The 144,179-nt window shown below is 37.4% G+C and overlaps 2 protein-coding genes across 3 annotated transcripts; one reads left to right on the plus strand and one right to left on the minus strand.

The window, feature by feature from the left end:
* Positions 1-15,468: 15,468 nt before the first annotated feature.
* Positions 15,469-87,138, plus strand: ING2 (PHD finger protein-like protein). 2 transcript variants are annotated; one of them, XM_089430024.1, is made up of 7 exons: positions 15,473-15,732; positions 15,837-15,908; positions 16,037-16,215; positions 85,433-85,496; positions 85,758-86,011; positions 86,227-86,265; positions 86,357-87,138. In XM_089430024.1, exons 1-7 carry the CDS (start codon positions 15,687-15,689, stop codon positions 86,483-86,485), a joined length of 783 nt encoding a protein of 260 aa, XP_089286150.1. In that variant the 5' UTR covers positions 15,473-15,686; the 3' UTR covers positions 86,486-87,138. The 2 variants fall into 2 exon arrangements, with proteins under 2 accessions (XP_089286153.1, XP_089286150.1); XM_089430027.1 differs by lacking the exon at positions 15,837-15,908 and having other exon boundaries at positions 15,469-15,732.
* On the minus strand, positions 27,118-50,345 carry LOC149266112 (uncharacterized). Its single transcript, XM_089386471.1, has 5 exons — positions 50,247-50,345; positions 32,009-32,888; positions 31,753-31,894; positions 31,343-31,628; positions 27,118-27,201 (listed from the first exon to the last, which is right to left on the minus strand). The coding sequence occupies exons 1-5, from the start codon at positions 50,343-50,345 to the stop codon at positions 27,118-27,120; spliced, it is 1,491 nt and encodes a 496-aa protein (XP_089242597.1).
* Positions 87,139-144,179: the final 57,041 nt, after the last annotated feature.

A 144,179-nucleotide genomic window follows, 5' to 3' on the forward strand; every position in this document is an offset into this window, starting at 1 on the left:
CCTCATTCAAGCTCCTCTAGAGGCTTGTGTTCTCTTTGAAATCAAAAGGACAAGCGAAGTGGACTTGATAATTTTGGTACAATTTGGATGGGACACGCTATGGAAACACTCCCTTTCTCATAAGAAAACCTAAATAACTCCAAGGCAACCCCAAGCTTCAACTTTTCAAATAGGCTAAATGGGTGGGAGGGTTAATGGTTAGTGCCCTCCTTATAGTGGAGGGAGCTCCATATCATGATTAATGCATTCCATTACCTCATTGTTATTCCTTATCTCTAAGTTACCAATTTTTGTAATGAGCCTTTTACTACATGTGTCCCAATTAGAGAGATGAGGGGCCCTTATACCTTATCTCTAAGTTACCAATTTTTGTAATGAGCCTTTTACTACATGTGTCCCAATTAGAGAGATGAGGGGCCCTTTAAATAGGATGTAAAACACTCTTTTCTCATAATTATATAAAAAGAAAATTGTGCTTGAGCTACAAATTCTTGTAATATGCCTTTTACTATATGTGTCTCGATTAGAAAAATGAGAAGTCCTTTAAATAAAATGCAAAACACTTTCACGAAGCTTGTGATGAAAAAAGATGGTAGTCATTCTTCCTGGCTCAAGGGAAACTTTCGAGCATTGCAGCCATCCACACTGATGAATTTGAGAAACTTGTCTGTCTTCAGCACCTCAGGCATGACAATGCAGTGCACAACGTTTCTTATCAATTGACTGCATGGGGGCTCCTTTTAGCTTGATCGAGAGTATCTGATACATGGCAACAATATCTAGAGGTTGATGGGGCTGTCTGCCATAGGTGCTAATGTTTTATTTGCATTTCAAATGACCTCCAAGTGCGGTAAGTGGCATGTAGTTGTCACATCTCTTCTAAGAGATAAGCTACCATCACCCGAGCTACTTTATTTCCATTCTACATGCAAACAATTCTCAGTGTTTTCTTATTAATGAATTGAAGTTCAATTTTCTCTATAGCTCTGTGTTTCTATTTGAATATGTATTTCATTTTGTTCATGCATAAATCTAGATTAGTGGTATTAGAGCAATATGCTCTTTCTCTATTTTTCTCTGCATGTCCACAACGAGGTCAGGGTATGTTGGGTCCTTCGTTTTTGGGGGAGAAAAATTTGACACATTTTGACCGAGTCTGACTGAACAACAATTGCACAGAAATCCATTGAGGAAAAGAAAATGAATCAACCAAGATTTGTCAGACATTGAAGTTTATAAGAGGAAAGTGTGCAAAAGTGCAAGTGAAGCGGAGTTCACAAAGACTGGTGAAGAAAGAAGGAGTAGTTGAAGTTGAAAGACAAAATCCATCTAAGAGGAAAGACCATGATATCCAAGGGGACAACTAGAAGTTCAGGTGAGTGGGGTAGCAAAAGAAGTCTATAAAAGCTAAGGTAAAAGATACTAGACAAGAGGCAAAGATCCTATGTTGAGATGTTATCGCCGCTTCAAATGATGTCTTGTTTTATTCCTCACTCATCTTTGTCTGAGCTGCATTATGTAGTGTGATTTCTGATTTTGTCGTAAGGGTTGCAGTACCGAAATGTGATGATGCAATATCTATTAATATAATGGGAGTTGTGGCATTCTTCTACATCTTTGAATGTGTTGAATTGTATGGGGCCTTCTAAATTTACTTTTGCATGAATTTGAATGCTCTTTGTCTTTCTAATTGTATCATAAATCCGTACTTTCCACATGTTGCATGTATGCAAATAAGGTTTCCCAGGGTAAATGCAAGTATTGAACTCTCTGTTACGTTCCCTTTATGCATGTTCCTGGACACTTCCCTATCTAAGTCTCGACACACCTAGGGAGAGACACCTTACTTCTTAACAAGTAGGGTGAAAATGTCAACGCTCTGCTAAACTACAACAAATCTTTTTGTTGGCCCCTGAGTTCGAACCCAGGGTCTATACCCATTATGATTTTGAGCCAACAATGCAGGCGGTGTGATGTTCCTTGATCACAGGTGCCTCGCCAAGCCAACAAGTTGGGCCCTTTGTTAAGAATAGAAATAATCATATTTAAAGTAGATAAATTATAGTAAGCAAATCAAGTTAGTTATGAGTGGAAACAAATCATCAATTTGCATATTCTTAGATTTATTATGTGGCTCCCACTAACTTTCTATGACCTTTCTTAGTGCTTGATTCGCTCTTAGTTATCCTTTTGTAACTTTTCATACTGTAAACAACGAAAGCAAAGAATAAAGATCAATTGATGTGCATATTTCAAAATAACTAGTGAGAAGCACAAATGGCAACACATTAAATGTCTATACGTAAAGAAACTTATGAAAAATTCCCTTTTAATAAATAGATCACACTTCAAAGAAACCATTTGCCATGCATCATTTAATTTTTTAAGTGTAAGTGATAAACAACGGAATAAATGCACAAAGGGTTTAGGAGAAACGATATTGATGATTAAATCTTCCATATCTTGTCATACATCACTCACCTCCAAGAAAAAGTTCATTCAAAAAATAGAGTCATGTCATTAGTCACAATGCCAACAAAAACTAAGGTCTAACAATAGATGCTCTATGAATTTATTATTTTCCAGTGGCTCAAAGTAATGAGAAGGGGAATCAACATTTTTTTGTTTCAAATATAGCAAGAATAATATTGATTTGGTGGAATTGGAGATATCAACTATTAACATTGCAAAATTGGGTTGCATTAGGGGTATTAAACCTATTTCTACACTAAAAATAATGATTTCAACAATCCAAAGTTGTAATTTCAGCAAAGATTTTATGTTTGAGTGTGTAGGTTTTCATAGTTAGTCATAACGTTGTTTGAGTTTTTTGGAAACAAATGATGTATGTAATTTTGAAACGTCTAAATTTTATACACTATTTATCTCTATAAAGCTCAAGCAACAAAGGTTTGATGGCTATATTGTGGTGATGGCAAAGTGCAAAAGGTCAAAATAGTATACCATTTAGCCTTCTTCAAGACTCAAGGACGACACTGAATTAATGAGGTCATATTCAAGCTAGGAGTAATTGTGTGATGTCCTAATTGATGAAATACAATTGACACTAAATCTCATTAAATCGACCTCACGAGTGCAAAATTGAAAAAAGAGCTTATAGAATAAAAAAATCTTGCAAACATTAGATCACTTAAGCAAATGCAAGAAATGCAGATTGTCTAGTAAGTAGGAATACAAGTGCACCACCATTGACTAAGGCAGAAAGGATAATACCCACGATCTATGGGAGAACAAAAGAAATCGCATCACCCAAATGGTAGGTCATAAAAAAGAGGGGTGGCCCCTATGCCTTGTGGTCTTAGGTTTGTGGACCCCATTACAAAGTTTGCCTAAGAATATTATAAAAACAAGATCATCCTTGGGCATACAATCACACAAAAGATAATGTAACTCGTGAAGATCATAATTCTCCATAAAGTCCAATGTTTTGACACAGGCAATACTAAGCACAAACATTAATAATCGCAACTATAGTCATCGTTAGGATGAGTCCCACATCATAGGGATGCATTTTATTATCCTTAGATGTGGTCCCCCATTAACTAGAATTATATATGGCATCACGAGGGCCCCAACATTCATTCCCTCATTCAAGCTCCTCTAGAGGCTTGTGTTCTCTTTGAAATAAAAAGGACAAGTGAAGTGGACTTGATAATTTTGATACAATTTGGATGGGACACGCTATGGAAACACTCCCTTTCTCATAAGAAAACCTAACTAACTCCAAGGCAACCCCAAGCTTCAACTTTTCAAATAGGCTAAATGGGTGGGAGGGTTAATGGTTAGTGCCCTTCTTATAGTGGAGGGAGCTCCATATCATGATTAATGCATTCCATTACCTCATTGTCATTCCTTATCTCTAAGTTACCAATTTTTGTAATGAGCCTTTTACTACATGTGTCCCAATTAGAAAGATGAGGGGCCCTTTAAATAGGATGTAAAACACTCTTTTCTCATAATTATATAAAAAGAAAATTGTGCTTGAGCTACAAATTCTTGTAATATGCCTTTTACTATATGTGTCTCGATTAGAAAAATGAGAAGTCCTTTAAATAAAATGCAAAACACTTTCGCGAAGCTTGTGACCAAAAAAGATGGCAGCCATTCTTCCTGGCTCAAGGGAAACTTTCGAGCATTGCAGCCGTCCACATTGATGAATTTGAGAAACTTGTCTATCTTTAGCACCTCAGGCATGACAATGCAGTGCACAACGTTTCTTATCAATTGACTGCATGGGGGCTCCTTTTAGCTTGATCGAGAGTATCTGATACATGGCAACAATATCTAGAGGCTGATGGGGCTGTCTGCCATAGGTGCTAATGTTTTGTTTGCATTTCAAATGACCTCCAAGTGCGGTAAGTGGCATGTAGCTGTCACATCTCTTCTCAAAGATAAGCTACCATCACCCGAGCTACTTTATTTCCATTCTACATGCAAACAATTCTCAGTGTTTTCTTATTAATGAATTGAAGTTCAATTTTCTCTATAGCTCTGTGTTTCTATTTGAATATGTATTTCATTTTGTTCATGCATAAATCTAGATTAGTGGTATTAGAGCAATATGCTCTTTCTCTATTTTTCTATGCATGTCCCCAACGAGGTCAGGGTATGTTGGGTCCTTCGTTTTTGGGGGACAAAAATTTGACACATTTTGACCGAGTCTGACTGAACAACAATTGCACAGAAATCCATTGAGGAAAAGAAAATGAATCAACCAAGATTTGTCAGACACTGAAGTTTATAAGAGGAAAGTGTGCAAAAGTGCAAGCGAAGCGGAGTTCACAAAGACTGGTGAAGAAAGAAGGAGTAGTTGAAGTCGAAAGACAAAATCCATCTAAGAGGAAAGACCATGATATCCAAGGGGACAACTAGAAGTTCAGGTGAGTGGGGTAGTAAAAGAAGTCTATAAAAGCTAAGGTAAAAGATACTAGACAAGAGGCAAAGATCCTATGCTGAGATGTTATCGCCGCTTCAAATGATGTCTTGTTTTATTCCTCCCTCATCTTTGTGTGAGCTGCATTATGTAGTGTGATTTCTGATTTTGCCATAAGGGTTGCAGTACCGAAATGTGATGATGCAATATCTATTAATATAATGGGAGTTGTGGCATTCTTCTACATCTTTGAATGTGTTGAATTGTATGGGGCCTTCTAAATTTACTTTTGCATGAATTTGAATGCTCTTTGTCTTTCTAATTGTATCGTAAATCCGTACTTTCCACATGTTGCATGTATGCGAATAAGGCTTCCCGGGGTAAATGCAAGTATTGAACTCTCTGTTACGTTCCCTTTATGCCTGTTCCTGGACACTTCCCTATCTAAGTCTCGAAATGCCTAGGGAGAGACACCTTACTTCTTAACAAGTAGGGTGAAAATGTCAACACTCTGCTAAACTACAACAAATCTCTTTGTTGGCCCCTGAGTTCGAACCCAGGGTCTATACCCATTATGATTTTGAGCCAACAATGCAGGCGGTGTGATGTTCCTTGATCACAGGTGCCTCGCCAAGCCAACAAGTTGGGCCCTTTGTTAAGAATAAAAATAATCATATATAAAGTAGATAAATTATAGTAAGCAAATCAAGTTAGCTATGAGTTGAAACAAATCATCAATTTGCATATTCTTAGATTTATTATGTAGCTCGCACTAACTTTCTATGACCTTTCTTAGTGCTTGATTCGCTCTTAGTTATCCTTTTGTAACTTTTCATACTGTAAACAACGAAAGCAAAGAATAAAGATCAATTGATGTGCATATTTCAAAATAACTAGTGAGAAGCACAAATGGCAACACATTAAATGTCTATACGTAAAGAAACTTATGAAAAATTCCCTTTTAATAAATAGATCACACTTCAAAGAAACTATGTGCCATGCATCATTTAATTTTTTAAGTGTAAGTGATAAACAATGGAATAAATGCACAAAGGGTTTAGGATAAACCATAGCGATGATTAAATCTTCCATATCTTATCATACATCACTCACCTCCAAGAAAAAGTTCATTCAAAAAATAGAGTCATGTCATTAGTCACAATGCCACAAAAACTAAGGTCTACCAATAGATGCTCTATGAATTTATTATTTTCCAGTGGCTCAAAATAATGAGAAGGGGAATCAACATTTTTTTTGTTTCAAATATAGCAAGAATAATATTGATTTGATGGAATTGGAGATATCAACTATTAACATTGCAAAATTGGGTTGCATTAGGGGTATTAAACCTATTTCTACACTAAAAATAATGATTTCAACAATCCAAAGTTGTAATTTCAACAAAGATTTTATGTTTGAGTGTGTAGGTTTTCATAGTTAGTCATAACGTTGTTTAAGCTTTTTGGAAACAAATGATGTATGTAATTTTGAAACGTCTAAATTTTATACACTATTTGTCTCTATAAAGCTCAAGCAACAAAGGTTTGATGGCTATATTGTGCTGATGGCAAAGTGCAAAAGGTCAAAATAGTATACCATTTGGCCTTCTTTAAGACTCAAGGACGATACTTAATTAATGAGGTCATATTCAAGCTAGGAGTAATTGTGTGATGTCCTAATTGATGAAATACAATTGACACGAAATCTCATTAAATCGACCTCACGAGTGCAAAATTGGAAAAAAGAGCTTATATAATAGAAAAATCTTACAAACAATAGATCACTTAAGCAAATGATGGAAATGCAGATTGTCTAGTAAGTAGGAATACAAGTGCACCACCATTGACTAAGGCAGAAAGGATAACACCCACGATCTATGGGAGAACAAAAGAAATCACATCACCCAAATGGCAGGTCATAAAAAAGAGGGGTGGTCCCTATGCCTTGTGGTCTTAGGTTTGTGGACCCCATTAGGAAGTTTGCCTAAGAATATTATAAAAACAAGATCATCCTTGGGCATACAATCACACAAAAATTAATGTAACTTGCGAAGATCATAATTCTCCATAAATTCCAATGTTTTGACACAGGCAATACTAAGCACAAACATTAATAATCACAACTCTAGTCATCGTTAGGATGAGTCCCACATCATAGGGATGCATTTTATTATCCTTAGATGTGGTCCCCCATCCGCCATTAACTAGAATTATATATGGCATCACGAGGGCCCCAACATTCATTCCCTCATTCAAGCTCCTCTAGAGGCTTATGCTCTCTTTGAAATCAAAAGGACAAGCGAAGAGAACTTGAAAATTTTGGTACAAGTTGGACGGGACACACTATGGCAACACTCCCTTTCTCATAAAAAAACCTAACTAACTCCAAGGCAACCCCAACCTTCAACTTTTCAAATAGGCTAAATGGGTGGGAGGGTTAATGGTTAGGGCCCCCCTTATAATGGAGGGAGCTCCATATCATGATTAATGCATTCCATTACCTCATTGTTATTCCTTATCTCTAAGTTACCAATTTTTGTAATGAGCCTTTTACTACATGTGTCCCAATTAGAGAGATCAGGGGCCCTTTAAATAGGATGTAAAACACTCTTTTCTCATATTTATATCAAACAAAAAATTCTGCTTGAGCTACAAATTTTTGTAATATGCCTTTTACTAAATGTGTCTCAATTAGAAAAATGAGAAGTCCTTTAAATAAAATGCAAAACACTTTAACGAAGCTTGTGACCAAAAAAGATGGCAGTCATTCTTCCCGGCTCAAGGCAAACTTTCGAGCATTGCAGCCGTCCACATTGATGAATTTGAGAAACTTGTTTGTCTTCGGCACCTCAGGCATGACAATGCAGCGCACAACGTTTCTTATCAATTGACTACATCGGGGCTCCTTATGGCTTGATCGAGAGTATGTGATACATAGCAATGATATCTAGAGGTTGATGGGGTTGTGTGCCACAGTTGCTAATGTTTTGTCTGCATTTCAAATGACCTCCAAGTGTGGTAAGTGGCATGTAGCTGTCACATCTCTTCTCAGACATAAGCTACCATCACCCGAGCTACTTTATTTCCGTTCTACATGCAAACAATTCTCAGTGTTTTCTTATTAATGAATTGAAGTTCAATTTTCTCTATAGCTCTGTGTTTCTATTTGAATATGTATTTCATTTTGTTCCTGCATAAATCTAGATTAGTGGTATTAGAGCAATATGCTCTTTCTTTATTTTTCTATGCATGTCCCCAACGAGGTCGGGGTATGTTGGGTGCTTCGTTTTTGGGGGACAAAATTTTGACACATTTTGATCGAGTATGACTGAACAACAATTGCAGAGAAATCCATTGAGGAAAAGAAAATGAATCAACCAAGATTTGTCAAACACTAAAGTTGATAAGAGGAAAGTGTGCAAAAGTGGAAGCGAAGCGGAGTTCACAGAGATTGGCGAAGAAATAAGGAGTAGTTGAAGTCGAGTTACAAAATCCATCTAAGAGGAAAGACCATGATATCCAAGGGGACGACTAGAAGTTCAGGTGAGCGGGGTAGCAAAATAAGTCTATAAAAGCGAAGGGAAAATATACTAGACAAGAGGTGAAGATCCTATGCTGAGAAGTTATCGCTGCTTCAAATGAAGTCTTGTTTTATTCCTCACTCATATTTGTCTAAGCTGCATTATGTGGTGTGAATTCTTATATTGCCGTAAGGGTTGCAGTACCAGAATGTGATGATGCAATATCTATTAATATAATGGGAGTTGTGGTATTCTTCTACACCTTTGAATGTGTTGAATTGTATGGGGCCTTCTAAATTTACTTTTGCATGAATTTGAATGCTCTTTGTCTTTCTAATTGTATCGTAAATCTGTACTTTCCACATGTTGCATGTATGCGAATAAGACTTCCCGGGGTAAATGCAAGTATTGAACTCTCTGTTACGTTACCCTTTATGCCTGTTCTCGGACACTTCCCTATCTAAGTCTCGACATGCCTAGTGAGAGACACCTTACTTCTTAATGAGCAGGGTGAAAATGTCAACGCCCTGCTAAACTACAACAAATCTTTTTGTTGGCCCCTCAGTTCGAACCCAGGGTCTATACCCATTATGATTTTGAGCCAACAATGCAGTCGGTGTGATGTTTTCTTGATCATAGGTGCCTCGCAAAGCCAACAAGTTGGGCCCTTTGTTAAGAATAGAAATAATCATATGTAAAGTAGATAAATTGTAGTAAGAAAATCAAGTTAGTTATGAGTGGAGACAAATCATCAATTTGCATATTCTTAGATTTATTATGTGGCTCCCACTAGCTTTATATAATCTTTCTTAGTGCTTGATTGGCTCTTAGTTATCCTTTTGTAACTTTTCATACTGTAACCAACAAAAGCAAAGAATTGTTGGGTTGTGTTATATTCTTTCCACGTAGTTAATAGGTGGTTTGAAGGGCACCCGTAACCCCACTTCCCCGGAAAATTTTGGTTTTGGACCATATGTTAGGTTGGGCGGACCCACCTATGGTTTTGTGCATGATTTTCGCACATGTTTTTTGGACGCGATGGTTTTCGGTCCATGGTATTGGATGCTTCGGCATGTATAAATATGTATTGTAACATTGAAAGGAACATAATGAAAAATCAAGCTGGTAGTCCCGGTTTTGGGATCCACGGAAAAATCTCTGTGCATATGTGTTTTATGGGTTATGCTCTCGCATTGTTTATTTTCTTTGTTTAAGAATTCGTATGCAAGTAATTTCTGTACAGGGTTAAAACCTACAAGAATAAAGATCAATTGATGTGCATATTTCAAAATAACTAGTGAGAAGCACAAATGACAACACATTAAATGTCTATATGTAAAGAAACATATGAAAAATTCCCTTTTAATAAATAGCTCACACTTCAAAGAAACCATGTGCCATGCATCATCCAATTTTTTAAGTGTAAGTGATAAACAACGGAATAAATGCACAAAGGGTTTAGGAGAAACCATAGTGATGATTAAATCTTCCATATCTTATCATACATCACTCACCTCCAAGAAAAAGTTCATACAAAAAACAGAGTCATGTCATTAGTCACAATGCCAACAAAAACTAAGGTCTACCAATAGATGCTCTATGAATTTATTATTTTCCAGTGGCTCAAAATAATGAGAAGGGGAATCAACAATTTTTTTGTTTCAAATATAGCAAGAATAATATTGATTTGATGGAATTGGAGATATCAACTATTAACATTGCAAAATTGGGTTGCATTAGGGGTATTAAACCTATTTCTACATTAAAAATAATGATTTCAACAATCCAAAGTTGTAATTTCAACAAAGATTTTATGTTTGAGTGTGTAGGTTTTCATAGTTAGTCATAACGTTGTTTGAGCTTTTTGGAAACAAATGATATATGTAATTTTGAAACGTCTAAATTTGATACACTATTTATCTCTATAAAGCTCAAGTAGCAAAGTTTTGATGGCTAGATTATGGTGATGGTAAAGTGCAAAAGGTCAAAATAGTATACCATTTAGCCTTCTTCATGACTCAAGGACGATACTCAATTAATGAGGTCATATTCAAGCTAGGAGTAATTGTGTGATGTCCTAATTGATGAAATACAATTAACACTAAATCTCATTAAATCGACCTCACGAGTGCAAAATCGAAAAAAAGAGCTTATATAATAAAAAAATCTTGCAAACATTAGATCACTTAAGCAAATGCAAGAAATGTAGATTGTCTAGTAAGCAGGAATACAAGTGCACCACCATTGACTAAGGCAGAAAGGATAACACCCACAATCTATGGGAGAACAAAAGAAATCGCATCACCCAAATGGTAGGTCATAAAAAAGAGGGGTGGTCCCTATGCTTTGTGGTCTTAGGTTTGTGGACCCCATTAGGAAGTTTGCCTAAGAATATTATAAAAACAAGATCATCCTTGGGCATACAATCACACAAAAAATAATGTAACTTGCGAAGATCATGATTCTGCATAAAGTCCAATGTTTTGACACAGGCAATACTAAGCACAAACATTAATAATCACAACTCTAGTCATCGTTAGGATGAGTCCCACATCATAGGGATGCATTTTATTATCCTTAGATGTGGTCCCCCATCCGCAATTAACTAGAATTATATATGGCATCACGAGGGCCCCAACATTCATTCCCTCATTCAAGCTCCTTTAGGGGCTTATGCTCTCTTTGAAATTAAAAGGACAAGCGAAGAGAACTTGATAATTTTGGTACAAGTTGGATGAGACACACTATGGCAACACTCCCTTTCTCATAGAAAAACCTAACTAACTCCAAGGCAACCCCAACCTTCAACTTTTCAAATAGGCTAAATGGGTGGGAGGGTTAATGGTTAGTGCCCTCCTTATAATGGAGGGAGCTCCATATCATGATTAATGCATTCCATTACCTCATTGTTATTCCTCATCTCTAAGTTACCAATTGTTGTAATAAGCCTTTTACTACATGTGTCCCAATTAGAGAGATGAGGGGCCCTTTAAATAGGATGTAAAACACTCTTTTCTCATAATTATATCAAACAAAAAATTGTGCTTGAGCTACAAATTTTTGTAATATGCCTTTTACTATATGTGTCTCAACTAGAAAAATGAAAAGTCCTTTAAATAAAATGCAAAACACTTTCATGAAGCTTGTGACCAAAAAAGTTGGCAGTCATTCTTCCCGACTCAAGGCAAACTTTCGAGAATTGAAACCGTCCACATTGATGAATTTGAGAAACTTGTCTGTCTTCGGCACCTCAGGCATGACAATGTAGTGCACAACGTTTCTTATCAATTGACTGCATGGGGGCTCCTTTTGGCTTGATTGAGAGTATCTGATACATGGCAACGATATCTAGAGGTTGATGGGGCTGTCTGCCACAGGTGCTAACATTTTGTTTGCATTTAAAATGACCTCCAAGTGCGGTAAGTGGCATGTAGCTGTCACATCTCTTCTCAGAGATATGCTACCATCACCTGAGCTACTTTATTTCCATTCTACATGCAAACAATTCTCAGTGTTTTCTTATTAATGAATTGAAGTTCAATTTTCTCTATAGCTCTGTGTTTCTATTTGAATATGTATTTCATTTTGTTCCTGCATAAATCTAGATTAGTGGTATTAGAGCACTATGCTCTTTTTTATTTTTCTATGTATGTCCCCAATGAGGTTGGGGTATGTTGGGTCCTTCGTTTTTGGGGGACAAAATTGACACATTTTGACCGAGTTTGACTGAACAACAAGTGCACAGAAATCCATTAAGGAAAGAAAATGAATCAACCAAGATTTGTCAAACATTGAAGTTGATAAGAGGAAAGTGTGCAAACGTGGAAGCAAAGCAGAGTTCACAGAGATTGGCGAAGAAAGAAGGAGTAGTTGAAGTCGAGTTACAAAATCCATCTAAGAGGAAAGACCATGATATCCAAGGGGACGACTAGAAGTTCAGGTGAGCGGGGTAACAAAAGAAGTCTATAAAAGCTAAGGGAAAAGATACTAGACAAGAGGCGAAGATCCTATGCTGAGATGTTGTCGCTACTTCAAATGAAGTCTTGTTTTATTCCTCACTCATCTTTTTCTGAGCTGCATTATGTGGTGTGAATTATGATTTGCCGTAAGGGTTGCAGTACCGGAATGTGATGATGCATTATCTATTAATATAATGGGAGTTGTGGTATTCTTCTACATCTTTGAATGTGTTGAATTGTATGGGGCCTTCTAAATTTACTTTTGCATAAATTTGAATGCTCTTTGTCTTTCTAATTGTATCGTAAATCCGTACTTTCCACATGTTGCATGTATGCGAATAAGACTTCCCGCGGTAAATGCAGGTATTGAACTCTCTGTTACGTTACCCTTTATGCCTGTTCCTGGACACTTCCCTGTCTAAGTCTCGACACGCCTAGGGAGAGACACCTTACTTCTTAACGATTAGGGTGAAAATGTCAACGCTCTTCTAAACTACAACAAATCTCTTTGTTGGCCCTTGAGTTCGAACCCAGGGTCTATACCCATTATGATTTTGAGCCAACAATGTAGGTGGTGTGATGTTCCTTGATCAAAGGTGCCTCGCCAAGCCAACAAGTTGGGCCCTTTGTTAAGAATAGAAATAATCATATTTAAATTAGATAAATTATAGTAAGCAAATCAAGTTAGTTATGACTGGAAACAAATCATCAATTTGTATATTCTTAGATTTATTATGTGCCTCCCACTAGCTTTCTATGATCTTTCTTAGTGCTTGATTGGCTCTTAGTTATCCTTTTGTAACTTTTCATACTGTAAACAACAAAAGCAAATAATAAAGATCAATTGATGTGCATATTTCAAAATAACTAGTGAGAAGCACAAATGACAACATATTAAATGTCTATACGTAAGGAAACTGATGAAAAATTCCCTTTTAATAAATAGATCACACTTCAAAGAAACCATGTGCCATGCATCATCCAATTTTTTAAGTGTAATTGATAAACAATGGAATAAATGCACAAAGGGTTTAGGAGAAACCATTGTGATGATTAAATCTTCCATATCTTATCATACATCACTCACCTCCAAGAAAAAAGTTCATACAAAAAACAGAGTCATGTCATTAGTCACAATGCCAACAAAAACTAAGGTCTAACAATAGATGCTCTATGAATTTATTATTTTCCAGTCGCTCAAAATAATGAGAAGGGGAATCAACATTTTTTTGTTTCAAATATAGCAAGAATAATATTGATTTGATGGAATTGGAGATATCAACTATTAACATTGCAAAATTGGGTTGCATTAGGGGTATTAAACCTATTTCTACACTAAAAATAATGATTTCAACAATCCAAAGTTGTAATTTCAACAAAGATTTTATGTTTGAGTGTGTAGGTTTTCATAGTTCGTCATAACGTTGTTTGAGCTTTTTGGAAACAAATGATGTATGTAATTTTGAAACGTCTAAATTTGATACACTATTTATCTCTATAAAGCTCAAGCAACAAAGGTTTGATGGCTAGATTGTGGTGATGGCAAAGTGCAAAAGGTCAAAATTGTATACCATTTAGCCTTCTTCAAGACTCAAGGACGATACTTAATTAATGAGGTCATATTCAAGCTAGGAGTAATTGTGTGATGTCCTAATTGATGAAATACAATTGACACTATATCTCGTTAAATCGACTTCACGAGTGCAAAATTGAAAAAAAGAGCTTATATAATAAAAAAATATTGCAAACATTAGATCACTTAAGCAAATGCAAGAAATGTAGATTGTCTAGTAAGCAAGAATACAAGTGCACCACTGTTGACTAAGGCAGAAAGGATAACACCCACGATCTATGGGAGAACAAAAGAAATCGCATCACCCAAATGGCAGGTCATAAAAAAGAGGGGTGGTCCCTATGCCTTGTGGTCTTAGGTTTGTGGACCCCATTAGGAAGTTTGCCTAAGAATATTATAAAAACAAGATCATCCCTGGGCATACAATCACACAAAAAATAATGTAACTTGCGAAGATCATAATTCTCTATAAAGTCCATTGTTTTGACACAGGCAATACTAAGCACAAACATTAATAATCACAACTCTAGTCATCGTTAGGATGAGTCCCACATCACAGGGATGCATTTTATTATCCTTAGATGTGGCCCCCATTTGCCATTAACTAGAATTATATATGGCATCACGAGGGCCCCAACATTCATTCCCTCATTCAAGCTCCTTTAGAGGCTTATGCTCTCTTTGAAATCAAAAGGACAAGCGAAGAGAACTTGATAATTTTGGTACAAGTTGGACGGGACACACTATGGCAACACTCCCTTTCTCATAAAAAAAACCTAACTAACTCCAAGGCAACCCCAACCTTCAACTTTTCAAATAGGCTAAATGGGTGGGAGGGTTAATAGTTAGTGCCCTCCTTATAATGGAGGGAGCTCCATATCATGATTAATGTATTCCATTACCTCATTGTTATTCCCTATCTCTAAGTTACCAATTTTTGTAATAAGCCTTTTACTACATGTGTCCCAATTAGAGAGATCAAGGGCCCTTTAAATAGGATGTAAAACACTCTTTTCTCATAATTATATCAAAAAAAAAATTGTGCTTGAGCTACAAATTTTTGTAATATGCCTTTTACTATATGTGTCTCAATTAGAAAAATGAGAAGTCCTTTAAATAAAATGCAAAACATTTTTTTTTTCTTCTATTTGGTTTATAAGCCCCAGAGATCGACAACTGTTACTTCTACGAAATATTTGTACTAGGCAGATCCACCCCATGGGACTGCTTCCCACCAACTGAACCACAAACCCTGACCCCAAGATTATCAAGAGAATTGAACCCATAACCTTTCAATAACAAAGACGCTCTAAAAACAAAAAATAGACCATTTAAACTAATTCTCAATATTTTTTCCTTTAAAACAAAAAAGTTATTATCCCAATTATTTCAATGAATTTTATAAACTTATCTTTTAAAAATTCCCCAAATCTCGTTGCTTCACGGTGAAACTATAAGCAACACCATAATATAAATGGAATCATAAACAAAACTATGAATACCATTCACTAGCCCCTAAATCCTTGTTTACGGCTATATTAAACGCTTTAGAACTGCGACATTTTGTCCGTTTCCAGAATTTTATTCACCTGTGCTTATCTCTCTTTTATCCGTTTACATTGCATTCAAGTTGTCTCCGCTCGAGACGATCTCGAGTTCAAAACCCGGCGAGTCGCGCGCGAAACCAACCAACGAGAAAAAAACGACGAGAGGGTTTGATTGCATGCGGATTAATTTAACATGGCGATCGCAAGGACTGGAGTGTACGTCGATGATTATCTCGACTGTAAGGATCAATTCTGTCTCGCAATTTTCCAAATCTGTTTGCGAAACAACTGTTATTTTCCTCCCTTTGTTTTGATGAATTTCTTTATTCCCCAATGAATGAAGATATGAGTACATTCCCGGCAGAGCTTCAGAGGTTTCTGACAACAATGAGGGAACTCGACGACCGATCTCAAAGTAATAAAATTTTCGTTCACAATTATAAGAATTCGTTTCTATGGATTCATACTAGGGTTTCGAGTATAAATTTATTTCACAAGGATATAGTTGATGTGATACGTTGTGCGGGAAATGTGATATATCAGTGATGCTGAAGGAAACGAGAGAACAAACAAAGTGTCTTCTGTCTCAGAGCTCAAAGAAAGCTACGCCGGAACAGGAAGAAATGATTGAGAAGCTGAGGAAGGAATTAGAGACTAACCAGGAGACCACGTTGAGCCTCTGCACCGAGAAAGTCTTGCTCGCACAACAAGCATACGATCTGGTAATTTACTTTCTTCCACTGACATTTATGCCAATATTTTCTTTCAGGTTTTTGTTATTCAATTATTGTGATATTTGTAAAGTTTTAGGAGTTCAATTATATTAATGACAACAAATTACCTAAAATAAATAGAGAACAAAAATGCCCTTAGCAATAAAATTAGGTCATGATTTTGCTGGGGAGCTTAAGCATCCCTTAGAAAGGAACAACAAGAATCTGGACTAGTAAAAGCACAAACAATAAAATAATAAACATACCTAAAACCAAATAGGTAAACCCTAGACAATGAAATAGAGACCAATATTGCCAAAGAAGAGAGAATTGTTGTTTCCTCTTTCTAGTGGATTTGTAATGCACTGGCAACCAAAAGAATAACAAATGAACTGAATGCAAAAATTCATCAATTATATTATTTTTTTTCTTGTAACATCCTTTGTGACTTACCTGGTCCGTAGGACCTCTCTCTTAATCAACAATTGAAATTAAATAGAAATTGTTAGGACTGTAGCTAGAAAAAGTTAGAACTGGTTTTCTTCAAACCTGAGTCTGATTATCACATAGTTATATTAGTAATATCTCATTTAATGCACTCATGGCATTCATTCTGCTTGTCTGAAAAACACATCTTAGCCTTTTAAATTTTAATTAAGGAGCTTTGACCAGTTTTTCCCCAAAAAATAGCTCCTAAAACAACACACTTCTTTGTGAGTGGAAGTCGCCTCTACCTTGACGTAGATGCCATGATTGGGGATATCTATTATCTACCCTGCCAAATACATCTAGGACTTGCACCTGGCCTTGTTCATTAAGATATGCTGCATCTATGGCTGTCAAGGTCACCGTGATGTTCACCTGGTCTTGGATGTGACAGGTAACTCTGTTGGCTGCATTAGTGTGGCAACATTTCTTCGGGAATTTGACTCCGGGTCTAAGCAGTGAAAGTGCTTTAATTCAATCACTTGATAACAATATGTAATTGTTTAAAATCATCCATTAATTAAAAATTACTATTCTTCTTTTATGATCTGCTTGTGAACTCCATGTTTTTCTTAATGTACTTAAATACTTTCATCATCCCTTCTACGAATTATTTGTGATCAGTAGAAATGTGGGTTGCATAGGTCCTATTTTTTCATTGGTATCAGATAGTGTTCATATACCATCTGGAAAGATAAATGACTCGTTCTACAATTGGAAAAGTGTTAAAAGCAAGCTCAGCGTGAGGCTGCATCAAGTTCCATTGTCTTGGTTGGTGACTCGGCTCCATACTAGACAATGTAATAAATTCCCATTGTTCGTTCGTTTGTTTGTGGATAATGCGTAGATGTGAATTGAAGTTATGTCCCCAATGTCTTTCATAATGTTCGTAAAAAACGGTTTAATATATTGTTGTCCTTGTTAGAGGTGATAGAGAGAAGCAATCCATTTAATTGAACTTCCTCTTTGAAGAAAGAATTGCAATATGGATTACATCTCCATTTTTATCACAAGCTTGAAAACACGCAATCTTAGAAAAGTTATCAACAAAAACAAATCTAGTATTACTGCCACTTCGTGTTTATGGAAATCCATGCTAATGTGTTGACATGGTTCTTTTGCCTTTCCCTAGGGATTTGTCAATACTTTGTTGTTTACTCTTGTCAACTTCGCAAATTTGACACTTGTCCACCTGCTTAGCCACTTCTTTAGCCATATTTGATTAATGATAATACACTTCCAACCATTTGAGAGTTTTATCTTTCCCAAAATGTCCACCAAAAGCTACAACATGTGCTGTATTCATTGGGTTTTCCCTAATCACATCTTTATATTTGCATGTTTGCTTGCTATGAAATTTAAATCCATCTTGCAACATATAGTCTAAATGGGTACTTTGGTCCCCCATAGTTGGTTGTTTGCAAGACTCAAGCTCCTCCAAAGTATGCCTCATCCAAGTTAGAAACATTATGGTTCTCATATGTCACCACCTCATTGATCATAGTTATCAACAAAGTCCTTTGTTGATGTATTGTGTCCTCTAGCACACTTGCTTTATTTACCCTGTCCTTAATCATAGAAGTGTAACTTTGTAATAATTTAACAATTTGGCATGCTAAGCGTCTAACTATCTTGAGTTTGCAAATATTTCAAAGATTGACGATTGGTGTATAGTACAAGCTCATTATTCAAGGCATTTTGGGAAGGATAAAACTCTCACATGGTTGGAAGAGTAATATCATCGGGTCTCATGGGAGTATATGATCTTTTTGCTTTGCCATCTTTAGGAGATTGAGTTGGAGGAACACTTTATCTTTTGCTGCCCCATCTATTACGAGATTATAGGATGATTTTGCTATCTTTTCATGGAATTTTAGAACTCCCTCCACTTTGTTCCTATGTCTAGACTTGAGGTGCTTAGACTTAGATTGCACTTGCTTTAGTCATCCCCACCCAAATCAGACACGTCCTGGATGATCACCTCTTTCTTTTGGGTGCTCTTTGAATATAGAGGCATCACGAGGTAGGTAGACAATAACATGCAATCAACTGTTAAAGTCGTGAGACCCTGGGAGGCCATCCATGCTCAACTACTGAGACCGTGACAAAAATGTTGCCTTAGACCATGGGACAACTCACACGACACTAGTAGACAAAGGACTTCCTCTAGATCTTGGTAGGGGAGTATATTGTCCAAACAACAAGATGTATTTGAGATCAACTCTTCCAATTTTTCCATCTCTTTTAGGTCCTCTAATGAATCATCTATTAGGAGCTTCTTCTCAATGACCTCAAATTTTAGGAGAGATACTATCGGGGGTGTTGATTAGTGTCTCACTGCCCCTTTAGTGAGATTTACACTATGTTGCATGAGTTTTCGGTATGTGGGTACTTTGGATATGTGGGAACGAGTATCCGATACAAATAGAAGCTTTGCCCAAATTTACAGGAAAAATTAAAAATTAAAAATTAAAATTCAATATAATATAATATATTAAAAATTAAAATTTAATATATATATATATATATATATATATATATATCTAAGTGTAAAGATTAAATGTACATATCAAATTAAATTTTTAAATGATTCATCATTCAAGAGACAACCATAAAAAGTTAAAACCAAAACTAAAAGCCACCTAAAATCATATTGATGTTCATACTAGAAAAAAACTTAAAAAGGCAAAAGCCTAAAGTAGTACATAATTCAAAATGCCCAATAGCCAAAATATAGCAACAAAAATACAAAGCTTATGATCATATAGTACGATCTTCAACATCAAGGAGATCCATATAAGCTTGAGCCTCACTGGGTACTGGATCAACGTCGTCGTCGTCATCATCATCATCATCAGATGCAAAAATGTCATGTAAAGGTATGCCAACCAATCCTGCATTTGGTAAAGGATTGTCATCATCAACATCAATTTGGGTAGCATCTTCAGCGTTCACATCCCATCGTGCAACAGGCCCTTCTAAATATTCAGGTAGCTTCCTTGAACAAAGTCAAAGACTACTATGTATATAAACAAGTTTCTCTGCTCTCTTAGAGGTAAGTCTATTCCTCTTAATAGAGTGTATGAAACTATAAGTGGACCAATTCCTTTCAGCCGCAGAGGAACTAGCAACCTGAGATATCAAGTGTGAAGCAAGATTTTGGAGCTCTAGGACCTGGCCTCCATACATTCTCCACCATCCAAGGGGTTTCTTTTGAGCATAATGCTTGATCTCCCTCTTTGCATCTTGGCTGAATAAAGATGGGCTTAATGTACCAAAATCAATAAATTGCTCCCATATCACACTTGCTTCATCAAAAATATACAACTTAGTTTTTAGCATCAAGAAACCCTTGTTTTACCTCTTCGTCATCAATAAGAAGAATTCTATTTGGTCTTTCCATATACCACTTTGGATTAAGGGCATATGCAACCGTGCAAAGGGAGGTATTGAGTTTAAGCCATCTTTTCGCTATCAACTTGTGGATTTCATGGAAAAACTCCAAAGAAGGGTTTCTTTGGCGAATGATGTGTTTTACCTTGCCCACCATGGTATCAATACATTCATATATTTCTCCAAGAGAAGGAGAATCTTAATCAACATACATGATCAACTCCACAATTGGAGCTGTGAAAGAGACAACATATCTACAATCAGCCCACCAATCCTCATTAAGAAGCATTTCTCTTATCTTCTTCGCTTGAGGTGACTTAGACTCAGTCCATGCATTCCACTCTGAAGAAACAACAATGGCTTGTAAAGATACATAGACTTCAACCATGCGCTCAAGCAAAATAAAATATGTGGCATATCTTGTTTCTGCAGGTTTTAAAAAATGCTTCTTTGAATACATCCTGTAAATTGCCAAGGAAGCATGGTGGTTGCAGATGAACATTTGTGCCTCCCTCGCATCTGAAATGATTTTTGCAATCCACTGTATTTTACCAATGTCTTTTAAGAGATTGTTAAGGGCATGTACATGACAAGGAGTCCAAAAGATACGCCTATATCGACTTTGGATCATCCATCCTGCTACTTTACAAACAGGTGCCTCATCTGTGATGACATGTACCACATTTGAAGGACCAACCTCATCAATTGCATCCTTCAACATTTTAAACATGAAAGTAGCATCCTTAGTTTTACCACTACAATCAATTGCTTTTAAAAAATAAGGCCCTTGGTGATGTGACAATAACATTCCACAAAGGTCTTTGTTGAATATCTGTCCAACATGGTGCAACAATGGCACATGATGCAATACAATTATGGGTACAGTCCTGATTAATGAACCGTGATGAGATGCAACATAGTGATGACGGGTGCAACATGGTGCAGCGCAGTTAGGTGCAACATGATGATGAAATGCAACACAACAATAGGTGAAGGAGTCACCTTGGAGAATCAGTTGAAGCAACATGTCTTCAACTGATCTCATGTATCATCTTCTAGAGATGATCTATGCTCTTATCTAGATAAGTCAAAGTGTTGACTTCTGTTGTAAACGTATTATCTCTCTCTCTCTGCTGAATTATTGAAGAACATATAAGAAGAATTGATCAAGGGTTTCCCCACATTGGGGTTTGTCCCTGGCTAGCGCCACATCTTGTGTCCTCTTGTCTTGGCTTGTCTTCTGCGATTTATGTTTATGTTTTATTTGCAGTTTACTTTAATGCTGATGTGATTGCTAATCTGGAAGAGACATTGAGCTAACTGTGAAAATTGAAATAAATTGCTCTAAGCATAGAACATACCTAAAATTAATACCTTCACTATAAGTTCTGCTCCTAATTGAGGTTTCCAATTGCCCAAGTTGACCTCAATACATGGCACTTATAGACTGTAATAATTCTGTCCACACTAGGACATGATCCCCAACATCAAATCAACCCTAAACACATCATAACATACCTCTGTTTTAGGATTGTTCTTCTGCAATATAAGTATGGTCCTGGTTAGGGTTGAATACACACTGATGCAACTCCTTATTCCACCTTCCAGACTTCCTCCAAGGCTGCGGTCTAGTTGTCCCAAGTTCCTTGTGTTTAGGACTATCTCCTAGGAAGAGTTTAGGCCTCCCAGCCCTCTCCTTTCTGCCCAAAATTACTCCAAACCTTTGCGACACCCTTCAACAGTCTTCAACACACCTTAATAGGCCTTTCGGCCCCCCTATAATGGAACAGTCCCTGCGGCCCTCAAACAAAAGCACCACACAACAATTCCGCACCTCCAAACAACCCTTAAACCCTCTCTTTAATGTGACCTGCCTCTGTAATTTAATTTGAACACGTGGTGAGAGAAAACATGCCCAGAACAACCCTTTTTTCTCCACGTCTTGTCCTCCTTAAGTCTGCGGCCAACTCAGAGATGTTATGATGGTAATTTGATGCCCTTGGATGCTAAAATGACTCACACATGACTCTAATTTATATCCTTTCATGTGGCTCCAACGAATTGATGAAGAGACATGTCTCTTGGACCATGTCTACCTGACTTGACTGCCCATAATTAATTGTCAACTTCAAAAGTTAATATCTTCATTTCTAGAGCTCCGATTTGAGTGATCTTTGGAGCGTTGGAATCAACACACCAAGCTCTATCACCTCAAATTTTCTCATGCTCAAATTCTTCATGGTTTTGGCCCAAATCCCGATGTGTGCAAAACCCATATCTAAGCCCACAAGTGACCCTTGTGGTGCTTTGCCCTCCAAACCATGAACCCTAGGGCTTGGAGTACCTACCAAGCTACACAAATCAACAAAAAGGTGAAGGGGATGAGGAGAACGTTGCTTTTTCAAGCCATGCAAGAAAGGGCAAGAGAGTTTCCAAGATGAACAAAGGGGAGGGAGGATCCTCTCAGGATAGGAAGAAGGACATGAGCAAAGTCAAGTGCTTTGTGTGTCACAAGACATGACATTATGCGAGCCAATGTCCAAACAAAAAGAAAGACAAATACAAAGCATAGGTTGCTACAATAGCTGAGATTACAAATTTTGTAGCAAAGTTTGAAAAGTTCTCATTAGTGGCTGCTTGTCTTTCTGGCACTAGTGTTAGAAGTGTTCAGTTTGTGGACAACGATGCATGGTTCGTAGATAGTGGAGCATCTCCCATATGACGGGAATGAGGGATGTGTTCCTTAGTGTTTCAGGGACAGATTCAAACATGCAGGTAAGGGTTGTTATGAGTACCATGCTTGCAGTGAAAGGGTTGAAACAATGGTATTCCAGTTGGAATCAAGAGGATCTTTGGAGGTGGCAGATGTGTTATATGTCCCAGGGTTGAAGACGAACTTGCTCTAAGTCTTAGCTTTGGAGGATGTAGGGTATGATGTTGAGTTCTAGAAGGGACAAGTATTCATACGTTTAGAGGGAGCTACCTAGGACACAACAGTCAGGCTTGGTGTCAGGAAGGGTAAGTTGTACAACTTGTAGGGCCAACGTGTAAGCAGATCCAAGGGGATCTTGGATCATGGTTTGATGTTAGTGACAAAGATTGAGTAGAAAGCTCTTTGAAGACTGAGTTGATACAAGGGACTCAACGTTCAAATATGGAAGATGGGTAGGAGGCCTCTTCCAGATCTGTCAGGACCTGTTGGTATGAGTTACATTGATGGATGCTCAAGAGCAGGCTCCTACGAGCATCGTTGGGAGAAACAGGTCTTCAAGTCAGATTTTGAAGCATGTAGCAGGGAAGCTTTCCAATTTAGAGGGAGTAGCTACAGTAGCAGATGACGTGGTGGGATTAGAGACAAATCTAGGTGGAGGAGGTTCTTCTAGATGTACCTCCCTTTCTAAGAGGGAGTGTTGATTTTTGTAGCTCGGGCATGGACTTTTGTACATGCGGAAGGTCTTCTAGCCATGTGTCTTGACTAGGACCTTATTTTTCCTCTTTAGGAGCTTGCATGTGACATGCAAGGCATGCATGTGACTTGCATGCGACATGTGGAGTTTGCATGTTGATTGATGCGATGTAGAGTGTGCAATTGAGTTGCATGCATGCAAATTAGTTACATATGACATGCATGAGATATGCCTATAATGCAAGCTAAATTTATAACTCGTACTTGAGTTAAGTAAAGAAAACTAAAGATAAGAAAGTTAAAGTTAAATCTCTTATCTTTTGTGAACTGGGCGAGCTAATTTTGGTCGTCGATCTTAGCTTAGAAAAATTATAATTTAGCCTAAGGGTTGAGGCAAAGAACAACACAAGATTGAGAGTAGTATCTTAGTTAGCGTGTTCTAGGTTCGAGAGAGTGCAAAGGGGTTGGAGATCTAGATCTAGATCTCAGTTGGGTCATTATCACAAGATGGGAGCCCAAGTAAGTTCTGATTTTTATCAATGATGAACTCATTTATTGGGTAGAAATCTGTGTCTCGTTGTGATTTGGATCGTGTGATTTTGCTTTTGCTTAATATTTTTGTTAGGAACTTATTTGTGATTTGTTCAGTAATTTATTGCTTGGAATTAAATATCGGATGCTAGGTTGCTGTAAAATATAACAACATCTCCATCACTATCCATATCATTCATCTGTTGGCAAGGGTCTCGCCTTGGGATTTTACATTAGGAAGGCCCAAATGCCCTTGAGCTTAAGGTAGGGTACACTTCTACCAAGCCACTAAAGGGAGCCCCTTCATCCCCACGTGTTTCCACCAAAAAAAGATTTGGAGCACACAAGGAATTAATACAAATGTCCTATTGATAGAATTTTGTCCACAACTGTAATTTTCCCACCAAATGCCATGTTGAGAATGGACCAAGCAAGAAGCTTCTTTTCAAATTTGCTAATGATCCACCTCCTTTGATGTGCAAGAGAAACCTGTACACCAAAGGGGATGCTTACATACCATCTGATCACCTCAGATGTGATTCACTTCCATTTCTGAGTTAACTAAATCTTGGTTTGTGTTTTGTTTCACAACACTCGCATCATTAGTGAAGCTCTAGAAATTGGGAAGCATCCCAATAATTTTAATAAAGAAGATGGTTTTAAATTGAGCCAATCCTAGAAGCCTGTTATCCATCACATGTCTCAATAAATTTTATTCATCCCTTGCCCCTTGGCCCCCCTTCTCTTTTCATCTCCTTTCTTTTTCTTTCATTTCCTTATTTGTTATCCCTTTCTTTCGATCTTATGCTAATTCTTCTTCTCCTTCCTTTTTATCTAATTTATTTTGATCTTTTTTCTCTTCTAATTTAATCATGTCTTCCCCCTTTTACCATTTGTTTCATTCTCCTTATTTAATTTTCATACTTCTCTGCTTTTTGATTGTTTGGTTTCTTATCTTAATGTTGAAGAATGTAACTAGTGTCGGTCTTCATAATTGTACTTGAGTCATGATGTAATATATTTGTCAATTTTACTATTATTATTTTTTTTCTGTATAAAGACTATTCTGTTAAGATTAAAAAGAAAAATATTTACAAAGAGGTTTGAGCCTCTGAGGGGGCTGTAGCCTGCCCTCTGTCAGAAAAACTATTGCGATTAGCACATTGCCTTCTGTTTACAAAGATGAAAATCATAGACCCAAGACTAAATAGAGCCAGATAGGATCGACGCTTTAGTATGAGCCGCCCTATTACAAAATGCTGTTCTTTGCCACTATTACAAAAAAACTGGAAAGCCAAAATCATATCCTGGAGGATGAGAAAAACCATACTGATGATATCAGAAGCCATACCCACTGAGAATTACGCCCAAAAACCAGAAATCCTGAGATGACTTGCTGAGGCAGAAGTAGTTATGCCTGAGGTGGCGAGTCTGTGTCGTCTTCATTTGCCTTGTTGGGAGAGCTTACCCAATGAACCATCACATTATCTTCAACTTCCGTCATGTTGCAGTCTGGAGGAGTCACAAGGTGCAGAACGCTGCCAGAGAATTGCGCTGGCGCACAAGCTATGATATTCTCTTGAGAAGAGTCTTGCTGATGGCGAGAATCTTCTTGTTGGCCTTCTTCCTGCAACGCAGCGGGATTATTGAGGACATCACCAGCCAAGCTGCCCTGAGAGTCACTGGAATTTTGAGAAAGAGACTGTTCCTTGGAGGTTTCAACTGAGCCTGTGAGCTCATCTTCTTCCTCCGAGAAGATGACAGTTATAATAGCTGAGATAATCGGTTTGTTAAGCCTGCTTTTGAATTTGAACCGGGATGAGTGAAAAGAGCTGTTTAGGGAGGGTCCAGAGTGGTCTGATGGCGGTGAGGACGGCGAGGCAGAGGCTAACGGGGTAATACGTCGAGGTCCTGAGCCACCACGACCCCGAAACCCTCCACGGGATCCTGAGTTACTACCCCGCCTGGGAATACCACGACGCCGGGCCATTGCAGAATGGATTAACAAATTGAAAGTGCTGAAGGACTGAGGGAGAAAGAGAAGCGACTCGCCACAAACTAAAAGAAACCGGAGTGAACAGACCTCCGATCTGAAGACCCCAAAGCAGAGCACACAGAGTGTATAAACGACCACGAGAAATAACCCAGCACCGACTGAATGAACCCAATACCCGACCCAGACACCTTCAGCAAAGACCGAAACGAAACCCCTTACAGAGATGGGCAAGAAGACTGACTTAATACACCCGACGCATATAGAGAAGACTGACTGACTATACCAGACACCTTCGAAAAGAAACAAAACCAAATACCTGAAGCTGGCTAGATGTGAGCGATTATGAAGCCATGGTGGCTTCCAAATGCTCTGTGCTGCGCCAAAGTTCTGAGGACATAACCACCAGAGAGTATCACTACCTGAATAAACCGGAGCGACTCTGTCACTGTCTGAAGAGACCAGAACAAATGAACCGTGAATTGTGCGCGCCATCCTGAAATCCTTTCCCTGCGTGCCTTGAACCCGAAGCTTCATAAATGCTAATTAATATCCTGCCACGAACCGCCAAACCTACTCAAGGTATTGCCAGATGCCGGCGCTGCGTGCTCGAGCTTTAACATCTCATTAAGGCACCCGCATCCGGGTGTCAATTTTACTATTATTATTATTATTAAATTAACTTATTAAAGCATGGGTTTCATGCTTGGGTCAATAGTCAATAGGTCAAAGCATCCATTGAGTGCTCTAGGATTTCTATTGAGTCAATGTTAAATTAATTATGTAAGAAACATCAAATTAATTATGTAAGAAACCCTTCTTGGGTTCATGGTGTCAAAGATAAAAATCTATTTTGTCATGTCAAAACTTCCTCCATCAAGTCACCTTGCAAGTCGGCCTCCAGACTAATCCTCTACAAGTCGGCTTCCACAAATTACTCATGTCGGCTCATTTACAGTCAGAAACAACTATAAATACCCATGTGAACTCGACTCAACTGTGACATGATGAATTAAGATCGGATAGATAATAAAGACAACGAAGAAGGATGATTCAGATCATTTACAAGGTCAAAGTATTGGGTGATTGCAGGGCCAAGGTACTAAGCTATTACAAGATCGAAGCATGACACTATTACAGGGTCGAAGCAGGAGATAACTACAGGACCGAAGCATAGCACTGAAGCCTGTCAAAGACTACAAGAACAAAGCTCGCTATGATCACATGATTGAATTGAGGTATCACAATATTGAAGGACCAAAGTGTTACAAGACTGAGGTATTACATGTTTGCAAGAACGAAGTGTTGAGTATAGGAACAAAACGTCGAATTGAGGACTCAAAATAGAAGCGCGATGCAAGGTTGACTTGATGGATAGGAGGAGTCTTTGGTCTAGGTAATAGGGGCCTTGGTCATCTCAACTTATTTTGAATCTACTGAAGTAAGAGTTCTTGACTGGGTTTTCCCCTACCTAGGGTTTTGCCCTGGCTGTGTGCCTACATCTTGTGTCCTCTTTTGTTTATTGATTGGCATTAGTCTTGATGATTAGAACAAGATAATTTGGAAGAAGAACTAATATTTAAATGTCACAAGATAATGTCATAATAAGAGAAATCAATGAAAGTAAAACCCTAAGTTGTTGCCCCAATGGATTTCTCAACACTTAATCCTTGAGCCCCTATATTTATATTTATACTTTTGTCCTTTGTTCCTCCTCCCCCTTTCCCTCTTAATATTTTATTCCTTTCTTAATTTGGTTATTATTATAATATCTAAATCAAAACTTTTAGTTATTTGTTTAATTCCACATTTTATTCTAATTTTGAACCCCTCCTTTTTGACTTGACCTTTAATGGCTTATTTGATTTAATTATTGTTACTTTTACCCCCCTTTGACTTTTACTTTAACGGATACATTTATTTATTATTATTTTTACCCCTAACTGCCAATTAATTTTATGTTATTTAAGGCTAAGTTGCACGAAACGGGGAAACGGAAACGAGTTTCCGAAACGGGAAGCGATACAAAACGCGACCTCCCCAAATTTTGGAAACAGGGAAACGCGAATATATATATATATATATATATATATATATATATATATATATATATTAAAAATATTTAAAAATTATATATATATATATATATATATATATATATATATATATATATATATATATATATAGATATGTGCAATCATAAAGCATTAATGATACATTTACATTATATGATTATAATTTATTACATTTAAACATTAAGATTAAATTTACATCACATTTACTCATGAGTCATGAATGATCACATAATGAAAATAAAAATATAGGAAAATCCAAAATCAGCCTTTATTTATATTAGTATATGACGCTGCAAGTAGAATAAAGAATATAAGGCTGCAAGAACTATAGAGACAAGTCACAAAAGACTAATCCTCATCATAACAATCCTCATCAAAAATAGAAGCAGCATAATGCTCAACAGTGGATGGTGGTGCTGAAGAAGATGATGCACCAATTCCACTTCCAGATTCGGCCTCAATATTTAGGGCAGCAAGAGAGAGATCCAAATCAGGATTTTCTGCATCCACATCCCATTCTTTAGAAGGACCACTGTTGTATTCTGGACCCCTACGAGATGCAAGGCGAAGGTTGGAGTGCACATAAACAAGATCCTCTGCTTTCTGTGAGCCCAACCTATTGCGCTTCACAGAATGAATAAAACCATAAGTGCTCCAATTCCTTTCTGCTGATGAAGAGCTTGCCACTTGTGAAAGAATACGAATGGCAAGGTTTTGCAAATGTACACCATTTGCTCCATGACAAATCCACCACCTAACTGGATTCATGGTGCTTCTCTCCTCCAAAGCTGATATATCTGCATAATCATCTATTCCTGTAGCAAAACTGGCAAATTCCTCCTTTACCTCCCTATGTAGATGAGAAGGAAACATTCTCATAAGTGCTTTTTTCACCCCAGTAGCCACCTCTCTATCCTTATGGGGTGCCTTCCTCTTCCCATTGCTTTTAGCAATAAGCTCCTCATCATAAAATTTGGGGTTCAAAGCATGTGCTAAAGTGTGCAATGGTGTATTGAAATTGTTCCACCTGTCAACAATGATTTTCTTGATCAAACCAGCAAAATGATCATCAACAAACAAAAGTTGTGGAGACTCCTGCGAAATGATTTCCATAGTTTTTTCAACCATGGAATCCATGCCATCATATACCTCTCCCAAGAAAGGTTGGTCAGTGTCAGCACTCCGGAGAAGCTCAAATGCAGGGGTTGTGAGCAAGAAATCTACCTTGCTCCACCAATCCTCATCAAGGCACAATCTACCCACCATCGATCCCCGCTATGAATCTGCTTGTCTCCACTCAATCCAAAGTTGACTCACCACCATAGAAACTAATGCATGCTTAACCTCAACAAGGCGGCGCAACATCACGAAGTTTGAGGCATATCTTGTCTCAGCAACTTTTAACAACTCCAATTTGGAGTACTCTCGAAATATGGCCTGAGACTGGTGTAGTTGGTGATGAATTTGATAATCTCCCTTGCTTCCCCTGTGAGTTCCTTTATCCAGGAAACTTTGTTGTCGATCTCCTCTAAGATCAGATTCAGATTATGGACAATGCATGGTGTCCAAAAGATGTGGTCATACCTCCCCTCAATAATTAAACCTGCAGCTTTGCAAACCGGTGCATTATCCGTGATAACTTGCACCACCTTGTTAGGCCCTATTTGTTCAATAGCTTTTATAATAACATCAGCAATGTACTGTGCATCTTTCACCTCTCCTGAGCAGTCTTCTGCCTTGATAAACATTGCTCCTTTGGGGGAAGTGGCAATGATATTTATCAATGGTCTGCGCCTCATATCTGTCCAACCATCTGAGACTATGGTAACCCAGAGCTACTCCAGGAAGAACGAATTGGAGCTAAAATATCCTCCACAAGGTCCTTCTCATTTTTGAGAAGCTGGGTTCTGACTTTCTCATAGTTGGGCCCCTTGTACTCTTGAGGAGCTTTGTTAACTGCCCTTATCATATCTTGCCAGTAAGGAGAGCGAACAACATTGAATGGGATACCACATGCATAAATGCACCTAGCCACTCTGGAATCAGTTTCTTCTCTTGCTTGCACATTCACCAATCTAGCAATTCTGCTATCCTGAACTGAAGGGGATGCCCCTGGGCCTCTGGTATTTTTGGGTGCTGGTTGTTCATGTTGTTGAGTGTGACTAGCTCTCCTCTTTCTTGCTTCAGCTACAATCCTTGGCTCAATGTTAGATGGAGCTTGAGTAAGCTCATCATGCCTTCTCTTAGTACCATCCGCCTCATCTTGCTCTCTTTGATATGCCCTCCTTGCCAGCGGATCTGATGTTTTTGTGCAACCTGAAATCCCCTGTCCTCCTCCATGCAATAGATGCGCCTTCACTCTTGGGTAGGAGCCCTTGTACGTATTATTGCAAAGATTGCATCGCCATTCCCATGAGCCACCACCTCCACATCTTTGAAGCTTCGTCACATGCCTCCAAAGAGGATAATATTCAGCCCTTGGGTTGGCCCTAGGGCTTGCACTTGCAGCTGCACTTTGGCTGGAAGCCATTGCTGCAAAAATAAATTAAAAAAACAAATCTGTAAATAATAAAATTTAAAAACGTTTTTCATATTTTTGGCTGTATAAGCCCTAGAAAAATTGAAGAAATAGCAATGTTGCACACATCGCGATCGGGATTTAATCGGCGCCGGGAAAAAATCGGAAAAATCGTTAAAATCGGGAAAAAATCGGGAAAAAATCGGGAAAAAATCGGAAAAAATCGTTTGGCACAAAAATATTCATTTTTTTTCATTTTTTTTCAATTTTTTTAATATCTAAACCATCTACAACATAAAATAAATACATTGACACATAAATATGATAAAAAAACTAATATATAAGATGTTCAATATCATTTCTAGCGCTAAAATCACACATAACATTGAATCATGTCCTGAATAGTAAGTCCTGAGTCCCAAGTCCAACTCAGCCTCAAAATATCAACAAAAAATATGATAATGTATCTCATCATGTCATAATGTCATATACAATAAAATGAAAGTCTAATCCTATTGATTTCCTCTGCCCCTCTTGCGAGAATATGGCACAGCTTTCTCTTTCCCTCTAGATGTAGAAGCTGGTGCCTGTGGTGGTGGAAATGGCAGTGGAGTCTGACGTGCTCTAGAAGCTGAAGAACTAGTAGTAGCAGCTACAAGAGGCTGAGGTGGACGGAGACCACGTCCTCTACTGGTGGTAGTGGTAGCCCGGGTAGCCCGGGTAGGCGGTGTCACCTCCTCCTCCTGCTCCTCCAACTCCTCCTCCTCCTGCTCCTGCTCCTGCTCCTGCTCCTCCTCCTCCTCCTCCTCCTCCTCCCCCTCCTCCTCCCCCTCATCCTGCACTAACCAATCCTCAGTGGGATCCATGAGAGGCCTCTCGGTCTCAACCCTCCATTCAGCAGTGGTGTCAATCCCATCCAATGAGATGGCTTCCGTATCAGGTGTCTTCTCTAGTTGTTTCACCCACAATCGAAGATTGTAGTAGACATAGACCATGTCATTAAGTCTATGGGACTCCAACCTGTACAAAGTTCATGAAATAATAAATTAATAATTAATATTATAAAAAAAATATTGTTTAAAACTTTAATGAATTCAAAAATTTATTTGGAAATTTGCAATATTTTAAATGTTTAAGTGTTAACCTATTGCGCTTCTTGTTGTGTATTTTTTCAAATACACTCCAATTGCGCTCACATCCCGAGGAGCTGCATGTTTGGCTGAGGATGCGCACGGCAAGATTTTGCAAAAGGGGTACTCTGCCACCATACATCTTCCACCATGCGTCTACAACAAAATTACAAAGAAAATTTTAAATAAACATAAGAAAAAAATGGAATTTGAAGAAACAATGAAATTTGAAACAAAGTTACAAAGTACATACTACAAACTAAAAAATACCTGGGATTTTAACCGTCCTATCATTGATAGCCATCTCAAAGCCAAATGTGCCACCTGACAACTTATATTGCTCAATTTGTCTAGAGACCTCCATACGTTCTTCTGGAGTTTTCACCATCTTCTGGACACAGGTTAATAATCCTTCCACGACCTCAACATCAAAATTAAACCCACATGCATAAGAAAATGCAGGGTTCAGGAAAAGGCCAGCAGCATGAATGGGACGATGGAGTGTGTTGTTCCATCGCTCATCAATGACCTTCCATAGAAGGAGTTGTCTCTGGAACCCATCATCTCCCTTGTCATCATAGTAGGACCGAATGGCTTCTTTGGCCCTATCCATGGCTTCATACAAATAGCCCATTGCGGGCTTCTCACCATCTACCAACCGAAGAACCTTTACCAAAGGTTCTGTGACAGCGCACACCTCCTGCACTCCCGCCCAGAAGTCTTCTTGGTATGAAACAAGTCTGCAGACGGCCTCTCCTTCTGGTTTGCGGCTCATTGGCGAAGAACGCCACTCCTCTGAAACAAACATTCTCTTCAAATCCCACATAGAATTCAAGAGGGATTGAAGAGATATGAAACTCGTCGCAAACCGTGTAATGGCGGGGCGCACCAACTCTTTGTTGTTGGTGCATTTTCTCATCAAGCTAAGCACAGATGTGTGATTGTAAATAAATTTTGTGATGGTTTTTGATGAGTCAACAGCCTCTTTGACAAAGGGAATTTTCCCTATGTCCTCTAACATCAAATCAATACAATGGGCAGCACAAGGTGTCCAAAATAAAGTAGGATGCCTGTCCATAAGCAATCTACCAGCAGCAACATAATTTGCAGCGTTGTCCGTTATGACTTGGACAACATTTTCTGCACCCACCTCCAAAATAAACACATCCAGCAAATCACATAAATTTTTTGCATCTTTGATTTGATGAGTTGCATCAACAGATTTGATAAACATAGTCCCCAAGGGACAACTAACCAAGAAGTTTATAAGGGTTCTCCCCTTTTGGTCAGTCCAACCATCTGACATAACAGTGCATCCTGTTTGTGCCCATGATGCCCTAAAATCCTCCAATCTTTGGGTGCAGTCACGCTTTTCATCTTGAAGAAGCCGGCCTCTGAAATCATGAAGAGAAGGGAGTTTGTACCCCGGGCCAACACTGGCAACAGCATCAAGAGTAGGTTGGAAAAATGGATTATTCCTTATAATGCTGAAAGGAATATCACTCCAGAGGAGAAATTTTGTCATCAACTTGTCAGCTTTTTCTTTTTCAGTTCTTTTCATCATTGAACCGATAGTTGGTTGTGAACCAGGTGTGGTTCGAGGAACAAAATATGATGATGCAGCAAACGGATTGACTGACGCTGCAGTAGAACCTGTGCCACTTGGCCCACTTCCTTCAACTGACCTTCTTAGTTGCCTTTTGAGTTCTTCTTTGGCGTCTCTAGTGTGCTCTAATTCTCCCAATGCTCTCATGGCTTTTTGGATAATTTCAGCATTTGTCTTTAGACAGGGCCCCACATCACGTCCAGGGATTTGTGCAAGGTGGAACTTCAACCTGTACACCCCCCCGAATATTTCCTTTCCACACAACTTGCAAATCAAGTTTTGTCTATCATTCGGAGTTTTAGGGTCACCATATTCCCAGAAAGGATCCAATTTCCTTGGCATGTTTGTTTTTGAATTTTGAATTTGCAAACCTATGGAAAAATAAGGATTAGGAAATAGGAATTTAGGATTACATAAATGATAATAGTAAATAGTAAATACAAATTACAATTTAGCATTTGCAAAATTACAAGCTAATTATTTCCAAAATCCCAATTTGAATTTCTAAACCCAAAAAACAATGAAAAATCAAAAAAAATAAACAATGTTTAAAGAAAATGAGAAAATAAAAATCAAAAATTGGTTCTCATAGTCATAACAAATAACCCATCCCAAATCAATGAAAAATTTCTAAAAATTCTTTAAAAACAATGAAAAACAAAGTTTTTAGAGAACCAAAACAAAAAAAAATTAATCTACATACCTGGTTTATGGACAAATTCGCGATCTTGGCTTGGATTCCTCCTAAAATCGGCTCCCACAAGCGACGGCAACCCTCTCCCTCCCTTCTTCTCCTTCTCCTCCTTCTCCTCCGCGGCGGACTGCTGAATGAATAAACAAAAAATCGATTTTACATATAAAACCCCCGCTGCCCGCGCCTCCCGCGATTTTTTCGAAAAAATCGCGATTTTTTAAAAAATCGCGATTTTTTCGATAAAAATCGTTAAAAAAAATTTCCGCCGATTTTTTGGATAAAAATCGCGATTTGAATCGGCATTTTGAAAAAATCGCGATTTTCCGATTTTATCGCGATTAAATCACGATGTGTGCAACACTGAGAAATAGTAAGAAAAAAACTAAGAAATGAATGTGGCTTACCCAAATTAATTTTTTGTGGCTGAAACTACCCTAAAATGCCAGAAAAGAGGAGAAATATGGCTGTAGCTGAGCCAAATCTGCTGCAAAAATAAATTTAAAAAACAAATCTATAAATAAAAAACGTTTTTCATATTTTTGGCTGCCTAAACCCTAGAAAAATTGAAGAAATAGTAAGAAAAAACTAAAAAAATGAATGTGGCTTACCCAAATTAATTTTCTGTGGCTAAGACTACCTTGAAATGCCAGAAAAGAGAAGAGAAATATGGCTGTAGCTGAGCCAAATCTGTTGCTACTGAAATCTCCTGTTGAAATCTCTTTCTCTTGCTGCTGAAATCTCTTTCTCCTGCTGCTGAAATCTACTTTGCTCACTGCTCAAAACACCCTAGCTGAAACAACTGCCAGTCTCCAAGAGAAACGACGTGCTGAATAGTGTGATGAGAGAATGAGACAAACTGCTCTTTTATAACTTTAGAATAGGTTTCTAGAATTTTCCGGAAACCTAAAAAAAAATTTAAAAACCAATTAAAAAAAAAAATTTAAAAAACAACACATTAAATTAGGGAAACGTGGTTCGTACGGCCTGGAAACGCGTTTCCGGCCGTATTGCCACGTTTCCCGAAACGGAAACGTGGCAATACGGCCGGAAACGCGTTTCCAGGCCGTACGGTACGCGTTTCCTGGTTTCGTTTCCGTTGCAGGGGGGAAACGACCCCTACCCCCACGTTTCCTGCAACTTAGATTTAAGGTCATCAACACTCGCTTGTCATCAGTCTTCGTTGTCTGGTTACTGATGATGGGTGAAGTGTCCATCCGAAACGTTGGACAGGATATAAATCCTATACACAGTTCCATTCAGAAATTTTCTTCGAATCTAATTTAGGAATCTAAACTAGCACATGATTTTATATCAATCTGGTGTTCGTAAACTTTGAAGCACGCAACATTATGTAATATGAGTTAAGTTGGATGGATTGTCACTTCTAAGTCAAAATTAGCAACTAAAGTCAGGAAACATGAAACAAAACTCTTAACCTATTCACACAAGCTTGAAACGAAATCACTCTTGCTTGACTTAAGGATACTTCAGATGTGGCATATATAGGAATTTCTTACACAAATCCAAGCTCTCTATCCAATCATATCCAAAATGCCAAGTGTTCACTGAAATGTTGGGAAGACAATCAAAGGTTTTTTTCAATAATGAAGGTTGACTAATACACTAGGGCCTTCCTTACCTGTGGAGGCAAGTGGACACTTCAGTAGTCTTTTACTCAACTTAGTCAATCTAGACCCAATACTAGTTACAGAGATGAGAATGCACTACAACCTTCCCCATCTATGAGAGTGAAGATGAGCAGTCACTCATAGTCTTCTACTCATCTCTTTAACTAGCATGTACTTGAATCATCATTCTATTCTAGGAAAACAGTAAATGAAAGCAGGGAACTATGATGTTTGAAAGTTCAAGACAAAAAGACAGTCCTCAAGAGGTTGGGGCCTTCTTGTCCTAGCAAATTGAGGAATGGCACTCTCAGTGCCTTGGTTACTCTGACCACTTAAGTTGATTTTCAAACAACAACCAACCTATGATAATCAACAATAAAAAATAACATTGAGATCTAGGGCTATGAACAAAATTACAAATTCAATGATGGAATGGAATTGTCATTTAGCTATTTCAATGCAATTATGATATCTATGATATTCAAGCCAAAGTGGATCAAGCCAATAAATTCAAAATATATTTAAGCTAACAAAACCTTTCTTATATCAAAATATGTTAAACAAATCTAAGAATGCTTAATCAATAGATAATCTTATAACTAATTGTTGAATGGTGTTGTCATTGGTGCGAACATCAATCTTTGAATGCTCTTAATATTTGCCTATGGATTGCATTGATTGGAAGCTCCTCTGCTAAAGAAGCCCTAAAAGGATGAGGAGCTCCTGTAGTGTGGTCATGATACCTCGCTTTTGATGAAGAGTTTGGATGAGAAGATCAATGAAATTGCAAGCGGGACCACCATCAATTGCTAGAGCTCGTCATGCCGAGTCTAATGGTAGGTGGCACGTCACATAACTCCTCATTGTTGAGGAGACATCTCTTATCAAAGTTGGAGCCCCATTATGTGGTCAAGGTGCCCCAAAAAGGAATGTTAAAAGGTAGCTTGATGTTTCCTTAAATGTTGACAGTTATATTCAAGGAAATTTTTGTGGGTCTTGGGTTGACAAATTAACCGTTCGAATGATGAATTTTCTTGTCCAAAATTGGCTGCCAAAGGGTTCAAGTCAACTCTCTAAAATAAATTTTATTTGTGGAAACTATCTCTCCTTGGAGTTCAGGTCGTCTTATTAGAAAATTTAAATTTATCTTTTCAAAGTTCAATATTGTTCAGGTCGACTCCATGGATTGTTGGGCTAGTTGGCCCCTCTTTTTAAGCCCTCTGGATAGTATAAATAAGGGAGGCCCATTCCATTCATTGGTATCAAAAGTCATCTTGCTAATCTGAAATATATTTGTTGACTTCTGAGGCCTGGCCAGAACATGGAGATCAGAAGGAGGCCGAGTCTGAGGTTACTTTTGGGCATAAATTTTTACCCTTCTCTTGTTGGCTATTTGTTGGAATGTAGCAGGGATTTTCGTTGGTTTTTTCTGAGGCTTAGTCAAGGCTGACCTCGCACTAATATTGAAGCTTAATTTGACTTTCTTAAGGGCTTGCTCTGAGGCCCGAATCAACCATTTCTTGAGGTCCTTCTCAGCCTTCCAGAGGCCCCTATCTGAGGCCTCTTTGCACTAGTTTTCAGGGTTATCTTAAGGCTTGTTTTGAGGCCTATTCGGCCCCCTTTCTTGGCAGACCTCTGTTGTATTTGATCTTAGGTCTTTTCAGTGGCATCTTTATGGACAAAATTTCGGATTCTTCTGAAGCAAAGTACATCTGAGTTAAATTTGGTGGACATTGTTGTGTTATCTCTCTTGGGTTTCATTGGATTAGAGAGCAGACTAAGGCAGATTTTGAAGGAAAATTTTAAGACTTATCTGGGGCTCATTTAAGGCTCTGTTCTGGGCTCTTTTGAAAGCAATCTAGCACTATTCAAAAGTCCTAATCTCAGGCTTCCTGAGGCCCATCTGTGACACTTCTTCTGAGGTGGATTAAGGGCAGTCTAAGCCCTATTTGTGCGGCACCTTTTCAAGATATTCTCACCAGGATCATCTTGCCTCCTTTCTCGGCCCTCCAAGGGGGATTGTTTGAGGCCTTATCCGCACCTTTTGGATCTTTTCTAAGGTTGGACCGAGATCTATCATTTGTGCCAAGTCTGAAGGGTTTGCTGAGCTAAAATTGTCTTGTCATCTTTTGGAGAACATAGATTTATGATGGAGGAAAACTGAAGTATATCTAGGCCTTTCTGAAGTTGCATAAAGTTATCATTAAAGTTTGATCAAGGCTTAATTTAAAGGGCTGGCAGAAGTCTATAAGGGAACAGTTGCTACAAAAAGCAGATTTGAGTCCTATTTGTGCAATCAAATCGTGACTTGTTTTGAAGGGCCGAATGGCAGTGCAATCTGAAGCAGTTGCAGGAGGTTTCCTATTGACCATTGTTGAATAATTAAGTAACATAGACAAGGTATCTCAAGAACAGATCTCTTAGGCAATTCTGAAGGTTATAAGGGTGTGTTTCAAGTACTCTTTCAAGGACAAACTAGTGGACAAGGTTTTGAGCAGATTAAAGAGCCAGATTGAATCATCTCTGGAAAGTGAAATCTGAAGCAGAGATGAAGATTGTTCTTGGAACAATTGAACAGATATTGAAGGCATTACTGATATGATAAGTGTTGCATCAGAAGTCTGAAGTTTAACAACAGCTTGACAGTTAACCACAGTGTCAGCTTATCCAACTCTTCTAAATTTGATCTAAGTTTGACAGGGCTAGTAACATGAGCCTACTGTGCTGCCTGATGATTCAAGGAAGTGTTAAGCTATTGCAAATTTTTCCATGTATCTAGAGTTTACATTGCAGATAGTTTTCATCATTGCAAGCACTAGTTGTTGAATTGTATTGCCCTGAAGATATTGTTTTTGGCAAAGTTTAGCAGATTAAGTATGATTGTGTATAGCTGAGTCAACATTGCTGCAAGTATCTATGTGTGACTGATCTTGCTGAGCGAGAATTGTCCAGCTAGGGTTTGATGCACTATCAAGCATATTTGTTTGTGTGCAGAGTACCAGGGTTTTGCCAGCAAGAAAGCATTGTATAACAGAATTTGTTGCTGGCTGAGGAGTCAGAGTTTGTTTTTGATAATGTGATGGTTATTCAGACCATGTATGGTTGTGCATGCTAGGAAATGCATTGCAGAGAGGTAATTGGCTTTCTGTCTTATGATTTTGTGTTTCCTAAGGAAAAAGTTGAGACAACTTAAGGTTGGGCACAGGACAGACTTGTGGCACATTGGATTGTGCATTGGCAACAGTACAGTGTCAAGTATTGTGATAGCAATAATCAACTATTGGACAAAAGCAAAGACAATTTAGTGAAAATAGAATACAGTGAGATCTTGTTTCTATGCTGCTAGGGTTTGATCATTTGATGAGCAGTTGCTGCGGATGACCTTTTGCCAGTATTGTAGATTGACAAAATCCATAGATTCCTTTTTTGATATTGAGCACAAGTGGATCCAATCTGAAAATATATGAAATGTGGTCCACTGTGTTGAATTGAAGGTCGGAGCCTTCAGGGCAAGTGGCGGCTTGCTGAGCAAGGCGGCAGGATGGTGCAAGGCGAAGATTGGAGTCTTCTTTAGGTTGGAGCATGAGAACACTTCAAGCCGGCAAGGTGGTGCTAGGGCTTGAACTTATTGCAACATGTTTTTTCCTCGTGAATCATCTTGGCCACCAAGAAATGGATCCTCTTAGCTGTGGCTTTTACTAGAATTTTCTAGTAGACATTCAATAGGGTGATTGGAATCCAACTACCCACCAAATCTCTTTTAACATCTTTAGGAATGAGTCTTATGAGGTTAACATTAACCTAGTCTCTGATATTACCCCTCAGCCATAAAATTGAACTGAAGAACCATAAGGATATGGGGGTTTCTCATTCTCGAGTTCTTTGACGCCTAATCAAACTCATCTAGCTCAATTTCTCTCGTGAGAGAATTTCTCTCAAGGGCCTCAACTCTCCTAGGAACAACTTGATGGACAACCTCCGTTGTAGCATCCTGTAATGGGTCAAAACTTATCGAAGTGAAAATATGTTGAAAAATGATCTGCAAATATATGTCAGATTTCTATCTCATCCTTGCTAAGGCTACCACTAGGGTCTCGTAAGGCTTAGAACTTCTTAGATTTGTCTTTGTGCTTTAGATGTTGAAATAGAATTTGGTAGGCACATCATCCTAGACCATTTAGTGGATATGTCCCCCAATGCTTGCCTCCTACTGATGTGCCTCATGAATGGGGTCCATCTCCAAGCTTTGTTGAGCAACCTAAAGGTGAGTTTGCAGTTGGTTTTTAATATGCTTGATGAGCCTTGTTACCATCCTACCCCACCTTAGTAGGAATTTGCCTCTGTGAAGAATGGCTATCTCCCAACAAGATATTTCACCAATCTGCCATATCGGTTGCAGACCAAGATTGAACCTTTGTAACTGCATTCCTACAATTGTCCAACTCAACTAAAGAGACATTGAGCTTGAAAGAGGATTGAACCTCTTATGGATAATGACTACCAATATGTAGGCAAGTTGAAATGGGTGTGTGATAAGAATTGGTAGTTGTCAAGTCAACTTGCATTGATTGCTCATTTGTAGAGGAATTAGTGGCAACATGTGCCTTTGCATAAACTTGTCCAACCTATCTCGTATTTGGTGAGTAACAATTTTGTTTTTGTTTGCTAGTGTTTTTGTGATATAGAAAAAATTTGCAATCTGGTAGCTCTCCCAGTTTCAAAGTTTTTGCATATATGTTTAATGCCCTCACCCTAAACAATTAGTTGTTGTAAAACATTTAATACAAATTCATTTGAAACATGTACAAGCTACCTCTACCATTTCTTTTCAGCTGATATGAAAGTAAGACAAGCTCACACACCTGAAATTTTTACACAGATTTTGGTCTAATGACCCTAGAAAATCCCATAAGGGGAAAACTAGTGAAAGGAGGATTATATTGCTTCTAATCTATTGAGAAAATTACACAACAAATAACATTTAAGGTACTTATCTCCCCTTAAATGTAGTTCCATCTTCCTTGAAATTTGTGTCTAGGCTTCAACTATAAATCTGGAAGTTCGAGCCAACTGTTTAATCTCTCTTACATTAGGACTATTGTACAAATCAGTGCTCAGAATTTGACTTAGGTTCAGAAGAATCTTTCTTAGCCAATAACCTTGAATTTGGTGTCAAATAGTTCCTTCTATCTTTTGAGAAATCTAGGGCAGCTAGATTATGTGATTTCTCTTACTTTGAACTGCTTGTGATGTATTTTTGCTTATCTTGATTAGATCTTTTTTCACCTTAATTATCATTGTGTTCTTTTCATCAAACAACTACCAAACCATAAAGAACAATGAGACAAGAGGACACAAGATATAGGCGATCAGCCAGGGCCAAAACATCTCCATTTGAGAGGATTGTTGAAAAATGTAACTAGGTTCGGTCTTCATAATTGTACTTGAGTCATAATGAAATATATTTATCAAAAGAAAGCAAAATAAATTTTATTATTAATTAAATTGACTTGTTAAAGCATGAATTTCATGCGTGTGTCAATTGTCATAGGTCGAACTTCCATTGTAGGCTTTTTGGATTTTTATATAAGCAAAAGTCAAATTTATTTTGTCAAAAGTCTCCTCCATCAAGTCACCTTGCAAGGTCGGCCTCCAAACAAATCCTCCAAAAGTCGGCCTCACAAAAAGGACTAGGTCGACTCATTTTACTATGGGAAACAACTAAATATAGGCCTGTAAACTTCGCTCTAATTGCAGAGAGCAGAGATGAGTTCGGTGTATCTTAGAGATGAAGTTCGGAAAATTTCAGAGGGATGATATAGGTTCGGTGATCACAGAGGAAGGGAATTTGGATATAAAGGAATATAATATAGGACCAAAGTCTGAAGCTATCACATGACTGAAAACTGAAGCTATCACCACAGGACCAAAGCACATTACAAAACTGTGTTATCATTTGGTTGCTACCACTATTGGAATGAAGTTTATTACAGAACTGTGTTATATGTATGCTACTTCTATGGGACTGAAGTACATTGCATAATTATGTTATCATCTACAGGACCAAAGCTTATTACAGGACTATGTTATTGCATACTACCACTACAGGACTGAAGCTTGACTTTGTTACAGGACTGATGCATCACATCGAAATCTGTCAAGGATTATCATATTGTTGCAAGTATGAGGTGTTGAGTACAAACTAAAGAACGAAATACTACATACAAGACTCAAAACTGAAGAATGATGGAACAAGGTTGACTTGATGGATGGAAGGAGTTTCTAGTCTAGGTTATAAGGGTCTTGGTCATCTCAACTTTGTATTGAATCCACTGATGGAAGAGTTCTCGACTGGGTTTTCCCCTACCAAGGGGTTTTACCCTGGCTGTGTGCGTACATCTCGTATCCTCCTCTGTTTATTGATCGGCATTAGTCTTGATGATAAGAATAAGATAAATTGAAAGAATAAAACTAATAATGAAACATCACAAGGTAATGTCATAATAAGAGAAATCAATTAACTTACCAACCTATTGGATTTCTCAACAAGGAAAACCCACAAGAATTCTTCTTTTCTTATAGAATCTTCAATTGACGAATTCCAAGACCTAAGACCCTTGACCAAGGCCCTCCAAGACCAACTCCCTTGACAAGCTTTCCTTCTAGCAGTTCCTCAGCCACTCTTGCAATTTCGACCTCCAACAAATTCTTCAGCCCAACACATTCTTCTACAACTTTGACCTCTCTAGCAGATTCACAACTTTGACCTTTCATAGCTTCGACCTAGCTGCAACTTCACAATTTCGATGCAACGTCACAACTTCGATGCAGCTTCACAGCTTCGATGCAGTTTCAGAATTTTGTCTTGCCCAATAATTGTAGAAACCTTAACAAAAGAGGGAGAGAGAGAGGCCCAAAACTTCGATCTTGTTCTTATTCTTCTTCTTTGTCCTTTCCCAGCTTCTATCTTGAGGAGATTGAACTTGCTTGAGAGTGTGTCCAAATGAGGTCTAGTTCCTTCTTATGTATAGGCTTTTGAGGGGTAAAAATTGCTATCTTTAGGCCGACCTGTCCCTTCATGTAGGCCGACTTGATCTTTGTGCTATGATGAGGTCTTCAATACATGACAATGACTCAATTGACTTTATGACAAACCTAGAAGCACTCAATGGGTGCTTGACCTATAAAATAAATTTCCTTGAGCATGAAATCCATGCCTCAAGAACAACAATAATAAATTTATTTTTCTTTTTACATTAGATACATAAAATCATGATTACGTGTCATTATGAAGGTTGAACTTAGTTACATATTTCTACACTCCCTCTTAACTAAGGAGGTATTCATAATCCATACAAGGTACTTCAACATTCTCAATCTAAAGAATTTTCATAAGACGAGCCAGAATGGTAAGCCATCTGTTTAGCATCATACCAACCATCATTGTCACATAACAAAGCCTTGACTAACAACTCTATCTCTCCACAAGCTAAGAGCACAATGCTAGCGAGACCAATGAATGACAGACACCATCATCATTGCTTCTCAAAGCACATACCCCACCCAGGTGTTCGCAAGGTATGTCCTTCCGGGACTATTCTTATTTTGGATTCCCAGTCCTCAAAGGAATATTGATTTGAATATGAGATCTTAAATCATATTAAGGTATTACAGACTCATGTGCAGGAATGCCTATATTATTTAGTGCAATGGATTGAAAAGATTGTGAATAATACAGACATTTAACAATCAGAAAACATAACAATTCAACACATCAACACAGTGAATAATCAAGGAGTTCACCAGACTTTCTAGCTACGTCTCTTGGTCCAACTTTCAGTGTGGACCTTTGTATTATGTCTTCAAGAACAGAGTTTACAGGTGTGAGCTCAGTCGGAGCCATAACACAACAATAGTGATATTACACAGGGATTTCACTCGACAACCTCGAGTTTAAAGAGTACACAGACTCTCCCTCTTAGTGCCTCTGATCAACTGTTCGTAGGTGCGTTTTCTCTGATTTTGTCTCTGAGCCACTGCTTCTCCCTCTCTGTATCTGCCATTGAGTGGTTTTTAAGCCTCTCGACCCTGTCCGTTCACCTTCCTTTTCGGGCTCTTTGCTTCCCGGCCTTTGTCCATTCATCTCCCTACCGAGCGTTAAACACTCATTGCAAAACGCTTAAGGCACATAGGCGGCTGCCATTCACAAACGAAAAGATCTTGGGCGCGGGTGAAAATCCCTGATATAACGCATATTTGGTCTGTATACGATATTATCGAAATATAAAGAAATACATAGAATACATTGAAAAACCCCACAAAACGTTGCATATCGGATTTCAAATTTTATAGTGCCGCATCCATAATTCCTTTCGGGTCCGTAAAATAGCTCATTCATCGTCCACCGTCCGATCATTGATCGATAATCCACGACTGACGATCATTTTGGGCGGCCCACTTGCATGGAGATTACCCGCCCGAAAAAGTGGTTTTCTCTCTCCTGTGGTGTGCTACGTGTCGGCCGGTGTATGGAATTGGGCGGAGCCTCTCCAATACTGCTTACCGCCTGAGGCCCGCCCAAAATACCGTTTACCTCGGAACTCAAATAACATAAAGCCGCAATTATAAACTTTTCGGGTCCGGCTTTATCGCTTCAGGTCATTTCCCTTTATTGTGTTGCGATGCAATAAGTCGCAAATCGCACATCACATGGTTTTCGGGCCCGCGGGTTAAGTCCTCCCCTTTGGAATCTGCGATGCGATAAACGTCATCTCCGCTGTTGATCTGCGCGCTCGTTCAACGGTCCACATTAAGTCGCTGGATCGTGATCGCAATTCCCATAAGGCTGCCTCCGATACACTCTGCTGGCCTGCTCCGATGCAATATCGCCGATTTAATCCGGGTCGTTGATCTGTCCGATCCGATGGCTTCGGGTTGCAACGAGACTTTCACGTTCCGCTTAGCTCTGTTTCCGCCAATTCTTAGTGTTTTTCCATGCGATAGTGTTTTCCGATATTTGAAGACTTAGAGGTTTAGAGGGTTTAAGATCCATTTTGGATCACGCCTTCCCACTGAAAAGCTTTTGGACCACCAAAAGTTGGTTTTTAGGCATCGATCAAGTGAGGATACAACTCCCTCACTTGTTTAACTTCTATCCATTGTGCTTTGCTTGGATTTGAACCTTTGAGCCCTACTCTCAGGTACTCAACATCCCCTCGACACAGTTCTCACCTGCCTGCCCAGAACTGTGTCCTCTCATAACTCATTGAGATACTCAGGCGACAGATCCTCAATAGAAGGCAATTGACTTTGCTCTTCAGGATATTCAATCAATGAAGGTTCATACAATCTCAAGTTTTCTGCATTAATGACTGAATAGATCTACATATAAGCTGGCAAATCAAGGCGAAAAGCATTTTCACCAATTTTATCAAGTATCTTGAAAGGTCCATACCTTATTGGTTTTAGCTTCTTACCTTCACCTTGCATTCTGTCTTTGCTGATGTACAACTAGACTTGATCACCAACTTGAAAACTATGCTCAACTCGATGCTTGTCATGTCTTGCCTTGTACTTGGCTTGACTTCTTTCCAGCTGTTCCTGTACTGCCTGGTGAATTTCCTGGATTTGTTCAATGAACTTGGTTGCTTTGTCCACATCACTGTGTCCATCAACTGCTATGTCTTTACCAAAGACCAAATCCAAGGGAGACTTTGGTATAAAACCAAGTCTCAAAAGGAGATATCTGAATAGAAGAGTGCTTGGCTCGGTTGTAAGCATGCTGCACATAACACAAATGCTTATCCCAAAGCTTGGGATGCTTGCTGCAATAGCCTTTGAACAACTGGATCACTGTCTTGTTGACCACTTCTGTCTGTCTCGATTAGATACAGTAGAAATGGGTAACCCAAAATGAACCCCTACATTCTAAAAGAACAACTTTGCTGTTTGTTTAGCTGTAACTTGCTTGTTACATGGTATCAAAATACACATTTTACTGAACCTATCCACAACAACATAAAAATAATCATGACCTTTCCTAGATTTTGGCAATCCCCCAACAAAATCCATGGAAACACTTTCCCAAGGACAAGAAGGAATGGCAAGTGGAGTGTACAAGCCTAATTTTCTATTACTGGGCTTGTTTGTAGCACACATAGTACACCCATTGATATATCTAGAAATTGTCTCATGCATTCTTGGCCAATAACAAAACCTTTGCAATTGTGCAAATGTTTTACTTACAACAAAATGACCTGATATTAGAGAAGTATGTGCTTCTCGGATTATGTTAACTCTTTTAGTTTGTGGAATGCATAACTTTCCCAAATGATATAAGAGTTGGTCCTTTACATAATAATCCAATTCTTCTACTTGCTTGCCATGACTTAAAGTTGCATATACATCTTTAAAATCTACATCTTGAGCATATTGTTTAATGTAACTTTCATGCATTACTGAGTTATGCTGAAGTATAGTAGATGCATTTATGATTGGTCTGGATAACATGTCTGCAACCTTATTGTGTATGCCCTTTTTATATCTGATGACAAGATGAAATTGCTGTAGAAAACCCATCCACCTATAATGTTTTGATTGCTGCAATTTAGTTTGTGAGCGCAAATATTGAAGTGGTTGATGATCTGTATGTATGATTGTTTCTTTACCCATTAGGTAATGTTTCCACTTTTTCACACTTTGTACTAATGCATACAATTCTTTATCATATGTGGGATAATTAACTACTGCAGAAGTAAATGTCTCAGAATGATAGCATATGGGTTTTCCGTGTTGTATCAACACTGCTCCCATGGCATAGTCACTGGCATCTGTCTCAATCTCAAATGGATGTTGAAGATCTGGCAGTGCTAGTACTGATGCTGTATTGATTTTCTTTTTTAAGGTGTTGAAGGCTTTCTGCTGTTTGCCTCCCCACTGAAACACCTGTTTCAATCCTGTTAAAGCATGTAATGGAGCTGCAATCAAAGAAAAGTTAGCAATAAACTTTCTCTAGTATTGTGCTGCCCCTAGGAAACTCCTAACCTCTGTAGCAGATTTGGGTTTAGGCCAGTTCACAATGACTTAGGGATCTATCTTCAATTCACTAGCCCCTACAATATGACCCAAATAATTTAAAGATGTTCTGCCAAATTCACATTTTGACAATTTTACATAGATATTTTCTCTTTTTAAAACATCTAAAGTCTGCTTTACATGCTTCACATGGTCTTCCCATGTCTTACTAAAAACAAGAATGTCATCTAAATAAATAATTACAAAGTCATCAATAAAAGGTCTGAGTACATCATTCATAACTCTGATAAATTTAGCAAGAGCATTAGTTAAGCCAAAAGGCATAACCAACCATTCATACAGTCCTTGCTTTGTCTTGAAAGCAGTCTTCCATGCATCTTGTTCTGCAACTCTGACCTGATGATAACCTCTTCGCAAGTCTAACTTAAAAAAGTAAACTGCTTCTTTCAATTGATCTAATAAATCATCAATACGAGGAAGAGGATAACGATTCTTGATCGTTATTTTATTTAGTGCTCTATAATCAATGCACATTCTCCACGAACCATCTTTCTTTCTCACCAGCGCGATTGGAGATCCACATGGTGATGTGCTTGGTCGTATAAACCCTTTATCGGGCAACTCTTGTACTTGCTTCTTTATCTCTGCATTCTCTAATGCTGACAACTTTTACATTCCAATGTTAGGTAATGGAGCATCTTGCTGCAAACAAATATTATGTACTATTTCTCGCTTGGGTGGCAGACCTTCAGGTTCTTGAAATAGAATATCATATTCTGAAACAACTTTAACTAAATTAGTTTTCTATTTAGAATCACAGCCTTCAAATGCATTGGATTTTTCTGGATCCTTTGCTTTACAACCATTAGTAAAAATTGCTTACTTGAATTCACAATTCTTTCCATTTGCTTTGAGTTTATGAGAGAATAGTTATCCTTGAGTTTATGAGCTCTTACAATATATTCTATTCCATCTTTAGTGAGTTGATACTTATTGTCAGCTTTATAGAAAATAGCTTTCCTATCATACAAGTATGGACTTCCCAAAACAATACCACATATATCCAATGGGACTATCTCTAACTCAACCTCATTTACAATGTTGATCCAATAGCAAACCTAAGTTTACTTGTCTCGTTACTTGTAGCTTTGTTTTATCACACACCCAAACTAATGGATATGGCTTCTCATGAGGTTTTGTTTGTAATCCCAACTTCTTTACAATTGTTTCAGAAATCAAATTTACTTGTGATCCACTATTAAATAAAGTATCAATCTTATTGTGCTTGGAAATTACTCTAATACGAAAAAGCTCATTTCTTTCCCTCTCATTATTTTCATTATCAACAAATTGTGCAGAATTACTTGTGGATGCTTCAGAATCTTTACCTTTAATACCTGTGGCTGTAACTGTTGTTTCATCGCCTGGATCCGATCCTAAGTCCTGCTGAATAGCAGCAACATTCTTCTTCTTTCCACCGAACTTCTTAGGTCTCCGTTCTGGATGCAGAAACCAGCAGTGTGCCTCATCGTGTCCTTTCTTTCAATGAGTGCATGAAGGTTTATCCTTCTGTATAGTGTTTGCTTTCCTTTCCTTCCATTTCAGTTTCTTTTTTTCCTTGCTTTTGCTTACAGAATATTTAGATGTTCCCCCAACCTTTGGATTTACATTCTTACCTTTAGCTTCTAGATGTGTGGCTTGAACTGATACATCATCTAAGCTAGTGGGATTAAACATGAGAATAGTATGCTTTAAATAGCTATGAAGACCACCTATATACTTCAATAAAGTCTCAGGTGAATCTAATGATATACCTAGAGCTAAAGCTCTCTTTCTGAATTCCTGAGTATAACTTTGTACACTTTGACCCTTCAATTGACGAAGAGTTTGCCAACTCATCATTGCCTGCTGCATGTAAGCTAAAGGATAGAATTGCTTTTTGATAGCAGAAACAAATTCATTCCAGGTAGAAATGATTTTACCATGTTTTTGCAGATCAGCTTGTGTCTTGCCTTCTCACCATACTAGTGCAGTTCCTCCAAGTCGAAGGCTAGCCAGCTGAATCTTCTTCCTTTCTGAATCAACGTTCTGTACCCTACAATATACATCAATTTGTCTTATCCAATTATCTAGCTTTTCTGCATTGAGTTCTCCATCATAAATTGGCAAATCAAACTTCACATCTAATTTGATTAAGGAAGTTTTCTTCTTTTTCTTAGAAGAGCTAGAAGATGATGAGGATGATGAAGGTGATGATGGAGGAGATGGTGGAGGAGGCATTTCTCCTTTTCCTTTGCCTTCTGGAGGGGCAACTAGAAAAGGTTCCTCTGCTCCTTTGTCTGGTTTAGGTGTTGAAGTGCTTTCACCTCGACCCTTCTTAAATTCCAGATACATCTCTTCCACCATAGCTCAGATTGTCATAAAACTTTCTATAAACTGAGATTCTGATCCCAATGGAGTTTCTTCTACCATTCTCCTCTGAGAATAGACTCTTCCAATCTCTGGATTAGTCTCAACAAGTTCTCCTTCTCCTAGTCTGAGCTTTAATCTAGTTAGCATTCAAAATCTAGAACAAGCTTGTCTAACCTTAACAAAACCAAATGCTCTGATACCATTTGATCTGAATATGAGATCTTAAATCAATATTAAGGTATTACAGACTCATGTGCAGGAATGCCTATATTATTTATTGCAACGGATCGAAAAGATTGCGAATAATACAGACATTTAACAATAAGAAAACATAACAATTCAACACATCAACACAGTGAATAATCAAGGAGTTCACCAGACTTCTTGGCTACGTCTCTTGGTCCAGCTTTCAGTGTCGACCTCTATATTATGTCTTCAAGAACAGAGTTTACAGGTGTGAGCTCAATCAGAGCCATAACACAACAATAGTGATATTACACAGGGATTTCACTCGAAAACCTCGAGTTTAAAGAGTACACAGACTCTCCCTCTTAGTGCCTCTGATCAACTGTTCATAGCTGCGTTTTCTCTAACTCTCTGTCTCTGAGCCATTGCTTCTCCCTCTGTCTCTGCCATTGAGTGGTTTTTAAGCCTCTCGGCCCTATCCGTTCACCTTCCTTTTCGGGATCTTTGCCTCCCGACCTTTGTCCCTTCATCTCCGTGCCGAGTGTTAAACACTCATTGCAAAACGCTTAAAGCACATAGGCAGCCATTCACAAATGTAAAGATCTTGGGCGCAGGTGAAAGTCCCCGATATAACGCATATTTGGTTTGTATACGATATTATCGGAATATAAAGAAATACATAGAATACATTGAAAATCCCGAAAAAACGCTGCATATCGGATTTCAAATTCTATAGTGCTGCATCTATAATTCCTTTCAGGGCCATAAAACAGCTCGTTCATCGTCCACTGTCTGATTAGTGATCAATAATCCACGGCTGACGATCATTTCGGGCGGTCCACTTGCATGGAGATTACCCGCTCGAAAAAGGCGGTTTTATCTCTCCTGCGGTGTGCTATGTGTTGGCCGGTGTATGGAATCGGGTGGAGCCTCTCTAATACTGCTTACCGCCTGAGGCCCGCTCGAAATACCGTTTACCTCGGAACTCAAATAACATAAAGCCGCAACTATAAACTTGCCGGGTCTGGCTTTATCGCTTTGGGTCATTTCCCTTTGTTGTGTTGCGATGCGATAAGTCGCAAATCGCACATCACATGGTCTTCGGGCCCACGGGTTAAGTCCTCCCCTTTGGGATCTGCAATGCGATAAACGTCATCTTCGCCGTTGATCTATGCGCTCGATCAATGGTCCACGTTAAGTTGCTAGATCGCGATTGCAATTCCCATAGGGCTGCCTCCGATACACTCCGTTGGCCTGCTCCGATGCGATATCACCGATTTAATCTAGGCCGTTGATTTGTCTGATTTGACGGCTCCGGTGCAACGAGACTTCACGTTCCGCTTAGCTCTGTTTCTGCCAATTCTTAGTGTTTTTCCATGTGATAGTGTTTTCCGATATTTGAAGACTTAGAGGTTTAGAGGGTTTAAGATCCATTTTGGATCAAATATCGGTCCTCTTCGACAACTCTTATCTTGGATGCCCTACCACATCCTCAAAGAGCATTAGATGCCCGATGCTTACCCAATCCTCCATTCTTTCTTCACAATGTTAAGACAAGAATTATGTGTCTACCTCTCCCTATTAACTAGGGAAGATATACTTATTCCTATAAAAGGAATGTGCCCAAGCTACCTCTTAACCAAGAACTTGCTTCCAACAACAACTTTTTGCCTTTGGTGAAGATCGGGACCTTTAGCTGCTTGAAGAGCTCCTCCTTTCAATGTCATGAATTTCATCTTTATCATTATGGAGCTTTCATCTTTTGGGACTTCTTCGTAGAGCATCGACCATCCATCACTTTCCTTTATGAGCCATGTTAGGCATTTCATCCTTTTCTTCATTGGAAAGTGATATTCTAATCCACATTTGGCTTTTCTTCATACAAATACCTCTTCCAAGTCATGTTTCCTTTAGGATCTTTCATCCAACCACATGAGTGCTAGTTGTAGGTGACATCTACAACTCTCTTTCGGTAGCCCTGTATTAACCCATCCAAATGTTTTTCAAAAAATAAAAAATGAACATCAAATCAAAGTTACCTTTTGTGATGGCCTTTCATCATGACATCTTGCTTGCAATATCAACATCCTGCACATTCATAAGCACATCTCCAAGACTTTCAATGTCAAGGGTTTCCTTTCTTTACAGACCTTATCAGGGTCTTCATGCCTTCTCTATGGAGATATCATGGCCAATTCTTCTAGTCATCGGATGTTGATTTCCTTTTCTATGTGACCATAGTTGCATCTTTCACGATCTCTTCTTTTTTTCTTCACATATTTCTCCCCAGGAACTTCCATCCATAGTTCCTTCATCTTTGTCAACCACCTCATATTCCATATGAGGACATATTATGTTGATTTCATCTAGTCAATATGTGAACCATGCCTTCATGCATCTTTCCAAAGGAGGAGATCCCTTTTCTTTGATCATGGTCATGAGATAAAGCATTTACCCATGCAACCATATGTCATATGATGTCATGACTCAATTGATACATGCATACGTACCTCTTTCCTTCTTTTGGTCAGCTAGGCTTCCTTCAACAACTTCCTTTCCTTGATTGAGAGTACTTCAACCATCTCAACATGTTGGAATTCTCAGTGATACACTTGCTTCCTCCAACAGAGGTGAACCTTCTAATGAAGATTCCAACAGAGGATCTAGATTATCCTCATCCGATAGAAGCTCCTTTCTCATGATGATGATGTATGATGAATTCCTTCTATCATGGTAGATGACTTTCTTTTAACCATATGCACTACACATGTTTTCAGTGAGATTACCAAGAGCTACGTCCTTTATATGATGACTATTGCATCCATGAAGACTTCTATTTCAACTATTATTTCAAGCTTTTCTAATGATATCATAAGCTCTTTGCTTCAACAGAATGGTTGTAGTATGATTCCATATTCTACTAAGATGCATCTCGTCATAATGCTTTTCATCTTGACTGCCACGGTGGAGGTCTTTTCACCTCCCACTTCTCCTTGCTATGTACCCTAATAGTGAAGATCTATCTATCCCTTTGGATTTCTTATCATCAGGTTCTTCCACTTCTTCAGTGATATAAGCCTCATTTCTTTCTTTCTTCTTGTTGTCCTTCTTGAACTTTGGACAATCTCTCTTGTAGTGCCCATATTCTTGACAACCATAGCATTGATTTTTTCCATATTCTTCTTCTTTTTTCGAGACCCAATTTCCCAAACTTTCCTTTTCTCTTAGCCATGGCAGCAAATGCTTGAACTTGTTCATTTGATCCCACATCACTATTTGCCTTCAACCTAGTTTCTATAATGACCAAAGTTCATTGAATGGGGTAGCTTCCTTCTTTCCATAGAGACTTGATGTAAAGTTGCCCCATTCCTCTAATAGTGCATTGAGCACTATGGTGGTCATTTCTTTATCAAACATTATTTCTCCCAACCCTTGTAGTTGGTCTTTTATTTCTGACACCCTCATAAAGTATGAAGCTATTCCATCTTCCTTTGATATCTTTATCTTGTAGAGTTCTTGTCTTAGTGATATCATTTCTCCAACAGTAATTACGAAGAATAATTCTACTAGCTTCTCATATATTTCTTTTGGATGTCTCCAACTTTGATACATAGTGAGGGGATCTTTGATGGATTCTATAAGGATCCTTTGAGCCCTTACTTAACCTTTCATGTACTTTGAGCTTCTTCCTTTGGAGGTTTAGTGATTGAACCCTTAACGCGATCAATGACTTCGTTTTCTATGAGGATCAAATCCATCCTCTTCTTCCATGCAAGAAAGTTTGATGACCCAACCAATTTGTTGCTTTCCTTGCAAAATAAAGTCATTTTGATAGATTCAAATGTGGACATAAAGATACTTACTTGTGAAGATACTCCTTGATGACAATATCTTCAACTTGATGCCTTCTTGATTTTGATGATGATGTTGATAATAGAAGATGTCTTCTTGATGAAGATATCTTCCTTCAAAAGTGGTCCTCCAAAGAGAGGGAGGTCACCTTGGTTCCTTGATGATGCTGACAATGCCTTCTCCTTGCTTTTCTTTGATGTAGAGGCTTTAAGATGCTCCAATTTTTAGTCCTCCTTTCTTTGAGTAGAGGTAGGGTATTTGAGGTCTCCCTCTTGAGGTGATGATTGTGCAAGGTTCCCAAGAATGCTTCAAGTGTAGAATCCTTCTTTGAACGAACTAGGGTTTTGAGGTCTTCTTTAGTAACTTCCTTCAAGATGATGATGTAATCCTTGTCCTTGTGGTGCCTTTGAGATGAGTGATCTTTCTTGATGATTGATGCTCTTGATGATCTTCTAGTGCTTTGACCCTTGAGTGCCTACAAAAACTCGTAGCTTCTTTTTTAGTTATGGCTGCACTACTTCTTGCTATAATAACCAGTGGCAAGAGTTCTCGATGGGAAAAGACTCGGTGGATTAATTTTGAAGAATTCAAGCATGGAATCAACGAAGGTCCAGTTCTAGGATTGTCTAATTTGTGTAAATCTTTTGAAGTAGAGGTTGATGCAAGCATGTAAGCTATGGGAGTAGTCTTCATGCAAGGAGGTAAGTCAATGTGTTACCATTTTGAGTTGTTTCATAGTGTAGTCGTAAACTACCCTACTTATGACAAGGATTTCTATACTTTAGAGCTTGAAGTTAAGAATCGGAGGCACTCTCAAATGGGCAAGGAGACCACCATCCAAATTGATCACAAGCCCTTACAATACTTGCAAGCCCAACATAAGGTTCAATAAGCAAGATGCTACTAATGGATGGGATTTTTGCAACAATTATATCTAGTCATCAAGTATAAGAAGGAAAATACTAACAAGTATTGGAACAAGTTTGTCAGATCATTGGATCTTTGGGAGTGTTGAATTTGTAGCTATGGTTGGTCTTTATAATTAAATGTTTTAGCCCTTAAAATATATGTAAGACATGTTCTTCATGTCGGATTCAAAAGAGAGGGAGTTTTGAATTTCTAAATTTGAATTTTTGGCTCCAAAATATCATGTTAGCCCTCCTAAAGATCAAGTCGGCCTGCCCCTATAGACACACCTATTCAGGTTCATCCAATCACTATATATACCCATTCAACCTTATCACTTGAAAGGTAATTCAGATCACTTTTGTTCATGCATAGGAGGAGGGATAAGGGCGGATCAAAGTAGGAGGACGGATTTCAGGAGGACGGGATTTTAGGAGGTCGAATATGTCTCTGATTGACCAGGTTTGACCTGGGTATATTTTAAGTCAGTTTGACTTTGTTTTTGACTGGAAGTTCAAATTGTATCTCCTGCTAAATTGAATGATTTCTCTAAGAAAAATTATTGTTGGGATTTTCCCCCATGTAGTTTTTCCCGGGGTAAATATTTGTGTTTCTTGTTTGACTGTCTCTTTATGATCCTACTGTCATAAATGTTACTACTGTTGATGTCTTCTGTATAATTGCTTAATGATGAATGTGAAAATGATTAAATCATTAGAAGTAATTATCAATTTAGAAGACCTATCAAAAATCAACATGGTATTAGAGCTATGGTAAAAGAACAGCCTTGAAGAAGCCAACTTGTTGCAAGTCATTCCACTAGGGTTTGTTGTCTCTATAGCCTTTTCATGGAATCCTGTCTGAGATTGAATGCCCCAGATTAGGGCCAAGTAGCCTCAGCCCTAGGTGCAGGAGGGCCGAAAGGCCTTAGGACAGATAAAGAATTGAGGACCTCTTAAACCCTGTGTTGTAGACAAATTTGATGAAGGAAGTTGCAGGCCTAGAAGAGGGCGAGAATCTCTGTTCTATGATCAAAAGGAAGCCTAATCTTATGACAAACCAGCCGAAATCTTATCTCATGAAGAAATCACAATGCAGGACAAGGCTAGAAGGAAGAGAGTCGAAGCCCTAAGTTCTAAGGGTCTTAGTCCATTTGTTAAAAGCTTGAAGTGCCTTAGTCAGTCCAGTTCGAAGTACCTCAGTGCCTCAGTAAACAGAAAAGTCAGCAAAGTTGTCCTTTGCTGTAGTTCGTTTGCAAAAAGGTCTTAGAAAGAGAATATTGACTAATGCCCTCGAAGTCAAAAATTAAAATTGTATAGCTAAATTGGGAGGGTCAGGAAAAACCTCAGACTAAGTCACATTATCAGGCTAAAGAAAGACTGCTTCATTCTAAGAAGTATTCTTGTTGGAAAAATCTGAAACTTTGATTAGAAGTCAAGAAATTCCACTCATGGTTTTCGATACTTGGTTATGTTACATATGGATTTGAAAAATTGTCCCATCTACGCAAAGAAAAATTTGCACATGATAAATTTGATAATCTTATGTCCTAAATAAGGATGTTTCATATTGTTATCCAAAAAGATGTTGCAAGGTCACTGCCTCACAAACCAATATGGTTATTTGAAGTTTCTGGAGCTGTGGCTAATCCATAGTTTGATGAAATAAGGCGTGAAGGAATTTGTCTCTCAAAATGGATCTTGGGTAACTGCACTGATGTCACTAATAAGTCGATTAATAATATTGGCAGAGATTGTTTGCATGCTAATCCAGAGATTAAATTTGAGAACTAATGCATTGACAAAGATAGAGTTTATTAACTTTATTTGCTGATATGTCCATGAGATCTGAGGCAGAGATGGTTGAAAGGATAAAAGTTCTGCGGCTGACGTCATATATATTATGTTCTATAGAGACATAAAGCTTATAGCTGGGTTTAATGCGTTGATTGTAGAAGGCTGTAGCTTATATTAGCTATGACTGTAATTGAAGGCAGGGTTTTGATTTATGAATGTTGTGAAAAGGATTGGAGTTGAATTTACAGGGTATTGAGAAAGCTTGTATGACCAGATTGTGAGTATGCGGAGATCTTTATATGTTGCCACAAGCATATTGAGTGGAGATTGATGTATGAGTAAAAGAATATGCTGCCGTATCTCGTTTGATAATCAATGTATTAAGCATAGAATTGTGTTGCAGTGAGAGGAGAAAAGTTCTCAGATTATGGCTCAGAGCTCTGTTATGCCATAGATAAGGCCTGGACCAAGTGTGTTCCATACACGTGCTGAGATTGTTTGGCATCCTAAAGTATGATATGATGGATTGAAGGTTTTTGTACAAGCCTGTATAGAAATATTTCTTTTGGTTGCACTGCAGGAAGCAGTGTGTTGTTTTGAAGTTGTAGAACCTTGTACTCCTGTGTAAACATTTTTGTATAACTGAGTAAAGGCTCTTGTCAAGTATGCCTTACATTATAACTACATTTGTTGAGATATGTTAATGATGCTAGGGTGAGATTGTTTGGCCCTTGCTATTGCTGAACTTGAGATATGATCAGGAAAAGTGCTCCAAAAACAGAGGGAGCTGAGAAGAGAACTCGTGCTATGAACCATTCTTGAGAGACTTGATGGTCCTAGGGTTTGTAAACCCTAGATAAATCTTGAAGGATATGACTAAGAAAGCCCTAGGATTTTGTGGACAAAACCCTAGAGCTAGTCCTAGATCAATGTTTCCGTTGAACGAAGAAACCCTAGCTCATGAAAGGAACGCAACATGATGATGAGGATGAGAATGATGAGTTTGCTTTGCAGATGGATTTCATTTCTACAAGAAAGCAAGGATCAAGAGGGAGGTGTCAATTCCCTACAAACTTCAAATATAAGTACTTTATGTCTTTCCTCCTTGATTGTTATTATTTTATTTTTGGTTAACCGTTTGTCTTTGTATCTTTTGCTTGGTTATACTTGTTCTTCCATGACTTCCTGATGATGTTTGCAGGTACATTATGAAGGATGCCAAGACTTTGGTAGTAGGTGGAAGCATCATGAAGAACGAAGCAAAGTTTATGGCAAGAGCACTCTCTCAGCAAAAGTAATTTGCATTCAAGAGGGAGAAATAATACCATCCCAGATGACCAAAAGAGCTTCCAATTCAGAGGGATTAGACTGTCAGGTCAGCAAGTCTGAAAGAAAGGTGTATATGGAAATTATGTTGAGACTTGAAGGGGAGTCAGTGGTTACTTAAAAGGGATCTACAAGGGAGAAGATTATGTTGAGACATTTGCTCCAAATTGTTAGGTACACTTCTGTTAGAATTATTATCACTATGGTTTTTGCTGAAGGTTACATCAGATGGATGTAAAGACTGTTTTTCCTCCATAAAGAAATTGAAGAAGTGTACATAGAGCCACCTTAGGGTTTTGAGGGACATGAAGGAGTCTCTTGCTTGCAAAGAGAAGGATTTATGGGTTAATGGATCAAGATTGATCTTGTCATCATATGACTTGTTTCTAACAAGGTAGAAAGAATCACGTGATAGAGGGAGCATTTAAGCCCTACTTCAGCTTCAGAGGGAGTTGAACTCTGAGTTCAGTATGAAAGACCTAGATTTGATGCATTGTTTTTCTGGTCAAAAGAAGCATACTATTTAAATCCCTCAGAGACTCTTGGGATGATAAATTGTCATTGAAATTGTCAGACTAGATAGCTGATATGCTACAATAACTAGAAAGCCACAATGGCAAAGGGAGCAACCAAGATTTCCACAACAGGATTTGTTTCAGAGTGAGCATCCAGTTAGGGTGACCGAAAGCAATTATGATGATGGCTCCAAAAAGGGAAGTTAGTCAGCTTATGGTTGAGCCAAGACCTGTAGCTCAACATGTGTTGGAGTACTTGTTACCCACCATTTTGTGGGTGATAACCCTAGGAGAAATTTTTTCTCCATGATGATCCTCAGTCGGCAACCAACAACCACCAACTAGCTCGATGTGCCATTTCTTCGCCAATTGAGCCAGCCATGTGGTCCCTCACCCATCTGTCATGATCGTATGTTTGAAGGTGGGCCTCGCAAACCTAAAGGTATGCCTTGTCAATTGGTAATTGAATATTCTAGTTTATTTATCATGGAAACTTTGGGCATGGATTAATGGGGGTATTCGATGGAAAGAGTGGCCTAGGTCTGTGCTCTTGTCCCCTAGGTCTCTTTTGGGATGTTAACCTTGCACCCTAGTCCTGTGGGATCTATTTTATTGACCTATTGGTTTTAGGGATGGTACTACATGGGCAAACCCTAATTTTGGTTGCGTGGTCCTGCTCCCCGATTCACATATATTCCTCCCCTTTCGCTCATTACACCCTCAATCATCTCTCCTCCCACCTGGGTCCACATTCCTCCACTAGGTCTGTTGAAAAGTGTAAGTAGGCTCGGTCTTAATAATGACATATGTAATTGTGATTGATGAAGAGAAGAAAATAAAATTATTTTGTAAGTACTTGAATCATGGGTTTCATGATCAAGGAATTTTATTTTTAGTTAAAGTTCCCTTTATGAACCTTTAGGTTTTGTCATCTAGTCATAAAAGTCTAATTGGGTCAATGTCATGTATGAAGGACCCTTCTTGGGTGTGTTACATTTTTATATGAGTCATTAAATGTATAAGAATGCCCTCCAAGACCAAGCAAGTCACCTTCTTCAAGTCGACTTCAAAAGAATAATGAAATCTCTCAAAAGGACACATCTTCTCACCCTTAGTTCATGTCGGCTCATTATGGAGGCTCCAACGACTATAAATAGGCAGCTCAACCTCATTTCAGAACACAATTTCGGTGAAGCAAGTATGAAATCAAGAAGTGCGAAGGTCATCAAGTAGAAGCCCTATAACCAACAAGGAGAAGGGAAGGAGTAGCGAGGTCTTTAGCTTTGTTTTGGGACTATTTTTGGGTCAAATTACCTCCTCACGTGCGAGATTGCAGACCTATAGATTGCAGGAAGAAGGGCGAAACATTACAGTGTCAGTGAGAGAGGATTTTGGTTGAAGAACAAGAAAGATCTCAAGCCGAAGCGTCAAGAAGAAGTCTCCTTCTAGAGCGAGGAAGACAAAGGGTCAATGTTGGTCAAACTTGTGTGCTAGAGTTTCTGAATAGAGACAAGAAGAACAATGTTGAACCAAGGGACCAAAATTCTGAAGGGTAGTCGAGAAGAAGGAAAAAGCAAGAGGGTTGGCTATCGTTGACTCAAGGAAGAAGGACCTAATCAAGGAAGCTTTGTGTCTTGGTCTTGGAATGGAAAATAGGTCAAGGGTCTTGGTCTTGGAATGGAAAATAGGTCAAGGGTCTTGGTCTTGGTATTTGTCAATTGAAGTCTCTATAAGAAGAAGAATTTGTTCGGGTTTTCCTGTCAAGTGGGAGAGGTTTTGGCCTTGGCTGATAGCCTATATTCTTTGTCTCTTGTCTCTTTATGGTTTATGCATTGGTAGTTGTTTGATGAAGAATACCACTATAATAATATAAGGAAAATAAGATCCTAATCTAAGAAGTAAAAAACATTCACAAGCAATTATCAATAGAAGAGAAATCACTTAACCTTGTTGCCCTAGATTTCTCAACAGGGTCCACATAGGGTCAACCACCCCCTCCCCTTGTCCCACATCTTGGGTCGGGCCTGGAATGATGCCTGGAGGTTGATGCAACTAAAAGAAAAAGAAAAATCATAATTGGCCACATTCAACAGGAAATTATACCACAAAATGCGAAAGATGGTCGAGACAAAAGCATTTAGCACATGGGAAAAAGCCATGACATGAGCTCTACCCCATTCCAGGGCCATCACCCTGGTTCCTACATGGCCCTTGATGAGCCTCCTTTATCATTCAGGAACCCATGATTGTCCTAACCCCCGATGGGCGATGAATTGGCCCACCTTATAAGGGGGTATCCACTGCTATACTTTACGCATCATGTTCTCATTACGTAGAGCCCCGAGTAGTTAAGCAAAGAAAATCTTAAAAAGGCAAAACGAATATGAAGAAGGGTGAAAAAATCAAGGTTGGGGTTATTCATGCACCACGATTGCTTCCCTTTTATTAGCTACCCTTGTACCATGGCATGTGATCTAGGTTGCCCCCTCTCATTCCCTACTCCATTCCATCATTATGCCACATGCCATCACCATTTGAAGGATGTACCGCCCCCTTTAGAGGTAGAAACGACCTAATATGCTGCCTGGTTAACCTTATTTGGAGCTGGGAGACATTAGCACATGCCAAAGCCCACTATGGAAGGGCATGCCATTATGAAGTGCTCACTTGTTATCCATGGTTTATAAACTCTTCTACTTGATTTCTTTAATGACTTGGTGGGTTGGAAGGCACGGGGACGCATTGGATCTTATGTAGGGTTGTAGGTGGTTTCCATTTGGGTTTGGCCTCCCTATATGGGGTCCTAACCGTAGAGGGCTACATTGGCACATGTAGGGTGTGTGTAGAGAGCCATGGGCCTCCATAGTAGTAGACAACACTCCATAGATCTCCACAGCCATTCAAAGATTGCTTGTGGTTCACTTATTGGACGAGGAAGATGCCCCTAATCCATCATGCCCAACTAGCCTCAGAGTTGCACCATACACTTGGCAGATGATCCAGGACTTGCGCGATGATGTGGCATCACCTACACCATCATCCTAGCCCTTGCAAGCAATCTACAGGAATCTTCGATTTGTTTGGAGACCCATGAGGACACTTGTGTGCCCCCACATGTCATTAGGAGCACCACAGGTTATTACAAGGGGCTAACCCCATATCCACTGCTTTTGGGAGTTCAATGACACATTATGGCACATATGGAATGCATTAGGCCTCCTCCAAGGCCCAACGATATGCACTATTCATTATTCGACCTCTTGAGAGGCTTATTCTTTTGTTTATGAGCTAGTTTGGTGGGCTTGTCACCAAAAGTTAGTTATTCTGCACATTATTTTATTGTAGGGGCTAATGTAGGCCTAATTAGCTAAATGAAACTCATTAGAAGTGTATAAATACTAGTGATGTGAATTCATTTTAGCATCATCACTTGGTTGGACTTGTATCTCTTTAGAGAACTTTGTTATCCTTCTTGGTGGACGAAATTTTGGAGTATGGAATGAATTTTGATGTTTGGATCATTTTCTCTTGTCTTGGAGCTTCTTTTTTGGCAAATTTTTGATGGTTAGATATACTCTAATACATGTTAGTGCAATTTTATTGCTATTCTTTGCTCTATATTTGTCACATACATTGTTGCTGGGATTTCGCTATTCTAGGGCTAATTTGCTGCATCTATTATTGCGAAGTTGTGGAAATTTTGTTTCTAGATAGTGATGCTTCATGTATGGGCCATGTATGATGAGTGAATGTTCCTAGGGATATTTCATGGTTGAAATTTATCTTGATAAACCATCTATTTTGCAAAATGAAGTATAAAGTCTTTGAAGCTGCTCTCCTTTGTCCTAGTGGTAAGTGAAGCTACCTTTAAGGCCTCCTTGACCAAGAAAATCAAATCCGAATTCATAATCATTCTTGATCCAATCTCCCCAAAGGATTAGGCACTGGTCTACCATAGGTGATGACCCTAAATCTGATTTTTCTTCACCTTCTCCTCTTCTTCCTAGGTCTAGCCCCATAGGTCACCTAGGACATCTAATATCTCACAATCTAGCCATCCAAATACTTAGATTTTTGGTCCACCACTGCGCTATTGTGTTCTCAAGAAGCCCTCCAAATTTCATGAGATTCCAACGGTGGGATCTTGAGATACCACAAGCCCTAGCTGAAAGACCAATTCTTGCCCATGGTTTTCCTTAAGCTAGTTACCTCATAGGGATCATTGTGCCACCTTTCATTGATTTTTTTTTCTTTGATCCCTTTAGCTTCCCTGATTAGGTCAAGCTCATCATTGGTTCCTAAACCCTCCCTTGTTGACCTATCTTGGGGTCCATTTGGTCCCATGTGGTCCCGTTTCCTATCAAAGCTAACTTTTCAAGGATCACTTAGGAATCCAAGTTCCATAAGGATTTTGAGGAATAGGAAGCTCCATTGCATGACATACTCCCTAAACCTAACCCTCAAATCCTCATCAACCTTTCCTAGAAAAACCCTACACCTTGCTTACAAAGCAAGCAAGCCCTAATTTTGAGTTTCTCCTTGGAAATGGTGATTGGAATCACTTCTTATCCATTGCATTGATATATTATTTGTAAGTGAGTCCTCATACCGGGTCTCCTCCCATCGGTGAAAGTCCGTAAAGAGTAGGGAGCCTTAGCTGAGGTGACAGTGGGCTAAGTCTCCATTGTTTCCCTTGTCCTAGCAATTGCCCCTTTAGGATTCCCTTTAGGACCCCTGCTAGTTTGAGCGGTAACATATTGGCGTCGTTGCCAAGGACACGAAACGTGTGTTTTGTTCCCCATACGACACATTGACATATCATTATTGGTGACTCCATTTGAAGAATGAAACCCTAGTTCTTCATTGAACTTTATGGTCGATGCTTGTAGGGTGAAGCAAGCATTTTTCTAGGCATCTTTAAAATCACCCTGGCGACTCCTACAAAATTTACATGTATACCCAAAGCAAGTATCTTTCTTTGATGAATTTCCTACTTTGGACATCATTAGCATCCCTGGGCACCCCAATCATGTCACCAGAAGGATGGTACGTGGGGTACCTGTGTTTGATGGTGACCCAAGCTGCGCAATTGACCATGTGGAAAGATTTAATGCACATACTTGAAAGGAGAAAGTGGTCCACTAGGATGTCCTTATATTGTTATTCTTTAGTTCTCTCTATGGTCAGAACTCATAGTTGCAAAATCACGAACCTAGGAGCATATAATCTATAGAGGAGTTCGTTGATGGCTTTCATAGGCATTTTCAAGTATGCCCTGCATTGAGCATTCAAGAGGAAGGCTTCATCGAGCATCATCATGACCTTGAGAATCTAAGTGATGAATGGGAAGATGAGTCCTCCTTGGGTCCACATGATGAAAATAATGATTTTGAGAACACATGCGTTGGGAAGGATGAGCCCATGGAAAGTGAAGTTGAGATTAACCTTTTCTTTCTCAAGGATATTACTCTCGATGAATCTTTTTTTGAGAACCTTGAAGAAGGTGACTCCATTAGCCCTTTGGAATATGACATTGAAGATTACTTCCACATTGAAAAGGAGAAATGGGAAATTGTTGGTCCTCAATTTGTTTGTGCTCACATTTATGACACCGACAAGGAAGATGAGGTTGAGAGTGGTCTCCCCTTTCTCTCAGGCATTATTTATTATGACATATCCATCGATACCCTTGAGAACAAGGGTCACTATTTTCCCTTACAAGAAAATGATGATTTTGAGGAGGAAAAACCTGTTGAATATAATACTTCACCCTCCCCTCTGCCTTATCCTTTTGTTCATCACTTCAAGTCTTCCACAAGCAATTCCCTCGCCCCTTTTCAAATGATCCTAAGTGACCATGAGCCCTTTCCCCCTTCTGAGTATGGTTTCAAGGAAGAACCCCTCATTGACTATACTTCATCTCCTTTGACACACCCTCAAGATCATGATCAATTTACAATCTCCCCTTTTCGGTATGATCATCATGGGAAACCTACTTTTGTTTTTCCATCTCATCAGTCTTCCTTGCCTACTAAACATAATCCTATAGAGGCCATAAAATATGACATAAATTATATGGACCATAATCGAAATAAGATGCCCGAGGTTGCCATCTATCAAAAGTTTATGAACATAATCATTGACATCTCTATATTTTGGCTAGAAGAGAGGATCTCATGGACTAGATTACATCCTTTTCTTTCCTCTTCTCACGTGATCATCCATGTGTGTCCACATTCGCTTTGGCATTTGCTACATAAGTAATCATATAGGCCAACATATTTATATTAATTTGATGACATGTTGGTTGCACTGGCTTTATGATTACACTTAGTATTAGTTTTGTACCATATGCATGTTAGGATAGGATGCATTGCATGCTGATTTTCACATTAGAACTAAAGACATATGATATTTCTCATGGTAGATTAGCTGCATTTAAATTAAAATTTACATATTTTTATTTTTCTGTTGATTTTACAACCTAACACTAAGCATGGGTGATCATAAGACACCATAAAAACATGTTGCCCCATGGGTTTAGTCTTTGATATGTGCAGGTAACAGGTCTACGGTAACCAAGAGATTGCTGGTGTTCTCATGACCTCCCGTTCGAGTAACTTTGCCCACTTTTCCGAGAGATCATGTCCTAGTTTGAGCCAGATGTTATCCACCATTTTGTGGGTGATATCCCTTAGAGAAATTTTTTCTGCATGATGGTCCTCAGTCGATAGCTAGTAGCCCCTCACAACCACCAACTAGCTTGATGTGCCATTTCTTTGCCACCGGAGTCGGCCATGTGGTCCTTCACCCATTTGTCATGATCATATGTTTGAAGGTGGGCCACATTGAACATGAAATTGTACCACAAAATGCAAAAGATGGTTGGGACAAAAGCATTTATCACGTGGGCAAAAGCCATGACATGAGCTCTACCTCATGCCATGGCCATCACCCTGGTTCCCTCATGGCCCTTAATGAGCCTCCTTTATCATTCAAGAGCCCATGATTGTCCCAACCCTTGGTGCGCGATGAACAATCCCAACTTATAAGGGGGTATCCACTTCTATACTTTATGCATCATGCTCTCATTACCTAGAGCCCCGAGCAGTTAACCAAAGAAAATCATAAAAAGGCAAAAGGAATATGAAGAAGGGTGGAAAAATCAAGGTTGGGATGACTCATGCACCACAATTGCTCCCTCCTACACATTATTTACCCAAGTGTGGGCTTCCCTTTTATTAGCTACTCTTGTACCATGGCACGTGATCCAGGTTGCCCCCTTTCATTACCTACTCCATTCGATCATTATGCCACATGCCACTACCATTTGAAGGATGTACCATGGACATACCACCCCCTTTAGACGTAGAAACCACCTAATAGGGTGCTTGGTTAAACCCTATTTGGAGCTAGGAGACATTAGCACATGCCAAAGACCACTATATAAGGGAATGCCATTATGAAGTGGTCACTTGTTATCCATGGTTTATAAACTCTTTTACTTGATTTCTTTAATGACTTGGTGTGCTGGAAGGCACAGGGAAGTATTGGATCTTATGCAGGATTGCAGGTGGTTTCCATTTGGGTTTGGTCTCCCTATACGGGATCCTGACCCCAGAGGGCTACATTGGCACATGTAGGGTGTGTATGGAGAGCCGCGGGCCTCCACAACAATGAACATCACTCCATGGAACCCACAACCATGAAGAGATTGCTCATGGTTCACTTATTGGACAAGGAAGATGCACATGATCCTTGCCTAGTTAGCCCCAGAGTTGCACCATACACTTGGCAGATGATCCAGGACTTGCATGATGATGTGGCATCACCTACACCATCATCTTAGCCCTTGCAGGTGATCTACAGGAATCTTCGATTTGTTTGGAGACCCATGAGGACACTTGTGTGCCCCCACATGTCATTTGGCCCAACCCCTTGTTCACTGCTTTTGGGAGTTCAACTACACATTATGGCACATATGGAATCCATTAGGCCTCCTCCAAGGCCCAACGACATGCACTATTCATTATTCGACCTCTTGAGAGGCTTATTCTTTTGTTTATGAGCTAGTTTGGTGGGTTTGTCACTAAAAGTTAGTTATTTTGCACATTATTTTATTGTAGGGTCTAATGTAGGCCTAATTAGCTAAATCAAACTCATTAGAAGTGTATAAATACTAGTGATGTGAATTTATTTTAGCATCATCACTTGGTTGGACTTGTATCTCTTTAGAGAACTTCACTATCCTTCTTGTTGGACAAAATTTTGGAGCAAACTTTTGATGGTTGGATATATTCTAATACATGTTAGTGAAATTTTAATGCTATTCTTTGCTCTATTTTTGTCACATACATTGTTGCTGAGATTTCGCTATTCTAGGGCTAATTTGTTGCATCTATTATTGCAAAGTTGTGGAAATTTTGTTTCTAGATAGTGATGCTTCATGTATGGGCCATGTATGATGAGTGAATGTTCCTAGGGATATTTCATGGTTGAAATTTATCTTGATAAGCCATCTATTTTGCATAACGAAGCATAAAGTCTTTGAAGCTGCTCTCCTTTGCCCTAGTGCCAAGTGAAGCTACCTTCAAGGCCTCCTTGACCAAGAAAAACAAATTTGAATTCATAATCATTCTTGACTCCAATCTCCCCAAAGGATTAGGCACTGGTCTACCATAGGTGATCACCCTAAAACTTATTTTTCTTCACCTTCTCCTCTTCTTTCTAGGTTTAGCCCCATATGTCACCTAGGGCATCGAATATCTCACAATCTAGCCATCCAAATACTTCGATTTTTGGTCAACAACTGCGCTGGTGTGTCCTTAAGAAGCCCTCCAAATTTCATGAGATTCCAATGGTGGGATCTTGAGATATCACAAGCCCTAGCTCAAAGACCAATTCTTGCCCTTGGTTTTCCTTAAGCTAGTTACCTCATAGGGATCATTGTGCCACCTTTCATTGAATTTTTTTCTTTGATCCCCTTCTCTTCCCTGATTAGGTCAAGTTCATCATTGGTTGCTAAACCCTCCCCCCTTGACCTAACCTGGGGTCCATTTGGTCCTGTTTCCTATCAAAGCTAACTTTTCAAGGATCACTTAGGAATCCAAGTTCCATAAGGATTTTGAGGAATAGGAAGCTCCATTGCATGACATACTCCCTACATGTAATTCTCAAATCCTCATCAACCTTTCCTAGAAAAACCCTACACCTTGCTTACAAAGCAAGCAAGCCTTAATTTTGAGTTTCTCCTTGGAAATGGTGATTGGAATCACTTATTATCCATTGCATTGATATATTATTTGTAAGTGAGTCCTCATATCGGGGCTCATCCCATCGGTGAAAGTCCGTTAAGAGTATGGAGCCTTCATTGAGGTGACAGTGGGCTAAGTCTCCATTGTTTCCCTTGTTCTAGTAGTTGCCCCTTTAGGACCCTTGCTAATTTGAGCGGTAACAATACCTATATGGTACAATTGGACATAAATTGAAGTGATGAATTATAGTGGTAGGGATACACATTTAGATTAGGCAGTGAGTGCGAGAGTCAAAAAGAGTACATCAAGATGTTGCTTCAGTTTGGGCTCCATTATGATTTCTTGGATGAGTAGGAAGAAGACATCTGTTGCAATCAACACTGCGGATATATTGCAACTTGATTGGCAAGTTGTGAAGCAATATGGCTTCAAAAACTACTTGTTAGATTAATTGTTTAGGTGCAGGTGTTGAACATGATGACATGTCAAAGCACAACGAGATCTAATACCGAGACATGGTACAAAAGGGAGCAATATGTGAAACGAACAAAGTTCGTTCTTCAAGTTAAATACTCCAGAAGACTTGGAATATGTAGATCTCCATTGAAGATACAAGAATATATATAAAAATGTATGAATGAGAATGATGGTACAAATGAGATTGAGGGGCTTGCTTATATACTAGGCAAGTTCCTCTTCATGGAAAGTCATATCCCATTTAGACATGCCTCTTCAACAATAATTACTAATTAACTAATCTTTATTACTATTATCATCATTATTTATATTTAATATATTTTATTCATAACAATATGCCTCCAGTACTATTCTATAGTCAAGCAGATTGCTGATGAAGCCTCTGTCCCAAGATGAAGTCTGTATACTTCAAATACAATCTTGGAGTGATTGAGCATGTCTCTCTTAACAAGAGGGAGTGATGAAATTGCAACATCAAGGACAATGGTTTTCCCTGGGTTAGGTTGACCACGATTAGGGAGAATGTCCCAGATTGTTGAAGTGATAGCATCTGGGATAATCATTCTCCCTGGGTCAAGTATGTTGACCATGATTAGGGAGAATGGTTCGACAAAGGACAATCATTCTTCCTGGTTCAAGTAAGTTGACCAGGATTAGGAAGAATGGTCTTAGAGGCCCAAAATTACTCAGTTGGGTAGGTGCCTTTCAGCATCAGGCTCAGACTCTCCAGTGAGGTTGAGTGAGCACATTTAGCATCATGTCCTAGAATTACTCATGTAGAGTGAGGCCTTTGGGGTTTCACCATGGGTCAAAGATGTTGACTAGGATGATCGTGAACGAGGACTAGTATGTATACCATAGTCAAAGGGACCAAAATCATGCTGATTAGCTGATGCTCTAATGATGTACCATGGGTTAGAGGTATCGACCCAAATTATGGTGATGATGTACCATGGGTTAGAGGTTCCGATTCTTCAGTTTTGTTCTTCTTCGGTGGAGCTTCATCGACAATATTTGCTTATTTCTATCTCTTTTCTTATTTCTTGGATTCTTTGGACATTGATTCTTATAATGACCCATCTTATGATAGTTGTAACATTTAATTTTGGATAGGTCCACTTTCTTCTTTTGGTCCTTTGAGCTTCTTGAAAGTTCCTTTCTTCTTGTGATGAGCAGAATAAGCATTGGAGGTGTTTTCTTCTTCATCCTCCTTTTTATTGTCTACTAATGATATTCGAGCTTCTTCTTGATTGCATGCATTCCACATTTGTTCAAATGTTGGAGTATCCTTCCAATTGTTAATTCCTGATGGAAAGACACTCCAAAATTTTGGTAGAGCAGTAATTACGAGCTCTTTTTCGGGGACAACTTCATCTATTGCTTGGAGTTCATCTCTGATTCTAGATATCCTTATAAAGTAGGATGACACAGTATTGTCTTTTGTCATCTTAATAATTCTTAATTCATTCTTGAGGCTTGCTATTTGACCAATGTTCTTGATGGTGAATAATTTGGAGAGAGCCTCATACATTTCTTGAGCAGAGTCTATGTTGGATATGTATGTAATTAGGTTGTCCTTAACTCCATCCACTATTAGGTTCATAGCCAAGATTTCGGTTTCTTTGAACTTTGCTTTCTCTGCTTCATTTGTAGGCTTCTTGATTTTTTCTTGAACAAGATCTAAAACTTTGTTCTTTTCGAGGATGAGATCTATCCTTGTTTTCCATGCCCTGTAGTTGGAGGTTCCTTCTAGTTTGTTTTCTCCATTCATTGAGTTTGACATAATTCTTGTAGATAGTAGGCTTATCTCCTTATGTGATCCTTCTTAATGACCATCCTTTGATCTCCTTTTCCATAATAGATCTTCAACTTGCCTTTTTCTTCCTTCTTCACCTTGGCTTCGACACCATGTTAAAAATCGGCAAGGCAAAAATATTTTCTTATATTGATAATTACTTGCGATATTCTTATGTTCTTATTAACTTCTTTATGTTCTTCTTTTATCTTCTTCTCATCAAGCAATCATCAAAGTAAAAACATGAAGATCAAGGACACCAGATGTAGGCACTCAACCAGTGCTAAAACCCCTTTATAGGCGAAAACTCAGTCAAAACTCTTCCTTTAGTAGATTAAATTGAGATAAGCCAAGACCCTAGACCAAATGACCTTCCTCCTCCACCAAGTCAACTCTTCCTTCTGATAGATGATCTCTTCGAAAGTTACCAAGTGCTAGCTTCTCAAATGCAGCTTCAACCCAGAATTTCGATCCCTAGCTTCAGAACCTTAACCCAACTTTAGGATTGCAGTTTCTATCTAGCAACTTTAGTAGCTTCAACCTAGCAGCTTCACAGCTTCGACCTTGATGCAACTTCACAACTTCAACCTTGATGCAACTTCACAGCTTGATGCAGTTTCACAGCTTCGACCTTGATGCAACTTCACAACTTGATGCAGTTTCACAACTTCGACCTTGATGCAATTTCCCAGCTTCGACCTTGATGCAACTTCACAACTTTGATGCAGCTTTAGAATTTCGTTGCATATGTGAGAGAGAGAGAGACCCAAAAACTTCGATTCCAACTTCCTTCTTGAACTTCACACTTTTTCTGCTTCCATGTACTGCAATTCGAACTTGTGAGGAATGTGCTTCCAAATGAGTCGAGGTGCTCCAATATATAGTGAGTTTGTGAGGTTGAATTCCCTTGTTGAGGTTGACTTGTCCTTTCTTGGGGCCGACTTGGTGGAGGAGGTCTAATTGACCTATTTTACAATAAAATAAATTTCTTTCTTGACAAATGAAGCCCAAGAAGGGTCTTTTACATTATGACATGGACAATGACACTTGACATAAACCCTAAAAGTCTTCAAGGGATCTTTGACCTAAAAACAATTGATCCAAACAAAAAACACATGCTTTAATAATAAAATTTCCTTTTCTTTCTTTTGACAAATACATTACATCATGACTCAAATACAATTATGAAGACCGACACTAGTTACATTCTTCAACATAGATTGTTGCTAGAGAATATGTGTGTAGTTGTAGACCACACTGTATGCTACTGCCTGGAAAATTGGAGACAACTGATGATATAAATATGCTCTAGAGGGCCGAGGTTCAGTGTTGAATTTCTTGTGTTGTTGCTGTATATATGTGTTATCGCATTATGTATTGAACCCTACATCACTACGACAAACAGTTACACAAATCCTATGTCTTGTTGTGGGCTACAACAGTGGATATAGTGGTGAAAACTTCAACATATCATATTCTACATAAACGAAGATATCGTCAGTCATACTATGACTGGAAGCAGATTCAAGGCATCTTCGGGTGCATTAGGGACAGAGTACATCAGAACGCTGGCATTTGAATATTCTAAGTCTGTTCAAAAAGTAACTTATTGCAAAAGGTCTATTTCTTTAAGTGTAGGAGTGACATCTTGAAGGTAGGAACACTAAGCAAGGCAAAGGAATCAAATCACCTCCAAGTTTGTCTACAAGTTGAAGGCAACGTTGGTTCCGATTCTTGAATTGTTTGAAGTAATTCATCATCATGCAAAAGCTCTTTGAGGTACATGGTCACATCATCTAGCAGTGGTTTGGGGTTATTATTAGTAGTAAGGGTTTTGTTGAAGATTATCACAATAGTGTCATTGTCCTTGGTACAGGAGGCCAAGCTTAGTCTTGATCTTGGTTTGAAGTAGCAGAAGTTGAAGTGTGGAGTAGGGAAGTTGACATGAATGGTTATGAATTGATTATTGCAGAATAAGGTATGTCTTCTATTTAAGGTAGTTTCATCATTAGTAGTGTCTTGGAGGCTGGTTGTAGAGGTGGGTCATTATCCTTGGTACAGTAGCCCAAGATTAGTCTTGATCTTGGTTTGAGCTAGTAGAAGTTGATGCGTGGAGCAGGGAAGTTGAATTGTACAAGGGGACTAAAGACCCCTTCATATTCGATCTGTAAAAGTGTCAGCCCTTAGTGAGCATTAGCTTCCTTCCAACCCTTGCTGGTAAAACCCTCGGGAAGTTTTGTACTTCCTTCTAGTTCAGCGGGTAAACTTGTATGTGACCATACATAATGAAGCTTTTTTTGGGAGAAATTATTTGTGCATTGTTCCTGTGATCTGATATTGCTTCATGTTTGTTTTCTCTTATGATTTGATAAAATTAAAAGAACCTAACCAATTGTAAGATTAAAGGAATACTGATTCACTCCCCCTTCAATATTTCTGACATGGTAGAGATGTGACCTATGAATGCACTTTGATATTTGGAGATACTCTCTTGTCTTTGGATCTATTGTCTTGGATCAATGAATGGAATTTCTTTCATGTTATCTTGTAAGTGAGCATTTTGTTGGATAAATTTCTTCTATATGTCTAATATATTGAATTTAGCATTTTCTATTGTGCCCTAATTTATTGAAAATCTATTTAATAGAATCTAGATATCATTATTGCATGCATTACTCATGAATAATATGTGAATGATAATCCTCCTAGTGAACTTTGATTAGCTCTTCCATAAAACTTCTTGATCCATTGCTTAGGTGTTAATTTTAGTTAACAATGGTATGTTCTATGCTTAGCACAATTACTTCAATGTTCTTTAGAAAACCAATGACAATTTTCAATTTAGTTTCCTAATAGCAATCACATTAACCATAAATCACATTGACAGTAACTGTAGATAGAACATGAATAACAAAAATGCAGAAGACAAGCCAAGACAAGAGGACACCAGATTTGGCGGATGTCAGGGAAAGACCCCATTGATCAATTCTTCTTATTATTATATCAAATGTTCAATAGAGAGAGAGAGTACAAAAGTCAATATTGACTTGCCAAATCAAAGTCAAAACAACATTAACAAATCTGTAGTCAACAACAATCAAATTCTTCCCTAACCAGAAAGTCAACAGTGGTCAACGCAACAACAAACAATCCTCTTTGGAGCTCGGTCAAAGGCAGTCAAACTTGACCTTCAGAAGTGGTCAAAGTCAGCCCAAAACAGTGCTGAAAACAATGGTCAAACTTGGTCAAATTTTGCACTTCAAGTCTGCGGTCAACCTTGCGGTTAGCCTCGATCAATGTGCCCAAAATACCTTGCTTTTTGTGCCAGTAGAAGCAGCACTCCAAAACTGAAATTTTGGCCCAAAAATTGCATTCAAATTGTTGGTCGAAGTGCTTGGTCAACGCTGGTCAAACCTGCAACTGAAGTATGAAATTTTGGCCCTGTAATTTGTCCTGAAATTTGTCCTTCTTACCACACGTGTGAGAGAAAAGATATACGCAATAAGCGATACGAACCAATCAGAGAAGGAGAGAGAATATGTGTGTGATGATGTGATGCCAAATGAGGTTTGAGGCCTCTTATATTTATACAAGTCATTGGGGCTCAAGTGACACGTCCATTAGGCTTCATGAGCCTACATGATGATGTGGCTGACCTTGACAATTTGCACATGTGAGGGCATAAATTCCAAAACACATTTCTGCTGGTACTAATTTGATGATTTTTAGGCCGATTTTGGTCCTCTTGAAAGGATGAATTCAATGGAATAATCATCTCCATCAAATGAGCTGTCTAAAGTGGAATTCGGCCCTAGTTGCAAATTTTAACAATAGGTAACTGCAAGGGTTGTTGGTGCTAAGGCATCCATTATCCTTCCTTCTTAGCAACTTTTAGCTATTTAATCAACTCATAGATTCCATCCACCCAAGGATAAGGCACCAACCCTCCTTTTTTGGTGATCACTCCAACTTTTACTCTTAATTTTTACTCTTCTTTCCCTCTTAGCTAATTTGGCCCCTTTAAGGCCAAGCAACCAAGCTAGGGCTTGGTGCAAATTTCTAGGGAGGAGGAAATCCCAGAGTTGGAGAGTCTAAATGCTAAGAGGATAGTGGTTGCCACAAAATCCTCTTTTTGGTAGGCATTCACTTCAATTTCGTCCATAAATTTCTTTGCCCTAGTTAATAGCACTAAGTTACCCTTGATTGTTTCTAGCTTCAACTTGGGGGCTTATTTGAAGGTTTCATGTGCCTTTGTCTTGTTGAAAACCATTGTTGGAAACCTTTTCTCTTCACCTCGACCTTTGGCCATCCCAACTCTCAACCTACTAATCAAACCCTAGGTTTTGTGTGCTTGAAATTGGCTTCTCCAAGGAAAGCGAATTACCTCACCCCATTGGAGCCTTGTACTTGAGTTGTGTCTTCTCCATGGAAGCCCTTAGGTCACCTCATACCTCAAACCTAGAATACCTATTAGGTGACCATACGCATACCGGAATTCCTCCCATCGCGAAAATCCGTAAAGAGTAGGGAGTTTTTGCTGTGGTGATAGTGGACCATTACCCCATTGTTGTCTCTTGATTTAGTAATAGCCTTGTAGGGTACCGCTCTCCAAGGCCTGCTTGATTTTGCAACAATATTTCTTGTGCCATTGCTGGGGGCGAAGTGTGTGTTTCATCCTTGTGGTTTGAAGATTTATCTCCATCCCTTTGAAGAGAATATCTCTAACGACAAGATAGATCCTCTTCTGGCGACTCCATTGGAAGAACGAAGCCCTTGTTCTTCATTAAACCTCAAATTTAGTGCTTGTAGGGTGGAGCAAGCATCTCTCAAGGCATATTGAATTCACCCTGGTGATTCCATATTTGAAGATTATGAAAACTTCGCATGGCTTACTGGAGGGGCCTCTTCTGCATGTTTCATAATGGTGATCCTCAACCAAGTAGTCATGATGTCACAAATAACTAAGAAGAGCTTGATGCACATCTAGAAGAGTCTCTTAGGAGCCATGGAATTCAAGAATCTTCTCTGCACCTTGAAAGGGGGTTGTGATTCTTCTTGAGGAACAATGACCTTGTTTTCCCTTGCTCTTCCCATGACGATGAAGGAGATATAAGTATTAATATGTCATCCATATTCTCAAACCATTTGCAGCATTACTTTGAGAATATTGATGAATGTGGGATGCCTGAGATAGCCCTTGAATGAAGGTTCATAAGCTTGATTATTGATTACTCCATACTTAGGCTGAGAGAAAGGATCCAATGGAGCAAGTTGGATTTTTCTTTCCCTCCTCATCCATGACTCTTTTTTCATGATGCATATTTTCCCACCTCCCACCATTGTGATTCTCCATCCCAAGCTTGCAAAGGAGAATGTGATATTTTGTTGTCCTATCTCATAATGACTCGTAGGGACAAGAGATGTTATGTCAATTTAATGATTTGTTGGTTACATTGGGTATAATAGTGCAGTTGCATTGCATATTATGTCAGCAAGCTAATAACATTCATATCATGCATCATGTAGATTAGACTGCATTTAGAGTAGATTTTATTTTTTGTATGGATTTATACTCTTGTATAAAACATGGGCGATACCCTACGCTAGTGTACATGCTCCCAAACAAGTTTGTTGCAATGTGCAGGTTACAAGTTTGCAGTCCCAGGGATTGCTGGAGTTCTCATGAACTCCTAATTCAAGTACATGGAACATGCGTTCTACGGTGAGCTCATGTCCCAGTTAGAGCTAGATGTTACCCACCAAAAGTCGGTGACCCCATAAGAGAAAATTTTCTCTCATCATCTCTTCTAGCCGGCTAGCCAAAAACCCCTATAGCCACCACTAGTCGAAGACAATGTGCCATTCATATCTCTGCCACTTGCATTAGTCATATGCCTTCTCACCCATCTCGAAGGAGCACATGAACAAAGGTGGGATTCTAATCAAAAGGTACTTTATTCATTTTGCATTCAGGTGCTTATGGTTGTTTGCATTTGGGAATTTGACATGGATTATGGGGTGACCTAGAAAAAGGAGGGATTTTGACTTTGATCTTGTTCCCTCACCTTAAATGGGGGGTTAATCTTCAATCCTAGTCAAATGGGACCTCCCCTAATGGCCCAATGGGAATAGGAGGGGCACTGTTTGGGAAGCCATGATTGAGATAATGTGTTCCATCTATCCCCATTCCATACCACTTTCCATCTTACATTACAAGCCCTATATTTCACCTCCATTCTTCGGGTTCAATTGATCATTAGCTCTGTGTGATTTGGTAAAATTACGCCCTCATACTTGGGTATGGCCGGAAACATGGCCCTCGGAGGTTGATGCAACTAAAAGAAAAAAGAAAAAACATATATAGGCCACCAGCAAAATAAAATAAAGAATATCAAAATGCAAAAAATCGCTGGGACATATACATTAGCACGTGGGAAAAATCCTAGCATGAACTCCACCTCACCCCTTACGGCCATAACCTAGATCTTGAGCACCTCATTGCTCCTATACATCATGAAAGGAACCCTTGCATATCCCAACCCCGATGGCAATGAAATGCCTCATCATAAAGGGGTAACATAACTACTATACGTCATACAAAACAAGCTCTAACTCTTTAAGCTATGAGTAGTAATACAAAGAAAAATCAAGAAAAAGTGAAAGACACTAGAGGGGTGGAAAAAAATCATGGACATAATGGTCATAAAGATATATTTTCAAAGTTTGGAATAAAAGATTTTGAAAATTATATTTACAAAGTTAATAAAACATTTAAATAAAATACTTACACGATTTTTCATTTATCATTTCAAAATATATTTAAAACAAAATAATAACAAAAGTTCAATAAAAATAAAATGTTTACAAATAATTTTTTGACAAAAAAAATAAAACTAAAATAAGGACCCAAGAAATTATATGTACAAGAAGGAATAATGTAATGAGTTAGTGAAATAATACAAGGTGAAAGGTTGGCATATATAGGTACAAATTAGAGAAACTTTTTTGAAGTTTTGAATGTGGGACCAAAAAAAACTTTAAAAATTAAAAGTTAAATCTAACTAAAAGAAATTTAAATTACAAAATTAAAACTTAAATAATTTTGAAATCCTAAAGTTATTTACAAAACAAATAAAAAAAAGAATTTATGAACTATTAGATCTATACAAAGGATAGTGAAAATTAACTACATACAAATAAACTACAATATTCACAATGGAATAGATCAAGAAGAATATGAGTCCAACTTCGTTCCCTTGATCTAGTGTTTAATAGCTCTAATTAGCAGATCTATCAGATAAGCACAATGATTAAAAAATTTTAAATTTTAAAATGAGGTGCTAGCTCGAAACCCTCATGCATCACAAAACGAAAATCTTATGATAAGTCCAGAGCTTATTTAGTTGGGCTCTTCAGAAAACACAGATCGGGAGTTGGCTGGTCCAATTGAAAACTTCCCCTAACGTCCGATGATCTAACTCAAGATTTCCCTACAAAACTCGATCCAACCATTAAAAATAGAGCGAGAAAATAATAATAAAACTTAGACAAATAGAGATACCTGCTATTACGTTCAAAATTTAAATTATTATTCAAACCCCAACAACTGAGCAAGATACCTGTACTCAAATCACTCTTCAGAAGCTATCATCAATGGCTTTAGAAAAAAACATGCATGAAATAAAAAACATCTTACAATATTCCCATGAAGAGTAACACCAACAGAAATTAACCCCAAAGTCTTTCTTTATTATCCAGAAAAGATTACACCAGGATTTTTTGCTAAGCACATGACTCAAAGGTCGGACAGATCAACTGACAAATGGTTTCCTGTTTAAAGATAAATCCTCCAACAACTAGTTCGAGTGATTGTCGTCAAAGCAATCTCGACCGTTGATGAAGATTAAAATTTCTTTTAATCTCATCCGTCGAAATATTTAAATATTTGGGGAAATTCGAATTTTTTAATTAAATTCATTTTAATTAACTCAAAAATTAAAATTTTGAGTTAATTTTCCAAAAAAAATTGACTTTGACTTAACCCCAGGGATCAAAGGTTTAAAATTTATCAAAATAATTAATTTACCGTAGTCCCTGGACCTCTTAAAATTTAATTTTTTAGGACCGGCGAATTTTGCCTTTGGAGAATTTAAATTTATCTAGGACCTAGATTTAATTAAATTTCTGGCTTAGGATTTTAATTAATTTTTGGGTAGAAAATTTAATTAATTAACCTATGGGGGGATAAATTATTTTTCCAACCCTCAAGACGCTTTACATCATGATTTTCATATTTTTTACATCATAAGGGGGGAAACCCATTTGTAATAGACCCTCACAGACCACCCATTTCCGCGACACAAATATAATCCAATAGACCAAACAATTTGTAATAAAATAACCTAACCAAATAGTTAAGATTATTCTCAAATCATTTTTACATAGGGTCGATCTAGAACACTAGGACTCGCCTAAGATCCTAACGACAAAATCCATTCCAGCTTTCGGGTAAGACTAGAAGAAAAAACTCTGCCGATTATTCAAAAATTAATCGGTGAGACGAAAAACCTCCTAGAATGGAGATCGTCACTAGAAAGGTAGGTTTACCCAGGTCGTTACATACATGACACAGGTCTGCTGAAATTATTTACATTATACACATACCTAATGGGTTTACGTAACATATTGGAAGTCAGGCTGATGATGATAGCTGGACGACACAAACACATTGATCAGGCGCTATCCCTTTTGCGAAAAAGGGGGTGTACTGCTATGGGTCGTTGACACGTAGTGGTCAACAGTAGGCATTGACTTCAAGTTCTTCCTTAAATTTCTTTGCCCTAGTTACTAGTACTAAGTTACCCTAGTTTGTTTCTAGCTTCAACTTGGGGGCTTATTTGAAGGTTTCATGTGCCTTGCCTTGTTGAAAATCATTGTCGGAAACCTTTTCTCTTCACCTTGACCTTCAATCATCCATAACCCTTAACCTACTAATCAAACCTTAGGTTTTGTGGAATTGGCTTCTCCAAGGAAAGCTGTTGATTTTTAATGTACATTGGACAAGTAGTTTCCCATGGGTTAGTCTCTACCTAGGGAAAAGTGTCCAAATAATTCTTTTCCTAAGTGTGACTTTATAAAGTGAAAATGACTTTATAAGTGGTAAAGTCAATGTTAAATTATAAAGTGAAAAATGACTTTAGACATAAAGTACAATGTGGGTACTTTATTTAATAGGTGAGTTAAAAAATAGAAAGTGAGAATTAAATGCATATTTATTCTCATCCCTTGATCTAAATGAATCTGAGCCATCAGATCTTAGGGTTGCCCAAAAGTCATTTAGGGAAACAAAAGGGGGAAAAGAAAAGAGACACTGCATTCATTCTTCATGAGCAGATTGGAGAAAGGAGGTTGAGAGTTGGAGAAAAGTTCTGAAGGAGAAATTTGTTGCAGTAAGCTGAAAGAGTGATTTTTGGGTAAAACTGGGCATGGAAATCAAGGCATAGAAGACAACAGAAGGTACAGTACGAACAACATTTAATGCTGTGAGTTGCACGTCGTTCGAGCGAAGTTTTTGAAGATTTCTTTTGCTGAAAAAAATTCGTAAAGTCCGTACGGCGATACAGAAATCCGTACAGTTTAGTTCGTATCTGTACAATACATATTTTCAGCTTCAAGTGGGCACGAAAATTGAGGCAAAGTGGGTACGATTTTCAAGGAGTTTTGGGTTGAAGAGATAAGTTGTATTTTGCTGTTTTGTTTTGTTTGCAAATGTATTTTTTTGAACTTGAAAGATAAATAAATTTGAAGAGCACTCTAACAAGTTTTCCTCGGAGAAGATTGAAGGGGTTTTGCCTGGGTCTAAGTTGACCAAAAATCTGTGTATTTTTATGTGTGTTGCTAGTCTGTTTATGTCGATTTTTATTTTCACCCTGTGTTGACAATCCCATTGTTTTAATTTGAAAATTTCATTTCCAGAATTCTATATGTTGAATGTATGTTTATGGGAAAGGGCATTTAATTGAAACTAAAACCGGGTTGGGATTGCAGGAAACTTTTTAGTCATCAAATTTCAACAAAGCAAATTACCTCGCCCCATTGGAGTCTTGTACTTGAGTAGTGTCTTCTCCTTGTAATCCCTTATGTCACCTCATACCTCACACCTAGAATACTTAGTGGGTGACCATACACATACCAAGACTCCTCCCATCGGTGAAAATCCGTAAAGAGTAGGGGGTTTTGGTTGTGGTGACAGTGGGCTACTACCCTGTTGTTGTCTCTTGGTCTAGTAGGAGCCTTGTAGGGTACACCTCTCCAAAGATTGCTAGATTTTGCAGCAACAGGTTATGTATAGATGATCCTATGAATTGATTGATCATGAGGTGATATACATTTTTTTTGTGTTATTCCATATGTTGAGCTATGTTCACTTGTGATTTAGTGCTATAACGGTTATTTAGACATCAACTTTTTTAGAATTAATAGTTCTCTACTTTTGCAATTCTCGGGTTCTCCAACTTGGTATAAGGTGAGTTGATTTGAGGCCCAGCTGAAGGTGCACATTACCAGAGGACAACTTCTGAGCAACATAGGTAAAATTTTAACATTAGTGTCAAGTAGTTATATTAATTCCTCAATCCAAACCTCTAAAGTTATTGGCAAGTTATGCATGTTAAGATTTGAATAGTAGTGAAAGAACCGAATGCAATGAACACAAAACCAAATTTTACAATAAAGAGAAGAACAAACCAATAGTAGGGCAACACAAGCCTAGGTGAACCCAAGAACAAGTGTGCTAGAGAGAGAAATAAACCCAAGAACAAGAGAGTGCAACACTTGATAGGTGCCCTTAGGCAAATCAATTTATTAAGAAAGAAAAATAAACACGTGATAATTAAATTAAATGTGAGAGTTGGGTATGTATACACAACTTGAGATGTAGCGTTCTTTCCAAAAGAGCCTACATGTAGAAGGTTGGCCTTAGCCAAACCTACAAATATAATTATTATTACAATTTAAGGTTGGTTGTCGCTGAGCGTGAAGATTACACCATTTCAACATCCCTCCTTAAGCTAAATAGGGGGCCATTGTATAAATACCCAATCCAATATAAAGTCGAGCATGGCCAAAATGAAAATGAGAGTGGGTGTATAGATACCCAACTCAAAATTAGGTTGATCATGGTTGAAATAGAAGATTACACCCATATTTTCAACATCCACCACCCTTTGCCCCACCAAATTTGATTAGGGAGCAATGGAGAGAAGACATTACATCGCAACATTCACATTCCCCCTTAATGTTGAATAGGGGCTACGTAGAGAAGAATTTAGATATTATCCCTCTTGAATGCCATATCTCTCACACCAATACAATTCCACAAGCTAGTGAAGGTGAGCTCTGGCACAAGTATAGAAGAATAGACTTTTGCAAGATGTGATCTGGACGGGTAGTCAATATTGTTTCTCTCAACATTTGTTTTCCTAGTCATTGTAGGAGTGTTTGAGGAAACACTCATAAGATATAAATAAAGAACAACATTGTAGTGTGAAGGAGAGAGATTCATTAAAACATGTTGAGAATCATCTATAGTTGAATCGTTTGTAACTAGTGAAAAAGATCCTAGCAGGGCATGTGTAGGAACTTCATCAAAGAATTTGGGGAAGAACTTAGGTTTGCCAATAGAACAAGTGGTCATATGTTGCACTATGAGTCAACTTCCACAATTGTCATTGTGAATCAACTCAAGAGGTTGACAAACATGTCTCACTTCACAATAACTTGAGGCAACCACTTTGAAATCATCATTCAAGCCCTTTACAACCCTTTGATCTGGCGAAAATTCTGTAGGAGGACTGACGTCCGGTGTGTTGCCCACCATTTTGTGGGTGATATCCTTAGGAGAATTCTTTTCTCCAAGATGGTCCTCGGCCGGCAGCGAACAACCCCTTGCAGCCACCAACTAGCTCGTTGTGCCACTTCTTTGCCACCCGAGCCAACCATGTGGTCCCTCACCCGTCTGTCATGATCGTATGTTTGAAGGTGGGCCTCCTGAACCTAAAGGTATGCCTTGTCATTTGGTAATTGAGTATGGTAGTTTGCTTAATCATGGACACTTCTGGTCATGGATTATGGGGGGATTTGGTGGAAAGAATGGGCTAGGTCTATGCTCTTGCCCCCTAGACCCCTTTTTGGATATTAACCTTAGATTCTAGTCTCATGGGATCTCTTTTACTGACCATTTGGCTTTAGGTATGGTATTTCATGGGAAACCCTGATATTGGTTGCAAGGTCTCGCTCCCTTATCTGCATATATTACCCCCTTTCCACTCATTATTACCCATTCATCATTTCTCCCACCTGGGTCCACTTTCCTCCACTGGGTCCACATAGGGCTAACTCTTCCCTTCCCCTTGCCCACACCTTGGGTCAGGCCTAGAATGATGCTCCAGAAGTTGATGCAACTAAAAAGAAAAGTAAAAGCACAATTGACCACGTTCAATAGGGAAACATACCACAAAAAGCAAAAGATGGTCGAGACAAACACATTTAGCACGTGGAAAAAGCCAATCATGGCCATCACCCTAGTTCCTACAGGCTCTATGCGCCCCTTTGATCATAGAGGAACCCATGATTGTCTCAACGCCTAGTGGGCAATGAACCACCCTACCTTAAAAGGGGGTATCCACTGCTATATTTCACACATCATGTTCTTACCCCTTGAGTCCCGAGTAGTTAATTGAAGAAAAATCATAAAAAGGCAAAAGGCATATAAAAAAAGGTGGAAAAATCAAGGTCGGGTACCTCATGTACCACGATTGATCCTCCTATACATTATACACCTAAATATGGGCTTCCCTTCTACTAGATACCCTTGTACCCCAACATGTGGCCCAGGCCTGCCCCTCCTCATTCCCTACTCCATTCACCTCTTTATCACATGCTACCACCTTTTAAAGGATGTACCTTTTAAAGGATACTTGGTTAGCCCCATTTGGAGTTTGGAGACATTAGCACATGCCAAAGGCTATTATGAAGTCCCCACGGTCCATGGTATATAAGCTCTTTTACTTGATTTCCTTGATGATGTGTTGTACTTGAAGGCTATGAGACACATTAGATCTTATGCAGGATTGCAGGTGGTTTCCATCTTGGGTTTGGTCTCCCTATACGGGGTCCTAATCCTCCAGAGGGATACATTGGCACATGTAGGGTGTGTGTTGAGAGCCATGGGCCTCCATAGCACTAGACAACACTGCATGGATCCCCATAGATGTTCAGAGATTTCTCAAGATTCACCTATTGGACGAGGAAGATGCACTTGGTTCACCTTTGCTCAACCAGCCCCATAGATGTACCATGCACTTGGCAGCTGACCCTGGACTTGTAGGATGATGTGGCATCACCTACACCATCATCTGAGCCCTTACAGATGGTCTGTAGGCATCTTTGACTTACTTCAAGATCCATGGTGTCACTTATGTGTCCTCACAATCATTTGGAGCACAACAGGTTTATTACGTGGAGAACAAGGGGCCACCCCCTTGTCCATCACTTTTGAGGGTCATATTCTTCATTATGGCACCTATGGATCTCATCAGGCCTCTTGGAGGGCCCTACGACATGTATTGTTTATCATTTGAGAGACTTATTATTTCATTTATGAGCTAGTTTGGTGGGCTTGTCACCAAAAGTTAGGTTATTAACACTTTATTTTATTTTTGGGGCTTATGTAGGCCTAATAGACTAATTCGAACTCCTAATTACTGTATAAATACAAGTGAGATGAGTTCATTTTCTCATCATCACTTTGGATTGGATCATTCTTCTCTCTTGAGAATTTCACACTTCTTTCTTAGAGGATGAATTGGAGCATGAATGAATTTTGATGGTTGGATATGTTCTCTTACATGTAAGTACACATGTTTAATGCTATTCTTGTTGTACTTTGTCATATGCATTGGAATGAGATTTTCGCTATACTAGGGCTAATTGCTGCATTGCATAATTGCGAAATTGTGGAATTATTGTTTCTATATAGCATCTCTCAATGTATGGTCCATGTATGTTGAATGAAATCTCCTAGGGATAATTTTACCATTGAATTTATTTTAATAAACCATCTCTTTTTGAAAAGCGAAGTATAAAGCTTTGAGGTCACTTCTTCTTGCCCTAAAGGCCAAGTGAAGTAGTCCTTGAGGCCTCCTTGACCGAGAAACAAAGTCCTTTCTCATTATTCTCCTAGACTCCATTCTCCCCAAGGGATTAGGCACTGGTCTACCAATAGGTGGTCACTCGAAGAACCATTTTTCGTCACCTTTCCCTTTCTTTTCTAGGTCTAGCCAAGTTGGGTCACTTAGGGCACCACTTTCTCAACAAAGTAGCCATAGAAAAAATTTGATCTCCTAGCCTTTACTGTGCTGGTGTGTCCTCAAGGCCTCCTCCAAATTTGAAGAAATTCTGACGGTGGGATTGCGAGATATCCCAAGCCCTAGCTTTGAGATCAAACTTTGCCCCGATGTTCCCTAGGCTAGTACCTCATAGGATCAATTTGAGACCTTTAAGTGGAAATCCTTGTTTTGATCCTTTCCCCTTCCTTGTCTGGGTTAAGATCATCATTGGTTGCTAAACTCCCTCCCATTAACCTAGGTTATGTCCACTTGGTCCCATGTGGTCCCGTACCTTTAACAAGTCAAGTCTTCAAGAACCACTTGGGATACCAAGTTCAGTAAGGATTTTAGGGATTGGGAAACTCCTTTACAAGTCATATCCCCTCAAACTAGTTGTTAAATCCTCACCTCCTTCTCCTAGAAAGCTTTGTACCTTGCTTAAAGAGCAAGCCAGCTCCATTCTTGACATCCTTCTAGGAAAATGATCATTAAGCTGACTTCACACCCATTTGTTCATTCATCTTTCACAAGTGACTTTCCATATATAGGGTCTCCTCCCATCGGTGAAAATCCGTAAAGAGTAGGGAGTCTTAGCTGAGGTGATAGTGGACTAAGCCTCCATTGTTGCCCTTGACCTAGCAGATGTCCATTTAAGAGTCCCTTTTATGCCCCCTGCTAGTTTGAGCGGTAACAAGGTGCACAACCAAATGTGCATTGTAAGATGACTTCATTAGGTTCAACAACAACACAAAGAAGGCTCTATAAAGTCTTCAGAAATTCACCTTGATAGGCCCAAGAGAAGGAGAGGCACTAACTTCTTTTGGAAAAAAGAAGTCTGTAGTAGGCTACCTCTTGCTGCAGAACCAAGGAAAGGGAGTTCTGGCCATGAAATAGGAAAAGCCCTAGGAAAATTAAAAAAAGAGATGAATAAAAAACACTAGTTCCACAGTTGCAAAGAAGCTTTAAACAATGCCACTAGCCATAAAATCTTTGGATTAGCTGCTGGATTAAGTGAGATTTGCACCTGCTCTGAAACCATGTTCAGATTCACAAAGAACAGCAAGAATGAAACAAAACCGACACAAACCTACATTCTGCAATAAAGAGAAGAACAAACCTGCACAGGGGCAGCATAGTGAGAGTTGGGTATATATATATATCACACACACAATGAGATTATTAAATTAAAAATGAGGGTTGGGTGTATATATATATATACAGACGCACACACACACACAACTCAAGAAGTAGGGCTCTTTCCTAAAGAGGCATTATGACCCCATGTCTACAAGGTTGGCCTTAACCAAACCTAGAAATATAATAATGATTACACTATAAAGTAGACATGGCTGAAAGTGAAGCTTGCAAAGTGATTGAGAAAGAAATAGCCAAATAACAGTAAAGAAAAAATGCATTTTATCTGAAATGTTCTTTTTCTTTTATTTGTAGTTTCAAACACATCCACGACAAAAGACTTGCATATTGAAAGTCGAGATTCAGGTTACCCAAGTGTAATGAGTAATAAATGTTTTTGTATTTGGCTATGGTGTTCCAAAATGTTTTGGGATATTATGATTGCAAATTAATTAAATGGTTGCTCCATTTGTAAAGAAAACTCATACCCAACGATTAGATATTGTGGTAGTGGTAACGGACAAAGAAGACCACTTTATGCATCCATGCTGCCTTTTCAAGGACAATCCAAATTCCAAATCATATATATTCTGAATGGCTGAGTGCGTGTTGACATTCTCATCTGTTGAGAATTCTAGATATAAATGTTTTATGTGGAACATATTGAATCTATGATGAGTCGCATCTCGCAGATTGACAGTCATGTCAAAAGACTCGACGAGGACTTGAGTCAATTTGCTGAGGACCTAAAGCAAGGTGTGTATATTCATTTATCCTGATAAACAAGTAGACATGATATTTGAATATGTACACTGAAAAATTATCTTGTCTAAAGGACAATTTACGAAATGGCTAGAATGCGTTAATGATGTGAGAGAAATAATGGAGATTTCATTCCTAATTTTTGAAACATTTATATCCATATAGAGTTTTCTTGTGTCTTACATATATAGAAAGAATATATATTTTCTTAGTGTTCTTATGTTGTTGTCATGGCTTGACAATGAATATAAATAGAGGGGAAAATAGCGCCTGATGAACCTGCAATTCTTCCACCCATTAGCACCAGGGAAGAAAAAAGGAAAGGTTATTTCTTCACACCTCAAGCTAAGAGGCTCGAGACAAAAATTGAAAGGGATTGGGAAAGGGACCGGGATAGGGATTTTGAACTCATGCCTCCTCCAGGTAGTCACAAGAGGACCATTCCTGCACCTGTTGATGTTGATCAGCCTATTGATCCTAATGAACCTACATATTGTGTCTGTCATCAGGTATATTTCATGTATTCAACTTTATGTATATTTGCTAGTTGTCATACACGTGAGAATGTTGAGTTTTTAGGCATTATACGTAACATTATTTGTGCTGTCTACTTGATTTCTTATCTATTATTGATTTTAACTTTTGATCTATCATAAATACTTCAGGCATTGATTTATAATCCCAATTATTATGGAGAGTGAATTGTAATAATTTTTCTTTCCAGGTTTCTTTTGGAGACATGATTGCCTGTGATAATGAAAATGTAAGTAGCTAATCTTGTTTTCCAGCAAATTCCTTTCTTCTGCTGATTAAACTATTACAGTTATCTGATCATTATTTAAGATTCTTTACAGTGCGAAGGAGGAGAATGGTTTCATTATGCATGTGTTGGGTTAAGCTCTGAAACACGCTTCAAGGGGAAGTGGTTCTGCCCCACTTGCAGACTTCTACCACGCAAGGGTGCTTCAGATCATTCTGCATGACAATTTGGGTATTTCGTGCAAAATTTACTGATGATTTTGAAATATCTGAAGGGCTTAGAGATGACAATCCTTATTTTGGCATTGTATGGCAATACATGGCTTGAAATTGGGCAATATGCAAATGCTTTTAGTCTATCTCTGGAATAAAGAGAAATTTTGTCCAATTTTAAAATGCCATGAATTCTTGTTATACTGTTTCAGGCCTCTACTAGAAAATCTTTTCTGCTTATCTCTCTGCCATTTGCAATTTGCTTCTTCAAAATTTTGGAGTATTTCATCTTGCTTTTGGGCATTTTGTTTTTAAGATCAAGTGTTTGAGTTGAACCTTGATCCCAAGTTGTTGAGCACTTTGTTGACAAGAAGTGGAAAACCTGTTTTTCTGCTATGGGACAACAGTGTTCAGTATGCTGAAATATACTAAAAACTGGGAATACCTAGAATGCTGGTCTATATATTGTTGGGAAATGAGTTTGTATTGTATTTCCCAATGTGTAAGATGTATCAACTGCTCGCCTAATGTATAAATACAGACATTGAGGTCTTTTGTAAACATACTGTTGCAGCTTATTCCAAAGGGTTACATATATGACCTGACTGGTCAGCATATTATTGAATGAATACAGATAATTTGTAAGATATGAAGCTACTTATAATATTATTTTCATGGATTGAGCTTCATACGGTGACATCCGATCACTTTTGGTAACATAATGTTGTAGCTTATGCCAAAGTATGCATTTAGGACTCACTGGCAACGAAGATGCTTAAAATCTTAAATACATGGAACAGAAAAATGTTGTATCAGTGGTTGTGATTGAGCTTTATAGGGTCTCTATCAGATTTATGATCATAAAGATGCACGGATTATGAAATTCCCATGTCACAATATAAGATGTAAGCCAGATGTAGATGTGATAATATTAAACTTTGGGGTTGAAATGAAGCTATAGAATTCAGCCAGATGTAGATGTGATAATATTAAACTTTGGGGTTGAAATGAGATAATAGAATTCATTGGTTGTAGAATGTTTTCTCTAGTATCTTCTTGAAAAGTGTGTGTGTTTTTTTTGGATTTAAAAATGAAATGAATTTATTTATGTTAATGGGAACCACTCCCAAGAGTTGATAAACCCATTCCAATGGTTCCCACACTCCCGGGAGCTTTGGAACTGTATGGGAACGTTCCCTTTTCAGTGGGAGCTGCAATGGGAGCTTGAGAAAGTTCCGTGAGCTTTGAAGACTATTTTTTTTGGAGTTTCGGCGTTCCCTGGGGTTGGGGAATACAAAGTATGTAAAGAAATACGCTGAACTGCCCACAAAACATGAGCCTAAGTTGAAATCTTCGCCGGAAGAAAGGCCAAAGACATCCTTAGCACCGATATCCTTAATTGAAAAACTGGAGCAATCTCTTGATGGGTTAAGGAAGCCCGTGGTACCTCGATGTAAGTGCGATATCTGGGATGTCATGCTGATGAGTATTTCTTTGTTGTTTATGTATATATATCGCAGAAGATTGTGTATGCATATTGTATGTGGCAGTCAATGCTTAAACATTAGAGTTGTTTTACTTTTTCTCTTAAGAATAACTAGAGAAATGTATGTAAAACTGTTCTTTTGTATTTTTAAGTCAGATTGTTTCAAAGACTCGTCATGTGTCGTCATGAACTTGACATTTTAATATTTTATATATATAAAAGGGAGAGACTCATGGAGAGAGACACCCAAAGAATATATTTATATATAAGAGAGATGAGATATTTAAATCTATTTTAATATTTGAATATTTTGATTCAATATTAATTTTGATTATTATACAAATTATATAATTAAAAAAATATTTTTAATATTTTTAATTTTTATTTTTTTTATTATATAATATTACCACTCCCAATTAGCCGTGCCCTGTAAATTTTGGGGATGGGGAAACCTTGAGCTGTTCCCGACACCCGTACCCAAGTTCCCAACGTTCCCACGTTCCAGAAACTCATGCAACATAGGAATTTATCAATATCTCAGGACTTAACAACTTTGTATTTACATGTCATATTACAAGAATTACATATAATCTTCAGAATCTCACAAGAAAATATTAGGGATATTTCCTTTCTAATCCTTCATTAGGACATTCGACTGGACTCTAAAGCATACACAATTTCATGCGAATACCCGATAGGAAAATGAATTTATAAATTTAGAATAAAAAATGTCACAAATAATGAACATCAAAATAGTCGAAATCCTCTAAAACAATTTATAAATTCTCACATCTCAACAGGGAAAAAGTAGGAAAAAATTATCTTTTTGAAGGTTTTAAAGTCTGGGTTTATATTAGCTGGTCTAGTGATTATTCACAGATTTGTTGAGTTGGTTGAAATCTGAATAGCACTTGTTTTACTTGATAAGATCTGACTTTTATGTGTGAGTTTAGATGAAGCTTGAGGAACGTAAAATTTGCCAAAGTTATTGTGAGTGGCGTAATCAAATTTTAGTTATGGTTTTAATGGGTAGTTTTTCTTTTATACAGAATATAAGTATCGCTAATACTGAAATATAATAGAATAATATTACGAAAAATTGGAAATGTTAACTAGACAGTATATGTATTTATCGTATAAAACTTTTTAGGATATAACCCTATCAAGTAGAGTAGTTTTTCTTTTATACAGAATATAAGTGTCGCTAATACTGAAATATAATAGAATAATATTACCAAAAATTGGAAATGTTAATTAAACCGTATATGTATTTATCCTATAAAACTTTTTTATAATATAACCCTATCAAGTAGAATAATTATTATGTTTTGGTTTGGATGAAGTGTAATTAGGGAAACTAACGAATAATCATATCAATTTTTTTTTCATGTCCACGGCTAATTTTTTAAAAACATCTACATTTGTATTTTTTCTTCTTTTTCTTTTTAAGAAAAAAGTTGGATCTATTTTCTAACTATTTGCATTTATCATAATGCAATTGGATCTATTTTATAACTATTTGCATTTATCATAATGCAATATTTTTTTCCAAGGAAAAAAACTAATTCTTTATTTAAACAATCATGAAATTACATTATATACATGTTTGAGAACATTGAACCAAAAAATATACTGTAAACAATGCTTTGATACTCACAAGTCTACTAAAAGTAAAAAACCCTATAGCTCCATAGCTTATAGATTGACAAGTTGATACCTCCCATTATTTTACATTGTATATTTTCTAACAAGTTTGACAAAAAAGAAGAAAACGAAGATATCTTAACCATCATTGGGTGGGAGACCAAACAACATCAAAGTAAGACATTATATTACTATTTTCATGAGATTTCCAAAATTAGGTGGGATGACAAGATTTTAATATCCTTTGACTCAATGAACTTGAGTAGGCTTACTTGACCATTCAGTACTTGATTTTTCGTATGATCAGCAATTACATTTGGTTTTTTGAATATATCACTACAAGTGAAGTTATCCAATTTTGCCTACAATTCATTTGCCTTTTAGATGAGATGCTTCAAACTTAACTATAGATACCTCCATGGTCCATTGATCCACTCTACTAGCATGTTTGAATCCTTGAAGACTAGTAGCTAAAATATACTCTTTTCATTGCTAACTCCATTGGAATGAGAATACTCATACCCTCTACCTTGTTATCATTGTTATACCTCGAATTGCATGTGAAAGAAATGGAATGGAAAACCCTTTCCATTGCTAATTCCATTGGAATGAAATAGTCGTAACATCCACCTTGTTATCACTGTTATAGCCCAAATTCCATGTGAAAGAATTAGAACGGGCCTTTAAAAAGGTACAAAACCCTTTTGGTGCCACATCTATTTAGATTCCCCACATAAAACTCCATTAAAGAAACACTAGGGTTTGGTTGTTGAAACTTGCTTGAGATGCACCTTTTATAATATTTGATGATGCAAATCTTCAGATTGTAGTAGTTAGGTATTTGCTTTATTTTTTGCATAATTAGCCCCATTTTTCTATACGTATGCACTTGGGAGATCACATGGGGGGTTGGATCCCCTTGATTTTGTTTGTTTGTTTTTTAGGACTTTTTGGCTCAAAATTTTCTAATTCGGATAAGGACTTAAGTTTGTAATCTAATTTGGGTCAATGGTTTAGGGTTTATTCTTTGCACAATTAGCCCAATTTTTTGTACGTATGCACTTGGGGGATCACAAGGGGGGATTAGATCCTTGTGATTATTTTTTTGGTGGCTTTTTTGGTTTGTTTTTTATTGTCTTTTGGCCCATTCTTTTCCTAATTTCAAATAAGCACTTAAGTCTGTAATCTACTTTGGGTCAATGGATTAGGGTTTGGGTATTTTGGGTGTTGCGAGATCCTATATATTGTTTTATAAATGGAGAAGTTAATACAATGATAGTTAGAGGCGTGACTCTAAACATTTGTTGGTTTTCCTAGTTAAAGGTTTTGAAGGTAAATATTTGAGTACTATGTGAATGCTATTGTTTACTTTTTATTATTATTATAAATCATCTATGTGTGTATTGCTTACTATAAACGTTTAAAACTTACATTTGATATTAAAGTAGTTATTGGCTTAAGGGCAATGCCTTTGTTGCTAAGGTTTGATTATCTTGGGTACGTGATAATCTTGGTGTTAGTGAGATCTCTATGACGGTGAGAGAGAATGACAAGTAGTTTGAAACTTAAGGTTGACAAATTTAATGGGTAAAAGCTGTGGAAGCTCTTTTGGTAGACAAAGAACAATGGGTTGTTGTGGATTCTAGTATTGCACCTATTTTATCTCTATGGAAAATTGGAAGTTACAAAGGAACAAAAAGTGCATAATCTAAGTGTCTTTTAGATTTAATGTTACGGAATGTCTTAGAAGAACATACAACCAATGCATCATGGGATAAGTTAGGGACTTTGTATTAGTCAAGTTCTTGGTAAACAAACTTTTCCTTTGAAAGAAGCTGTACCTCCAAAGGATAAATGATAGAGACTCTGTGATAGAGCATATAAATTCCTTCATATTGTGGTAAGTCAGTAGTGGTTTGTTGATATTAAAATTTCAGACAAAGAAAAGTGCATTAGTTTACTGTGCTTTTTCTTAGATTCATTGGATAGTCTAGTTGTAGCTATCAAAAGTAATGCAACCACTTTAAAGTTCGATAATATGGTCTCACCCTTGTTATCGAATGAAATGAGGTGGGAAACCCTAGATGGTAAGAACTCTGATACTTTATATTTAAGAGTGCGTTTCCTGCATATAAAGAAAAATAATTCATTGAGTGGGAGATCTAAATTTTCAAGGAAATCCTTAAGGAAACGTTGTAAAGTTGTGCATTACAAGAAGGATCATAGATATAAAAGCGCTGATAAGGAAAAGTGATCCAATGATGTTCCTTGCATGGAAGGGAAGACCTTCTTAGAGGAAGGAGGAGACGTGTACTTGGTTTCATTAAGAATACATTCAGATCACGCTGAATGGCTAAGTGACTAGAGTGCTACTTTTATACAACTCCTCACAAGGATTGGTTTTGTGATTATGAAAAGTTTAATGGAGATGATGTTTTCCTAGCTAAAGATTCAACAATGAGAATCACAGGATGAAGAAAAGTCAAGTTGTTGCTCAAGGATAGAAGGATTAAAACACTTATTGCATTTTGCACTTTCTAGAGCGAGCTAGAAACTTGACATATGTATGTAGGGTAAGTGATATGTGTGTACACACTGTGTTTGAAAGATATATTTACAAAATGGTTTGAGGAATAATGGTGTTGCTGGGGAGTTTAGGTTGGAACTCTATATAAGCTATTTGGAAGCACTATCACTATTGCGTGTAACAATTCTATTTTTTTTGACAATGGAAATGAGTTAGAAAGAATCCTTATTGTCTCTGGAAAAAAGACAATGCTATGAAATCAAAGATTGGAACATACTGGGGAGAAGGGCCTTTGAGAATTACATGGTAAAATGTATGGTTAAATGTATCTTTGATTGCACATTAGATTTGCATTCATGTGAACATTGCATATATGGTGAACAAAATCATGTAAGATTCTCATTTGATGCTACCAAAGCAAAGAGAATCTTACAGCTAGTAGAAAAGTATGTGTTTTGACCTATGCGGATTCCATTAAGTAAATTTGTGTACTTTGTTTCATTCATAGACAATTTCTCGACGCACATAGATTTATTTACTCCAAAATATATATGACGTTATTGGTAAATTTAAAGAGTTTTATCTTGTGGAGAAACAAACAAAGAGGAAAATAAGGTGTTGAGAATAAACAATGGTGGAAGCCTCTACAAGTATGAATTTGAGCAATTGAATTTGTAAAAAGTGTGATATGACAAGGCATAAGACTACTCCATACAACTTGGTCAACATAATGGGGTCGTGGAAATGATGAATAGGGCGTTGCTTGAAAAAGAAAGAAGCATGCTTAGTGATGTCAAGTTAGGGAAGGATTTATGGACACAAGTAGTAGATACCACATGTTACCTAGTGAATTCATCACTCTCATTAGCGTTGGTATGGAAAAACTCCCTATGAGGCATGGACTTGTAAAAAACTCTTAAATATCTTATAGTGTTTTCTTGTGATGCTAATGTACATATTCCAAAGGAAAATAGGAGTAAGATGGATAATAAAGCTAACAAGTGTATCTTTACTGGTTATAAAATTTCAAACCTAATAACTAAGAAGATTGTTTATAGTTGGAATGTTGTTTTTAGAGAGGTAAAAAATGTTCCCAAAAACAAAATCCTACCAAAGGAGAAAGAGCCAGAGAATATAGATTTTGAGTTGAAGGATGAAGAATTTTACACAACATCATAACATCAATAAGAGGAAGAAGAGCCTTGTACATCTAGTATTGAAGATTGATTTGAGAAAGAAGAAAACAAGAAAAGTATAATCCACTTGATTTCTATTATAGTTTTGCTTTATCTATTACTAGTTATGACCCTAGAACTGTTAGGGAGGAAATGGATTTAGATGATGGTAACTTTGGAAGAAGGTCATGGATAAAGAAATACTACTTTGGATAAGAATGAGGCTCCACATTTAGTTGAGTTATTAACTAGAGGAAAATTTGCTGGTAGAAAATGGTTGTTGAAAAAAAAGTTGAATACATAAGGTAACAAGAAGTACAAATCTTGGTTAGTAGCAAAGGGATATTCCCAAGAAGAGGGAATTGATTTTGGTGGAATTTTTTATCTTGTTTTTGAAATAAGTTATAGTAGATTTTGTTTGTTTGTTATTGGTACTTCTGATTTTGAAGTAGAGAAGATGGATGTAAAGAAAACCTTTTTACATGGGAATTTTGAAGAAAAAATCTACACGAAACATTTGGAAGGTTTTGCAGTGAAGGGAAAGAAAGAGCTATTTTGCAAGTTGAAAAAGTCCTTGTATAAGTTAAAACAATATCCAAGGATGTGGTATCAAATGTTTGATACTTATATATTGGGACTTGGTTTTACAAGAAGAAAAGTTGGCCACTTTGTGTATTTCAAATTAGTTGATCATTTTTGACGCAGGAGCATTTGGACCCAACCAACAATGTGATAGTGTGATCACATGTGGTTAACAAGGAGCGGAGAAGAAAATTGATTATTAAGTTCTTAATAGTTATTAATTATGTAAGTAGTTAGTTCAATGCTAAAAATCTGAGGAAATTAGGAGTAAATGGCAAGTCGATCCTCCCTATGAGGAGATCAAGCCAAGTAGCTAAGTCATTAAGTTAAATTAGGATTTTGTTTCTTATAAATTAGAAAATTCCTTCAATTGTGGTAGGAGATAGTTACTTAAGGATTTGTTCGCTGATTGATGCCGGGAGAGAGGGTGAGAGTGGAAGAAAAAATAGGTAATGTAATAGATCCATTGAAGGCAGTGATAGATATACGCTGTTTTTTCTGTGTATAACAATACTGTAATAGAGATATCAAGGCCGAAGGGAAATACTCTGTTTTTTTTCATGTGCATCAATGTTTTTGATTTTAGTCATAATGACAAAGTGATGTTTCAATTTTACATGGAGACAACAAATTTGTGATATAGTTAGTTCAGCCTTCCCTCGCACAGTCCAGGTCTCAGCTAATCAATGAGCAGAGACGCGATTCTGATTCGATTAATTTGACACAACCCTATGTGATCATTGTTTTGGTCAACCACAAATTTGGGAATATAAATCCGGTGGCAAACCCTCGAATTAGTCAGGACCCTGTAGATTGGGTCTCTACGACTGTTAGAGTAGGCAAACAAATCAACTTTCCAGAAGAAATCCGGATAATAGGCACATCTTCGAATTGGGGCTGCGCATAGGAGTCTGGAGCTACGTTTGTGCCACAAAATGCTGCATCATTTGATATCTGATGCTACTTTTGTTGCAAACTACTAATATGTCTTTCACATGACCTGTAACGTAGGAACACATTCTCCACCAGATCAAAGTTTGTTGGATTGTCTTCTTGTAAATCAATTACAATTTTAATATGTTAGATTGAACATTGATCTTCATTTTCGCTGATTGAAATCTAGAAATAAGGGCTGATACAGGTTTTATAGTGCTGCCGCTACATCATTTGGTATCAGAGCAAACAGGGATTAAGTTCTACTACAACAAATGTTATGAAACCAGCTCACAAAAAGATAGAAAAGATAGTTGAATGCCTTAGAATTTCATCCTCTTCGAGGGGGCAACCTCCTTTACATTACACAAATGAACAATTATTGGATGATTCAAATGACAAAACCTCCTTTCTATATATAGGAGTCTAAGGAGTCACAATATAACCCAACCGACCTAACAATAATAATATAAAGGCACAAGAATAACAATAGAGGGATTCTATGGGGCACAGTAATAACAATATGGGGACAATAGGGGCACAACAATATTAATAAGGGATACAACTACAATAGTAATGGGGTAATCACTAGTATTATAGGGACCTAACATGCCCCTCTCCTTCAAAAAAGTGTTGTCCTCAACGCTTGAGTAGTTTTGGATGCTTTTGTATAAAATTCTCATCCTCCCATGTGGAATCTTCAGCGGATAAGTTCTTCCACTTGATGAGATACTCCGAAATTGATCAATTTCATAGCTGTCGAGTTCTTGTTTCTGTGACTGCTTCCGGTTCCAATATAATTTTTCCTTCCTCATCAAGTTCTGGCAATATTGTTTGAACTGGGAGCTTGTCGCCTATAACCTTCTTTAAACATGAAACATTGAAAACTGGGTGCACTCGAGAAGCTGCAGGAAGCTCCAATTTGTATGCCATACTACCAATCTTTTGCAATACCTTGTACAGACCATAATACTTTGGTGATAATTTATTATCCTTCTTAGCTTGCTTGAGGGAAATTTGTTTATATGGTTGTAGCCGTAGGAATACCCAATCACCTACATCAAAACTTCTTTCGTTGCGATGTGATCTGCCTGTTGCTTCATTCTATTCTGCGCCAACACGAGGTTATCCTTTAAGAGTTGGAGGACTTGTTGATGCTCGATGTGATGTTCCACTGCTTGAACCTTAGAATTTTCTCTTAAATATGATGTGATGGATGGTGGCTGATATCCATAAAGTGCCATAAATGGGGTCATTTTTGTTGCTGTATGGAAGTAAGTGTTATACCACCATTCAGCCAGAGGCAACCATTTGACCCATTGTGTCTGTTTATCAGATACAAAGCAACGAAGATATTCTTCCAAACATTTGTTTACTATCTCAGTTTGCCCATCAGATTGAGGATGATAAGATGAGCTATGAGCTAACTGAGTACCGAGACAAGAAAATAATTATGTCCAAAAATTTCCAGTGAAAATGGGATCTCTGTCACTTACAATAATATTTGGGTTTCCATGTAGCTTTTGAATTGTTTCCATAAATGCAGTAGAAAATGTACTAGATTTAAATGGATGTGATAATGCACAAAAGTGTGCATACTTGGTAAATCTGTCAACTACCACCATGATGACACTCTTTCCCTCAGACTTTGGTAAACCTGTGATAAAATCCATTGAAACCTCCTCCCAACGTTGGCTTGGAATGGATAAAGGTTGTAATAGACCCGGGGTCTTAATTGTTTCAACTTTATTTTGTTGGCAAACCAAACATTCCGCCACAAACTTTTGAATATCCGATTTAAGGTCATCCCAAAAAAATTCCTTCTTAACCTTGTGGTAAGTTTTTAAAAATCTTGAGTGCCCTCCTAAGGGAGAAGTGTGCAATTCCATAAGAATTTTTTGTTTGAGTTGGGAATTCTTACAGAGATATAAGCGATCTTTGTACCATAATGAATCATTTTTCCTGCTAAATGTATCAGATGTACTGGAATCTTGTTGTAACTTTCGAATAAGTGCCCACACTTCTTCATCATTCTTCCATTCCTCCCTTGCTTCATTTATCCAATCTGGTTGGATAATAGAAATGGCACACAACAATGCTTCCACATCCTCATCCTTTCTTGAGAGTGCATCTGCCACCACATTTTGCTTCCCTTTTTTGTAGATGATTTCAAAGTCATAACCCAACATCTTTGTGACCCACTTTTGTTGCTCTTCAGAGGATAATATTTGTTCTAAAAAGTATTTAAGGCTATCATGATCCGTTTTTACCTTGAAGTGTCTTCCCATTAGGTAGGGTCACCATTTCTTAAGTGCATGTAGTATTGCCAACATTTCCTTCTCATAAATAGCTTTGTGTACAAACTTTCCCTTGATTGGACGACTTTCAAAAGCATTGGGTCTTTCATCTTGCATTAAAACAACACCAATTCCATTTCCTGAAGCATCACATTCCACAATAAAGGTTTTTGTGAAGTTCGGTGTAGCTAAGACCGGTGCTTGGCACATTGCCTCTTTAAGATGTTCGAAGGCCTTTGTTGCTTCTGGAGTTCATGAAAATGCATCTTTCTTCAATAATGTTGTTAGAGGTGCTGCTATTCTCCCATAATTCTTAACAAACTTGCGATAATACCCTATCAACCCGAGAAATCCTCGCAAATGCTTTATGGATGTGGGGATTTTCCATTCCTTAATGGCTTTAATTTTGCTAGGGTCTACCTTAACTCCTTCATGAGATACAATATGACCCAGAGATTCCATCTCTTGTACTCCAAAGAAACATTTGGATCTTTTTGCATATAATTGTTTCTCCTCCAATAGTTGTAGCACCCTGTCAACATGTTCAACATGATCCTTCCAAGACTTGCTGTAGATTAGTATATCATCAAAAAATACTAACACAAATTTTCTAAGGAAGGGTTTGAAAATGGAATTCATCAAACCTTGAAATGTAGAAGGTGCATTGGTAAGGCCAAAAGGCATGACCAAAAATTCATAATGACCCTCATGAGTTTTAAATGCTGTTTTCGGAATGTCTTCAGTCTTCATTCTGATTTGATGATAACCTGAACGAAGATCCAACTTGGTGAAGTAAATTGATCCATGCAATTCATCCAGTAATTCATCAATGACAGGAATGAGAAACTTATCTTTAATAGTGAGCTTGTTGAGCTCCCTATAATCTGGACACATGCGCCACGATCCATCCTTCTTGTGGACCAATACTATTGGAGCAGAGAAAGAACTTTGACTAGGTTGAATTATACCAACATCTAGCATTTCTGCAACCATACGTTCAATTTCACTCTTTTGGGCATAGGGATATCTGTACGGCCTGATGTTTGGAGGAACACTTCCTGGAATCAGATGAATAGCATGATCATGATCAAGAATAGGTGGGAGACCTTTGGGAGTCTCAAATACCATGGAATGATTGTCTAAGACTTTTGGAGATATGGAGAAATAGATGATTTCGATGTGGAAACATCTAGCGAACATAATTGTGCAATTACACCTCTTTGTTCCTTTTTTAGAAGCTTTGTCATACCGTTAGAGCTGATTACTTTTCTAGGTTTCCCTGCAATACCCCTTAATTCAACTTCCTTTCCTTTTGCAGAAAATTTCATGAAAAGTTCTTGAAAATTAAAAGCTATTGTACCCAAGGATTGTAGCCATTGGACTCCTAGTACAACATCAGCACCTCCCATTGGAATGGAAAGCATTGGGCTAGTCAATACATATTCTCCCATGGATAGCTTGATATTATGGCACTTTCCAGAGCAATTTATTGTTCCTCCATTTGCAACCATCACTTGACACTTTGGTGCTGGATATAGGAAGCAATTCAATTCTTTTGCTACCTTACAATGAATAAAATTGTGGGTACTTCTTGAATCAATCAACACTATTACCTTTTTCTTCTTGATTTGTCCTTCTATCTTGATGGTTTGAGGAGTGATAATTCCAGCCAATGCATTACAAGATATGGTCGGATTCATTTATTTTTTATCTAGGCTTTGTTCCTGGAGTATATCCTCTTCTTTTGACCTTTTTGCTCCTTTTCTTATTCCTCTTCACAATCTATGTAGAATAATTTCTTCTCAGCACACTTATGACCTTTAGTGTATTTGCTATCACAACTGTAACAAAGCCCTTTTGCTCTTTTTTCTTCCAATTGTTGTGGTGTCAACCTTATAGGTTGTGGAAGACTAGTGGCAACAACACTTCCATCTTTATAGTTGTGAGTGGTATGCTTCCTGGTTGCCATAATTTTGTTTTCCATTTTTCTTGCTAACCTGAATGCCTTCTCTAATGAATCAGGTTCCCAAAGGCGAACATCATGTTGGATATTATCCTTTAAAGTACCTATGAACACATCAATCTTATGCTCCTTTGGACAATTTTTTACCCTTATGTTCAATTTTTGGAACTCCTCAATGTGCTCCATTATTGAACCCTTTTGTTTGAGACTTATCAATTGGCTAAAAAAAGTGTTGCTTTTTGTATCCTCATAATGTGCTGTCAATTCTTCCATAAAAATTTCCCAATTGATAATTTGTTTACGAGAGCAAAGCCATTGATACCATACAAACTAATTTGGTTCCAAATATAAAGTTGCAATACGTACCTTTTGTGTGTTTCTCACATTATTGAGATCGAAAAATTGCTCCATCTGTAATATCCATGTTGCGGGATCCTTGCCATCAAACTTCCTCATATTGATTTTTGGAATATGGTGGGTTTTCGATCCAACATTAGAGTCTATGAAATCATGATTAACATTTCTTTTGTTCGCATCATGAGTTTCCTTTACTATCCTTTCACCATTATTAAATATTTCTTGTAGAAAATTTGTCAAATCTGTCTTCAAACCTGCCATGCCTGTTTTCAAATATGTCTTCAAATTTATCTTCAAATCGTCCATCTTAGCTTCTACGCACTTTATCTTAGATTCCACACCATTTATCTTAGCTTCTGTTAGCTTTCGTGAGAGTGACATTTGTTTCACTTGGTCTTGTAATTTTGATATATCATGTAGCATTTCTTCCTCTTCTTCATGAGTCATGCTAGAGTTTTCAGGTTGCTTACTAGGTGTTTGCATTTTCTTTCATCGGGGAATCAGTTACTGATAATAATTCTCTACTATGCCCTTTGAATTCCTTCAAAATAATTTTTCAAACCAAGCTTAAGCAAAAATTTAAAAAAATCTACACACCTTTTTTCACTTTGTAGGAGCTCGATATTGCCTCTGATGTATCTCTGTAATTTCGGGTCATCCAATTTTGAAATTGTGATCTACAGTAGCCCTCTGTGTCCTCTTTCCAATGCCACCAATCTGATCCAAATTGGATTCTCCAAGGAAGAGTTATGCCAAATCTCCCACAACGACCTGATTATAGACTAGTTCAGTAGAGCGAACTTGTACAACATGCCACATGTCCCTGTTTCGACCTTTGGTTCTGAAAAATATATACAAGAAACTACAGTCTGTCCCCTTTCTTTAACTTCTTATGAAATTTCAATCCGATGCTCAGATAGAAAGTTATGACGATTCTCCCCAGGTCACCTATTTGGAATGTAATTCAGGAGTCTGCAAAAAGACCAACTTCCTCAGATCATATCTCCGCAAATATAGCATGAAAAGCTTTGAAATTTGGACTCGAGGTTCAGTGCGATTTCGTCTCAAATGAGTTTTGTTTTTTTTTTTTTTTTTTCGCTTCTTAAACATCACAGAAAAAAAGTTATAGAGAAAATTCCACGATGACCTATTTGGAGAAGCAGAACCCTAGAATCTAAAGCTCTGATACCAGCTCACAAAAAGATAGAAAAGATAGTTGAACGCCTCATAATTTCAGCCTCTTCAAGGGGGAAACCTCCTTTACATCACACAAATGAACAATTCTTGGATGATTCAAATGACAAAACCTCCTTTCTATATATAGGAGTCTAAGGAGTCACAATATAACCCAACCGACCTAACAATAATAATATAAAGGCACAAGAATAACAATAGAGGGATTCTATGGGGCACAATAATAACAATATGGGGACAATAGGGGCACATCAATATTAATAAGGGATACAACTACAATAGTAATGGGGTAATCACTAGTATTATAAGGACCTAACAACAAACATGCCACCTAGGAGAGGAGTTGGCATAGGTCGGGGAAGACCTGTAGCCAATGCAGTTTTGCTAGAAGAAATTTGACACCTTCGTACAAGGATGGAGACAATGGAAACTGCTCAGAGGAGAGCACCTGATGAAGGAGATGTCAGTGTTGCCGAGGAATCTTCTGAGGAAGAAGAAGAGGATGAAAGCAAAGCCGCCAAAGTTCTCAAAATGTTGGCCAAATCAAGTGGAAGACCAAAGGTGGAAATACCTTTGTATGACATGAACTTCAAAGTGGAAGAGTTGATGGACTGGATCAGTTCATTAGATAAGTATTTCAACTATGAGGAGGTTGATGACAAAAAAAAACGTGAAATTTGCAGTTACCAGATTGAAGGGCCATGCAGTTATCTGGTGGGATGAACTACAAACATCCAGAGAGAGAAAGGGAAAGCCTAAGATTAAGCAGTGGGACAAAATGGTGAGCAAATTGCAAGGTGCCACAAGATTATCAGTTAAATCTTTTCAGACAGTTACAAAATTTGAGGCAGAAAGGAATGAATGTCAAAGAATACACGGAAAATTTTAAGTTGAGCATTAGAGCAGGACATGCAAAGGATGACATAGAAAAGGTAGCCAGATATATCAATGGCTTGAGATATGACATACAAGACGAAATCAGTCTACTGAGTTTGAAGACGATTGAAAGTGCCTATCAAGCAGCCTTGAAGGTAGAGGAGAAAATGTTGAGAAAGCAAAGTCAGAGGCATAGAGGTAAAAGTCCAGCAAGAGGAAGAGGAACTTCCAGGTCAAGATTCCAACACTCTCAGAATGAAGCAGGAGGTTCGAAAAGTAGACTGCCGCAAAGAGGAGACTTTGGTAGAGGGATATTTGCACCCAGAGGAAGAGGCCAAGGAAGAGAAATTCAGTGTTACACATGTGGAGAATGGGGACATGGATCATGGGACTGTCCTCATAATAAAACAACAAATCAACGAAATGTGAATGTGGTTGAGGCAAAGGAAGAAAATCCTCAAATTGCAAGTAAAGAAGAACCACCTGAAGTAGGAGAATCCTTGTTATTGAAAAGGGTATTGCTTAAAGCAGAAAAAGAGACAGGAGAGCCAACTCAAAGAAAGAATCTATTCAGGACTACATGCAAGTCCAAAGGAAAATGCTGTAAAGTGATAATTGACAGTGGAAGTACTGATAACCTTGTTTCTACATAGGTGGTGGACAAATTGGGATTGGTAAAAACAGTACAACCTACTCCTTACAAAGTATCGTGGCTACAAAAAGGACATCAACTTATTGTGACAGAATAATGCAAGGTAGAGATCCAGATTGGTACTTACAAGGATGTGATAATATGTGATGTAATGCCGATGGATGTATGTCATGTATTGCTGGGAAGACCTTGGCAGTTTGATCGGAAAGCTATGCATGATGGTCAAAGAAACACTTCCACTCTAGATAAGGATGGAAATAAACACACACTGCTGCCATTGAAGGATGAAGTAGGCACAAATGTGCCTGGAAAAAATGTTATGCTGATGAGTGGGAAAGAATTGCTGCAAGAAGTCAAGAAGGATTAAAAGATACATTTTTCCATCATAGGTAGACCTAAGGTAATTTTGACTTCCACAAACTTAGATGATTTATATGAAGAAATAAAAAATCTGTTGAATGATTTTGCTGATATTATTGTGGATGAGTTGCCAAATTCATGACCACCCATCAAGAGTATTAGTCATCATATTGATTTAATCCCTGGAGCAAGTTTGCCAAATAAAGCATCATACAGGTTGACTCCTAAGGAGAATGCAGAAGTCAGGAGACAAGTGCAGGAATTGATGGATAAGGGGTTGATCAGAGAGGCTTAGTCCATGTGTTGTACCAACAGTACTCAGTCCAAAGAAAGGTGGTGAATGGCGCATGTGCACAAATTATAGAGCCATCAACGAAATCACCATCATGGATCGTTTTCCTTTACCACGCATGGATGATTTAATGGATTGCTTGAGTGGATCAAAATATTTTACCAAGATAGATTTGAAAAGCGGTTATCATTAGATAAGAATTAGAGAAGGGGATGAGTGGAAGACTGCGTTCAAAACAAACAGTGGATTGTATGAATGGTTAGTGATGCCTTTTGGACTCACTAATGCACCCAACACATTCATGAGATTAATGAATGAAGTTTTGAAGGAGTATGCTGGCAAGTTTGTAATTGTTTATCTTGATGATATTTTGGTTTTTAGTCGAAGTAAAGAAGAGCATCTGGAACACCTTAAATTAGTTCTAAAAACTTTGCAGAAAGAGAAGCTACTAATAAATTTGAAGAAATGTAGTTTTATGAAGGAAGAGCTAATCTATTTGGGATTCGTAGTTTCTAGAGAAGGTCTAAAAATGGACCCAGAGAAAGTCCAAGCAATTTTGAATTGGCCAACTCCAAAAAACATATTTGAGGTAAGAAGCTTTCACGGTCTTGCCAGTTTCTATAGAAAATTTATCAGAAGCTTTAGTCAGATTTGTGCACCCATTATTGAAACAATCAAAGAGACTAATCAGCCATTCAGGTGGACAGAGGCAACAGATCGAAACTTTAAATTACTGAAGAAGAAAATTACAGAAAAGCCAGTTTTAGCTTTGCTAGATTTTGAGAAAGTTTTTCAAGTTGAAACTAATGCTAGTGGAGTTGCAATTGGAGCAATTTTAAGTCAAGAATAGAGACCAATAGCATATTTCAGCGAGAAATTGAATGAAGCTAAAAAAAATACTCATCCTATGACAAGGAGTTTTATGCTATTGTGCAAGCTTTGAAAAAATGGAGACTGTTAAACACACATGGGCAGCAAGAGAGGTATAAATGATAAATCATGTGAGTACATTTTTTTTATTAACAAGAGATATACATTTATAGTACAACATGTGACCGTTGGGTTTCACATCCCAAGGTCTCTTGGACTACTTAGTCTATTCAGCTTCCACACTAACCCATTTAGGATTAGGTGTCCAACATTCCCCCCTTTAATCCAAAGGGTTATGTATGAGTCCAAGAAGAGAGCTGTAATACAAAATGTGAAAAAAATGCATGGCAACACTAGGCTAGATGTGCTCTCTGAAATGTTGGTATAAAGGGCGGTGGTTGAAGGATGACCACCAACACTGGAACGCTTAATGCAGTTCCCGGAACTCTTCCAAAACTGGCAAGAAGCTGGAGTCTTCTACTAGAGGAAGTGCTCCTATTGTTTTGAAGAGGGAAACCTTCAACCAATGAAGGGAGGTCTCACCCCACATAAAAGGGAGAACTTCAACCTGAAAAGGGAAGTCTCAACCTGTGATGGTTTAAGGATGACCAACAACTCTGGAATGCTTAATGCAATTCCTGGAACTCTTCCAAAACTGGCAAGAAGCTGGAGTCTTCTGCTAGAGGAAGTGTTCTCAATTTTGTTCCTGGAATTCTTCCAAAACTAGCAAGAAGCTGAAGTATTCTGCTAGAGGAAGTGTCCCATATTTCCAACTGAAGGCATGTTCATGGGCATCTTTGTTTCTGGCTACAACTCTAAAACTGGGGTGGCAGGTTGTCGCTCAAGCTCGCTTGATGTGACTTTGAAGCTTGTAGATGACCATCATTTCCCCCCCTATCAGATACAAGGTGAGATGATGGAGAAAACTCAACTGCAAGACTATTCAATACTCTGGAACAACTTCTGACATGTGTTTGGAATATCTTCTTGGCTGTTGATGCCCATTGCCAAGAAGCGATTCATCCAAGATGAATCTTTGTTCTTGCAGGACGTTTGTTTTTAAAGCATCTGTTTGAAGAATGACTGGTTTTATGATAGTGCTTACATGGATGAAGATCAAAACAGTGATCTTTCAGATGGCCAACTCGGTCACAGTGTTGGCATTTCACAATCTGTTGTTGTTGTTGTCGTTGTGGATGAAGGGCAGAGTCTGGAATAGTTGAAGCTGAACTGTCATGAGGAGCAGGTGAACTGTCATGAATGAATCCAACACTCTGAAACTGAATGGGCTTTGAGTAGTCTGGAATATGAAAGGACAAGTCCTTGTCATATCCAAGACCAGTTCTGTGCTTGTTGTGGACAAGCTGTTCCCAAGGTCTGACGATGGGCTTGGGAAGTGCAAACTGAGTTTCTGCATCTGCATGTACAAATGATGCTTTATTTGAATGAACTGTAACATTATTGACTTGCTGCTGATGGGTGGTTGTCTCAAAGTTCTGAACAGAAATAGATTCAGACTGATGACTCCACTGCTGTAATTCTTCTTGTTGTAGCTGAGATTCAAGCTGCAAAAAATCAATCTTTTCTTGTGCATATTGTAGACATGTCTGAATTCTTGAGAGAGAGCCTTTGCTGATTTGTAATGTGTCATCAACAGTGGATTGTATAAGAGTTTTCATGAACTCTAATACTTCAGTGATTGTAGCCATTTTTTCTCAATAGAAATGCACCACTAGAAACATGTTTTGGAGTGAAAATGTACCCTAAATAATCACAATGCTTGAAACAAATAGCAGACAATCTGGTGCATATAATGCTGATATCACCCCAACAATTAAAGCAATCTTCTCATTAGAATTTGTTGAGAAAAACAAATTTGTTTGTTGCACATAAATTTATGCCCAAACTGCACAATAGGAACAAGTAAATTGAACAAGCAACAACTTTAAATTGAATTAGATCTTTCAAATACTCCTTCACTTTCTCGGCCAGTGGAAAAGAATAGTCAAATTCAATAGCGACTGCTAATACATTCTTGTAACTATTGATGATAACATGTGGAGCAGCTGCAATTTTGGGATTACAGATCGCATGGTTGAAATGATGGTCTCCCAGAACTATTGCATATGCCTAGTGGTTAATTCATGCTTCATATGATACTCTGTCTTCAGAATACAAATACCAGATATAGCCCAAAACAACCAATGCACAATGTACGGAGCCACACTAAAATGACCAATGCGCATATATAAACCAACTCAATATTGAAATTTACAAGGGTTTCACAACATAAATTCACCAACAGCTGATATGACTACCAATTAATCACCAATAGCTGATATGACACATGACTCGCACATACTAGTCAGTTTTTAAAATCTCGGGCACCCAACATTCTTGAGGCCAGTAAAAACTATACCCAAATCATACATGTGCGTTGGTGATCTACAAGAATACTGCAACAAATAAGCACATTCTCTATACCCAAATCATGAATGTGCGTCGGTGATCTACAAGGCTACTACCGACATACAGAACACACTCTAACAAACAGTGAATCTCGTTATTTTTAGAGAATAAGATCATGTGTTTAAGAATAAAAACGTATTTGTCAACAATTTATAATTTCTTCAGAAATTTCCTCTGGTCTAATGTCCCAATTTTTTTTTTCTCAATCAAATACTTCAGAATAAGGCTTCAAAGTTCATATTTGAAGATGCCAAGGTAACCACCATAATGGACCGAGTTGTTCCTTGCTTTTCAGACCTAGATTACAGAGTGTGAGTTCAAATTCCTTGCTCATGCAAGCTTCAGAGATTTCAACCATAAAGAGTCTTCACAGTTTTGATGCTAGGATGCCTGCCAACTGTTTAACACACATGATGAAGAAACAACCAACGCCATGACTCCATAACTGACACCAAAAATAAGACGCAAGGCACTCCACAGTCGCACGCAGATGAGAGTAAGTGGGGATGGGAACTGAGGTAGATTTATAACGGCAAGGAGACAAGATACCAGTGCCCTTTGTAGCAGCTTGAGTTCCACAGTGCTTGTATCCAGCTGGACCTGCAATTTCTACGAGTGGGGACCACAAACTGCCCTATAATCGTGACTTCCTTACTAACTTAGCCGCCTTACTTGAGCCACACTTGATGATAAAGTTGTCTTCATTCACCACAAAGATGGAATTTAATCCAAGACTGCCCCCTTGCCTTGTCCAATTCGTCCAAATTTCATGAGATGAGGCCAAAAACTCCCACAACTGTCCAATTGTGGCATATGAGATGCTTTATAACTAGGCATCAACAATTTAGAACTGAGGCTTCAATTGATACGATGCCATTCTTCATATTTCATCCACTCTGATGCCCTAGACCGCAGTAGATAATAATTAAGTTTCAGAACATATCAGCGTAGTCTTCAGAGCCATCGACAAGCTTTATTAGCCTAGGATGCAGAGCAAACTTCAGAACCCAAAAATGCCGAGAACCCTTATCAAAATAATCCTTCCGATTTCGCTCACAGCCGCAAAGGGTATTTGATTATCGTCCCTGCGATAATATGCCCATACAAGAACCCCAAACACAACCTTCTGCTCAAACTGTCTCGGCCTCCACAGAAGTATAATCGTGCCACCTCGCTCTAGTCTGGAACCAAATGGGCAGCGTACTAATGTAATAGACAGCGTTAACTTACAACTTTAACACGCTGATTTGAGCCTCAAAGAAACAGAAGTTATGCTAGGAGCTTCTACACATTGGTAGAATCTTCTATCAATTTACCAGAATTACGAATAAAACTCTCGAATTTGAGCATTGAAACTCCCATTCCTATACTTCGCCGGTTAGATTTGGACATGGGCCATGCATTAACAATCAACAGTCATCAACGTGCATTCCAACGTTCACTTCATTATAGTGCTAGAGAAACGTACGTACACAGCAAACTATTCGATGCAGAAAGCAGAAAATAATGACAGGAATATAACAGAGGTGTCAGGATGAAGGGGAAACAAAGGGCGTTACTATGCATAAGATAGAACAGAGCAGAATGATATGATGTTCTGATGATGGTACTGAAAAGAACTGTTTGGTAACTGGCGTGAGGCTTTATGATGACTACACAGAGCAGAATATGGAGCGTTGCTACCAGGTGAGGGATAGCAAAACGCTGTGTATGGGAATGCAACAGTCCAACAAGACAATCCAATCTTCAACGCTTTTCGAAATAATTGGAGAGGTCGGTTCGTAGACTAGATTCGACTATGCAAATTCATTGGGACAAGCTGCAAACGGTTCAATGGAGCAGAGCGGTGGCAATAATTAATGTCAGCAAATTGGCAGAGCTCAAGTGCGCAGGAGCGTTAAGTTTCCTTGGGAAGATAAAATGCCCAAGCCAGAATAGGAAAAACCAGCGTTACATATTAAAACTGCATGAGATGTCAGGCCAGCGTTTTCAATGAGATGTCAGCCGGGACAGTGCTGATATAATGTATATGGACAGTGTGTCAAAGACCAAAAATAGAGACCAGGCACAAGCAAAGGAGGAAGGTCAGAACTAGTTTCTGATTTGAGAATACTGACATGTGCAAAGTGCGCTCAATAAAATGGAACGGCTAAAGGAGTCTATAATCACCATTATGCACAAAATTGAACAAGTAAATGTAGAAAACTAAATGTTGAGCTTGATTAGTCCATAAAACTCATGGAAGGCCACACATCATAAAACTCATTAAAACATAGAAACATTGGTTTACACAGGCCATAAAAACAAGTGGCTTACACAATATTGAGAAGGTTATGAACGTACCAGCTCCGATACTATGTTAAACACACATGGGCAGCAAGAGAGATATGAATGATAAATCATGTGAGTACATTTTTTTTATTAACAAGAGATATACATTTATAGTACATGTAACTATTGGGTTTCACATCCCAAGGTCTCTTGGACTACTTAGTCTATTCAGCTTCCACTCTAACCCATTTAGGATTAGGTGTCCAACAGAGACATTATTTGTTACCAAAAGAATTTATATTATATTATGATAATCATGCATTACAGTTTATAAACAATCAACCGAAATTGAGCTAGAAGCATGCCATGTGGGTGGAGTTTTTGCAGAGTTTTACTTTTGTGATTAAGCACACAAGCGCTAAGTTGAACAAAGTTGCTGGTGCTTTGAGCAGAGTGAATTTAGTTGTGTAGGAAATAAAAATTGGTGTTGTAGGTTTTGAAGAAATGGTTGACATGTATAAGGGAGATGCAGAATTTAAAGACATTTATGTAGCTGTGCAAAATCCAACAATTCACAATAGAAGTCAGTGGTTGGATTATCTCATCCAAGGAGGTTTGTTGTTTAAAGATAACAAGCTGTCTATTCCCAAATGTTCTATGAGGGAAAACCAAATTAAGGAGAAACACAATGGAGGCTTATCTGGACACTTTGGACAGGACAAAACCCTTGCTCAGGTAAATGCTTTTTACTACTGGCCAAAAATGCAAACTGATGTTAAGAGATTTGTTGAGAAGTGCAATATTTGTTAGCATGCTAAAGGAAGAAGCCAAAACACAGGACTATACCAGCGATTACCAGTACCAGACTGACTAAGACAACTTGACCCATTTTCATTGGGGCATTAAAATTGCAACATTTTTTTTAACTATGATTTATAAAATCATAACTGCTATAAACAAATAATAAAATACACTCTTAAAAAAAGAATGACATAACATGGATATTTATTTATTTTAATAAAAAAAGAAACTTTTACTTAAAAAAAATCAAATTAAATAATTTAAAATGTTTTTTAACAATTATTATCATTATTATTTTTCAAAATCAATAAAAATGATTTAAAAACAAAATAAAAAGATAAAAAAAGATAAAATTAAAAAGACAATATGTTATATATATATATATTAAAACTTTTAAGAACAAAAAAACATTGTCAAAATAAATTAAAAGAATGGGGAAAGCAAATAAAAAAATAAAAAAGTTATACATTTTTTAAAAGAAAAAAATATAAAAAAACCGTGTTTATAATTAATTAAGCAAAGTCTTATGGTAGAAATCATATAAGAGAAATTTTTGGCTAACGAGTTTCACATCAACAAGTGTGGTTCATCATCAGGACCATATGAAGAGCATGTTAGGTCCCTATACTACTAGTGTAGCCCCTTATTGTAATTATTGCAACCCCCTTATGGTATTGTTGTGCCCCTACAATGTTATTGTTATATAGGCTCTGGTTATATTGGGACCACTTAGACTCTTATATATAGAAATGAGTTATTGTCATTTGTATCATCCAAGAATTGCTCATTTGTGTAATGTAAAGGAGGTTTCCCCCTTGAAGAGGCTGATTTTTAAGTCGTTGATATATCTTTTCTATCTTTTTGTGATTTGGTTATTTAACATTTGGTATCAGAGCTTTGGATTCGAGGGTTTTGGTTTCGTTGCTCCAAATAGGTCATCATGGCATTTTAGCTATAAATGTTTCTCTACGAAGTTTCAGAATCTAAAAAAACCCATTTGAGCTGAAATCCTTTTGAACCTCAGGTTCAAATTTCAAATCTTGTCTCGCTATATTTTTGGAGATATGATCTAATGATGTTAGGGTTTTTGCAAGCTCCAGAATTCCATCTCAAACAGGTCATCGTGGAATTTTCACTATAATTTGTTTTCTACGAAGGTTAAAACTCTGAAATTAAAACCCATTTGAGCCACAATCTCGGTGAAGCTTGGGGCCTAAATTTCAGATCTTTTTCGCTATATTTTCAGAGATACGGTCCAAGACATTTATGGTTTTTGCAGACTCCCGAATTACATCCCAAACAGGTGAACTTGGGAAAATCGTCATAACTTTCTCTCTGAGCATCAGATTGAAATTTCGTAAGAAGGTACAAAAATAAGATTGACTTTACTTTTCTGTGTATTGTTTTCAGGTCCAAAGGTTGAAATAGTGACACGTGACACTTCGTACAAGTTTGCTCTACTGAAAAAGTGTATAATCAGGCAATCTTGGGAGATTGGGCATAACTCTTTCTTGGAGAATCCAATTTTGATCAGACTGGTGGCGTTGGAAAGAGGACGTAGAGGGCTACCACAGGTCGCAATTTCAAAACTTGGAGATACTAAATTAGATAATTACAGTTGTTTCAATATTGATCTACTAAAAGCAAGAAAAGGATCGATATGAGGAAGTTTGATGGCAAGGATCCCATAACATGGATACTACAGATGGAGAAATATTTTGATTTACATGATGTGCAACTGTTAAAAAGGTACATATTGCATCTTTATATTTATAACTGAATCATTTTTTATGGTATAAAGGACTTTGTTCTCGTAAACCACTTGTCACATGGTCAATTTTCACAGAGGAAATGATAGTACATTATGAGGATACAAAGAGAAACACCTTCTTTAGACAATTGCTAAATCTCAAACAAAAGGGTTCAATGGCAAAGCACATTTAGGACTTCCATAAATTGAATATAAGGGTAAATGATATTCCAGAGAAGCAGAGAATTGATGTTTTCATAGGGACTTTAAAGGATAACATTCAACATGAAGTTCGTCTTTGGGAACCTGATTCATTGGAGAAGGCAGTCAGGTTGGCAAGAAAAATTGAAAGCAAAATTATGGAAACAAGAAATCCTACTGCTCACAATTATAAAGATGGAAGCGTTGTTGCTCTTAGCCTTCCACAACCTACAAGTTTGACACCACAAAAATTGGAAGAAAAAGGAGAAAGTGACCTTTGCTACAGTTGTGATAGAAAATACACTAAAGGTCATAAGTGTGTTGGTAAGAAATAATTTTACATTTATTGTGAAGAGGAGGAAAAAATGATCAAGAAACATCAAAAGAAGAGGATATACACCAGGAAACAACCCTAGAGAAAGAAGAAATGAATCCAACCATATCTTGTAATGCATTGGCAGGAATTACCACTTAAACTCTCAAGATAGAAGGACATATCAAGAAGAAAAAGGATAACCTCACTTTTGCGTAGAATCGAATGAAACAACATGCAGATCAACATTGCAGCGAAAGAAGTTTTGACATAGGTGACTGGGTATTTTTACGACTACAACCATACAAACAAATTCCCTCAAGCAAGCTATGAAGGATAATAAATTATCACCAAAGTACCATGGCCCTTAAAAAGTGTTGCAAAAGATTGGTACTATGGCATACAAATTGGAGCTTCTTGCATATTCCCAAGTATGCCTAGTTTTTCAGGTTTCAGGATTAAGGAAGGATATAGGTGACAAGCTCCCATTTCAAACAATATTGTCAGAACTTGATGAGGAAGGAAAATTTTTATTGGAACTTGAGGCAACCACGGAAATAAGAACCCGACAGCTAGAAAATTGATCAATTTCAAAGTATCCCATCAAGTGGAAGAACTTAACCACTGAAGATTACACATGGGAGGATGCTAATTTTATATAGAAGCTTCCAAAACTACTCAAGCGTCGAGGACAACACTTTTTGAAGGAGAGGGGCATGTTAGGTCCCTATAATACTAGTGTAGCCCCTTATTGTTATTAGTGCAACCCCCTTATGGTATTGTTGTGCCCATGTAGTCCCCATGTTGTTATTGTGGTGCCCCTTCAATATTATTGTTATGTAGGCTTTGATTATATTGGGACCACTTACACTCCTATATATAGAAATGAGGTATTGAAATTTGTATCATCTAAGAATTGTTCATTTGTGTAATGTAAAGGAGGTTTCCCCCTCGAAGAGGCTGATTTTTAAGTCGTTGATCTATCTTTTCTATCTTTTTGTGTCTGGTTACATAACACAGACCATGGCAAAGGCTTAAATAGAGAGCATTGTAGAGACCAAATTTTTTCAAGTAACGACTATATTTGAACAATAATATTTAAATTATGATATTACTTTATTAATATAGTAAAAACAAATATTATTAAGTAACGGCTATACTAAACGACTAGTTTTTGAAAGATAATATTTAAATTATGATATTAATTTATTAAAAACAGATATTAATAAGTAACGACTATATTAAACGATTAGTTTTGAAAAATAATATTTAAATTATGATATTAGTTTATTTATTTATTAAAAACAAATAGTAATAAGTAACGACTATATTAAACAGATAGTTTTTGAAAAATACTATTTAAATTAATTTATTAAAAAAAAAAACTAACAAGAATAACAAAAATAAAATCAAAGTCAAACTCCAAACAAAGAGGGAAGTCAAAAATTATAAAAAGGAATCAAAACCCTAATCGAGACAAGATCATTTAATAAATAAAAATAATTAATGGAAATAAAATAAACTAAATTAAAAATAATTAATAGAAAATAAATAAAATAAAACAAAAATATAGACAAGTCAAAAGAAATATATATCAAAAGAAATATATATATATATATATATATATAAAGAAAAAGAATCAATAAATAAAACAAGGTCAACAATAAAATATGAGGTTGAGGCCCATTAGAAATACTAAAAGGAGTTAAGAACGAATATGATACATTAGAAATATTAAAATATGAACTAAAAAATAAGTCATAAATTGAAACAACTTATCTCATAGAAGCAAGAAGGTTGAGGAAGATACTCGAGCATAAAGATAGATTGATCCATGTTAGGGTAAGCTGTACTGACCATAAATTTGCCATACTTGGTAAATATCTAACCCTAAAAGAGAGATGAACCTTTATAAATGAGGACCTCATCCCAAGAGACTAAGCTGAGTAAAGGGAGGAGGTTAAAAAGGTAAAGGAAGCTTAAAAGGAAGAGAAATGAGAAATCATTAGAAATAGAAAATCTATTATGAGGGATAAAAACCAGAAGGAGAGAAAATTAATAGGAATTTGGAATACTTCAAATTTTCTTTTGGAACTGTCATGGATTTCCTTGGCATAAAGATCCTATGGTAAGTTGGATCCCAATGAAATTGATATTAATTTTTTAGTTGAAACTTGGGAGTATGATGAGTCTAAGGTCACTGAGAAATCAATAGGGTAGAACTTAGGGTGATTTCTCTTACTTTATAATTGCTTGTGATGTTATGCTAATTTCTTCTTCTTGTTCTTATTATTTTATTTTCATCAAAGAATTACCAAACCATAAACAATGAAGATCACATAAAACAATGAACACATGATGTAGGCTCCAAGCCACGGAAAAACCTCTCCAAGGGGAAAACCCAAAAAGAAACTCTTCTCTTGCTATAAAATCAATTCACATGAGAAATCCAAAACCAATAAACAAGACCAAAACCTCCTTCAAGCACCAAGTCAGTGCTCCAAGAAATTCTTCTTTAATGAGTCAAAGTCAACTTAAGTCAAGGGCCTTCAAATATGATCCAAACACAAAATTTCGGCCCCCAATCACAAAATTTTAGACTTGCAGTTATTTCAAAAATGTAGGCCGCTGCAGTAGCTTCCTAGAAACCCTAATTTCAAATGTGTGAGAGAGAAATAGGTCGAAAACTCAAGTTCTTACTTCTTGACTTTGACTTTCACTCTTCTTTTATTCTCTTTTTTGTGTGGATCGAACTTGTTGATGTATGTATGATAATGAGGTCAAATTTCCTTATGTATATATATATATATATATATATATATATATATATATATATATGCTTCTCATGAGGTCGATTTAGGCCTTTTCTAGTTCGACTATTGCTGGTAGGGTCGACTTGGTCTTGGAGGTCAAAATAGACTTTCTAAACACAAAAATAATATATTTTATGTTGTACATCTTGCCCAAATGGGTCTTATACATCTAATAATGACTCTCTTGATTCATGACAATTATTCTTTTGACTTGAAAAATTGTAGAAGCATAAAATATTAGATTCACCTAATTGATAAATCAAATGGAGCATGAAACCCATGCTTGAATTTTTTTTTTCTTGTTACATAAGATATACATAATGACATGAGTACAATGAGAATTATGAAGATTGAAACTAGTTACAATTTCCAACACTCTGTCTTAGCTAGGGAGGTATTCATAATTGTACAATCGGAACAAGGATACTCTCAAACTACAAAGTTCTCATAAGAAGAGTTGGATTGATAAGCCATCTTTAAGCATCAACATCATAACGAAAATTGTCAAATATCAGCACAACAAGGCCTTGACTAACAAGTTCTATTTATCCACTAGGTCAGAGCAAAATGCTCAGAGGCTTTACATGAGACACCATACTATCTCTCAAGGTACATACCCCATCCAAATGTTCAACAGGTATGTCCTTATAGGACTATTATTATCTTGGATTCCCAATCCTCAAAGAATATCAGTCGTCTTTGACCACTCTTGTCTTGGATACCCTACCCAATCCTCAAGGAGTGTCAGTCTATGAGACTACTTCCTATCTTGGATTTCCAATCCTCAAGAACTGTCAGTCTATGAGACTACTTCCTATCTTGGATTTTCAATCCTCAAGGAATATCAATATTAAATACTTATCCAATCCTCCATTCTCCCTCCTAGTGCCTTCACTAGACTTATTACTGTTAATCCTAGTCTAGTGCATGACACATGGAGAATACAATGTCACATATCACTTCCTCTTTAATCACGCAAGTGATCCTCACTCCCTCTCAAATAGGGAATACATCCAAGCTCCTTCTCAACTAGGGGGTCATGCCCATAATCTTCATATTTGTCTTCATTTAACAATTACTTGTTCTTCTTGTGGAGATCATAATAGTAGCTACAAGGGCTCCTCCTTTCGCATCACTATATCATATCTGAACTTCGACCTTCCTAGATATCATGGAGCCAACCTCTTTCTTAATTCATCTTCATGACAGGGTTCGTGCCATCACTTTCCTACAATCATCAATGATCATCAATAGTATCTTCTCAAACTAATCAATATAGAGCTTAGACATAGCTCCCTCTAAACATCAAGAAAGTGATCTTCTTCATCATCAAAATATGACCATTAGGCTATCTCGAGACTTGCTACTTTTCCTCTCAATGTGCTATGTACATTTTCCACATTTCTACTATAAATTCTTTCAAGCCACATCCACTCAATCCATGTATTTTTTGAATTGAGTTGAAACCAAATAGTTCCCATATGTCATTTATTTCTGCAACATATATTTTCAAGTAGAAAATTCATATCCCAACCAAACCATCAATACTAGATCAATATCAAAGTTACCATGTCATGATAACCTTTTGTCAAGATGTCATGTTTTTTCTAGTTTCTTTTTCTTATGTCAACATCCTTTAATATGGTACATCTAGATGCTAGAATATTTTCCACGTTTCTAGTCTTTCAATCAATCATCAACGAGAATTCTTCATATAATGAACCAAACAAGTTTCAATGTCATGTATATCAGAGTTTGTACAACTTCCTCTGAAATTGTTAGTCTTTCATATTTCAAGAGACCATATCGGATGCTGTTCTCTATCTTCATTCTCATTTATCATGACTTCAACCTGAAGAGTCCCAAACTTTATCCAAAACATACCATTCTCATGCTACCAAGCATATTTATGCAATAATTCTAAAACATGCATACCATAATTCTAAAACATGAATTTACTTTTATAATGAAGAACTAAAACAAGCATACCATTTTCTTCAAACAATCATCTAATCCACTTCCTTTAGAACACAATGCTTCTCATCTTTTAGGTGTGGAATTGTAGTGATAAAAGGATTCATTTGACTTGTGCCTTAGTTAATTGGAGAAATTCGATTTTCCACATCAGCAGTATGACTTGGATTATAGTTAGTTGGAGTGACATGGCCTTGTCTCCTCGTTAAGTCAGTAAATTCAAGTTATAGGTTATAAGTAGAGTTGTGCATGGGTTTATTGCTAAAATTTAAAATTCTAGTGGAGTATTGTTAGTTAAACTTAGTTATTTGAGCTCTGGTAATTAGTAGAGTTGGTAGGAGTTTAGTTGAGTAGTTATAAAATTTTTTAGGTCACTGATCTCTCAGTTAACTAATCAATTTACTAAAAATAAATATAGTCATGCATGGAATTCGAATTTCCTAGTTGGAGTGGAGGAAAAGGCACATTGTAATTTTCATTTGTATACTAGTAGAGTGTACAATGTTTTGGCATTGAGCAGGTGGTCAATTCCTTCAGAATTTGCACAAGGAAATAGGGAGTTCTCCAATTTTTAGGGGATAATTTCCTCCATGATTGAACAAGGAAATAGGAGGATAGCTGAGGCCTATTTTGGCTAAGTGTTGGTCAGAGCAGATCAATGAGCAGGAGATTAGAATTTCAATTCAGGGTGTGCTTCAAGATTGAAGCAAGACATTGCAATTGATCCATATTCTCATTTGAATTAATGCAAAGAAATAGAAGGGTTTAACCCAATTGTGTTCCCTTGTAAAATCATTGTGTTCCTTGTGTTTTGATGGTTACATGTTATTGCATGTGTTTCTATCGTGTGTTTTCCTTTCTGCAGAATAGTAGAATAAATTTTTGTCTCTTGATTTCAGTTCGATTTCATTAGCAGTAGAAAATTTCTTGCAATTTCTACATGGTATCAGAGCTACAAAAGAATACGTTGAAACCTCGTTCTAGGTATTCTCTTAGAGAAATTTTGATTTGTAGAGTTTTTGGTGTAGATTCTCTTCAGTGCACGAAAAATGTCTTTCAACTGATTAAGGCTTGAGTATGCATTGGAGGGCACATAAAATTTTTGTGCTTGGAAAGATAGGATGGTAGCTGTCCTGGATGACATTGGAGTATGGGAAAATACATAAACTGATATTCCAAAACCAACAACATCAGATGCACAAGCACTTTCTCAGTGGAAGAAAGACACAAAAAGAGGCAGGAGGATTATTCTATAGGGTGTCAGAGATCATGTGGTTTCGAAATTGCATGGAAAGGAGACTCCTTTTGCAATGTGGAAAACTCTCACATAGCTCTTCCAAAGCAGCAATGATGCTAGGAAATTAGAAATTAGAGATAAAATCAAGAGCATTTGAATGCAAAAAAATGAAACCATTCCTCAGTACCTAACCATATTCACTCAGGTTCAAGATGGACTCAGAGGAGTAGGAGAAAATGTGCCATCATCTGAACTTGTGAGCTTAGCACTCCATGGCCTTCCGAAATCGTAGCACAATTATCAGGATTCAGTTAATGGAAGAGATAAGCTACCATTCTGGGAAAGACTTTAGTCTTATTTGATGTAGGAGGAGATTAGAAGAAACACTATAGATGGTGTCACATCCATTGCAGATGAGGGATAAGACTGTGCTCTAGTTGGAAAAGGAAAGAAGGCCAAAGGAATGAAGGCCCAAGGCGAGGAAGGATCCAGCTAGAACCATGGCAAGAAGAAAGATCTTAGTAAAATTAAATGCTTTCATTGCCATGAGCATGGACATTATGTAACCAAGTGTTCGCAAAGGAAATCCAGTAATGAGCCTGCAACAACAATAAAAGGAAATGCTCTTGCATCACAATTCGAGTTGGATTTCACCCTCATTGATTGCATGACAAGCGCAATAAGAGGGAGTGAGTGGTACATATATTTTGGTGCCTCATATCATGTGATAGGAAGTAAGGAGTTATTCAACAACCTAGAGGAGAAGGACCTACAATTACACATAGAGCTTGGATATGATGGAAGGTATAGTACCAAAGGGATTGGCACTATCACTTTTAAGAGGGAGTTAGGATCCCATCTTCGCCTAAAGGATGTAATGTATGTTCTTAGTATAAAGAAAAATATAGTTTATGTATCTGTACTTGAAGACCGTGGATATGATGTGATGTTCAGTAAGGGGAAATATTTTCTGAGGCATGTTCCTACTAGACAAGTAAAACAAATTGGTGTTCAAGTTAAACATATATAAAATATAGAGGTAGATTTCGCCATGAATGTAGCTATACCTCCAGGAGTGAGGTGGGGCGATGTAGAGTATTATTCATAGAGTTGCAAATATTTGGTTAGGATCCACATGAGAGAAAAAATAGTTGAAGTATACTCTTCTCATGGGTCATTACCCTTGCTATATGGGCTCACAATATTCAGTATCATAAGGATTAGTGTCAGTTGATGCGGTCATATATTGAGTGATAGTTGCAGTTAGAGACTGAGGAGACAGTTGCAACTCAGTGACACAGATGATTCGGTATTTTGGATGCTTCTCAGTTGAAATTATTGTAGTAGCAACCAAAAAGGTGAGAGGGAGCTGTGTTATAGGACATTCCTACAAGAGCACGATAGGGTTAGCGTAGAACCCTTTTTCTTGCTAAGAGTGAGTGTTGGAATTGTAGCAAGAAAATGCTTCATTTGACTTGTGCCTTAGTCAAATGGAGAAATTCGATTTCTCACATTAGCATGATGACTTGGATTGTAGTTAGATAGAGTTATATGGCCTTCTCTCCTAGTTAAGTCAGTAAATTCAAGATATAATATAGAAGTAGAGTAGTGCATGGGTTGATTGCTAAAATTTAGCGATCTAGTGGAGTTATTATTAGTTAAACTCAATTATCTGATCTCTAGTCATTAGTAGAGTTAGTAGGAGTTCAATTGAGTAGTTATAACAATTTTTAACTCACTGATCTCTCAATTAACTTTTCAATTTACTAAAAATAAACCCAATCATGCATGAAATTTGAATTTCCTAGTTCGAGTGGAGGAAAAGGCACACTGTAATTTTCAATTGTATACTAGTTGAGTGTACACTACTTTTACATTGAGCAGGTAGTTAATTCCTTCAGGATTTGCAGAAGGAAATAGGAAATTATCCTATTTTTAGTGGCTATTTTCCTCCAATATTGCGCAAGGAAATAAGAGGATAATTGAGGCCTATTTTGGCTAAGTGTTGGTTAGAGAAGATCAGTGAGAAGGAGATCAGAATTGTGGTGCAGTGCATGCTTCAGGATTGAAGCAAGACATTGTAATTGATCCATATTCTCAATTTGAATTAATGTAAAGAAACAAAGGGGTTTTTTCCAGTTGGGTTCCCTTGTAAATTAGTTCTGTTCCTTGTGTTTTGATGGTTTCATGTTATTGCATGTGTTTCTATCGTGTGTTTTCCTTTCCACATAATAGTAGAATAATTTTTTGTCTCTTGATTTCATTTCGATTTCATTAGCAATAGCAAATTTATTGCAATTTGTACAATAGGCAAGATTTCCTTCATGCTGCAACTGCTCCAACAAACTTCTAGGAAGCTTGCTTCCATAATCCTTGAGTATAGTGTACTCCTGCCATGTTGTAATGATTCTTCTTATACATATTGAAGAATATCCTCACAATTGTATTCTTGTAGAGAATATTTGTGATCATTTCTTTCCATGACATGATTTTAAAGTGTTGTTGCATGAATAGGTCCAAATTTTCCTACTACAACAAGATTATGTACATTTGAACACTACCAAATCCATATGCTTCCTATGATGACATAATCAAGACTTCTTCTACCAATGCATCTGCATGCTCTACTCTAGCTGCCATCTAGTAAGAAAACAAACTATACAACCTAAAATAGATGGAGCTTCTCAATAATAGAGATCCTTGGGATATCTAGCCTTCGACTTCTTCTCAAGTTCATTATTATCTTCTTCCATGTGAGCTCCATCCCTTTCCTTTCTTTTATTGTCCATCTTATTTTGAGGATTTTTAGGACAATCCATTTTGAAATTTCCATATTCATTGCATCCAAAGCATTGTACTTTGGACATATCTAATTTTCCCTTTTGACGAGGTTCAAACTTTCCAAAATCATTTTTATTATTCCTCTTTACTTTAGTAACAAAATCTTGATACTTCCATTAGGTTCGAGATCATCCTTTGCCTTCAATCTACTCTCTTCTAGAATACATTGAGATAATAGTTCATCGAAGCTTGGAGTGTCTTTCCTTGAGTAAATGCTAGTTACAAAACTTCTCCATTCAGGGGTAGAACATTAAGTATACAAGTTTTTAATTCTATATCTGAAACAACTTCACCAAGAGCTACAAATTTATCCTTCATTTGTGATATTTTTACACGATATGAAGATATATCTTCATCAAATATTAGTCTTGTCTTGTATAATTGACTCTTTAAAGATATTTTTTGTCCTGAAGTGCTAGTTGCATATAATTTTTTCAACCTTTCATAGATGCCTTTCAATTTTCTCATTTATGCAACAAATGGAACAAGATGATCCTTGATAGATTCAATAAGGATCCTTTAAGCCCTTATTTCTTCCTTAAAGTACTTGTTCCATTCTTGGGTTTTTCTTTTGTCTAGTTCTGCAACTTTTCCTTGAACATAGTCCATGACATCATTCTCTATGAGTATAAGGTCTATCCTCTTCTTCCATGCTTGGAAGTTTGATGTCACATCAAGCATGTTGCTTTCCTTATAGAATGAAGTAATTTTATTTTTAGCTTGAGACATGAAGAGCAATATGATACTTACATGTCAAGAGATAGACTTACTTGAAGATGCGATCTCCTTGATGCCTTCAAGAGTTCTTCAATGGTATCCTTTCAAGCTTGCTTTAATGATACTCCCAAGGTGATTTGACACTTCTTCAAGCTTACCTCAGTGATGGTCCCAAGATACATGTTACTTCTTCAAAGATGTCTTCCAATATCCACAAGGATATCTTCCAAGACACAGAGAGAGAGATCAATGTCCTTTCCCAAGATGTTTTCTTGTAATCAAGGGTCTTCAAAATGTCCTTTTCCATGATGTTCTCTTGTACTTAAGAGCCTTCAAATTTAGTAGCCTACCTTATAACCTTTCTTATGTTCTTCCATGTATCCTTGCTTGTGTCATTTCTTATATTCTTCCAAGGTGACTAGAACAAATGTCTTCCTCTTGTGTTCCCAAGAGTGATCTTCCAATTGCCTCTTCCTTCTCCTTAACTCTAATTCCATGTTGAGAAATCAATAGGGAAACACTTAGAGTGATTTCTCTTACTTGCTATATTAAATTCTTCTTGTTAGTATAAATTTCTTATTCTTATCATGTTCTTTTCATCAAACAATTACCCAACCATAAACAATGAAGATCACAAAAAACAATGAACACAAGATGTAGGCTCCAAGCCAAGGAAAAACCCCTCCAAGGGGAAAACCCAGAAATAAATTCTTCTCTTATTATAGAACCAATTCAAATGAGAAATCCAAGGCCCAATAAACAAGACCAAAACCTCCTCCAAACACCAAGTCAACCCTCCAAGAAATTCTTCTTCAATGAGTCAAAGTGAACTTAAGCCAAACCATACAAATATACTCCAAACTCAAATTTGTGACCCCCAATCATAGAATTTCAGACTTGCAATGATTTTAGAATTCTTAGCCCTTGCAGCAACTTCCCAGAAACCCTATTTTCACATGTGTGAGAGAGAAATAGGCCGAAAACTCAAATTCTTACTTCTTCCTTGACTTTGAATTTCACTCTTCTATTCTTATCTTTCTTGTGTTGATCGAACTTGTTAATGTATGTATGCGAATGAGGTTGAAGTTCCTTCTATATATGTGCTTCTCATGAGGTCAAATTAGGCCTCTTCTAGGCCAATTTTCACTGGCAGGGCCAATTTGGGCTTAAAGGTCAAAACAAACTTTCTAAACATAAAAATAATATATTTTATATGTTACATATTGATCAAATGGGTCTTATACATATAATAATGACTCTCTTGACTCATGATAAATATTATTTTGACTTTACAAACCCTAGAAGCATAAAATATATGCTTGACCTAATTGAGAAATCAAATGGAGCATGAGACCCATGCTTGAAAATAATATTTTTTCTTTCTTCTTTTGCTTGTTACATAAGATATACATAATGACATAAGTACAATGACAATTATGAAGAGCGAAACTAGTTACATTTTCCAACATAATGTCCCTCACATAAATGGATCCATTTTGTGGTAAGCTTGGAATAAGAAATCCTCTCACAGAGGGATTGGAGGAAGAACCTATTATCAAAAGAAGAGTGTCTCTCCTCACACTCAACTTCGTAAGATAGATCCACTTAATCAATACATTTGAATAAAATTGTCTAACATTACTGATATGAGGATTTATATTGCAATTTGTTATTTCGTACGTATCAACTCTACCTTTTATATGAAAAACAATATAGATAATAATTTCCCTAATAATACCTTAGATCATGATATTCATAGTCTAAGGAATGAAGGTGATATTTTCTTGTTAGGAAACAAATGCTAGAATCACATCTAACAAAGCTATTATTCTAAGTAATGTTTCAAACCCTAATCCTCTTTGGCTAGATGAGGACCTTGATTTAGCTAGTAGATTCAAAAGAAAATCTAGTACCGAGTTAGTCAAACTCTATAGTTATCAAGACCTTATAATTTACAGTAGCATAATCAAGTGGCCAAACTCCAAATAGACGACTTGTATTCATAGTGTTGAAAATGTAACTAGTTTCGGTCTTCATAATTGTTGTACTCATTTCAATATGTAACAAACAAAAGAAGAAAATAAAAAGTTATTATTTTTAAAGTATGGGTTTCATTCTCATTATTGATGGTCTTCTAGGTAAAATGATGTTCTTCATGCTTCTAGGGTTTGTTAATTCTAAGGATTTTTTTTTCATGAGTCAAAGGAGTCAACATCATGTTTATAAGACCCTTCCGGGAAAAATGTAATTGGAAAAGAATTTATTTTGAGTCTAGAAATTCCTGAAAACTCCAAAAGTATAATTCGGCCTTGGAAGCTTCAAGTCAGCCTAGAGGAGGGAATTCAACCCCTGTAAAGGATATATAAAGGAGCTGTTCAACCTCATTTGGACATACTCACTCACAAGTTCAATCACAACAAGGAAGTTCAATCTGTAGCTGGGAAGCAGAAGAATAAGAGAGAGAAGGTATAGAAGAAGAAAGGAAATAAGTAAATCTTGCTTTTGGTATCAATCTCTCTCACATGTGTGAAGGATTGGGGTTTTTGCAGCTTCCAAGAAAGGCCGAAATTGCAGGATCGAGTTGCAGTAAGACGAAGTGCAATATCATGTTGCTGGAAGGAAGAATACTCTATCTTGATCTCGTTGACTTTGGAAGGAGTTTTATTGCTCTAGGAAGGCATAAAGAAGATGTTGAAATAGAGTTTCTGAAGTAACAACAAGGGCTGAAGTTGTAGGTTGAAGGAGAAGTATTGAAGACGGGAGGTCGAAGTTGTAGTTTGAAATTGGTTAGTGCTGGATCAAGGAAGGACTTGTTGGAAGGGTTGACTTGGTATTGGGAGAAGGACTTGGTCTAGGGTTTGGGTCTTTGTTGTCTCATTGAAATTAGATTCTATAAGAAGAGAAGAGTTTTCCGGGTTTTCCCCTTGGAGGGGTTTTTCCCTTGATGAGAGCCTAATTTATGTGTCCTTTGTTGTTTCTATTTATGTTCTTGATATTTGTTTGATTAAAACATATAAATAAAGAATACAAGAATACTAACTAAGTTCACAAGCAAGTATTAAGGTCAATGAAAATTGATATAATAAGCTTCCACTTTGAATTTTCCAACATGGTATCAGAGCTAAGGTGAACAAGAAGGAATATGGAAAGATCATATTGTAGACACAAAGAAGGGTTTGCTTGTCAAGGGGAATCATTTGTGGAAGAAAAGAAGTAGAAGACCTATTGATCTAAAAGGAGGGTTTATACATTGAAAGGAAAGATTGAGAATAAGACTAGAAGAAAGGGTCATCTCTTGAAAGAGGGTGATCTTGCAGTGATATGACCAACTGTGCTTTCTTTAGATTATCATCAGTGATCTGCTACGCTGTCCACATAACATCTACAACAAACCAACATTGCCTGGGGTCTTCTCTCCATACCCCTTTAAAGATCAACATCTTCATTGCGTTCACCATGTTGAATGGTGGAGGTGGAGGCGGAGGTGGAGGTGAAGGTGTAGGTGTATGCGGTGGAGGTGGAGGTGGAGGCGGGGTGGATGGATGAGTTATCTGCGGGGATACCTTGATGTACCAACTACAACGAACTCAATGGTTTATTCAGAATCATTCCTTCATCGTCCCCTTAAGAGGATCCCAATAGCGAACTATATTCAAAGCCCGATTCTCCGATCCGTTTGAAGGGCTTTCCACTTCGCATAGTCCCAAAATCAAGGTAATGGAATAAACCATTTTTCACACAACATCATCTTAATCCAAATTTTCAGAGATTTCAAATACTTACCTAGCGGTCCTTTGAAGAGCCTGCATTCTGCTTTGCTATAACTGATAGATATATCAATCACAAGCTCAGTGACAAATCCTCCTAGTGTTCGATCAATCCAGTGATCAATGACCCGCATGATGTTGTTTTCTGAAGCTTCCAAGTGCCTCACCAGCTTTGGAGTCCACACAATAGGGCCGTCAAGTCTCCACGTACCCTGAATGTCCTCCAATCTAGACATCCACTCATGCAATTCGCAAGGGAAGAAACATAAAAAGTTCTCAGTTTTGTCTGAGTATAGGTATCTACTAAACCACTGTTCCTTATACAACCATGAGTTTCTATTATCCTGAGATGCGAACGTGTGTTCCTTTCGATCAAGCCACTTCTCAATTTCTTTCTTGGTAGGGAACCACTTATTCGACATCACACATTCCTTCGATTGATCTCGGTCTCGACAACATAACCATTTGTTGGCTTAAGGGGGCCTGAACCAGGTTCAGAGTTATTGACGCCAACCAACAAAACCCTAACTGCTGGTCCTTTCAGCAAGAACCTGCGTAGTGCAGGCTGCAGTCTCAACCGAAGCAATATTGGGGGATGCTAGAACTAGGTTTCTGCATCGAGATTCATGTGTGATGGTCTTCCTAAGGATATTATAGCTTAGATCCACCTTCACACAGATCTATCCCTTTCGATAGTAAGCTACTACAACTTTATCGAAATGACCTTCAAACCTTTACGAAGGTACTTGATTGTACTTAACATGCATAAAAGATACAAATTTACTACTTTCACACAATAAACTTTGTATTCTAAAGCTCTTATGACCTAGCTATGTCGTCGCGTAGATCTACCATTTCTGACTAGTTAACTACTGCAGATTCCTCTAAGGACTTCCCAATCTCCACCAAGGGGGTTAATTATAATGATTATGCATAAACATTACAGATCCATCCATTTCATGCAGAAATTAAGCATTAATTCATATAAAACAGATCATAGAGCGAAGATACATAAACTTCACATAAATAAATAAGCAAGTCAAAGATGCATAGATTCGGCTCAAAAATAGTCTTTATTAAGATTTAAACGTTTATATACAAACTTCTTATCCCTACACACCCCGCTGTAGGGGCCCGCGCACTCAGCTGCGGACTTTCCAAGGTCTCCGCGCACTCAGCTGCAGGAGCCTTCCCCTTTCACCTAAGTATGGGAAACAGACCTTTCCCGCCTTAGCACATTGCCCTTACAATTATTCTCTATCCAAAGTTATCCCTTTAGACTCGCTATGACTCACTATATATAGCCTTTTCATTACAATACCATAGCTCATGGACCATGGGTGAGTCTCAAAACCATCTTATCACCCACCTATACAAGGGACTAATGCCCCTTTGACTCTTACTTAGCTTCATGCTCCACTTACATATTTCGAGGATACTTTACATTCTTTCACAAAAACTATTACAAAACTTGAATTTACTGACAAAATTTGACCCTAGAGATCCCATCCCAACAAGCACAACTGATGCTACCAAAAATCAACACTCCCTCTTAGTAAGGAATGTGCTATAGGAACACTTCCCAACAAAAGTACTACATTGATCCATTGCATCAGTCCTCTGTGCTGCTAATGCTTGGCTTGATGCCCTTCATCCATTGCACTACTACAACCTGTACTGCTGCCCATGACACTACCACTGTCACTGCTACATATGTACTACAACTCCATCTCAAAATATTTCCTCATGTCGCCCATAAAACTTCCACTACTAACTGCCGCACTGAAACTCAGTTGCTGAGAAGTAAGCAACTGAAACTTCACCCAAAAACTGACATGCTAGTCAGTCTAGATGCCTCGTGATGCTGAAGCTACCTCTACTACTAATCTGTGCTGACCCTCTGCTGCTACCGTGCTACTGCAAACTTCTCTATGCCTCTCGCACTGCTACAAAATTCTCTACGTTGCCTCAGGATTTTGGCACTCTAGCTCTGCCACTGTTTCTCCATCACACCTCGCTCTAATCGACACCTGCCATTTTGCTACTGTCTTTAAGGGCTCCTGTAGCCATATGTGATCCAAGAGTTTGGGAACCTCAAGGATCCTGCCCTAACATGTAGTCCTCTCAACTACAACTCCATGTCACGTCACCTCTTCTCTAGAGGCGCATGAGCACTCATGGCACAATCATCATCCTCACCTTCCCTGTTAGCTTTCGCTGGAGCAACCTTTGAGTCAGAAGCCTCCTCCTTGCCCTTCTTCTAAGGGCACTGAGTGGCGAAATGTCCAAGTTCCCCACACTGGAAGCATCTGACTTTGGAAATATCCTTCTTCTTTCTCTTTGGCTTCCCTTGCTGTCTTGATGATGTGAGAGATGCACCCTCCTCCTCCTCCTTCTTGACCCGGGCTCCTTTTCCGCTACTCCTTGCCTTGGTCAACCTCTCAATCTCTTCTTGTCGAAGAGCTACCCACATCTCCTCCCAACTGGGGAGAGTTTCTCTGCTCAAGATACTTTGGAAAAATATCTCCCAGTCCTCAGTGACTGCATTTAGGGGTCCTAACCATGAACTCAAAATCTGCTGTAGACCCCACAGAAGTCAACTGGTCTCAAATCCCTTGCAACCTAAGAAGGAAGGGATCAATCTCTTCTCCCTTCTACATCTGGTACTGTCTCAACTGATTTTCTAATAGCATCTTTTGTTGGACGAAAGTTCCCCGGTACAAGGTGGTCAATGCCTCCCACGACTCCCTTTTTTTTTCCTTCTCAACAATGGGTGGTACATTATCTTTGACCCCATCTAGGACCATGCACTTGGCCTTCGCCTGGGCCTCCTCGTACTTCTTTAACGAATCAACATCGACCGAACAAAAACTACTTTCAAGGCATAGTCCTTGATGCGATGTTTGTCTAGGATTTCCAGGATCGTGGCTTTCCAGATGAAAAAATTGGATTCTCCATCCAATCTATCTTGATCCATTAGTCCATTGACCGCCATCTATGCTCAAAAAATATAGGATTGGTTCTCTTCTCACTCTCCTGTTGTTAATCCAACAATACTCGGATCTAGATTTCTTCGGCACTAGAAATCCTCTAAGGAATAAGCTCCTATGGACTCCCTCTGAGTCCTAATTTCCTTCACAAAAATCCTCCCACCAAATGTAGAATCATTCCTCTCCAATCCTCCTTTGCTGTTTCAACCCGGATTTAGATTTCTTTGGCTAGAAATCCGTCAAGGCAATGACTCCCTCTACCTTGGTTCTGTCTCCACAGACATTGTTCTGCATCAACACCAACAACGCCCCATTAGCTTAACTGATCGAATATGCTCTGCTCCTCCAGCCTTGAAAACTGACTGATTTGAGCCTCTTAGGCTGTGTGCTGGCCTAGAGAGATAACGTAGTCACTCTGTGAGCTCCTCTCGGGTACTGCATCACCCTCTACAAGCTCAAAATGCTGATGCAGGCACTACATGAAACTCTGCGTCACTCCTTCAGTTGCTCCTCTTCCTCTGAAACAACGCTGTTACTCAGGACATCTGCTTCTCTCCAAAAAATTCACTGGATCTCCCGGCTAATGTCTTCAGTGTCCTATGATTTGCAATGCTCTGATACCATGTGAAAATTTCTGAATCTACACATTAGAAATCCTACTTCCATCATTGGTTTATCATCTCCTACTTGTTTTTACATTCAACAAGTTTTTTTAATTACTTAAACATCGATGAAAACACTATTGCAGACTACACATACATACAAATCATGAACTAAAATATAACAAGATAAATACACAAGGGACACCATTATTTTTGGAAAAATGTCCCCGGAAAAACCCAATTCAGAAAAACCAGTGCAACTTATAGAGGGTTTGTATTATTAAGCAAGCAAAATCTAAGTACAATAGGTTACCTCTCACACCATCTAATGTTTCAGATATATTACGGTAGCAAGAAATAAATACAAGGGTTTACCTCATTCTCCAAGTCTCAACTGATCCACTGAATGATTGACTATGACAAGCACTGTAAAAATCCCAACATAATCTGCTCTATGTGGGCCAGTGTCTTGCCTCTAGGAGACTGGGTCACTTCTCTGTTGGATCGATTTTCCCTCAGAATCTTAAAATTTATCCCTCCTGGATCAGAACATCGAAATCTCAACAAAATCAAACTTTCCTCGATTATCTCGCACTGCCACTGCAAGGACCCTCTTGGTCTATGTCAGCTCTGCGTGAGCCCCTTCCTAGGTTGCGCAGGCCTTTGCGCTGCCTCTCTGCCTGGTACTCGTTGGCTCAGAACTCCCTTTTGATCCAAATCTTTTCTACTGCCCCTCTCATTTCAACAAATCACTTGTTCGATTTTCTCAACAAACCTCGCCCCAGAAAAATCGAACTGACTAATCTCTCAAGTGTATCTCCAACTGAACCTCAAGCCTCCTCTTATAATTTTCCTGTTGATGAATAAATAGTCGAGATTAAGTCCCTAATCAATGACTAAGATTAAAATAGACTTGATCCTCATCAGTTAGAATTTCTCACCCATATTCTTATTAATATCCATTAATATTTTTATTTTCCTAAGTTTAGACTTAGGAACCCATTAAAAATATTAGTTATTTTAATAACTCCTCATCCGAGTAGAATTTATCCAAACGATTTCTGGGTTTTAGATATCTCATGTGTTCTAGCCCCTCCAAATTTTTTTTGAGCTAGAGCACATATGATGCTATCCAAAATCAAAAGACAACTATCTCATCAGGTTAGGCTTCACCAAAAGTGAAGCAGATGCAAACCTTTACCATATTGTGGTTGAAGGTAAATTATTGATTATAGTATTATATGTCGATGATTTAATTCTAACAAGTGATGAGAAGCTAGTAAAATCTTGCAAAGAGGATCTTTCAAGAGAATTCAAGATGAAGGACCTGGGGCTCATGCATTATTTCCTTGGTATGGAAGTATGGCACAGAGATGAGGAACTGTTTGTCTCTCAGGGAAAGTATGCCAACGAGATACTGAATAAGTTCCACATGGAGAGAAACAAACCCATGGAGACTCCTTTAGCAGGGAATTGGAGGAAGGAAGATGCTACTTCAGGTGAAGTAGTGGGGGCTACTATTTATAGGGAGCTTGTGGGTTCACTTATGTATTTGGTGAACACAAGATCGGGTATATGTTTTGTAGTTAACCATCTTAGTTGAGAAATGGTTAAGCCAACCAAAATCTATTGGAAGGAAACTAAACATGTGCCGAGATACATCAGAGACACCACTCAGTTTGGTCTTTGGTACATACACACAAAGGGAGTGAAGCTGCAAGGCTTCATAGATTCGTATTGGGCAGGGAGTCCATCAGACAGGAAGAGAACATTAGGGGGAAATTTTAGTATTGGGTCAACAACAATTTATTGGTACAACATAAAGCAGAGATAAATTGCACTCAATTCAACAAAATAAGAGTACATGGCTGCTAGTCAAGCAACTTGCGAGGATATCTGGATGAGGAAGATCCTTGTTGGGTTATTTGGTCAACAGGATGGATCCTATAATGATTTACTATGACAATTAGAGTTGTGTCAAACTCTATGAGAATCCATTTTTTCACGACTGGTCCAAGCATAACCACATCTGGTATCACCATCTATGAGATTGTGTGTAGAGGAGAATCATGTTGCTGGAGTACAATCCTATAAAGGAACATGATGCAAACATCTTGACTAAGGCAATTCTAAGAGGTAAATTCAAGTTCCATAGAGGCATGATTGGGGTATTTGATAATCCATTTCTTGTTGAGAGGGAGTTTCTAAAATGAAACAAGAAGGTCCTGATTTAATTTTGTCCTAAATTAAATTAGGAATAAAATTGTAATTCCACATCACAAGACAACTTGTATGAGTTAACTAAGTTAATTTGACTTAGTTGGCTCAATTAATTCAAGTTGAGGGTCTAACTAGAGGCATGTAGAGTGTATCCTACATTATAGGAGCCCTGGTTGAGTTTATTTTGAGTTGCAATTAATTAATTCAGTTTAATTGAGTTAAAGTCAGTTAAACTAGTTCCAACTGATGGAGGAACTAGTAGGAGATTAGATAGTGGGATACTGCTTCATGTGTTCAACCAGTTAACTGATGATTCAATAATAAATAACTCATGTAATTCAGATCTGAGAGTTACCCAGTTGAGATTGGAGTTCAAGGGTAGTGTACTATCAATTGTATAATCATCCAAATTTTACAGGTGGTGCATGCAATTAGAGGAAGGCCTATGAGGATTTCAATTCATATTGTGGAATTTCCCTAATTAATAGGGGGCTAATTCCCAAGGAAACAATGCAAGGAAATAGGGACTTGGGCAAGCCAAAATTTGGTTAATTATTTCCCTGGGCTTATCTAGGAAGCTGTGAGACAGATGAAGATATTGCAAAGGTTGCTCGAGCTTGAGCAAAGCATTGTAATCTTCTCATATTTTCTGACTAGTGCAATATATATCTATATATCTCTATCTATCTATATATATATATATATAACAAGGGTTTTTAGCTATGGATTTCCCTAGGAAATCATTGTGTAATGTTTTGATTGAATTCTTTCTCTTGTATGCTTCATGATTTTGCGGTCGTTTAATTGTTTCCACTGATGAGTAGAGTAGATTCAAGTCTATTGTTTTAGTAAATTACAATTAGCAGTTTGAATCTGTAAGGAATTTCTACATTATCTTATTATTGGAAGGAATAATACTCTATCTTGATTTCATTGGCCTTGAAAGGAGTTGTATTTCTCTAGGAAGGTCTCAAGAAGAAGTTGAATTATGGTTTATGAAGCAACAAAAAGGGTTGAAGTTGCAGGTCAAAGGAGCAATCTTGAATCTGGGAGGTTGAAGTTGCAGTTTGAAGCTGGTTAGTGCTAGATCAAGGAAGGACATGTTGGAAGGGATGACTTGGTATTGGGAGAAGGAATTGGTCTAGAATTTGGGTCTTTTTTGTATCACTGAAAGTAGATTCTCTAAGAAGAGAAGAGTTTTCCAGGTTTTCCCCTTGGAGGGGCTTTTCCTTAGCTGAGAGCTTAATTTCAGTGTCCTCTGTTGTTTCTATTTCTGTTCTTGATATTTGTTTGATGAAAATATATAAATAAAGAATACAATAAGACTAAATAAGTTCATAAGCAAGTATTAAGGTTAAGAAAAATTGATATAATAAGCTGTCGCTTTGAAATTTCCAACACACAGGCTTGGAAGTAGTGTCATGGATTATGTGATATCTTATATCCATGTTTCCAACCAAATTGTAAACTTTGACCTCTTAAATGACCATGAGTTTGAATCTGATCATAGACCTTTAACCTTAACTCTAAACTTTTCCATGCAAAACAAGCACATACATGAGAATTGTGAGAGTCATAGCCACCGACTTTGTGAAAAGAGTAAAATGGATCTCTTCTTAAAGGATTTAAATAGGGATTTATACCTCTTAAGTTATAAGGATAACATTGAAAGCCTCTATCATAATTTACTACAACTCTCTCTACTACCATTAGAAAGTTCTCTACCAAGGTGTCATATAAAAATAATAAAATAAATACTAACCATGGTTATGATAATGATTGTAAAATTGCTAAAACAACAATTAGGGATTCTCCTAAATAAACCTTAAGACATTGTAAGATAAATACATATAAATATCTTATTAAAACAAAGAAAAGATACGATATAAGTAGACAAAAATAACAGTTACCACACCTATCTAAATTTGATCCTAGAAAGTTTTGGAGGAAAATCTTGATTCATAAGACTAAAGAAAATCATTTGATTTCTTTTAAGAACTGGAATATTTACCTTAAAAAACTCTATGAATCCCTTAAAACCATGGAAACATTTTTGAATTACCTTACAGAGGATGATATATTTTCTTTGGAAGACATTAAGTTTGGGTTAAGCAACATCCTAATGGGAAAGCTAAGGACATCGAAGGTTACCAAGCTAAATTTTGAAAAAAGGGAGAATCTGTCCTCATCCCACACAGATACAAGCTCTTTAATTTAGCATTTAAGCAAGGCATCCCTAAGCCTTGGATGAAAATACTTAATGTTCATATAATTAAGAGTGGGGATAAATTATTCCCTCTAATTATTGGACCATTATGATTAGCCACACTTTAGTGAAGTTGCACTGTTAGGTCCCTATACTACTAGTGTAGCCCCTTATTTTTATTAGTGCAACCTCCCTTATTGTATTTTTGTGCCCATTTGTCCCCATATTGTTATTAGTGTTCCCCATAGAACCCCACTATTGTTATTGTTGTGCCCTTACAATATTATTGTTATGTAGGCTCTGATTATGTTACGACCCGTTAGACTCCTATATAGAGGAAGGAGGTTTTGTCATTTGTATGATCAAAGAATTGTTCATTTGTGTCATGTAAAGGAGGTTTTCTCCTTGAAGAGGATTATTTTGAAGTCTTTGATCTATCTCTTCTTCTATTTTGTGAGCTGGTTGCATAACATGCACAAGTTTATTGGAAAAGAAGATTAACCTTTGGCTTGAAATCCCTGGTAAACGAGTTCAAGATCAACCTGGGTTTAGGAGATATCATTCAATCATGGACCATCTTGTTGCTCTTAATATAATTGTATAGGAATTACACAATAGTATATTTACTAACCTCTTCTGTTGTTTTGTTTCCATGATAAAAACTTTTTAGACCATTCCTAGAACAAAGCTACATAAGAGGCTAGAAAAGATAATGGTTCCTCTCTAGTTGTGGGTTGTTGTGACAAGGTTGTATAAGAATGTTATTTTCAAGCTTAGGATCATTAAGGGTTGGTTGGAAGAAATTAAATGCACTATTGGAGTCAAGCAAGGATGTCCGTTATGCCCTACCCTTTTTGGCATATACATTGATAAGTTAGAAGAGGGTTTGGAAGATATAGGTAGTGTTAGCCCCACGCTCACGGATATAGTCATAACTCTTCTCATTTATGTTGATGATATTTTTCTTTTAGCAAGGATCCATTACAATATTGGCAAGCAACTCATAATCCTACAATATTTTTGCTTCAAGATAGATATGACTGTAAATATTGACAAAACTAAAGTCATGATAATGAAATCCAAAAATATCACTTATTATACTTTCATTTATGAAAATATCTCATTGGATGAAGTTTCTTCATACATATATATGGAAATCAAGCTCCATCATAATATAAATTGGTATTATAGCATTGAGAAAGGAGAAATGGAGGTTGGAAACCTTACAATGAGTTTGAAAACAATTGTAAGTCAACAGATCTTTGGATTTGGGATAATAAAAAGCTCGTATTTGAAACCCTTCCCACTCCTATTATTTTATATGAACATGAGCTTCATGGTTATATTTTATGTAGAGATTCATGGAGAAATATTCTACGGATCCAAAAGTAGTTCATAACCTACAATCTCAAGATTAAAGAAAATACTCCCTACCCTATCCTCATGATTGAAACAAACCTTTCCACCATTGGAATCATGACTATGACTAGGTATCTTATGTATAAGAAGACGTTATAAAAAATGGATACCAAGAGGTTTCCTAAAATTTATTTTAACTCTAGCCAAAACCTCCACCTTTTCTCAAGTGAAGGTGGCATAAGGATGCCCAATCTTGGATGGATCATTGGGGAATAAAGGAGGATATCATCTTGCAGCTTCTAGATAATATTAAAAAAATTACTACTCCCAATTTAAGGAGAAATTGTGGGGAGATAAAGAGTTGGAGAAAAAAATGAAACTACGATATTATAGGGAGGTGATCAACCCCAACATCGAAAACCAAAATTATCTCTTTGTCTTGAATATTGTTAAGAATAAAATGAACATTTCCAAGATTAGAACTAATTCTCACCAGCTTCATAATGAAACTAGTAGTTGGGAAATTCCCAAAACACCATGGGATGAAAGAGTTTTCCACCTATGCAATCCTAAGAGGGTTGAAAATGAAAAGGAATTTCACTTATATAATCCATCTTATACTCACATTTGATCTAAATTTCAAAATTTTTGTCACACTGCCAAATAACTCAACAAAACTGTGGTGATATTTCTCTCACTTCGTTTTGAGCATATAAATAAAATGTTAAAGAATTTTGATTAATATCTTACCTTCTTAAGGTCTAGTAAACCATACAGTTCTTCGTGGAAATTAATCATCATCATCATCATTTAGAATAAAACCCATAATAATAATAATTATAATAATAAATAACAAAAAAATAAAAATAAAAAAAAACAATGATACAAGATTAAAAGGTTGGGGGTTGATGAATCAACCTTTTGATTTTTATTTTTTTGTTTTAATATTTTTTGTTAATTCTTTTATATATATATATATATATATATATATATATATTGTAAGCTTGGTGGGACTACATCTTCATCATGTCCAATATATCACCCCGATCAGGGTGGGGAATTGAACCAGTGAATTCACATCAAGGAGTGCCTTAACAGAGCACCCTATCACCGTCTATCCAAGACTCCGTGGACTTCTTTTTTCTTATATATATATATATATATATATATATATATATATATCTATATGAGGAAAAAAACATATATTTTATTTATAGTCAAAATAAAATATAATGAGTATAGATACCATAGTATTCAAGTGGTACTTTGGCCTCAGATATAGTCTGGTGAAAAGACCGAAAAATTATGCATATACATCATCTGCATTAATACCAATAACTACTTAAAAAATCTTTTGAAAACAACTAAATGTATCTTCTAAGTACTGATATGTTGATAAAAAAACAAAAGTTGATCCTAGTTGTCCAATGAAAAAAGAAGTCCAAAGAGCCATTCTGGAGAAAACCACAAAATATGGTGCACTATATCTTTCCAAATAGATTAATATTGAAGTAGAGAACATGTTGTGCTATAGAAACCATCAAAAAGTGTAATAGTTGTAGGGAAAAAGAAAGGAAATACACATTTCAAATATAGTTTCTCCAAATTGATACCACTGGTACATATGAGAGTTGTATAGGAAAATTGTTGTGCTATTTGTTCCCAGGGGAATAGCTGGTGGAATGGGATGGTGCCTTCATTTATTTATTGTATTTCCCACTATCCTTGATCCATTTCTAATCTTGCCTGTGAGAGATGATCATCCATTTGGTTTTTTTCCTTGTAGATATATGTGAAAAAATACCTTGTTTTGTGAATTGACATTTTGGTAGAGTGTAAGGAGTGTGTAATTTTTTGGCCTAGAAGTTCCTTGCATCCATTTAGTAACAACCAAAGAATATCCATATATACGAACCTCAATAAGATGTACATGAGAAGCTAACTACATTAATAGTTTAAGAAAAAACAACTCTACATAATTGTTTGATGCATATCTAGTGTTGCAAGAGAATGAGAAGAAATGTGAGTCGATTAGATGGATGGTGCTTTCCATGCATCCAATAGGAGTTTGTTGTGATGCTCCATAAAAAAATGTCTATGGTTTATCTTATAACATTTCCACTTCATTTCGATTTTGATTTTGAAGGGTAGGTGAAGCTTGTGGAATGGAAAATAGTAAGGAAAGACTATTTACAACTACACAGATGAAAGAATGACCCTAATTATAAAATATGGAGCTATTTCTCTCCAGCTAGATGCCTCAACAAATAATCAGTGGGAGTGCTCGAATGTTTTTTGGTGGTTTCCTTCCCAAGCAATCATTGAGGCATTCATCCACTGAGACCTTGCACCATATATGAACGTTTCCAATTGAATTCTGAACCTCTGCCTAAAAACTAATAGTAAAGGGGCGGTTTATGAATAGATGTGGGATGTCTTCAACTTTTTCCAGGCATAGGAAACATCTACTAGACCTGTAGAAGGACGATTTTTGAAGGATACCCCATGTAGGCACTTTTTTTTTAAAAAGAAATTATATAAAGAATTTAGTTTTTGGTGAGCATGACTGTTTCCATAGTTTTTTTACCCACCAAGAATGAGGGTTGATATTTGGTTGATGAGCCAAAAAAATATAACCAAATTTTGGACTGTATATGCCCAAGGGGGAAGACAAAACCAAACTTTCCTCAGCAGGCGAGAGGGATACAAGGTTATGATGAAGGGACTCAATTTACCTTTACTATTCATTAGCCAAGGCCCCTTCCAAGAGTAAATATGTTGTCCTTTTCCAATCTTGTTGACCCATTAGTCCCATATGAACATACGTCTGACATAAGTGGAAAATGACATGTATGTAGGACTTGTATGTGTTGGAAAGAAAGTATATGAGGGTGACCACTTCCTATCCATGGATCTTTCCCAACTAGAAGTTTAGTATCATCCCCTACATTCCATCAGAGGCCTTGTAGAATGACATAAGCAATTTTTTTATAGATTTCTAGACCAAAGATCTAGAAGGCAAATATATTCTTGGAGCTAAGATCCAATCCAATATTGAAGAGGGATAGATATATTTATTATCCATGATTTGAGCTCTGAGCTCAAATCCATCAATATGTTTCCAAATCCCCTTATAAGAAAGCACCTTTGAGACCCAATTTTTATTTTTTAGATCCTATCCTCCAAGATGCTTTGGGAAATCCGTTGAAGACCAAGCTATAAGGGAAAAAGGGTGTTGATCCTCTTCCCTTGCCCAAAGCTATCTTAAAGAGAGTTTCTTAATTTTATGTAAAATACCTAAAGGTACCTATGAAAGTGACACCTAATAAACAATAATAACCTCTATCACTACCTTACAAATTGTTAACCTTCTAGCTCTTAATAGCCATATGTTACACCAATCCATGATTCTGAGTTCAATTTTTGTGATGCACCATGCCCAGTCTTGATTGCAGTAATTGTTAGGATTTAAAAAGAAATCCAACTATTTTATTGGGTCTCCCAAAGGATATGAGGTGATAGAGAGTATCCTAGAGACAATATCAATATCCTCCTAATTAAGGGAATTCCCGATTAAGGAGGATTTTGCACGTTTGATCATCATGCTAGTTGCCATAGAGAATAAGTATTGAATATGATTTATAGATAGAAGACTGCCAACATCCATCTCTAGAAAGAGAATGATATTATCCACAAATAAAAGGTGCATAATCGAGCAAGCCTAGGAGATCTCAATACCTTTTATAAGATTTCGACGATTTGTATCAATGATAGTCATACTTAGGCCTTTGACCACTAGCAAAAGAGGAGAGGGGACTGTGGACATCCTTATTGAAACCCTCTTTGGGAGTTAAATAAGGGGAAGATGATCCATCGATTAAGAGGGCCATCGAAGATGTACTACTATAACTGTAGATCCATGATACAAAAAGAGGGTTGATAACCATATGCAGAAGAGTTAATCTTATGAATAGACAATCAACCCTATCGAAAGCCTTAGATAAATTGACATTGTATATAGCAACCTTTTACTTCCAAGTTTGAATAAAGTGAAGGCACTCTCGTGCTAGCTCAATAGCTTCATGTATTTACCTGTCCTTTAGAAAATCAAACTATTCCAACAAAATATGATTGATAGGATGGGTTTAATGTGAAGGGCTATGATGTTTGAGATAATAGTGTAGACATAGTTTGTTATCACCTAAACTATGTCTAGGTTGATTGAAATACCCCATGTAGGATTGGTTTTTATACATTAAAACCTGCTTTCACCTTAGAAAATAATTTAGTGAAATACTTTCCTAAATTATTCCTCATTAGAATCCAAAAACCCCATGAGAATAATTAAATAAATCATTATTTATTTATTATTCTCTCAAAATAATTACTAAATCATTATTTAATGATTATTTCTAACAATTTTTGATTTAACCACTCAAGAATAATTAAATAAATCATTATTTATTTGTTATTCCATAATTATCCCTTATTTCTCTCATGAGATAATTATTAAATCGTTATTTAATAATTATTTCTAATTCATCTTTGAATTTATCTGCATAAAATAATTAATAAATCATTTTTATTTATTAATTACTTTAACCATTTCCTTAGTCAACTCAATTAATAATTATTTTTTGAGTTGGTTTACCAAATAAAGATATTTGATCATTTCAAATAATCTTTCCCTCTCTAAAATATAATGAAATATTTCTAATAGCTAGATCTTGATTTAATGTAACATTTTTTTTATGATTATCCTAAATCTAGATCTATAATAATATTTTAATATAAATAAAGGGGTTTTCTCCTCATTTTATACATGACCATTCTCATCATCCTCATTATTGTCCTATGAGATTTGAGCTCCCATTTTCAAGTTCAAGCCAACATTAGCTCCATTTGCGCACTGCAACCATTAGGAGAGAGAGATGAAGCTAAAGTGCACGGTATCAAAGGACCCATCCCATAGAGGGGGATTTATAGATCCAAGTCTGCATATTCTCCTCAACAGGCGTAAACAATTTTAGTTTAATATAATTAAATTTCTTCTATTCCATTAGTTTTTTGGTATATTATTTGCGACCATATGTTCATATGTATTTGCATCCCATATTTTTGCAGGTTTTCTAACTAATGTTTTTAATATATAAATAATATTAACAACCATATTTTGTTGTTAGGGTTATTTGTCACCAATAGAAACAAAATGGATTTTATTCTCAGTTTCTCTAAAATTCCTTCCTAACAAATGGTGACTCCATTAGGTATTTAGTCGTCAACAAATGGAAACTCCACTAGCCTAAAAATTTATAACCCTGGTGATTGTTGTTTCAACATTTTTCAACAATTTTCTTTCTCTCACTTTCTATTTCTATTTTTAGATTTGTACTCTTTGTGGAAAAATATTTGTTCTTCTGGGTTTTCGTTTCTTTTTCCCAGGTCACAGGTATTAACCACACAAGAGATGACATTGTTTGCAACATATCCATGAAGCGAGAGTCTCATAGGTCCAACAAACTTTTTTGAGCATAACTTGCATTGTCCAACACAATTTTTGGTCCAATACATACACCAAAACACAGAAAGCAGGTCACAACCTACACTGCCTCAAATTTTCCATTTTTTTCAACATTTTTCAGAATTTTGTTGAGAGTTGCTTTTGTGTGTTTGGAAGGGTTTCTTCACTGTTCTTGGTAATCCATAAATCTAGAGGGTATTAGCATTTTTTCTCATTTTTAGGAAGGAAAAAAACCCTTAGGGTTTAGAGTACACCTTTGCCATTTAGTAGAAAATTTGCTGAGTTGAGGAGTCTAGTTCAAGCTTTCAACAACTATTTTCCAACATTGTTTCCATCATTTTCCAGTCCTTTTTAGGCCATATCTACAACACTTTGTTTCCCTTTGAGTGTTGTGTTATGTTTATTCTTTAAGATCCTCTTGAGTATCCTTCTTTTTTGTAGTTTATTTTCTTTTATTTTCCAACGCTTTGCCTTTTGTCTTTACTGGTTTTTTCTACATCATTTCAACATATTTGGCCTTAGATCTTAGTCCCATAGACATTAGAACTTTTGGTATTTTAGTTTGTTTTGGTTGCTTATTTTTTCCTCATTTTTTCTTGCTGCTTCATAGCCTTTTGGGGTGGGTAATTGTGTAATTAATCTTGTCGTTATATTACTATTAATTTTTAGTATTATTTGCAATTTTTACACTTTATTTCTCCACAACATTGGCATCATAAAGCATGCTTTAAATTAACCCATTGAAATACACATTTCTCTACACACACTCACACCTTAAGCGAACGAGAGCTTGGTTAGCACCGCAAAGCCAAGACTTTAAACACTCCACATCAATAAACTTAACTCACATAGATTTAAGTCCACTTGGGCACCAGGGAAAAACAATCTTGTAGTTAGGTTTAAGATCAGTGGGATAGGCTTCCAAAAACACCCATCAATCACTTACACTGAGACATAGAAAGTTGTCCTTATAGGGAGAAAATACTTCATCATCCCACAACAAAACTGAAGTTGCGTCATAAGCAGATTTGAGAGGGGGTTAGGCTTAGGTCACAATGCACATGGTTCTTTATGAGGCTACCTGACTCATTCTTCCAATATTCTTCATCAACGACTGAATACCAAGAAGCCCAAGATTTGTGCGCCCCCGTGGGATGAAGGTAACCTTAGTGGTCATTATTAGGAAAACACCCTATAGGGGTGGTTGTGGGAAACAAACATCCCTATACATTACCTTCCCTTAGATAACTCTGCTTGCGGACATCAAACCCCGTCAAGTAAGAAGTATTTTGGAAGGCTATCTAAAATAGTAGAACTAGGGATTATTTTAGGATTAGATAATCTTAGGCTAGAGGTCATTTTTCTTTGATAGGACATGTTTGCCTAAATTAGCGTAGCATATCATTATAGTTAGTTTGAACCTTGCACCACTACACTAGGTGTTTTCTTTTTGTTTGTTACTCTTTTTCTTTATCCTTACCTTTTATCCTTCCGAGTTTCATATTGTCCTGACACCATTAAGCTCCATAGGCATTTGTCACAGAGAATTCATGACCTTCACCCCCAGTTTCCTTTACAATATCCTTTCACCCTTTCTCGTCGAATTAGGGTCCCTCCACCTAGTCCAAATATGGACTCTAGTTCTTCTGATTCTTCTAGCTCCTCATTAGACTCTACATCCTCCCAACCCCACACTGCTACCATGTCAGAGACTAATGCGGGTGGTTGAAACCTAGGTGGTAACACTGATCCTACCCAAGGTAACCATCAAGGAGGAAATATCAGAATCTCTTTAGGTATGACTACTAATCAACCCTTACTTCCCTACATGGATGGTTTGAGCCTCCCCAATTAAAACTAGCTCATTAATAATACCCTTCTCCATGACTAGAATTGACCTCCCATGCCAACCAAACTTCCCTTAGACATCCCAAAATTTGAAGGGAATCCTAGAGAAGACCCTTCCTTTTGATGATTGTATGAATGTTTTTTGAATTTAATAAAGCATATCATCCCCCTCTTCCCTCTGTTACTTTTTAGATACCAGTCTCCATAAAAATTCCATTGATCAATGGTGTATAATCGATGAAGGTGCATCCACTTGTATAATGGCTGCCAGTGTTTGGAAGTAACTTGGTTCCCCTGACTTGTCACCATCAACCATCACTCTTCGTGCATGGGACTATTACCCCTTGCAACCTCTAAGTTTATATCAGAAATTCCCCATAGCCATTTCTAGTAAGAAGGTCATCAATATCAAAGTTATCGATGCCCCTCTCGATTATAACCTCTTGCTTAGTAGTAGCTTCATGTACGCCATGTCAACTATCTGTTGATGCGATGAATGTTCGCTATGCCAACAAAGGGAACTAACTCGATTGTAGACCCCAATTAGATCTGCTTTCGTTTGGAATGGCTAGTTTCGACGGGTTTTAGAGGATCCCGTAAACTGCTATATGTGTTGAATATTGCTTCTACTTCAATTAAATCAACAAATGAAACAAATAACCTATATATATCAAAATCCTATTTGCACTAATTCTAACTACTTATGCTAGTCCTAACTATTCTAATCAGTATCCTGCAGGAGCATAACAAAAGGAGGTTAAACATCATATATAAATTCCAAGTCCTAATGAATCAATTACTGGTTCATAGATGAACAAGGCTGTATTAAATCTTAATTGAAATCTAATTAGTTATACATGAATACACATTCCTTTCAATACAAATAAAACTTGCAACTGATGTTTAACAAGGTCTCGAATCAGTAATCGCTCATGAATTAACCATGGTAACAAATAATATTTGAATAACCAAGACTAGTCATGAACTATTTGTTATCAATATGCACAAAACAAATCACATTTATATTTATGCCAATAACAACATCCTGATTCTAAACACATGAAAGGAGAGGATAATGAATCTAAAAAAGGCTCTTTCTCCACCAAATAGTCTTCTTTATTCACGATAAATCAAAAGCTGTCATGCCCAAAAAAAAGTCCCGCTCTCATCTTCGGAGGTAATACTTATGCAAAAGCCACTGACCCTCGGTCTCCCCTAACTTTTCACCTCCCCCCTCTTTTCAATATACAAATTAAAATATATAGGCATCGAATCGATCAATGAAATGGATGATACATGAAGGCCACATTTGCTAGAGCGTTTCGTTTCCTGGGGAAATGAATGGATGCCGATTGAACGGAGGAGGTATGCGTGTCATTTCTTCATGATGAATCCCGAGACTGCATAACCTTCGGAACACACAGGTAACACATGGAAGCATGACCGCCAATGCCTAAAGCCAAATCTTTAAATAAAACATATCCGCATATATAAACTCTTCAGATCCGCTCATGCATCTTTTATCTGGAGCCATACTTGATGCTTATACATCCGTTCTTCGACCTTGCTTGCCTTCTCTCGGTCCTCGTCTGCAGAGATAACCAACATCAGCTATACTTATGAAAATATGATAGAAATTATTAAAAACAGAAATCTTGCCTTCATTAAACGTTTATAACATCAGAAGGAACAAGTGTGAAAGAATTGGCCCCTGATTTTAAATTCACACATTGATTAAGTCCTGCAAGCGTAAACTCAATTTACATTTAAAATCATCGCATAACACAGAACCGGATCCGAAATACAGACTTGAAATATTATAGACGGGAACCCATACCCTATCGGGTCTGCTAATCGCATCGTGCCCTTGATCCGGATTTAAACAGGAACGCAACAAATTACAGAGATAACCATATACACAAAGATGCAGTGGAAATAATACTTCATTTCATTGATGGAAAATACTGAAATATGCTTACAAACAGAAATGGAAATAAACCAGCTAGGGCGATGGTAGCTTATCTCTGAGAAGAGATGTGATGGCTACATGCCTCTGAACTGTATTACAATGAGGCGCGAAGGCCTATTTATTGTTGAGAAACAATGGAAAACCCTTAACATTCCAAAACCTAACCCTAGGAGATGAAACGCCAAACTGTGGGCCCCGTTTGGGGTAAATTGGTACATCAACTTCCCGGGGTCGTAACTTTGGCATATGATCTCCGTTTGACGCGTACAATAGCTCATTAGAAAGATCTATCCGAGCACTATCATTCCATGGACCCATGTTGCCCCCGTATTCCCCAAAAAACGTCGTTTAGGGCCTCAAAACGGCTCCGGAAGTTCAGGACCCGAAAAACTACTAAAAATAGTAAGTTGTGCTACAATTAAGGAAACTGAAAATGCTGAGAAAGACAATGGTGGGGGTCCAGGTGGACTTGGCAGGTAGCCACCAATATCCACCTGGATCAACCCTATGTTTAAGCTTTGGGCTCTGTCGATTGCGACTTGCAATTGGCTGGACCCGAAATATATATGTGCCGCGGTTCATAATCCCCTCGAGTCTGCCATATAAGACTTTCCTTTGAAAACCTGCA

The sequence above is a fragment of the Pinus tabuliformis genome, chromosome 6 (genome assembly GCF_031772625.1).
Source record: "Pinus tabuliformis cultivar Carrire ecotype Pingquan chromosome 6, CPIR1, whole genome shotgun sequence".
In the NCBI taxonomy this organism is placed as follows: Eukaryota; Viridiplantae; Streptophyta; class Pinopsida; order Pinales; family Pinaceae; genus Pinus; species Pinus tabuliformis.

Bases quoted from the DNA above. Each gene is read 5' to 3' on its own strand.
- ING2 (XM_089430024.1), top strand. From the start codon at position 15,687: ATGGCGATCGCAAGGACTGGAGTGTACGTCGATGATTATCTCGACT. The intron at 85,497-85,757 runs GTGTGTATATTC...GAATATAAATAG, and splicing joins TGCTGAGGACCTAAAGCAAG to AGGGGAAAATAGCGCCTGAT. The intron at 86,266-86,356 runs GTAAGTAGCTAA...GATTCTTTACAG, and splicing joins TTGCCTGTGATAATGAAAAT to TGCGAAGGAGGAGAATGGTT.
- LOC149266112 (XM_089386471.1), bottom strand. From the start codon at position 50,345: ATGACCCAAAGCGATAAAGCCAGACCCGGCAAGTTTATAGTTGCGGCT. The intron at 32,889-50,246 runs GTAAGCAGTATT...TTTATTTTGGAG, and splicing joins TTTCGAGCGGGCCTCAGGCG to GTGGGTGCAGAAAATGTTGT. The intron at 31,629-31,752 runs GTTAACACTTAA...AACTTTGTACAG, and splicing joins CACAACAAGAAGCGCAATAG to GTTGGAGTCCCATAGACTTA.